This window comes from Rhinatrema bivittatum, chromosome 1 (genome assembly GCF_901001135.1).
Source record: "Rhinatrema bivittatum chromosome 1, aRhiBiv1.1, whole genome shotgun sequence".
In the NCBI taxonomy this organism is placed as follows: domain Eukaryota; kingdom Metazoa; phylum Chordata; class Amphibia; order Gymnophiona; family Rhinatrematidae; genus Rhinatrema; species Rhinatrema bivittatum.
Genome location: NC_042615.1, coordinates 271314400 through 271436295, shown reverse-complemented (window position 1 = coordinate 271436295; position 121896 = coordinate 271314400). Strand labels below are relative to the sequence as shown.

The window sequence follows — 121896 nt, the reverse complement described above, 5'->3', positions numbered from 1 at the left end:
ACAAGGAACAGTGAAAGTAACAATAGTATTTAACAAACATATAATATTATTATAACATTATTCGTGTTCACATTTTACAAGGAACTTTGGTAGCGTAAATAGTCTGCAAGTAATCGGTTAAATAATATAATATGAAAAGGATGACTTAAATAAATAGATATTGTGAATAATCAAGTCCGTGTATGAAATTGAGTGTCAATGTGTTTGTGACACCTTGCAATGGTTGGATCTGAAAGACAGGAGGAGGTGCCTAGTTTCACTCTGGGAGTTGGAATGCTTGCCTGAAGAGCCATGTTTTTAACCTTTTTTTGAACTCTGGTAGATTGGGTTCGAGTCTTATGTCTGGTGGGAGCGCATTCCATTGATGTGGTCCCGCAGTGGATAGTGCTCTTTTTCTTAGCGTTGATTTGGCGGGAACTGCGACTAATGTGCCTTTGTAGGCACTTCTGATGGGTCTGGCCGATGATTGTAGGCGAAGTTGGGTTTGTAGAGATATAGGTGCGACGTTATGAATTGTTTTATGGATAATGGTTAAGGTTTTATATATGATTCTCTGTTTGATGGGTAGCCAGTGGAGGTAGCTCAAGATGGGGGTAATATGGTCTCTTCTATTAGTGTTAGTTAGGATTCTGGCTGCGGCGTTTTTATAATGTCACCCATGTGTGAGGACTACCATCCTGCTTGTCCTTGGAGAAATGTGGACTTTTTTTTTTTATAATTCACTAAAAGCCTGAATCAGTAAGCTCCCCCCACCACCAAAGAAACAGAATGGGAGATGAGCCTTAGTGAACCATGGCCTCAGTGCATTCTAGGAGATAGTTCTTGTTGTAGAAGGAGGATGCCTTATAGAAGTTTGGAAAAGGAAAAGGCCTTGTTGACTCTTCTGCCAAACTCGTATGAGGCTCTCTTCTTATACTGTAAAACATACTATCAGCACACAGCTTGTGTAGTTCATTAACCTAATGCTCACTTCCGGGTGATTATTTATTCCTAGACTGGCACAGCCAAAAGCCTAAATGTCAAATAATGAAGTCATGCAGACATAATTTTTTCTGTCACGAATTTAGTGTTATTTTAACCTTTAAATTCACTGTATTCAGGGTGCTGAAATGCTACATAAGCACCGCAAACTATCTCCATATACTAGCAAGATTCTAGTCTAGGCCTGGTTTTGTAAGTCCCATCTCAATGCACTGCAGTCCCTGCTGCAGCCAAATTCCTTTCTAAGCAAGTTACAAAACCAAGACTAAACTTCATTCCTGAGCAAAAAGCGTTAAGCACCATTGACCAACAGAAATAAGCCAATTTCTGATTCTTACAAGCAATTTCTGATTCTCACTTTGCAGGATCATTAGGTCAATTGCAAAGTAAGAGATGACCAACATCCTTGTTAAAAGATCTACTGCTCTATGTCCCGTCCTTGGAAACTTACCTAGCCAGGTTGCAGCATATCCCAATATATATGCATGACAACCTTGCATGTAAAAAGTTTTATTTTACTTTTCAGGATTTAACCTTTCCCCTTTCCCCACTAACAGTGCCCAGTGTCAGGGGGAGAGAGAAATACAGCACCTCAGGCAGAGGATATGAACCAAAAACAAGGACAGATGGCAGGATGAAAGGGAAGGCATATCCTGGGCACTACAGATTCTTGCTGTGAATGGAATCTGAGTGTAAACTTTGGATATCCTGAAAGGACAGGAGCTGGACAGCCCTGAATTCTAATAATGCTGTAAATCACCTTAAGCATCATTTGTAAAGGTGAGCTAAAAATCCAGAATTTATTATAGGGTCAGTTATCAGACCTAGTCCAGGATCAAGGAGGAAGACTATAATCAGTGCAGAACTAATGAACCCCAATATCTGCAATGTCATTACAGGACCATGTCACCTTTTAGCTTTTCTTGCATTTCATTAAATCTTTTCTTACTGATATGTGCAGTTGGGGAATAAGGTTCATGTTCTGACTGTGCTTTTGACCCTGCTGCCACACTGTAAGGTCAGCACCTCTCCTGGGCAGAAGCATGGCGAGCAGAGGGAATGGGGTTTGTATGATTCGGCAGGTTATCCTTGTACTGGATAGGCTGCTGACCCAGCACAGGAGCTGCGAGAAGAAAAAGAAAAATATGCGCCAAGGGTCTCCATGCCATGTCCCCCTTCCTCCCCCACCTATAATCCCACTCCAAGCTGCGATTTCACCGGCTAAAACCTGACCACCTCTCCCTGCAGACCCTCTGTGCGGCATTAATGCTATCCGTGAGTGGTGCTCCTCCACCCTGCATCACACATCTGTCATTTCATCCTCCAGCTCAGCATCATCCGTCTCTCCCTCAGGCTCCTCTTCCTCTGAAGTCACACTGGCATCTTCGGCCTGCTCCAAGCACTTGGGGCAGGAGCAGATGAACAGGTAGTTCTCCCTGTGAGGAACACAAGCAGCAGATTCTGTAAATTGGGGATTTTTGACCCAGCAAGTCGACTATACTATGCCATACATAATATTTAAAAATGGTATTTTACTTAGTTACAATATTCCAAATTATCTCTGTTAACTGGTAAGCAGATACTACAAACAAAACACACAATTTGAAATGTCTGTGTGCCAATGCCACAAGTGTAAAAAGTAAAATGAGCAAGTTAGAATGTATAGCACTGAAAGAAGAAGTAGGCATAATTATCATCACAGAGATATGGTGTAAGGAGGATAACCAACGGGACAGTGCTATACCAGGATACAAATTATATTGCAATGACAGGGTGGATCAACTTGCTGGGGTGAGGATTGGCACTGTATGTTCGGGATGGTATAGACAACATGCTTAAGAACCTGCAGGAGACTAACATGCACAGTAGAATCTTTAGGGTAGAAATCCCATGTGTGTTGGAGGAAAGAGTATAGCGATGGGTATATACTACCATCCACCTGACCAAAATGATCAGACAGTTGATGAAATTTTGAGAGAAATTAGGGAAGAGGAATTCAGTTTTGTAAGGAACTGGGGAAACTTTTGGGGAAGGGGGGAGACTTTTCCGAAAGGAAGGGCTCCACCTTAACCAGAGTGGAACCAAGCTGCTGGCACTAACTTTCAAAAAGGAGATAGAGCAGCTTTTAAACTAGAACAAGGGGGAAAGCCGACAGTCACTCAGCAGTGCATGGTTCGGAGCAATGTATCCTTGAAGGATACTAATGAAACAGGAGAGTTAGGGCATCCCAACAGAGAGGTGCCAATAAAAGCAAACCTGGTCCATGTGCCTATATATAAAAAAATTTTAATTTTCATTCCTGTAGTACCAAGGATCAGTCCAGACTGATTCCATCTGCTGGAAGGGAGGCATAACCCAGCAGTCTGGACTGATCCTGGTACGTACAGGGAACACCGAAGCTAATGATTTCCAAATTATCCCTAACAACTGAAAAGCAGGTTGTTAACACAAACAAAAAACACACTTTGAAATGTCTGTATGCCAGAAGTCTAAGAAGTAAGATGGGAGAGTTAGAGTGTATAGCAGTAAATGATGAGATTGACGTAATTGGCATCACAGAGACTTGGTGGAAGGAGGATAACCAATGGGACAGTGCTATATCAAGGTACAAATTATATCGCAATGATAGGGAGGATCAACTTGGTGGAGGTGTGGCACTTTATGTCCGGGAGGGTATAGAGTCCAACAGGATAAAGATCATACAAGTGACTAAATGCTCAGCACAGTAGAATCTGTATGGATAGAAATCCCATGTGTGTTGGGTAAGAGTATAGTGATAGGAATATACTACCGTCCACCTGGACAAAATGGTCAGACAGATGATGAAATGCTAAGAGAAATCAGGGAAGCTAACCAATTTGGCAGTGCAATAATAATGGGAGATTTCAGTTACCCCAATATTGACTGGGTAAATGTAACATCAGGATTAGCTAGAGACAAAGTTCCTGGATGTAATAAATGACTGCTTCATGGAGCAATTGGTTCAGGAACCAACAAGAGAGGGAGCTATTTTAGATTTAATTCTTAGTGAAACGCAGGATTTGGTGAGAGGTAACTGTGGTGGGGCCACTTGGTAATAGTGATCATAACATGATCAAATTTAAATAACTGGAAGGGGGACAATAAGTAAATTTACAGCTCTAACACTAAACTTTGAAAAGAGAAACTTTGATAAAATGAGGAAAATAGTTAGAAAAAAAACTGAAAGGTGCAGCTGCAAAGGTTAAAAGTGTTCAACAGGCTTGGACAGTATTTAAAAATACAATCTTAGAGGCGCAGTCCAGATGTATTACACGAATTAAAAAATGTGGAAGGAAGGCAAAACGATTACAGTCATGGTTAAAAGGCGAGGTGAAAGAGGCTATTTTAGCTAAAAAAAACCCATCCTTCAAAAATTGGAAGAAGGATCCATCTGAAGAAAATAGGATAAAACATAAGCATTGTCAAGTTAAGTGTAAAACATTGATAAGACAGGCAAAGAGAATTTGAAATTAAATTGGCCATAGAGCAAAAACTCATAATAAAAACTTTTTTAAATATATCCAAAGTAAGAAACCTGTGAGGGAGTCAACTGGACCATTAAATGACTGAGGGGTTAAAGGGGCTCTTAGGGAAGATAAGGCCATTGCAGAAAGACTAAATGAATTCTTTGCTTCTGTGTTTACTAATGAGGATGTTGGGGAGATACCAGTTCTGGAGATGGTTTTCAAGGGTGGTGAGTCAGACGAACTGAACCAAACCACTGTGAACCGGGAAGATGCAGTAGGCCAGATTGACAAACTAAAGAGTAGCAAATCACATGCACCGGATGGTATGCATCCTAGGGTACTAAAGGAACTCAAAAATGAAATTTCTGATCTATTAGTTTAAATTTGTAACCTATCAATAAAATCATCCACTGTACCTGAAGACTAGAGGGTGGACAATGTAACCCCAATATTTAAAAAAGGGCTCCAGGGGTGATCCAGGTAACTATAGATCAGTGAGCCTGACTTCAGTGCCAGGGAAAATAGTGGAAACTATTCTAAAGATCAAAATCATAGAGCATATAGAAAGACATGGTTTAATGGAACACATTCAACATGGATTTATCCAAGGGAAGTCTTGCCTAACAAATCTGCTTCATTTTTTTGAAGGGGTTAATAAAAATGTGGAAAAAGGTGAACCGGTAGATGTAGTGTATTTGGATTTTCAGAAGGCATTTGACAAAGTCCCTCATGAGAGGTTTCTAAGAAAACTAAAAAGTCATGGGATAGGAGGTGATGTCCTTTCGTGGATTACAAACTGGTTAAAAGACAGGAAACTGAGAGAGTAGGATTAAATGGTCAATTTTCTCAGTGGAAAAGGGTAAACAGTGGATTGCCTCAGGGATCTGTACTTGGACCGGTGCTTTTTAATATGTATATCTACCAGATAAAGGGAGCCCTGACCGACGTGCCACAAATGCGCAGTAGAGAGCAGCTCTACCGCGCATGCGAGCACATCGGTCAGAGCGGAGCGTGCCTGAAAAAAATGGGGCTGGGAGGAGAAGTAGCGGTGGTGAGGAGCAGTAGCGGTGGCAGCGGCGTGCGCGAGGGATGGACCACCCCCCCAGAGATCTTCCGTCTGTGCCATCCGAGGGAAGGGGTTGTGGATGAGCTGAAAGGGGAGGGGATTGAGAGAGGGGGAGTGACTGAGGGGAGGGTGGGAGTGACTGGGGAGAGTGAGGGGGAGGGAGACTAGAGGGAGGGAGAATGGGGAGGGGAGGTGGAAGGGAGAATGAGGGGGAAGGAGAATGAGTGGGAAGGAAATGGACCAAAAAAAATTTTAAATGTAGCCCGTTGTTACGGGCTTAACGGCTGGTGTATATATACACACTATTCTTTTCCAGATTATATTCCTTTATATATACATATATATAAATGATCTGGAAAGGAATACGACGAGGGAGGTTTACGACGAGTGAGGTTATCAAATTAGCGGATGATACAAAATTATTAAGAATAGTTAAATCACAAGCGGATTGTGATACATTACAGGAGGACCTTGCAAGACTGGAAGATTGGGATTCCAAATGGCAGATGAAATTTATTGTGGACAAGTGCAAGGTGCTGCACATAGGGAAAAATAACCTTTGCTGTAGTTACACGATGTTAGGTTCCATATTAGGAACTACCACCCAGGAAAAAGATCTAAGCATCATAGTGGATAATACTTTAAAATAGTTGGCTCAGTGTGCTGCAGCAGTCAAAAAACCAAACAGAATGTTGGGAATTATTAGGAAGGGAATGGTGAATAAAACGGAAAATGTCATAATGCCTCTGTATCGCTTCATGGTGAGACCACACCTTGAATACTGTGTACAATTCTGGTCGCCGCATCTCAAAAAAGATATAGTTGCGATGGAGAAGGTACAGAGAAGGGCAACCAAAATGATAAAGGGGATGGAACAGCTCCCCTATGAGGAAAGGCTGAAGAGGTTAGGGCTGTTCAGCTTGGAGAAGAGACTGCTGAGGGGAGATATGATAGAGGTCTTTAAGATCATGAGAGGTCTTGAATGAGTAGATGTGAATCGGTTATTTACACTTTCGGATAACAGAAGGACAAGGGGGCAATTCCATGAAGTCAGCAAGTAGCACATTTTATTTATTTATTTAATTTTATTTATTTAAGGCTTTTATATACCGACTTTCTTGATACAGATCAAATCAACTCTGTTTACATCGAACTAAGCGGAACTATAACCATCCATTCAACAAGTGACAATTTGAAGGAGCATAAAGTTACATTATAACAAGGTTGCCTTAACTGGGAGAAGGAAAAAAAAAGAGGGGGAGAACGAAGATAAATAACTATATACAATGGAATGTGGGAGGGAGACTAAGCGGAGAAAATTCTTTTTCACTCAATGCACAATAAAGCTCTGGAATTTGTTGCCAGAGGATATGGTTAGTGCAGTTAGTGTAGCTGGGTTCAAAAAAGGTTTGGATAAGTTCTTGGAGGAGATGTCCATTAACGACTATTAATGACGTTTACTTAGAAAATAGCCACTGCTATTAATTGCATCAGTAGCATGGGATCTTCTTGGTGTTTGGGTACTTGCCAGGTTCTTGTGGCCTGGTTTGGCCTCTGTTGGAAACAGGATGCTGGGCTTGATGGACCCTTGGTCTGACCCAGCATGGCAATTTCTTATGTTCTTAATGGGAGATTTCAGTTGCCCCAATATTGACTGGCTAGATAGAACATCAGGATATGCTAGGGAGGTAAAGTTCGGATGGAATAAATAATTGCTTCATGGAGCAATTGATTCAGGAACAGGTGAAGGGGGGTGGGGGCTATTTTAGATCTAATTCTTAGTGGAATGCAGGATTTGGTGCGACAGGTAACTGTGGTGGGGCCACTCGGCAACAGTGATAACAATCAAATTTGACTTAATGACAGGAAGGGGGACATTAAGAAAAATCTATAGCTCTAGCACTACATTTTCTAAAGGAAGAGTGATAAAATGAGGAAAATAGCTAGAAAATACTGAAAGGTGATGCTACAAAAGGTTGAGTATACAACAGGCATGGACACTGTTTTAAAATACTACCGTTAAAGCCCAGACCAAACGTATATTACGAATTTAAAAAGGTGGAAGGCCAAACAACTGCCGGCATGGTTAAAAGGTGAGGCAACAGATTTATGTATGTGGATATTCATAAGATATTTGACAAAAGTCCCATATGACAGACTTTAAGAAAATTAAAGAGAGACATGGGATAGGAGGTAATGCCCTTTTGTGGATTGCAAACTGGTAAAAAGATAGGAAATAGAGTAGGTTTAAATGGTCAGTTCTCTCAGTGGAGAAAGGTAAACAGTGGAGTACTGGGTGTGTGCTTTTTAATATATTTATAAATGATCTGGAAAGGGGAAAAATGAGTGGTGATCAACCCTGCAGATGACACAAAAATATTCAACGGTTGTTAAATCACAAGCGGATTGTGATAAATTGTAGGATGACCTTGCGAGGCTAGAAGATTGAGCATCCAAACAGTAGATGAAATTTAACATGGACAAGTACAAGGTGATGCACATAGAGAAAAGTAACCCGCACTTTAGTTGCACGATGTTAGGTTCCATATTAGGAGTTACCACTCAGGAAAAAGATCTAGATGTCACAGTGCATAATACATTGAAATCATCGGCTCAGTGTGCTGCAGCAGTCAAAAAGCAAACAATGTTAGGAATGGCGAATAAAACAGAGAATGTAATAATATTTCTGTATCGCTCCATTGATGAGACTACACCTTGTATACTGTGTACAATTCTGGTTGCTGCATCTCCAACAAGATATAGTTGCACTGGTCAAAGTACAGAGAAGGGCGACCAAAATGATAAAGGGGATGGACAGCTCCCTTATGAGGAAAGGCTAAAGAGGTTAGGGCTGTTCAGCTTGAAGAGACAGATGGGTGGGGATATGATAGAAGTCTATAAAATCTTGAGGACTAAAATGGGTAAATGTGAATCAGTTTACTCTCTGATAATACAAGGACTAGGGGGCATCCCATGAAGTTAGCAAATAATACATTTAAAACAAATTCCAGTACACAATTGAGCACTGGAATTCATTGCCAGATGATGTGGTTAAAGCAGTTAGCATAGCTGGGTTTAAAAAAGGTTTAGGCAAGTTCCTGGAAGAGAAGTCCATATTTTGCTATTAATCAGGCTGACTTTGGGAATAGCCACTAATTACTGGTATTAGTAGCATGGGATTTATTTACCGTTTAGGTACTCGCCAGGTGCTTGTTACCTGGATTGGCCACTGTTGGAAACAGGATGCTAGGCTTGATGGACCCTCGGTCTGATCCAGTAGGGCAATTTCTTATGTTCTTATGCTATTATGTATGTTGATGATATGCTGTAAGCCACACTGGCTCTGTTTTGGGAGAAAGGCAACCTATCAGTCGAAAATGTAATGTAATGTAAAGCAAGCAAGAATGAAGATAAATTGCAGCAGCATGTGAAGAGTCATAGTGATTGAAACAGTGGGAAATTAAGTAGTGACAAGCATTGGCTCAGAAGATATCGCTATTCTGTCATCACCAACGATTGTTCCAATTGAGATGCTCATCTTGCCCAGGTCCATGAGTGAGACTTTAAACCCAGGATTTGTCAACTCCAGCTACAAACCTATTGTATTTTCATGGTAACAAACCTATGCCACTTAACTTGACTATGGAAACAAATATATGGAAATCTCTTTCCTGGACATTCATTGTGACTCTCCTGAAGACTTTTAACCTGTCTGCCCGCCAGGAGGAACAGAGAAGAACAGCCCTACTTTCAGCCAGTACTGGCTTTCAGCTCTTCTTTTACTGCATTCTTGGTCCATGTAATTCTTTCTTTGCTATGTTAAAGCAGCATTATAGAACCAGAAAATGGCAGGGCAGTCTCAAGTCTCCATCATGGACCTGGTTGAGCTGACAGGCCTAAGGTGGAGGTGGAAGGAGAAGAGGTCAGTATGCAGCTCTAGAAAAAAAATCCAATCAGGAATCTAGGGGGTGGAGGAAGAGGGTGTTATATTTAAAAGATGGATTATATATACAGTATATTGGGTGGGTAGGAGGAGGAGGGAAGACAAGTGAACTAAATCAAGGAAGAAACATTTTTTGTACTAAGACTTAAAGAACAGTGAGGGGTCCTAGTGAGCAGCAAACAGTGAGGAGTAAGCTGCAGAGGAAGGAAGGAACCCCCATCATACCAGCACCTGAGCGGAGGAACCTGACCAGCGTGGGCAAGCTAGAGAATCCCCACCCACCCCCATTACCTGAGTATTTTGTGACGGCTGTGTCTGCTGCGATCCCTCTGACAGCAGTCAAGGTAACTAATGCAGATTTCCTGGAGAAAAACAAAACACACCACCACCAAGAGATGGTTAGATCATTTTGCAAAAAGGCGTATCAGCTCCAGAGCAACAGGAAAGAGGGTGGCCAGTTAGAAACTCAGAGTACTGCAGCAAGGAAGGAGCCCACACACTGGCCAAAGAGCATGAACTGGGGTCCAGTTCCTCAGAAGCTTATCTCCCAATCATCTAGCAGAGGGCGGGGTGGAATATATTGTTTAAAATAAAATTCTGTTGTAACTGGAGGACAAATACAGAGAAGAATATGGAGAAAAGGAGTGGAGTACCACCCTAGTGGTTAGAGCAGTGGGCTATGAACTTGGAGACCAGGGTTTGAGTTCTGCTGTCGCTCCTTGTGACTTTGGGCAAGTCACTTTACCCTCCATTGCCTCAGGTACAAACGTAGATCGTAAGCCCTCTAGGGATAGGGAAATACCTGAATGTAATCCACTTTGAAGCACTGAAAAAAAAGTGTGAAAAGTGGAATTTAAAAAAATAAATACATAAATAAAAAGAGAGAATACAAACAAGAAAGGGATGAAAACTTTGCTGCTATTAAATATAAACAGGAGTGACCCATAAACCTACAGGTTCATCAAAGCAGGTTACTGAGGAGGGAGTAGGACAACTATTGAAATGGGAAACAAAAATAGTTTTAGATATAGCTGATGAAGCCCAGTCCACATGTGCTTCACTGTTCTTCAGCATCTTGGGTTGGAAAACGCCTCCAACCCATTTAAAAAAAAAAAAAAAAATCACGACAAACGTATCAAAATTAACTATTGAATCTGAACACCCATTGCAAATACCAAACACGACAGACCTATATTTAGTAATACAGGAGCACCTTGTCTCCTTCCGCAGCTGCAAGCCATCAGGTTCAGAAGTGGCGCTCGAAGGAGGTGCTCGAATCAGTCCTTGGGCACCCCCACGCTCCACCCCCGACTATCCCTAATGAATATGCATGAGATATTTTTGCAAACACTGCCTCCAATTTAAGCAGATTTATCTCATGCATATTCATTAGGGATATTTATTTATTCATTAAACTTGATATAGGAAAATTAGTTCTTACCTGTTAATTTGCATTCCTGTAGTACCACGGATCAGTCCAGATCGTGGGTTGAGCCTCCTGTCCAGCAGATGGAGACAGACCAAAACTGAAAGGGTATCCTATATCTGGACAGAGCCTACCCTGTGGCCCTTCAGTATAACCATTGTGAAAGCAGATAAATATAAAGATAATCAGTAAAAGATCAAACAAGTAACAAGAGAACTCAAGCAAGGAAGAGAGAACTGCAAAAACCTAACAATTGCAAACATTGAATGGACTCTGTATATGATCGCTCTTTCCTAAATATCCATTGTCATCAAAACAGATGCTTCCGGTGCCTTTAAGTATAATCACAGATTAAAGACATCCAGTATCCTGCAAAAAGAGGAAAAAAGCTTCGAATAGATGGCAGAAAAATACAGGGAAGGGTGTCTGGACTGATCCTTGGTACTACAGAAATGAAAATTAACAGGTAAGACTTAATTTTCCTTTCCCTGTACGTACCCAGATCAGTCCAGACTGTGGGATGTACCAAAGCTTCCCTACAGAGGGTGGGACCGAGACAGTCCCGCTCGAAGCACCTGCCGACCGAAGGAACCAAACACTGGCACCTGTACATCAAGGCGGTAATGTCGAGCAAGGGTATGCAGGATTTCCACGTAGCTGCCCTGCATATTTGCTGAGAACGCAAGGAATGAGCCTTTATGCCCTCCAGAACCGCTCGGGCTTGACAGATATAGGCTGACGAAATCGCCTCCTTCAACCATCGAGCGATTGTAGTCTTAGAAGCTTGGTTGCCCCTATTTGGGCCACTCCACAGGACAAAAAGATGATCTGAGTCCTGAAGTCATTGGTAACCTGAAGATACATCAAGGCGGCGAAGATCACTCCCAACTGTACTCGCTAGATCTTCAGGAGAGAATGCGGGAAGCTCCACCGACTGACATGAAAAGAAGAAACAACCTTCGGCAAGAAAGAAGGTACAGTCTTGAGTCTGAATCAGAAAACCGCAGAAAGGGCTCCCTACAGGACAACGCTTGAATCTCTGACACCCTTCTGGCGGAGCAGATAGAAACCAGAAAAACGGTCTTGAGCGTCAGATCCTTAACAGTAGACTGACAGAGAGGTTGAAAAGGTGCCTCAGAGAGCCTGAAGGACTAAATTAAGACTCCACAAAGGACAAGTGGACCGGTTGGGTGGATTCAAATGCTTGGCGCCCTTGAGGAAACGGACAACATCTGGGTGAGATGCTACCGTGTAACCATCAATGTTGCCTAAGAGGGAACCAAGAGCGGACACCTGGATGCGCAACGAGCTGAATGAGAGACCCTTGGAGAGGCCCTTCTGGAGGAAGGAAAGAACCAGAGAAACCGGAGCTGAACAAGCCGAGACACCCGATTCCGCACAGACATTTTTGAAAACTTTCCAAAACACGGACATAAGCAAGTGAGGTAGATGGCTTATGGGCTCGCAGCAGAGTGGATATAACTTCTTCCTTATATCCCTTCTTTCTTAGTCTCCGCCGTTCAAAAGCCAGGCCGCTAGACAGAAGCAATCCATCTGGTTGAAAAATACGGGACCCTGTCGGAGCAGGCGTGGGAGATGGCAGAGGCGAAGAGGACCCGGGGCCATTCGGGTGCCAGAAGGATGACCGGTCCCCTGTGGAGTTCTATTCTTCTGAAAATTTCTCCCACTAGGGGCCAAGGAGGAAACACGTACAGAAGAACATCGTGGGGCCAGGGAAGGACTAGTGCATCTACTCCTTCCGAGCAGTGCTCCCTCCAGCAGCTGAAGAATCTGGGAGCTTTGGCATTGCTCAAGGTTGCCATCAGGTCCAGGTGAGGTGGACCCCACCTGCTGATGATCAGATCCATCGCTCCGTCTGATAACTCCCACTCGCCGGGATCGAGGTGCTGATGACTCAGGAAAATCGGCTTGCACATTCTCCTTGCCCGCTATATGGGAAGCTGCTAGGCACTCCAAGTGGCGCTCTGCCCAGACAAAGAACTTGCTGGCTTCTGGGGCCACTAGGCAACTCCTGGTGCCCCCCTGTCAATTGATATAAGCCACCATGGTGGAGTTGTCCGAGAGTACTCGCACCACTTTGCGGCGAATCAGCGGAAGGAAAACCTTGAGAGCCAGGGGGACCGCCTGGGCCTCCAGGCGATTGATGTGCCAGCGGGACTGGACTGGGGACCAGTATCCCTGCATAGCCTGGGACTGGCAGACTGCTCCCAACCCGGAGAGGCTGGCATCTGTCATGACTACAATCCACTGCGGAGTCTGTAGGGACAGTCCCTTCAGGAGGTGTGTTAGCGATAGCCACCATTGTATGGCGGCGATGGTAGTTGGAGAGCAGGAGAGTCATCCAAAACTGTTCAGACACCAGCTTCCAGCGGGATAGCAAAGCTTTCTGTAATGGTCGCATGTGCGCAAAGGCCCAGGGGACCAGGTCGATAGTGGAAGCCATGGTCCCCAGAACTTGAAGGTAGTCCCACGCCATAGGAAGCGGAAGCGAGAGGAGATTTCGCACTTCGTCCATCAGTTTGAACGCCCGAGCGTCCGGCAGGAATACCTTGCCGACTCTGGTATCGAAGCACGCCCCCAGAAATTCCAGGACCTGGGAGGGCTGCAGATTGCTCTTGGGAAAATTGACTATCCACCCGAGAGAGGTGAGGAGAGCAAGGACCCGGTCAACTGCCAGCCTGCAGAGGGTCTCCAACTTGGCCTGCACGAGCCAATCGTCCAGGTAAGGATGAACTAGGACTACTCCTCGCCGGAGAGCGGCTGCCACCACCACCATGACCTTGGAAAATGTGAGCGGTGTGGTGGCTAGACCGAAGGGCAGAGCCCTGAACTGAAAATGCTGGCCCAGGATGTTGAATTGGAGATACTTCTGATGCTCGCGTCTAATCAGTATGTGTAAGCCAGCCTCCGTCAAGTCGAGAGAGGCCAGATATTCGCTGGAGCAAACAGCTGCTATTACCGCCCTCAGGGTTTCCATCCGAAAATGTGGTACCTTGAGGGCCCAGTTGACTCTCTTGAAGTCCAAGACTGGACGGAAGGAACTGTCCTTTTTTGGCACAATGAAGTAGATGGAAAACTGGCCGGCGCCTTGATCCTCCACCGGGACTGGGACTATGGCCCCCAGCCCCTGGAGCCTGGCAAGAGTCTGGCATATGGCAGCCCGCTTTTTGTGTCCGCAAGGAGAGACTATGTACAGATCTGGCAGGTCTCGAGCAAACTCTAATGCGTAACCTCTCTCTATTATTTCGAGGACCCACTGGTCCGATGTGATTTTGGCCCATTCCCCTAAGAACAGGGAGAGACGACCACCTAAGTTTGGAACGGAGAAATGCGCCGGCCGGATCTCATTGGGAAGCAGGCTTTGCGGTGGAATGTTGTTGGTTACCATCTCGGAAGGCACGACAGCCCCGAAAGGAATGAGAGCAGGACTGAGATCTGGAGGAATTTCTTCTAGAGAAAGCACCTCACGCCCGATTATTATTATTATTATACGAAGACTGGCCCCTGAAATGGGAACGTGTAGGGAAAAAAGACCTCGACTGCTTCGGGTGGTCCTCCGGCAGCTTATGGACCTTGTTCTCACCCAAGGATTTAATGAGCTGTTCCAGGTCCTCGCCAAAGAGCAACTTACCCTTAAAAGGAAGTGTGCCCAACTAAGACTTGGAAGAAGAGTCCACCAACCAATTGTGCAGCAGAGTCGTCTGGCCGACACCGCTGAAACCATCGCTTTGGCCTGTATGCGGAGTAAGTCGTAAAGAGCATCCGCCCCATACGCCACAGCGCCTTCCAACTGTTCAGCCTGCTCCGCCTCTGTGGACGGGAGGTCCTGGGTGCTGAGCAATTGTTGAACCCACCTAAGGCTTGCCTGCTGCATGAGACTGCTGCAGATCGTTGCGCGGACTCCTAAGGCCAAGACTTCGAAGATACGCTTAAGATAGAATTAGAGCTTGCGGTCCTGAATATCTTTCAAAGCCGTGGCTCCCACCACCGGAATAGTGATGTGCTTGGTGACCGCAGACACAGAAGACTCCACCTTGGGAATTTTAAGCATCTCCAGGCAATCCTCGGGGAGAGGATAGAGCTTGTCTATAGTTCTCCCCACTCGTAGCCCGACTCGGGAGCTTCCCATTCCCGGAGGAGCAGCAGCTTGTGCATGGGATGGAACGGGAAAGTGCGTGGAGGAGCCCCGAGTCCCACCAGGACCGGGTCCACGTGAGCTGGCATTGCGGCCATGATCGTATCCTCCGGATGAATGTCAATCCCCAGCTCCTGAAGGATGAAAGGAATGAGAGGCTCCAGCTCTTCCCTCTGAAATAAGCGGAGCAAGGGGGGGTGGGGGCAGGCCCTGACAAATCCGCATCCAGATCCTGATCTGGAGCCACAGGTGGAGCCAGCGGATTGGGGGGGAGGGGGAGCCCCCGATACCACCCGCACCCTAAAGGACCCCTAAGCATCCGGTGCAGGAGCGAGCGGGGAGGGCGTTCCTCCTCCTCTTGTAGACTAGCCAAATAAGATTTGTGCATTAATAGCACAAATTCCGAAGAAAAACGTGGCCTGGATTTTCCGGAGGGGGGAGGGAGGGTCAGGGTCCTAATCCTGAGTCTGCATGGGGCTCAAATTGGGAGGAGAAAAATGAAATTCAGGCTCCTCTCCCTCCTGCAGCCCCGAATCGGGAGCTGCAGTGATTCCCAAGATGGACGCCATTCCCGCGGTTTACCGACTCGGGAATGGCCTGGCCATGCAGTGAGAGGACTGCCCCCGGGTCGCTGGCTTGATCGCTGCCAGGGAGAGACCTTCCCCACCCAGCAGGCACCCAGAACAGAGCCCTTCACGGAAGAGCCGCGATGCAGGCTCCCTGCAGGCAAGGCAGAGATTTGATCGCGGCATGACCCAGGTAAGAAGTGCCGCGAGGCAGAGGAAAACAGCTGAGCTGTGCTGCCCTGAGGAGCGGGTGCAGGCGAACGAACCCTGCTCGTTTCTTTGCTAATAGAAATAAGCTGCCGAGTAATCAACAACCTCTGAAATATGTAGTGCCTCAATTTTTTTTTTTTTTTTTAAACTTTGGAATGCAGGGGAATGAACCTCCCTGCTGGCACGGCCGGGGAATTAAGCGTCCCGGGGAAAAGGCAGCTAAATAGGGGGAGTGACTGGACCACCAGTATTGCCCCAAACACAAGGTTCACTGGGAAGGGAGCCTAGGGCTGAATAACACAAGGGGCAAGCCCCCCCAACAGCGAGGGGCTGGCTGGCTGGCGAGGAGACAGCGCTGTCTCCTGAAAAAAACAGAGCCGTTTCTAATCTTTGACAGAACTGTTTGTTCTTTCTAAATTTAAAAAAAAAAAAAAAAAATGAAAGATACTTGCTTGATCTTGACAGAAATAGAGGGAAAAGAACCCAACAGGGCAAAGGCTAAGGAATTAAGCCAGGGAACCGCAAGGTGAGCTGCCGGCATCTGCTGGAGACAGACAAATACTGAAGGGCTGCAGGGTAGGCTCTGTCCTGATATGGGATACCCTTTCAGTTTTGGTCTGTCTCCATCTGCTGGACAGGAGGCTCAACTCACGGACTGGACGGATCTGGGTACGTACAGGGAACCCACCTTTACACAACAAAGCCCAAGGTGGGTTACAATAAAAAAAAAAAAAAAATCACACATACATACACATTATAAACACAGAATAATACAATAGCTAAAACAGAATTCTGGTTCAAACAATAAAATTAGTCAGAAAAACCAAACTGAAAAACCTTGTTTTCAGCTTCCCCCCCCCCCCCAAATAATAAAATATTTAGATTCCAACCTTATTTTTAGAGAAATGGCATTCCAGAAGGTTGGAGACAAAAAGACTAAAAGCTGGGCGCTTGCATGATCATCAATCTAGCAGCTGCTATACTTGGGACAGTCAAAAGGGCATGTTGTGAAAGTCGAGGGCACTTTACACGTTCATAGCATATTAAGTCACATAAGTACTCCAGGCCAATACTATGTACACACGTAAAAATGGCTTAAGAACTCTAAATCTAACCCTAACCATGACCTCAACAAGTAGCCAATGCAGCCACTTTAAAATGGGTGTAACAATCACTTGATTTTGTTTCCCCCCAGTCAAAAGTTTAGCTAATGTATTTTGTATAAATTGCAATTTTTGGTCATTTTCTGGGAAAGGTCAATACAGAGCATTGCAAAAGTCCAGTCAATTTATGACAAGAGCATATAAAAGGGCTGCAACATACTTCTTGCCAAACAATGGTCAAAATCAACAGATAATGCACAATGCCATGAAAGAGCTGCAAGTCACTGCAGTTACTTGTGCCTAGTCAGACAACGAAGACTCCAAATGGACTCCTAAATTACAACTTCCCCATTTTGCTCCAAAATAGCATCTATAACTGAGGGCTTATACATTGGAGGCCTCACTGCCCTACTATTGTTTGGCAACTAGAACATCTGCACCCTACCTGCGGATCCATCAATCTAGCGCTGAATGTTTCCTGTGTGTGCAAACTGTTTCCTACCATTCACAGTTCCTGCTCTTCCTGCAGGGTAGCTACAATTACCCCTGCCCTTGATGGCATCAGAAAAGCAGCGGCAAGGTTTGTTTTTTTGTTTCTTATCTTTACCATCACTTTTTTTTTGGCACCCTACCTAGTCCATTACTGAGGGTTTTCTGCGTCTGCAAACTTTTTCCTACCATCCACAGTTCCTTCTCTTCTTGCCAGGCAGATAAATTAGCCCTCCCACAATGACATCAGAAGAGTGGCAGTAGGTTTAAATCTTGGGTTGTGATGCCAGAGGTGCGCAAGCACTCATCACATGCACGAAGGACTATGACTAAGGAGCTGCTTCTTTGAACACTCCTTCGTGCATAGGTTAAGTTTAATTCTGTGGGGGCTCCATTGTCAGGGTTTATGTTGCATTATAGTTTCAGGTAATATTCTAGATCTCAAGGAAGTCAACCGTCATTTGCGGGTGGCTCGTTTTCGCATGGAGACCTTGCGCTCAATGGCATTATGGTCGGGAGTTTCTGACGTCTCTGGATGTCAGAGGCGTACTTTCATATTCCCATCCGCCTGGAGTATCAACAGTTTCTGCGTTTAACTGTTTTGAAGCGATACTATCAGTTTTGAGCCCTGCCCTTTGGGTTGGCCACTGTGCCCAGAATCTTTTCCAAAGTTATGGTGGTTCTGGCAGTGTTGAGAAAGGATGGCATTCTGGTTCACCCATACTTAGATGATTGGCTGATTCGAACCAAGAGTCTGGAAGAGAGCCTTCAGGTCTCATGTAAGGTGATCTCCTTGCTACAGGAACTAGGTTGGGTGGTAAACTTGGCCGAGGGGGGGGGGGGGGGGGGGGGGGGGGGGGGGGGGGGGATAAGTTCTTGGAGGAGAAGTCCATTAACTGCTATTAATCAAGTTGACTGGCATCAGTAGCATGGGATCTTCTTAGTGTTTGGGTACTTGCCAAGTCCTTGTGGCCTGGTTTGGCCTCTGTTGGAAATAGGGCTTGATGGACCCTCGGTCTGACCCAGCATGGCAATTTCTTATGTTCTTATAACAAGTTGCCATACTGGGTCAGATTGAGGGTCCATCAAGCCTAGCATCTTGTTGCCAACAGTGGCCAATCCAGGATACAAGAACCTGGCAAAGTATCAAACACTAAGAAGATCCCATGCTACTGATGCCAATAATAATAAGCAGTGGCTATTTCATAAGTCAACTTGACTAATAGCAGTTTATGGACTTCTCCTCCAGGAACATGTCCAAACATGCCTTAACCACATCTTCTGGCAATGAATTAAGAATGTTCTTAGATTTGTTTTAAATGTGCTACTTGCTAACTTCATGGCGTGCCCCCTAGTCCTTGTATTATCTGAAAGAGTAAACAACTATTTCACATTTACCTGTTCAAGTCCTTTCATGATTTTGTAGACCTCCATATCCCGCCTCAGCCATCTCTTCCCCAAGCTGAACAGCCCTAACCTCCTTAGCCTTTCCTCGTAGGGTAGCCATTCCATCCCCTGTATTGTTTTGGTCACCCTTCTCCATACCTTCTCCAGTGCATCAGTATCTTTTTTGAGATGCAGCGATCAGAACTGAACATAGTACTCAAGATACAGTCTCACCATGGAGTGAGATACAGTCATTATAACATTCTCCATTTTATTCACCATTCTCTTCTTAATTCCCTACATTGTTTGATTTTTTGCACTGCCGCAGCACACTGAGCCAATGATGTCACTATGATGCCTGGGTGGTAACTCCTAACATGAAATCTAACATTGTGTAACTACAGCATGGGTTACTTTTCCCTACATGCATCACCTTGCACTTGTCCACATTAAATTATATCTGCCACGTCAATGCCCCTATCTTCCAGTCTCACAAGGGCTTCCTGCAATTTATCACTGTCTACTTTGTCTGGAAAATTTGGCATGGATAGGACAACGAACAGAAAAGTTATTCATTCACACACACAGCAATCTCATAAGCCTTCTGTCCCTTCACAAAGGGGGCTAAAAAGCATCCCAAGGGCAAACCATCAGGGGGCCTCACCTCTCCAGGCTGGATGTCTTCAAGAGCTGTGAGGTGCAAGAGGAAGTTATTGTCTGGGAACGAGGTCTCAGCATTGGGGATACAGCTGTGGTTGCCTACAGAAAGGAAGAAAAAGTCTTCAATCTGCTTCACGATAAAAAGCTCATTAGAGGAAATATTTACAACATTTTATTAGTCAGCATCAGCCAAGATTTGCATGCTCTCTTAACCAAAACATGCAATGCGAGTCTATATGGGCAGCGGTCCCTCTCTCGCTGGGAAGTGCTTCCTGTCAGCCAACGGGCTGAATGTTATCTTAATTCTCCCTTGCGAGGTTTTTCTCGTCTGGAAACTGGCATGTCGAGTGGACAGTGTATTTTCACAACCAAACGCCTTGCTGTCCCCCCTCCAACACACAAATATATCTGTGGTGACCTCCTGTGGCAAGGTAAGTAAAGGGCAACAACCCTACAGCTGACCACTAGATGTCGCTGTAAGAGCACTAGCTGGCTCTCATGCCCCTCTGACAGAAGAGCAGGATGGGAGGCCATGCCAGGATGGAAACCCGGGCCCTCCCATTTGGCAGGCTAGAACTAACTGGTTGGCCGATGGGCGGCACGCAAAAACTCTGAGCTCTAAGCACGTTTTACACAATGGCTTGCTCTCAGAGGCAGAAGCAGGAAGCAATCCTGCACATTCAATGCCGTTATACCTCTAAAGGAACACCGGGAAAATCCTTGTGGCTTGAGCAGCAAAGCACACACTGACTGTTTTCATAAACGCAGTCCGTGTTGTTCCTAAATGGCCAAGGCACACAGTGCCATGAATTTCCCCCAGTTACGAAGATATTGTACCAGTCAGTGTGACTACACCACATTATATTCCAGACAGTGGGGGGGGTGGTTCCTGCAGAAGGGGAGGGGGGGGCAGCTAAGGAGGGAGTAGGGAGCAGCGTGCAAGCATACTGCCAACCAAAGGAAAGGATTTTTATCCTGTCAGTTAAAGTAAACCGGAGAACCAAAAGAGAGCAGAATTTCCTGAGGGAAAGATGAGATGCGATGACAGCTTGTTCTTGCTGCTGTCAGGTTTAAATAGCATACTGCAAGACAGAAAATGAGTAGGCTATTAAACAAGCTTCTAACACCCTTAATGGTTCCTTCTAAGAAACTCATGTCTTTTTGCCTTGTCTTTTTGTTTTTTGGGGGGCAGGGGAAGAAGCAGTAGTTTCTTCCTACACCTTTGGGTTTCCAGCTCATTTAGAATTAGGGCTGGTATTCAGCACGATTTATTCACAGTTATCCAAGAATTTTTCTTCTATTGTCTATCCCTGCCCCATTTACTTCAGTTCAGTCACTGCAGCAACAGTCCTCGGCTGGGCAGGGGTCATGCACCAGGGAACCTTTCCAGACCCTATAATCGTGGATGCTTATCCAGCCACTAGGACACCCCCCCCAGTGGCTGGGAACATTGCCTCCACAGCATCTCCAGCCCCAGCCAATTGGGCGAACAGTAGACACAAGCTGGGAGTCGAGCCCAGGTCCCTCCATATGGCAGTGTTAACACTGAGCCACCAGGCTGGTCCTAGAAAGTCACATCTCGTGTGACCAGGACCAGACCTACAGCACATGGAAGTCAATAAAAATAAAAGAAACCCACACACCAGTGGCACTGCTACCATACAAAAGGGTCACCGGTTCAGTTCCTGGAGTGGGTCATCCACACTTCAGGTCAGCCGAGGCTGGGGACAATATAATATGTATGGTGGGCAGGGCAAGGAGGGAGTCGTGGCTATCATTAAATGGTAACACCTGGCGGCCATATGTAGAACCCAGGATGTAGAGTTCCAGAAGGAGCCCTGATGCATGGGTCCTGGGCTCAGGACCGCTGCTGCCACAATGAGAGGTAAGAGTATTAAAACAGGGGAAGAGTTCCTTAAGTAGCTGTGAGTGAAGGCTCATGGTGCCAGAATCCCAGCCCTAGTTCTGATTGAGCTTGAAGAAAAATGAGAAAGGAGGAACTATCAGGCCAAAAGAATAATATAAACCACTATTCTGTCAATAAGTTTTAAAAGAAAAAGTTGGAAATTCAGAGATAGCTGTAGGTATTTTTCAGGAGCCCAAAGGCTGGCAAGCAAATTTGGACTCTCTGGGGATGAAATCTGCTCTATTACTGCAAACGCTGGTCATTCCTCATTACTTACAGCAGCTCTGGAGTACGTACAGGCCTGATCCTTCACAGTTCAAAAACTCGCCCGTCTCTGTAGGTGGAGAAGGAGACATGTCAAAAGCAAGACACCCTGTCGTGAATACACTGCTTCCAATCACCAGACCCACACTGAGCATCACATCCACTGCATAGCCTCCCATCTAGAAAAAACTGAAGAGCGTGTGCTGAGAACACAGCGAGGTGTGTATGCTGTTTTAAAAATCACACTATGGTGATACTTTTACTTTTGTTATTACATGTGTATTGTACAGACATTTTATCTGATTGTTCCACTGTGCTATCATTATGAGTATTCTATTATTGTTACTGTATCATTTTCATTTAAATTTGTCTAATCCTAATTTCATCTTTCTGCACACAGCATTCAGTGAATCTCTTCATAAAGGCAGTTAATAAATCATACTAAATAAATGTCTGCCAGCATTGCTATATTGTGCTGTGAAAGAGGCTATTAAAGCCAAAAAGGCACCCTATATAAAATGGAAAGCAAGTTCTAATGAGGAAAATAGGAATGAGCATAAGCATTAGCAAATTAGATGCTAAACATTAAGGCAGGCCGAGAAAACATTTGAGGAGAAACTTGCCAAAGAGGCAAAAATAATGAGGTCCCTATTGAAAAGATTTATGCAGGTAAAACTGGCTTTCAGCAGATACATCTTTCCCTTTAAAAATAGCCAGTCTTTGTCCAGATAATTTTGCCCATAAAAAATTTTTTTGCCTTACAAAAAGGGGGTGAGGCTGGATGCATGAAGAAGGCAAGGCTAACATATGTGCCGGAGAGTGCCATATTGAACACAATCTGGCTATATTTGTGCAGACAAGTTAATCTACATATACAACAGGTCTAAAGTTATCTGGGTAACTCTACCTGGATAACTAACCAGGATATATGGATAAAGTTAACCAGCTAAAATTCCCTGGATAATATAATCTACACACTCAATGGGTTACTGAAAATGGACCTCAAGAAGTCTGCGAGGGAGTCAATTGGGCCATTAGATAACCTAGGGGGGGAAAAGGTACTCAGGGATAACATCACAGCAGAAAAACAAAGGGGTCGATTTTCAAAAATGAGCGTGGGCGTCCACGTGCACGCAGTTTGTGGCACACACGTGCGGCCGATTTTAATATCGGTATATATATATATTATATACACGGCAACATGAGTAGGCCTTTCACAGTTCTCTCCCAGTCCACTCCAATTAAGAAGCGGACTGGGAGGGAACTTCTCTATCCCCCCCAACTACCCTTCCTAACTTTTCCCTTCTCCTCTCCTCACCAACCCCTACCTAGCCAAAATTTGTTTTCAAACTTACTGCTCCTTCCGGGCAGAAGTAAATTCTGCACACTGACCAGTTACTGCCATTTTGATTAGAATGTTCTATCTGCTAGGTAGGAAGACCATTTGAGAACATGTCCATCTATTTCAATTTTTCTCAACTGATGGCATAGCAGAGCATGGTACACAGTGTCGAAGGCTGCTGTTAAATCAATTAGTACCAGGATATAAGATTCATCATTGTCAAACCCCTGTAGTACAGGGTCCACTAAGGAAATGAGTAAAGTTTGTTAAATGATTTTTTTCTGAATCCAAATTGGTTTGGATATAGAATATTATTGTCTTCTAGGTGATTTTCTATGCGAGACAATACTGCTTTTTCTAGGACTTTTGCAATAAAAGGCAAGTTGGATATTGGTTGATAATTGTCCCAGTCATCAATTCTGCCAGATTTACTTTTTAGGATTGGTTTAATCACTGCTTGTTTTGCCCTAGCAGGGACCAATCCTTCTGATAGCGAGTGGTTGATTATTGTTGCGAATGTCGGAGTGATTACACTGTGTACTATTTTCAGGGAACTTGTGGAGATTGGGTCTAGTGGGTGGATAGCAGGTTTAATTTTTTTTTAATGATCTGGTTAATTCCGAGTTTAGTTACTATGTCAAAAGTGTTCTTTTGTTGGTGAGCAAGTGCAGAATTGTATTTTTAACCTATTGATCTTATCTAACAAAGAAGTGGCATATTCACTGCAGGAATTCTTTGAAAATTAGTCATTACTCAAGATAGAGAAAGATGAGTCTCTATTAAGTTTGACAGTTTCGAAGAGTAATTTGGAATTAAATATTACACCATGGATCTGTTTGGCACCTTTTTTGCTTTATTGATTTGTGCATGGTATTTTGTTAGGAGTGATATGTATTTTCCTAGAGATTCTGCGGACGGGCATTTCCACCATTGTTTCTCTGTTTTTCTCAGTGTCTGTGTTTAGAGGTATTCTGTTTTTTTTGGAATGTTTTTATCTAAACTGGGCCTAGGGAATCTGATATCTCGTTGACTATTTTATCCCATGAGTCAAAAGCTGAGGCGGCATTAGCTTGATTAAAATCAATTAGCTTATTTTTAATTGTTTCCTCAAGTACTTCCGTTTCTATCTTTTTTCTGAAGGTGAAAGTTTGATTATTCTTTGAATTTGCTTGGTTTGTGTTGAGGATGGTTATATCAGCTTTTATTAATTGATGGTCAGACCAGGGCAATATTCTGTGGGATGTATTGATTATATAATTATTATAATTGGCAAATATTAGATCAAGGATATGTCCTGCTTTATGAGTGGGGTTGGTTACAAATTGTAACCATCCCATTGCTTCCATTGTATCGAACAAGAATTCATATGCTGTAGTTTTTGATGTTCTGTCTACATGTATGATAACTTTTCCTACTATTAGAGTAGTGTCAGGTGACGGAAATGCTTTAGTGAATAATTTGATTAGTGGTGAGCAGTCTTTTTGAAGTGTTCCAGGGGGGCAATAGACCATTCCCATGTTTAGATGTGGTGATATCAGTATTGCCACCTCAAAGGGAGGGGTAATCTCTACTTTATAAGGTTTAAGTTTATTTATTTATTTATTTTTTACACTGATTATTAGTAGACTCCCCACCTTTCCTTTTAGGCCTAGGGAAGTGAAAGACAGTCATTCAGCAAGGTTTCAGAAATGTCATTTATCAGTGGGTTTTTTTATTTTATTTTTTTTCACAGTAATTGGACATTTAATAGTAGGAGTGTAAACATAAAGCAGGAAGAAATTGCAGAGGAGTTATTACTTATATTGGTGAGAATCAACTTTGTGTTATCTTGCTTCCTTAGGTTTCCATATATTTATTCCCTGTCCTAGGATGGTTTTGATAGGGTTTGTCAGCTCCATCATTGAAGATATGTGGTCAAAGAGAGATTAAATACTCGCTGAAGGGGCGCACAAAGGAACAGGCTGCCACACTCTTCCTCCCTTGGTAGTTGAACCCAACAAGATGCACATACAACGCACTTGATCCACTGGACACCAAAAACTAAAGGAAAACTTCAGAGACCAATAAATATGCCCCACTTAGCTTGCATAAAAAAGCTTGTGTATCATAAAAATAAAACACAAAACATTCACATTATAAGTAGAAAAAACTACATGACACTAATACAACAGAACTATAATAGTCCTATAAGACCCACGTAAGAAAACAGTTTAAAAAGCAACTCAAAGATAACCAACACACATGTAGCTTACAATGTAACATTCATTCAATGTATTAAAGAAAACTGAAAGGTAGAAATACCTTGTAACAAATTGTTGTCATAGCGCTGGATAGATCAACAGATTGAACTTTTATAATGATATTTCTTAACAATGTTACATACACACTCAGTATGTTACCACAAAAAGCTGGAGAAACTAAAAACAGATGTTCCTCCTAGGTGAATTAGTACAATGTCTCAAGTACAGTGTTACAATATCACATTGATTCTCAATTTGTTAACAATAAGAGCTTAAAGAAATATACTCTTGGGTAAACTGTTACAATGTCCCATACATTATCAATATAAACTAGAAAAAGGTGTTCCTCTTTGGGTAAGCTGTTGAGATATCCCACTGCAACAGCTTACCCAACAGGAACACCTTTTTCTAGTTCATATTGCAAATATATTGATAATGAATGCTGCTGCAATGAATGACCGCAGAGTCTCCATTCGAAAACGAGGAATTTTGAGAGTCACGTTTACCTTTTTTAGGTCCAAGATCAGATGGAAGGCCCCCTCTTTTTTTGGAACCACAAAATAACTGGAATACCTTCCCATTCCCTGTGACTCTGAGGGAACAGGAACAATAGCTCCCAGCATATGTAAGCAGCTAATGGTTTCCTGTACCACCTACCTTTTTGCAATGGAAGTGCAAGGGGAGACCATGAACAAGTCCTTTAGCAGACAAGCAAACTCTAAAGCGTAACCTTCTCTTATCACACTTAAGACCCACTAGTCCGTTGTGATTTTGGCCCACTCTTCATAAAGAAGAGTGTCAGACTACCTATCGCTGGAACTTAGGAGTGAACTGGTCTCGCTTCATTGGCTGGACTTGGCTCCACCAACACTCTGGCTGGAACCATCTCTGTTCGGCTTTTGACCTCGAATTGACTGGTTCCAGGACTGCTGTCTCCCAATGACCTGCCTCTGGGCTCTCCCCCAAAGCTCTATTCTGTCGAAAATGCTATTCAGCTTAAAACAAGAATATGTAGAAAAAGGATCCTTTTTCCCCTTTCAGTTTATCCTCCAGTAATCTATGCCCTTTATTTTCACCTAGATGTTTAATGGGCTGTTCCAAGTCCTCTCCAAAAAGCAGTTTTCTTTAAAAGGCAAGACTTGGACCAAATATCCGCTGACCAGTTTCGTAACCAAAAGGAGTCTCCTGGCTGAGACCACTGACATCATAGTTCTGAAGGAAATCCTGAGGAGGTCATATAATGCATCCATTCCATAGACTATCACTGCCTATAGCCACTCTCTGCCTGCTTTGCCTTGGAAGCAGACATCGCTTTTTCAACCTGCAACATCTGTACCCAATGCAGATCAAAAAAACAACAAGGAGGAAGTTCGTCTATCAAAGCCGTGAGGTAACCAAAAGAAAAAGGAAATTGATTGAAGGAAGGACTTCAGATCTATCTTTAACAACATGCATACGAATCTAGCAACCAAAGCCCGACTCAGGCAGAGTTTTGCCCAAAAGGCTGCTTCAGAGGCTGTAAAAAGTCCATTTCCACAAACAGATATCAGTTACACAATTCTGTTTTCCATAGATATTGTTAAGGCTCAAAAAAACTAGCTCCTTATTAAGCATCAATAATTTATTTCCATAGTGATTTTTGTTTTATTTGCGCACTGAAGGGATAGTATTCTGGTTAATTGATAAAACAGCGTTTTATTGTTTTCTTTATTTTTTCAATTTTCCATCTTTTTTTCAATTTTTATTTTCCAGCTCTTAATGTATTTCTATTTTTTTGTTTTTCTGGTTTTTTTTCTTCATTTTTATATGATTTTCTAGGACTTAATTGGTTTGAATATTTTATATCATTTTAGATCCAATACAATATTGAGAGAGACACATTACCAATGAGGTTTATAATATTCCAGTAGGTAAGTATACCCCCTTTTTTCCCCTCCTTTTTTCAATTTTCTCAATTACCACCTATAAAAAGATTTTTTCATTATTTTAAGGATATCATCAAGACTTTCCTCATTTTGAAGGAATTTATATGACAATAACATTGCCAGTGCAGGTATTTAATTGATCTTTTGCCTACTATCTTTTAATTTTCTCCTGTTTATAGATAATACATTTGAAAACATACATTAATTGGTTGTTTTCGTTGTCATGTTTAATTTTTCTGATGTTGTCTGTAATTTATGTAATATTATTTATACCTTTAATTATTTTTTGAATGTGCTATGCATTTATATTTTAAAATACTTTTATATATTTTAGCACATATGTCGTGTTTTTAATGTTATGTTTGTTTATTTTATTTATTTTCTGTATGCGTTGAGTGTCAGCATTTACAAAACATTTGAACTAGGATGTTATATCGATGTATTTATGTATATTTACTATTTTAAATTTTCTTTTATGTGACTTTTTATAGCCCCTGAAGCAGCCTTTTGGGCGAAACTTGGCCTGAGTCGGGCTTTGGTTGTTAGATTTGTTTGCATGTTAATAAAGATTGATTGAAGGACTTCAGATCTATCTCCTTTTTCTTTTGGTTACCCCAATGCAGATCAGCCTGAAGCATAAAACTGCTGCAAACCGCAGCGCAAATGTCTAGGGCAGACAACCCAAAATCTTTTTGAGATGGGACCTCCATCTTCCTGTCTTGCATATATATTTCAACACTGCAGAACTGGTCACCGGAATAGTCATCTTCTTGGTGACTGCAGAAACTGAGGTATCCACCTTTGGAACTCAACAGCTCAAGTGTGTCCTCTGGTAATGGATAACTTATCCATTGCTCTGCCGATGTTTAAGCCGGTCTCCGGAGTATCCCACTCCCTGACCACTAACTTCCTGACTGACTTATGGAAGGGGAAAGCTTTTGCTGGACCTCTGTCTGGATCCACCTCCTCCTGATCAGATTCTTCTCGTGGAACCTTAATTGCCAGTTCCTTAAGGACATGGGGGAATGAGGGGCTCTTTGTTGTGGAAAAGACGAACCACCTTAGGATCATCCCCCTCAACAGCCGGGGCTTGTCCCAGCCCTTCCTCCGTATCCTGTGCATCCAGAGAAGGCTCCACCTCAGGAGGGTCATCCGTTGGAAGATCCCCATCCTCCGTATCCTCCAAGGCCTCGTCTGCCGCACCTGACCTAGTAGGCCTACCAACGAAACGCCGAATCCTTGTCGCAGTATTAGTCCATGAAACTCTGGATCTCTTCCTAGGCCAAGATCCCATCGACCTCTCACTCCCGGAAACATGCCTCTCCACAGCTTTCCTGGCTATGTATGCTTTGTGCTGCAATAAAAACATCTGATGAAAAAGCTGCAGGATCATCAGAATCCTCCTCCGGGATGTCCTCATCCTCCCCCGACTGAGACCCCCAGGCCCTCAATCCTCCATGGGGTTCTGATCAGCCAGGGACAGCTGAGGAAGGATATCTCTCCCCCCCCCCCCCCCCCCAAACGGCTTCTGAAGCAATCACGAGAGAAGACAAAATGGCCACCGTTCCCACGCTAAATTGGGAAAGGGCCCATGCTGCTGCTGCACCAGAATCACTTGTGAGCCTTCTAGGCTCTTGCTGCTTCTGATGTTCCTGATCTGCCCTCTCCCCCAGAGAGGCAGTGGGAACAAAAACCGGCCCGGGACAGCTGCATGCGTTCCTTGCTGCATGCAGAGCATTTACTGCCATGTGGCATGTCAGTACCCTGCCCAACTGCATGTGTAGGCAGTCACTCAGAGGTCTTCAGTTGGAAAAAAAAAAAAGACCACCACAAGAGATGCTGCTGCAGAGCCCCTGCAAGGCTGCCACACCGGGACAACACGGACATGAAAAAGAAATAAGGAAACTTTTTTTTTGTAAAAACTTTAAAGTTACCTCTCTCACAGAATAAGACAGGCAGCAGGCTCCACAAAGTCTTCCTGGGAGAGAGGAAACTGGCTTCACCAGCTGTCTACCCTGGCAGCAAAAGGACCAAGGTCTAAAAGAGTCCCCTACGCCCTGCTTGTCCATCTCTGTACCGGAAAGTATGGCCCCACCAGGATCTGCCAACTTCCCGGGAGGAAATCTTCCAACAGACTTCATTAGTTCAAAATAAATAAATAAGATTTAGTTTCCAGACTGCAGGTTTTGCACATCTACATCTGCTGGAGACAGAAATACTGAGGGACTGCAGGTGGCACACCAGGTGATGTGGCAATGTCAGCAAAATTTTGTCTCCATCTGCTGGAAGGGAGGCAAAACCCAGGAGTCTGGACTGACCTGGGCACATACAGGGAACATCAGTGCCCTGAGAACCACTCTCGTTTCTAAATGACTGATAGTCACCTACGGAAGCAGCCTAGTCTATCAACCTTGTGGTGTCCATCCTAGACAGACAACCCCCCCCCCCCCCAACCACTGAAGCTGGCATCCATGGTCACCATCATCCAGTCCGGGATCTCCAGATCCACCCCCCTTCTCCAAATTGTGGCAAGATAGCCACCACAAGAGACTGGACCTGGATTCTCCCTGCAAGGGTACAGGCCACTGGTTCTCCTCCAACAACGGACTCCAGTGGGACAGCAGTGCTCGTTGGAGGCGCCGCAGATTGGTGCCATGGGCATTTGCCTAATCTAGCGTAGATGCCTTACAACCCAGTACCTGTAAATAATCCCAGGCCTTGAAAACCGGCAACCTCAAGAAATGTAATATCTCTGGGGTGAGAAAGACATTACCAGCCCAGGTATCAAACCGTGCACCTAGGTAGTTGAATGACTGAATCAGCACCAGATGACTCTTGGCAAGTTTATCATCCATCCGAGTGACTAAAACATCTCCATCACTCGGTGCATCTCCTGAAACATTCCCCTTCAGAATTCACTCGAATGAGCCAATTGTCCAGATAAGTGTGGACAAGAATCCCCTCCCTTCTCAGGGCTGCCGCTACCACCATTATCACTTTCAAAGACGTGCATGGTGCAGTCGCCAACCCAAAGGGAAGGGCCCAAAACTGGAAATGCTGCCCCAGCACCATAAACCACAAAAACATTTGGTGTTCCGACCAAATGAGTATATGCAGTTAGGCTACCGTCAGGACCAATGCCATCAGAAACTCTCCTTTCCGGATTGCTGCTTTACCATCCGCAATGTTTCCATTCAAAAACGCGGCACTCACAGTGCCTTATTGACTTTCTGAAGATCCAGAATGGGCCAGAATGTACCCTCTTTCTTGGGGACCACAAAATATAATACCTTCCTTGTCCCCTTTCAAGTGGAGGAACCGGTACAATTGCGTCCAGCCTTAGAAAGCGGTGTAGCGTATCGATATCGCCTCTTGCTTGGTTCAAGATATGCAATGGGACACCATGAAAGCTTCCTTGATCAGATGAGAAATGTCAAAGGCGTAACCATTTCTTAGCACTTCTAGAACCCACTGATCTGATGTGATCCTAGTCCACTCTGCATAGAAAAGGGACAGCCTCCCTCCTACTGCTTCCAAAGAGTGGACCTGCCAGACTTCACTGCAAAGTCTTTCCTCCTCTGGTCCCCTGAGAGGAACAATCTCTGGAAGTCCTACAGGAATCCCGAAAGGATTGTTGTTGACTTGAGGTCTGCTTTTGCCCCAAACCAGAGGCACTCTTGCCAGACTGAACCGCCTGAAATTGGAAGTGCAGCGGAAAGGTCTTCTTGACAGCTTTTACACTGCGGCAACTTATTCCCCTTGGAGTCTCAGATGTTTCATCAACTGCTCCAGGTCTTCTCCAAATAGCAGCTTTCCCATGAAAAGAAGATTATAGAGCTGCAACTTAGACCACATATCCGCAGATACAATATTGCCATCGCCCCACTGACCTTCAAACCGGCTTCCAGAGTATCCCACTTCCAGTTCACCAGTTTTTCACCTTCTTGGGCAATGAGAAAGCCTTTTGCATACCCCACAGGCCATCCATCACTGAATCCATACCTTCATTATCTGAATCCTCCAGGGTGACCTTGATCCCCAGCTCTTCAAAGACATGGGAAATTAGAAGCCTTAACTCCTCCTTCCAGACAATCGGATGAATCTCGGATCATCTCCTTTGGTCACCGGTGTCTTATCCAGGTTGGTCACATCCTTACTCACCCCTGGGTCATCGACCAGGTTGCCCGTTGCTAGGTCATTCCCCATGTCGTCTCCTGGATCTCACCTGCTGCAAACGGCTAGTCCAGATCAATGGCATCCTCATGGTCTATCCCCTCCACATGACCACAGAAGGGCTCCACGGGTGATCCGGCTAACTATGGACCAGTGAGCCTGACTTCAGCGCTGGGAAAAATAGTGGAAACTATTCTAAAGATAAAAATCATAGAGCATATAGAAAGACATGGTTTAATAGAACACAGTCAACATGGATTTACCCAAGGGAAGTCTTGCCTAACAAATCTGCTTCATTTTTTTGAAGCGGTTAATAAACATGTGGATAAAGGTGATCCGGTAGATGTAGTGTATTTGGATTTTCAGAAGGCGTTTGACAAAGTCCCTCATGAGAGGCTTCTAAGAAAACTAAAAAGTCATGGTATAGGAGGCAATGTCCTTTTTTGGATTACAAACTGGCTAAAAAGACAGGAAACAGAGAGTAGGATTAAATGGTCAATTTTCTCAGTGGAAAAGGATAAACAGTGGAATGCCTCAGGGATCTGTACTTGGACCAGAGCTTTTCAATAAATAAATAAATATATATAATATATATATATATATATATATATAATATATATATATATATATATATATATATATATATATATATATATATATATATATATATATATATATATATATATATATATAAGTAAGTGATCTGGAAAGGAATAAGACTAGTGAGGTTATCAAATTTGCGGATGATACAAAATTATTCAGAGTAGTTAAATCACAAGCAGATTGTGATACATTACAGGAGGACCTTGCAAGACTGGAAGATTGGGCATCCAAATGGCAGATGAAATTTAATGTGGACAAGTGCAAGGTGTTGCATATAGGGAAAAATAACCCTTGCTGTAGTTACACGATGTTAGGTTCCATATTAGGAGCTACCACCCAGGAAAAAGATCTAGGCATCATAGTAGATAATACTTTAAGAATCATCGGCTCAGTGTGCTGCAGCAGTCAAAAAAGCAAATAGAATGTTATGAATTATTAGGAAGGGAATGGTTAATAAAATGGAAAATGCATTAATACCTCTGTATTGCTCCATGGTGAGATCGCACCTTGAATACTGTGTACAATTCTGGTTGCCGCATCTCAAAAAAGATATAGTTGCGATGGAGAAGGTACAAAGAAGGGCAACCAAAATGATAAAGGGGATGGAACATCTCCCCTATGAGGAAAGGCTAAAGAGGTTAGGGCTGTTCAGCATGGAGAAGAGACGGCTGAGGGGGGGATATAATAGAGGTCTTTAAGATCATGAGAGGTCTTGAATGAGTAGATGTGAATCGGTTATTTACACTTTTGGATAATAGAAGGACTAGGGGGCATTCCATGAAGTCAGCAAGTAGCACATTTAAGACTAATCGGAGAAAATTCTTTTTCACTCAACGCACAATTAAGCTCTGGAATTTGTTGCCAGAAGATGTGGTTAGTGCAGCTGGGTTCAAAAAAGGTTTGGATAAGTTACTGGAAGAGAAGTTTACTTAGGGAATAGCCACTGCTATTAATTGCTTCAGTAGCATGGGATCTTCATGATGTTTGGGTAATTGCCAGGTTCTTGTGGCCTGGTTTGGCCTCTGTTGGAAACAGGATGCTGGGCTTGATGGACTCTTGGTCTGACCCAGCATGGCAATTTCTTATGTCTCCTTGCTGCTACTGCAGAGATCATATTCCTGACTGACATCCGGACCAAGTCATACAGCACATCTGCCACATAGGCCAGTCCAGCCTCCAGCCAGGCTGCCCATTTGGAATCCACTGCCATAGCCTCCTTTCTCCTGTGCCTTCTGCACCCAGTACAAACCAGGCCCTCTGCATCAGGCTACCACAAATCGCCGGCTGAAGGCTGAAACTTTAAACATCCTCTTCAACTGAATTTCCATCTTGCAGACCTGAACATCCTTCAACGCAGCCAACCTTGCCATTGGATAGTGGTCTTCTTTGTGACCATTGTCACTGCTGCATCCACCTTAGGTAGCTTTACCAGTTCTAAAGTCTCTTCTGTTAGCAGATACAACATTGCCATCGCCCCACTGACTTCCAGTTCACCAGTTTTTCACCTTCTTGGGCAATAGGAAAGCCTTTTGAGTACCCCACAGGCCATCCATCACCGAATCCATACTTTCATTATCTGAACCCTCCAGGGTGACCTTGATCCCCAGCTCTTCAAAGACATGGGAAATTAGAAGCCTTAACTCCTCCTTCCAGACAATCGGATGAATCTCGGATCATCTCTTTTGGTCACCGGTGTCTTATCCAGGTTGGTCACATCCTTACTCACCCCTGGGTCATTGACCGGGTTGCCCGCTGCTAGGTCATTCCCCATGTCGTCTCCTGGATCTCACCTGCTGCAAACGGCTCGTCCAGATCCCTGGCATCCTCATGGTCTATACCCTCCAAGGCCTAGTCAGCCCCAGGCAATGAAGCAAGGACCAGAACCCCCCTGACCCAGCTTGAACCTCTTTGTAGGGCACTGCAGCTTTGCCACCACTCCCTGTCTAGCCAAATAGGGCTCGTGGAGAAGCAGCACAAAATCACCAAGAACTCCTCCCCATCCGGATTCCCCCCACACTCAAATCCTCTCCTGAAGACAGCCCCATTGGGGGAAAGAGGAGAAGGGGTATCCTTGGGTCCTGTGCGCACTAGAGAATTTCTGCTGTGTCTCAATAAAGCCATCTTTTCAGCCCCTCTGGGAGCCTCTGACACAGGCCCTGCCGAACAGGTGACCTTCTGGCTTCCCACAGCCTCCATGGAGGTTCCCTCACCTCCCCAAGGCACAACCAGTGCAAAGCGCACCTGCATTCAAGTGCATCCGGTGCGAGCTGCAGGCCCGATAAAATTTTGCGCACTGTAATGCAGAGTGCCATCAAGTCTACCACTTGGCACAACTGCCCTAAAATCACTCCTCTGACCAGCCCCAGAGACACCCAGCATCGGACACTGTAGGCAACTCCTCCCCAACACTATTGCTGCCCTACATGCGATCGCAGCTTCTGTCCTATAATTTTTTTTATTTCTTTTTAATAATATCACTCAGACTGCAGGTTTGCACCTGTACCATCTGCTGGAGACATAGAAATAATAAGGAACTACAGGTGGCACTCTCGTATATGAAGCAGTGCCTCAAAACATTTGTTCTCTTCCTCCATTTGCTGGTAGGGATGCAAAATCTACTTGTCTGGACTGATCTGGGGTATGAAAGAGAGTAAGAGTTACCACCTAGGAAAAGGACTAGAGTGTCACTGGGATTAATACATTGAAAATCTCAGCTCAGTGTGCAGCAGTGGCCAGAAAAACAAATAGAATGTTAGGAATTATTCCAAAGGAATGAGGAATAAAACAGATATCATCATAATACCTCTGTAAAAATCTACAATGCGACTGCACAGAGTACTGTATGCAGTTTTGGTCACTATCTCAAAAAAAAGATAAAGAGAACTAAAAAAAAAAAAAAATACAGAGACATGCAACGACAATGATAAAGGGGATGGAACAGCTCCCTTATGAAGAAAGGCTACACAGGTTAGGGATCTTCAGCTTGAAGGGGATAGGACAGAGGTTTATAAAATTATAATTGGTGTGGAACAAGTAAATAGGAGATGGTAATTTACCCTTTCAAACAATACTAAAACTAAGGGATGTGCCATGAAACTAACTGTAGCAGATTTAAAATAAATTTAAGAAAGTATTATTTCAATCAATGCACACTAAAGCTGTGGAATTTGTTACCAGAGGATGTAGTCAAGGTTAATAATATAATCAAAGTTAAAAAAAAATTTTGAACAAATTTCTAGCCAACAACTCCATTAACAATTATTAATCAGGCAGACATGGGGATCACCACCTCTTAGTTCTGGGAACAAGCAACAGCGAAGAGATATCCTATTAGAATATAGTTCACTTGAAAATATCTGGCATATTGGCCACTGCCTGAGACAGGATGATGGGCTCAATGCACCACTAGCCTGACCATGCATTGTAATTCTTATGTTAAGTGTTATTGCATCGCTGTCTGAGGCCATGTGCCATCTTCTTTGGCAATGAAAGTTTTTTCACGAGGAAAGCCACCCCACCAGAATGTTGTGATCCAGACTGGGTATTCCGTTTGCTCTTCAGACAGCTGGGAATGCTGTCAGAGAAGAAGCACTTTACCATAGGCATCAGCTTCTGCTCTTACCTCTCTCGACATCCTTATAAAGCTGATCTATGAAAGCATCCAGCTGCTCCCGTTCTTGAGGGTGGAGCTCCAGAGAATCGCAGCCATGCACCCACTGGCTCAGGGAGCTGCAGCAAACCAAAGCAAAAAAAAAATGACGAGCGCTAGCAGCAGGGTCCCCTATGATCTGAAGTGCATTTCCCGTTACTTACTGCTGCTGTTACTAGAACACATCCTCTTACATACAAGTGGGTCTTTAATACTCAAGGATGAGCAGACCTCTCCTGTGGTGACATTTGGTCCAGAGGGACCTCTAGTCTTGTACACACAGGACCCACTGTCCATAGAGAATGTATTGCCACACAGACCAAAGACTTTCTGGGGGCTCAGAAAGTAGCTGCATTAAAAGTTACTCAGCTCCATTTGCACTCTGTGGGCAAGTCACTCAAGGAGACCATTAGCCAGGTATTCAGGCTGGTGGGCAGGTTTGCAGCCATGTCAGCCTAAGTGCCCCTTGCACCAGTGCTGAGCTATTGATGCCCAGGCAAGACTGTTTTCTCGATGTGGACTGAGATGGGCAAAATTTACCTTTGGCTGGTGCGAGTGTCTGAGACTATTGGACTCCTATTGACCTGGAGCTGGTGCAGCCTGGATCTTCCTCAGCTTCAAAATAGGCTGGACCATTGCCCCTTGGCAGTATGAAGCTAATTTAATTGGTCCAGCATCACGACGTGCCAATTCCCCCTCCCTCCTTTGGCCTTGCTACTTTCCTGTGCTCCTCATTCACATGGTGCAGAATGGAGCTCCCATTCAGATGGGAGCCACATACAGGCTTCTTCCCTTTCTGATCCTTCCCTTGAAAGGAAGGACAGCCACTACCCCAAGAGAGGAGATATACTTTGCCACATCCGTCCATATAGAGAAGATGGTGAAGGATCATCCTGAATGGATTCTTCAAAAGCTGATCATCATTCTTCCTTTGCGCTATTGATTCCTCTTTTAATGTTATCCCTGGGTCTCATTTGTTTGTCTTAACATATATTGATTTTTTTAAATCTATTTTTGTATTTACATTTTTTTTAATTAAAAAAATAAAGGCCTGCACTTTTCTTCTGAGTCCACTCTTCAGCCATTCGTGCCATACTTGTGCTTTACATTTGTTTCTGATCAGCACAACAGTACCCCCAAGAGAAGCTTCCAAAGCTTTACTCTCCAAGGACTGACCTGGTGGCTCAGCAGTAGTACTACGCTCAGCCAAGTGGCAGGACCTAGGTTCCACTCCCAAGCCCAGCCTCTGCTCTAAGGGGCGGATTTTAAGAGCAGAGCCCCGGGACTCGCGTAAGTCCCGGGGTTTTCTGAGGGGGGCGTGTCGGGGGCGGGCCCGAACCACGCGGCGTTTTCGGGGCGTGTCGGGAGCATTCTGGGGGCGGGCCCGGGGGCGTGGCTGCGCCCTCCGGACCCGCCCCCAGGTTGCGTCCCTGCACGCTAGCGGCCCGCTGGCGCGCGGGGATTTACGTCTCCCTCCGGGAGGCGTAAATCCCCCGACAAAGGTAAGGGGGGGTTTAGACAGGGCCGGGCGGGTGGGTTAGGTAGGGGAAGGGAGGGGAAGGTGAGGGGAGGGCAAAAGAAAAGTTCCCTCCGAGGCCGCTCCGATTTCGGAGCGGCCTCGGAGGGAACGGGGGTAGGCTGCGCGGCTCGGCGTGCGCCGGCTATACGGAATTGATAGCCTTGCGCGCGCCGATCCAGGATTTTAGCGGCTACGCGCGTATCTACTAAAATCCCGCGTACTTTTGCTTGCGCCTGATGCGCCAGCAAAAGTACGCCAAATTGCGCGGTTTGAAAATCTACCCCTAAGGGTGGACCATGGCTGGGAAGGCAGCCAAGGGCCACAGGAGGAAACAACTTGACCCAAAATACTAAAGATATTTTGTTACCTTAGTTTTTACTTTGTAATGTGTCAAAACTGCCAAGGCCAGTTAGGGGTAATAGGCACTAAATTTTCTTGTAAGGAATACAAAAAAGTACTATATGTTTACAGTTAGAATTAGGAACTTTCTTATGAGGCCACAAGGAACCACCTAGAGTATTGAGAAGGTGAAATTTATACTAACCAGAGAATTTCTTTTCCTTTAGTCCTAGCAGACCAGTTAACACTTGCAGGATTTCCCTGCTTGCCAGTAGATGGAGGCAGGGAAATTTTTCCATTTTTTTTTTTTTGCTTACCTCACTCACGCTATATATTCTGGGATAGCTGGGAGGTTCCTTAGTAGCCTCTTGCCCTAGCCTATTAGGTTGATGTCCTGCATTTCTCTTTTTTTTCTCTCTTTTGGAAGGGTACTTGGACTGGTATGCTAGAACTAAAGGAAAGGAAATTATCTGGTAATGGAGAAATTTCTTACTGATAATTTTGTTTTCCTTAGTGTAGATAGATGGACTCAAGACTAACAGGTTGTGTTCCCCTGCCAGCAGATGGAGATGGAGTCAGGTTTCAAAGCTGACATCACCCTAGATACGCCCTGAGATATTCTCTTCAAAAGCCACTGTAGACATACTATCGAAAAAACGATTAAAAAACTCGATTAAAAACTGAGCCCGAGTAAGATTATAGATGCCCTGGATCTAGGGACTGGATGACAGCTTACCTGTAATCTCTTGAAATCTATATCCATGCCATGGGCGGGATGGTGAGCACATCTGTCTACACCAGTGGTTCCCAACCCTGTCCTGGGGACCCCCCCCCCCCCCCCCCCAGCCAGTTAGGTTTTCAGGATATCCACAATGAATATGCATGAGAGAAAATTTGCATGCACTGCCTCCATAACATGCAAATTCTCTCATGCATATTCATTGTGGATATCCTGAAAACCTGACTGGCTGGGGGGGGGGGGGGGGGTCCCCAGGACAGGGTTGGGAACCATTGGTCTACACTAAGGAAAACAAAATTATTAGGTAAGTAATTTCTCCATTTCTTAGCGTGTAGCCAAATGTACTCAGGACCAATGGGATGTACAAAAGCTACTCCCGATCAGGGCAGGAGGCAGCCTGAGGTCCGGTTAATACCACCCCTGCAAAGGCTGCGCCGCCCAGGCATGAACATACAGGTGATAGAACCTGGATAAGGTGTGCAAGGAGGACCACGTCGCCGCTCGGCAGATATCGACGAGGGACAGCAGTCTAGCCTCCGCCCCCATGAGACTGCCTGAGCCCTGGTGGAATGAGCTTTAACTTGAGAAGGTAATGGCTTTCCTGCCTCCATAAAAGCTCCCATGACCACCCTCCTTAATCCAGAGAGCTATGGTAGCCCGAAGCTGGTTCACCCTGCTTCCTTCCCCCCATGAAGGACAAACAGGCAGTCTGTCCTGCGGACCAGTTCTGAAACTTCCAGATACCGCACCAAAAACCTACTGACGTTTAAATGGTGGAGGAGGCGGTATTCTTCCAAGTCCTTGTGCCTATTTAGGGGTGGCAATGAAATGGACTGATTCAAATGAAACTCCGAGATTGCCTTGGGCAAGAAGGATGGAACGGTTCCTGACACAATGTCTGTAGTTCAGATATGCGATGAGCCGAGCATATTGCCATAAGGAACACCGTTTTCAGGGTTAACAAGTGCAAGGACAGCAACTGAAAGGAGGTCCCTGCCAAAAACTCCAATACTAGATTAAGTTTCCACAAGGGAACCGGCCACGTCCAGATGAGCTGACAGGGAAGTTCTGTTTACCTCGCCCCTGAAACAGGAGACAGCAGCTACCTGCACCTTCAAGGAGTTAAGGGCCAAATCTTTATTCAAGCTGTCCTTCAAGAATTAGTGGGATTTTGACCACCCAAAGGGGGACATCACATTCCTTGCACCAGGCCTCAAATACTCTCCAAACCTGCACATACGCTAGGGTCGTAGAAAACTTCCAAGCACGGAGTAAGGTGGCTATTACCACCACAATATCCTTGCTTCATCAGACGAGCCCTCTGAAGAGCCAGACCGCAAGACAGGTCCCTGTGCGGTGGAAGGCACGGGGGGGGATGGTGTCTCCACTAGGAGTCTCCGACACCACAGGCGCCTGGGCCAATCTGGAGCTACTAGGAGCACTAATCCCCTGTGGTGCTCGATTCTGCAGATGATCCTGCCCCAGCAGGGGCCATGGAGGGAAGGAGTATAGAACTTTTCTTCCGGCCAGGTCTGAACAAGAGCATCAATCTCCAGGGATCACAGATCTCTTCTGCAACTGAAGTATTGGGGAACCTTCGCATTGTGAGATGCAGCCAGCAGGTTGAAGGACAGGAGGCCCCAGTGATCTATCAGTTGAAAGAAAGACTTTGGCCGACAATACCCACTCTCCTGGATCCAGACTCTCCCTGCTTAGAAAGTCTGCTCTGTCTTTTCCTGTGATGTGTGTGGCTGAGATAGTCTGTAGATGTATTTCTGCCCATTCCATAAGGCGGTCTATCTCTTGAGACACCTTCTGGCTCTTGGATCATCCCTGTTGGTTGACAAAGGCTACCATTGTTGCATTGTCCGACATTATGCGGACCGCTTGACCCTGGAATCTGTGGCTGAATTGCAAGCACACCAGCCTCACTGCCCAGGCTTCCAGCCGATTGATGTTCCAGAGGACTTCTTCCTCAGTCTAATGTCCCTGGGCCGTGAGTTCCTGACAGTGAACTCTCCAGCCCCGGAGACTCACGTTCGTTCTAAGAACTGGCCAGTTCGTGGAGGACAGAGACACACCCCTGCTCTGATGAGCTTCCTGCAACCACCACTTAGGTGAGAGCAGACTCCCATTGGTAAGTGGAGCCGAACTGACGTCTTGACACTGCGGGTTCCAATGTGACAGCAGAGAGTGTTGAAGTGGGCGCATGTGTGCTCTCACCTATGGCACTACTTCAAAGGTTACCGCCATCAATCAGAGAACTTGGAGATAGCTCCACACCGACGGGCATACTGTGTTCATCAAGTGACGCACCTGGGACATCAACTTCCATAATCGTGTGCTCAGGAGGAAGACCTTGCCCTGCCTGGTGTTGAACCAGACTCCCAGAAACTCCAACTGGGAAGGCTTGAGACTACTCATGATCAGGTTTACTACCCAACAGAGTTCCTGAAGCAAGGAAGTCACCCTGTTGGTCACCCAGAGACTTCCTTCCACGAACTTGGCCCAGATCAACCAGTCATCCAAGTATGGGTATACCAGGATTCCTTCTCTTCTCAACGCTGTTGCCATGACCACCATAATCTTAGTAAAATGTTCTTGGGGCAGTGGCTAGACCAAAGGGCAATGCCTAGAACTGATAATGATGACCAAGTACGGAAAGCGTAGAAAGCATTGGTGTTCTTGACTGACTGGAATATGTAGGAAGGCCTCGGATAGGTTCAGGGAAGTTAGGAACTCTCCAGTTTGTGCGGCCATTATCACGGAGCATAATGTTTCCATGCAGAAATGATTCACTCGTAGGTGATGGTTGATACTCTTGAGGTCCAGGATGGGGCAAAACGAACCTTCCTTCTTGGGTACAATGAAATAGATGGAATAACGCCCTATATTTTCCTGGGATTACAGCTCTCATCCTGAGGAGCCTTAAAAGAGTAATCACTTCCTGCTTTCTGTGCTGGGAGTGGTAAGGGGACATCATGAACACATCATGAGGAGTGCTGCGAATTCCAACGATATCCTTCTCATATGACTTCCAGTACCCATTTGTCCGAAGTCATCTCAACCCACCTTTGGTAAAAGAGACAGTCGACCCTTATCTCCTTGTTCCAAAGGTGGGTCAGTAAAATTTCATTGAGAGGCTTGGGACGATCGGAACGATCCTGAACCTGCCGCTCTCTTGGGCTGTTGACTATGAAAGGACAAAGTTCTTCCAAAGGGCAGAGACCTCTGAAATGTTGAGTTTCTGTAGAGGCGGAAATGTTGAGAGCCCCTGAACCGGCCTCCCATAGGCAAGGGGTGCTGCAACTGCTTTCTCTTATCTTCTTTTAGCCGGGGGATTGGAGATTTGCCCCATTTACTGGCCAGTTTTTCCAATTCATTTCCGAAAAGAAGTGATCCTTTAAAGGGCATCTGTGTAAGGTTGGCCTTAGAGGTTGCGTCGGCTGACCAATTCTGCAGCCATAGCTGTCTTCTGGCCGCGACCACTGAGGCCACTCCTCTGGCTGAAGTATGGACTAAATTCGAGCCCACGCCTTCTAAAAAGGCGGTGGCGGGTTCCATAGCCACTCTGGGGTTCACCACCAAGTCATCCACCTCTTGAGAGAGAAGTAGGCATGAACGCGCTACCAGGGCACAACAAGAAGCAATCTGTAAGGGCATTGCAACTGTGACAAAGGCTTAAGGATAGACTCCAACCATCTATCATGCATAACCTTTTAAGGCTGCTCCTCCCTCCATTGGGATAGTTGTTCGTTTAGAGACAGTGCAGACCAGTGCATCCACTTTACGGAAACGCAAACGTTCTCTTACTGCTGAATCCACAGGTATAGAGCTTCTAATGCACAGTCCCCTTTAAAACTTGCTTCTGGGACATCCCATTCCAGGTCAGTCAATTCCTGGATGGCTTCCAGTACTGGGAAGTAGCAAGAGGCTTTGCGCAAGGAAATCAGAATGCGATTCTTCTTTCATTCCATTATAGATTCCGCTCCTCCCAGCGTTTTCAGGGTCTGGGAAACCAAGGCCGGCAATTCATCTCTATGAAAGACCTGTAACAAGGTTCGATATGGTTCTAATCCCGGGGAAATTTCCCCTTCTAAGGGATCTTGATCTTCATCTGTGCCATCAGGGTCCCCACTAGGGATACCCTTGGTCAGGCGGGGCATGCCTCAAGGTCTGCCAACAGGAATGGGGGGGAGAGAGAGAGGGGACTAGCTGGGGTTCCATTCAGGCAGGGGCAAGCAATGAATTAGACTGCACCTGTACAAAGGCCTGTAGTCCCTGGAAATTCCACCCAAGAACTAGGCTAGGTCCATACCTAGCCCAGGGGGAAGTGGGGTGGGCCCAGCTGAGTTTCCTTCTCCCATGGAAGTCCCAGCCAAGGGGGTTACTCAGATCTGGAGTACTTCCAGTTAAGGCTATCAATCTATCTGAACGAGAGGAGCTGGGCGCAGCAAAGTCTGGGGAGACCAAATCCCCTTGAGCTTCCTCATAATGCTGACTCAAGTTGGAATCCAGGTCAGGCTGGGAAGCCCTAATATGACAAGCAGCGCAGAGAGCTAGGCGCTTGTGTTTCTTGGCCGCGGTAACTGTGTGTTCAATTGACTCACACTTAAAAATGTATGCACACAAATTTTGAGTGCCTAGGTGGAGCACGGCAAGGTGCATGTGCAGCCCGAGTGCCCAGCTTTTCTTGTATCCTGCCTGGTGCATTAGCAAGATAAATTCCGTGAAAAACAGTTTCCTGTGCTATGCCTTGCCTTCTTCCCTCTACCTCTATCTCGGGGCCTGCCTGCACTTCGGCTGCATATCCCCACAAAGGGCCCTCTGCCCAATCAAGCTGCTCTCGCAGCTCCCTCTGAACTGGCGTCAGCAGCGCATCTACTTGCTACCCACCCCTCCCCCTTCCTCACCTGTTCTCCGCTGTCCATTTTCTGGCGATTCACAGCCATCACAGCAGGGGCAAAAGGAGCCCACAATGGAGCTCCTCCTCCTTGTCCCACATTGTGCGCATTTCCGGCCCCTCTCAGCCATGCGTCTTGCCACTGGAGGTGAAGCAGCCTCTGTTCCTGCCACTGTGGCTAAGAATGCCAAACCGCTCTCTATGAGCGTGTGCTTCCCCCACCTAGAAATGCCCTCTGCATACCACGGCTTGCTTAGGACTACTCTGTGGTCCATCCCAGAGTCTAACTACCTTGCCCTGTTAGTTCTTTTAGCTTTTTTTTTTTTTTTTTTTGATAGTTCGTAGTTATCCCAGTATACACTCTCAGCTAACTGGAGGCAAAAAACTACTGAAGAACCTCCCAGCTCTCCCAGGATATATAGCGTGAGTGACGTAAGCAAAAAAAAAAAAAAAAATAGAATGTGGAAAAAAAAAAGTTCCCTGCCTTCACCTACTGGCAAGCATGGACTGGTCTGCAGGACAAAAAGGAAAACAGCATTAAATCTTTGAGAAAGTCACACCTACTATCCACAACTCCATGCACAAACTCGGAAGGTCACCTTGGGAGCGACTGCTACCATACATACAAAGGAAAGCTATTTTAGCTTGGAAACCCCTATAAACTTTTTTTTTTCCCAGTTGGGTGTTGCTTTCTGTAACTGCAGATAGACCTTGCTGGGGACGAAGGGATCTGTAATGGGGGCGAGGAGGCACCCACACAATAAAGTTAGCGGCTACCTGGTTCCTATTCCTTGTCCATTGGTCCCAACCAAGGCAAAGAGAGATTGGAATCCCTCTGGAGTAAACCACTGCAAGAAGAAAACATGCAAACATTATAAAGATTGAGATTTGTTTATAGTTTTGGTAAAAGTCTCTAAAATGAGACACTCTGCATATCTATCTTTCTGTATAAGTGGTCTTCACTAATTTTTGAACAGGGGTCACTCTGGGTCCAAAGAAGGGCCAACACATGTTTCCATGCAGGGCCATGGCCCAACGCTGCTAAAGACCAGCACATTCCAATGACATTATGTCTCCAATGTCCCCACCTTTCTCCATCTCTTAATCCCCTCTACCTTGTGCCTCTCTCAATCCCCACCCCAAAACACAGTAACGGCTTCTCTCCTCATTCAAAAGAAGTAAGCTCTCTCACCACCAACCCCCAGCCCTCACCTCGTATACACAATCAAACATGGGTCGGATAAGTTACATAATCGAAGGTACCCAGACCATCTACAGACGAGGCTCCGGGTGGACCTGGGTGAGGTGGCCTTATTTAGGTCTGTAATCCAAATAAGCAGCAACAGCAGCCACGTGCAACAGGGAATCCACCAGAGCACAGCCACCTACCGGCACTGTGGAGAACAATGGAAATGCCTGCAGTGTTTTTTTCCAGGTAAAGTTGCCAGTCGACCTGCCTCTTCCAGTGCAGAGAGCAGACCTAACAGGGTGGTGACATCTTCTGTGACCACAGCACTCTTACTGCCATTCCCCAGGACGAGACACCTGGACTACTCGTTTGTTTTGCTTTAAAGATAAGCCCCATGGGCAGGGATTATTCTAGCTACTAGAGTGCAATTCACTGTAGAGCCTAGCAGGGGCTGATCACTTCTTGTCACCATGGCTGTGGCTTGTGGTCCCACACCCGCCCCCCACTCCTCTCTGGCTGTGGATCAGTGGCTGCATTTGGGATCTGCAGGAGCTACCAGTGGTCCCCAGGCCTTTCCCTTGAAGAACAGACACATATAGATATGTAAATATCTATAGATGTCTCCATCTGCTGGCAGGGATGAATAAACCCTAGGAGTCTGGACTGATTCGGGTACGTACAGAGAACAGACACATATAGATATCAACATATCTATAGAGATAGATAAATGTAGTGAGATACAGATATAGAGATTTCTATCTCTATCTCTCTCAGATAGATAGATGTAGTTACACACACACACATATTCTATACAAAGAGAGAGATGGCTTCTCTGTGACCTTCAGATCCCACCACCTAAGTTCTGAGACATTTAAGATCCAGCAGGTATATAGGCCACTGACAGAGGCACAGCAGAAAGGACAAGGGCCTATGTTTCACACTATTGGGAGCATTCATTTCCAAGGCTTACACGGCATCAGAGGATCAAACTGCTCAAGCCTTACTGCCTCATCCCCCCTTCCCACAGACTTCCATTTATTTATTTTTTTTTTAATCACTGGGAAAAATCCGGGGTCAGGTTGCCCCTCACTCACCCGACTAAGCCGTTCTTCATAAAGGACCTCCATGAAAAGCTGCCGCAGTATATCCAACTGACCCTGCAGGAACAGGATATAGGGATGGGAGAGTCACACAGTGCAGAGACAACACATGTGTGAGAAAGAAAACAGAATCAGAGGGCCAGCCTCAAAGCCTTTGCAACAGTCTAGGATTCTGCTCAGGACATCTGGGATGGGTAGCGATGCTCTTGGAGGCCTACAAGCATTTCCTTCTTAACCTTCCATATAAATGACTGTGCCCCTGTCTTCCAGGCCTAAGAGAGTAGTTTCATATACAGAGCAATGCATGACTCAGGCAGAATGTAATGCACTAGCATCTCTAGGCTCCGACTCATGTTGGACAGATTACAGTATTTTCCTTTCAAAACTAAAAACAGTTTTCCAGCCTTTGCTGTATGGGTCTGGTCGATTTCACCTTTTGTTCTGATTCATTTTAATCCCGATTCCTTGCATTTCCGCTCTCTTCCTTTCAATTCTTCTTACCTTTTATCCCTTTCTCCTCTCTCACTCTGTCATATTGTTCGTAAGACACTCTGCTACTCAGCCTGACAGATGTGGAAGATTACTTAGCTAGAGGCTAGAAGATAACTGTAGGTCTCAGTCAAACGTGGCCAAAAACGAGCAAAGTGGTTGCAGACGGGTACGAGCAAAGCAATACTGCCGTATCCTGTCCTGGAAGAACCTTCCTGCACTCAGCCAGACTTTAAGCTCCTGGGTCGCTCCTGCCTGCAGGAACACGACAAGCCAAAGCCCCAATTTATTTAATTTATTATTTTTATTTATTTAAAAGTTCTTATATACCGCACAAAGGATAAATATATATCCGTCTAGGCGGTTTACAAAATGGTCAAGCACATACATAATTTAAGAACAAAAACACAGACAATTTTAAAACAAAAGTTAAATACAATGCAAGGGATCATGAAAATTATTACAGATGAAATTATTACAGATGAAAGCCCCAATATGGCAATACCGCATTTATTTAAAAAAAAAATTAAAAAAAATTAAGAGGGGAACAGATACCATTTCCAAAACCAGTGCCTCCTATGGAAAGCAAGTCTTCTAGTTCCTGCATCGCACTCTTAACAAGAGAGAGTCGGCAGTGCTCCTTCCTTGAAGGATGCTGAAATCTCTTCAGACAGAACCTGAGAGACTGGGTCATTTCAGTAGCTCGATAGGTCTTCAACACGCCAAGATACATCATTATCATATGTAATAGTAACCAAAGCTCACCTTAAACACGTCCCCCAGCAGTTTGTGGACAATTTCTTTTTCTTCATTGGCTGTTTTACTGCAGAACTGGGAGAAGAGATTCACCCACCAGTCTTTGTCTTTTGCCTGAAATCAAGAGAGGGTGGAACAGAAAATTGTAACACTTCATTTATAGAAAAAAAAAAATAAGGAAACAAATCAGTGGAAAAGTAAGCACTATCATATTTTGGGGAGGGGAATCACTTGATTCAGCTGCATGGATCATTCTAGAACTTCCTTCTGGTGAATCGATGTGGCAGTTGGTTAATGGCAACCACCACTATCTGGAAACCCAGACAGGAAGAGGGCTGTGCCGCTGCCGAATTTCCTGCGCTGACAGGACTCATTCGGCATGCAGATTGATGCAGAGAACCTTGGCCAATGGGGGAATGCCAGACCCAGACTCAGGACATGGCTTGCTAGGAATGATCACATGGTTTTCTCAGGCGGGGCTTCGCAAACATCTAGAAAACTGCTAGGGGGCCAGCAACTTTCTCAAATGAATGTGGCCCTTGGCCAAAAGAACACAGACAGCATGATTTTCAAGGCCAGTTACATAGATAAAATGGAGAAATTACTTACCTGATAATTTCGTTTTCCTTAGTGTGGACAGATGGACTCAGGACCAGAGGGTTCTTCTTCTAGCAGATGGGAGACTGAGTCAGATTTCAAAGCTGATGTCACCCTAGATATACCCCTGCAGTGAACTCAACTCTTTAGTATTCTCTTCGAAAAGCCATTGTGGATATATATTTGCTTAAATAACTTGATTAAAACTGATTCAAATAGTTTCAAAAACTGGTTGAGTGCACTGGTGGTCTCCAATTAACAAAGACACCAGACAAACTGCGGTTGTCTTGAACTAGGGGTAGGCAATGGCTTACCCATATTTGCTTAATCTCGAGGTTCGCTTTCCGAGGTCCTCCTTCTCTGGGGCAGCCGTGGGTGGGATGCTGAGTCCATCTGTCTACACTAAGGAAAATGAAATTATCAGGTAAGTAATTTCTCCATTTCCTAGCGTGTAACCAGATGGACTCAGGACCAATGGGATGTACAAAAGCAACTCCCGGACAGGGCGGGAGGCTGCCCGTGGCCCACTTAGTACTGCCCTTACGAAGCCTGTGTCTTCTCGGACCTGAACATCCAAGCGGTAGAACCTGGAGAAAGTGTGTAAGGAGGACCATGTCGCCGCCCGACAGATCTCGACGGGTGACAGCAGCTTGGTTTCTGCCCAAGATACCACCTGGGCCCTAGTAGAAAGAGCCTTAACCTGCAGGGGTAAGGGTTTTCCTGCCTCTAAGTAGGCTGCCTTGATTACTTCCTTGATCCAGCGAGCTATGGTTGCCCACGAGGCCACTTCTCCTTGATTCTTCCCGCTGTGGAGAATGAACTCTGAAACCACTTTCGGTAGGAAGGAGGAGTGGTGCGCAGCTGTATCATTCCAGGAGTGAACCTAAGGAACGGTTCCAGACAAGATAGTGCCTGTAGTTCAGAGATACAACGAGCTGAACATATTGCCACCAGGAATACCGTTTTCAATGTTAAGAGGCGTAGTGACAGACCACACATTCGTCTGAAGGAATCCCCTGCTAGGAAGTCTAATACCAGATTGAGGTTCCATAGGGGCACTGGCCACATTAGGGGTGGCTGGAGTTGCTTAACCCCTTTTAGGAATGAGCTGATGGACTGATTCGGTTCACTTCGGCTCTGAAGCAGGAGAGGGCTGCTACTTAGACCTTGAGGGAGTTGAGTGACAACCCCTTCTTCATACCGTCCTGTAGAAACTCCAGAATCATGGGGGGATCTTGGCCATCCGCAGGAATATCCCGCGGTCCTCGCACCAGGCATCGAATATTCTCCAGATCCGTATGTATGCCAAAGATATTGAGAACTTGAGCGTGCAGAGCAGGGTGTCAATATGGCCTTCGAGAACCCGCGCTTCTTCAGGAGAGTCCTCTCAAGGCCCAGACCATAAGAGAATAGAGATGGATCTTCGTGAAGAATCGGGCCCTCTGGAGAAGGTCCCTGTGTGGAGGTATGCACAGAGGGCTCCCAGCCAGGAGTCTGCATACCATGGGCATCTTGGCCAATCCGGTGCCACTAGTAGAACTAGTCCCCTGTGGTGTTCTATCTTGTGGATGATCTTGCCCAGTAGTGGCCATGGGGGGGGGGGGGGGGGGGGGGGGGGGGGAGATGGCGTACAGTAAGTCTTCTTCTGGCCAGGTTTGGACAAGAGCGTCGATCCCTTGGGAGTGTGGCTCTCTTCTGCGGCTGAAGAACCTGGGGACTTGGGCACAGAGAGGTGGGCAGTAGGTCCATGGCTGGGAGGCCCCAGCGATTTACCATCAGTTGAAAGGCTGTGGTTGACAGCATCCATTCCCCCGGAGCCAGGCTCTCTCTGCTGAGGGAGTCTGCTGAGACAATATCTTTTCCTGTGATGTGGGAGGCAGAGATCCCTTGTAGGTTTAACTCTGCCCATGCCATGAGAGGGTCTCTCTCCAGAGACACCTGCTGGCTCCTGGTTCCTCCTTGATGATTGATGTAGGCAACCGTTGTAGCGTTGTCAGACATTACTCGAATCGCTTTGCCTCGGAGTCTGTGGCTGAATCGCAGGCACGCTAGTCTGATTGCTCGAGCTTCCAGGCAGTTTATGTTCCATCCCGCCTCTTCCTTGCTCTTCCTGACAGTGGGCTCCCCACCCTCGTAGGCGCTCATCAATGGTGAGCACGAGCCAGTTCGGTGGGGATAGGCTTACTCCTTTGCTTAGGTGGTCTTCCTGTAGCCACCACTGAAGCTGAGAACATACCTCTGCTGGTAGTTTGAGGCGAATTGAGTAGTCCTGGGACAGTGGGTTCCAGCGTGACAGTAAGGAGCACTGGAGTGGTTGCATATGAGCCCTTGCCCATGGAAAGACCTCCAGGGTTGATGCATTAGCCCGAAGACTTGAAGATAATCCCATACCTTGGGGTGTGTATTGGTCATCAATCATCGTAATTGTTCCATCAGCTTCCTTCTCCTCGGGGGAGGGAGAAAGACTTTGTTCTGTTTGATGTCGAAACAGGTCCCCAGGTACTCCAGAGACTAAGAGGGCTGCAGACTGCTCTTGACCATGTTCACGACCCAAGAGAGTTCCTGCAGTAGGTTCTTGACTCTGCTGGTCACCTGCTGGACCTCTTCTGAAGACTTTGCCCTGATAAGTCAGTCATCCAGGTAAGGGTGAACCAAGATCCCTTCCTTCCTTAGTGTTGCCGTCACGACCACCATAATTTTGGAGAATGTTCTGGGGGCGGTTGTTAGGCCGAAGGGTAGTGCTCGGAACTGGTAATGGTGTCCCAGTACCACAAAGCGTAGAAAATGATGGTGATCTTGATGGACTGGGATGTGAAGGGAGGCTTTGGAGAAGTCCAGGGAGGTTAGGAACTCTCCCGGTTGTACCGCCATTATTATGGAGCGGAGCGTTTCCATGCGGAAGTGTAGTACCCGCAGATGACATTCTTGAGGTCCAAGATGGGTCGGAATGATCCTTCTTTCTTGGGAACAATAAAATAGATGAGATAATGCCCTGCATTTTTCTAGGGCGTAGCTACCGAAGTTATGGCCTTCAGACTGAGTAGTATTGCCAGAGTGGATTCCACTGCCAGTCTCTTGATGTGGGAGTGGCAGGGTGATATCAAATTTGTCCCGAGGGACGCTGCGAAACTCCAGAGAATAACCCTCTCGAATGTTTATTACCCATTTGTCCGACGTGATTTCGACCCATCGTTGGTAGAAGAGGGAAAGTCGACCCCCTATTTCCTCTTCTTGTGGATGGGTCGGCCCATTCTCATTGGGAAGCATGGTTCGAGCCTGCCCCCGGGCCTGTTCCTCGCTTGGTTTGTCGGTTCTGAAAGGGCTGGGACCTTCCGGAGGGTCGAGGTACATGGAATGATGAGTTCCTGTAGGGTCGAAAACGTTGGGAGCCTCTGCCCCTTGTTCTTCTGGGAGAGGGGCATTGGGATCTTTTACCCCTGTCTTCCGGTAGCCAAGGCTCTGGGGATTCGCCCCACTTGCTGGCTAACTTCTCTAATTCGCTTCCGAATAGGAGAGATACCTTAAAGGGCATTCTTGTGAGATTTGCCTTAGAAGTTGCATCTGCCAACCAGTTCCGAAACCATAACTGCCTTCTGGCCGCCACTATCGAGGCTACACCTCTGGCTGAGGTACGCACCAGTCCATCAGGAAGGCTGCTGCAGGTTCGATTGTTTCACTGGCATACGTTCCGGAATTATCTGCCTCTCTTGATAGGAACAAGCAGGAACGTGCCACCAGCGAGCAGCAGGAAACTATCTGCAGTGTCATACCTGTTGCATCGAATGCTTGCTTAAGGATGGATTCTAATAGTCTATCCTGAATATCCTTCAATGCCGCGCCCCTCCCTCCACAGGAATGGTTGTTTGCTTCAAGATGGCGCAGACCATGACATCCACTTTCGGGAAATGCAGGCATTCCTTGGTTGCTGGTTCCAGAGGGTACAAGGCTTCCAAGGCCCGACCTCCTTTTTTATTTATTTTTTTATTTTTTTAATTCTTTATTTATAACATTTTCCAAAATACATATCAGAATAGCGTTAATTAAACATTATCAGAGATAATAAGAGAAATGGAAAAGTCAAAAAGAAAATATCTAGAGAAGAGAGAGAGAAACCTATCTCTTCCTTATGAAGAAATCTAATAATTAATTTTCCATTTTTAGACAAATGGTCGAGCATTTGCTGAGACTGGATAACCACAAGGAGAAAACTTAATTCTTAAAGTGAAAAGGAATAAACATTTACATAGCTCACAACTGTAAATCTATTTGTTGCCCTATTCGTTCGAAATCACAGGGGATGACGTGACTGGTACTTGTGCCTCCAAAAATTGTTGAAGCTGTTCAAGAAAGGTGAACAAATATTTGTCTTTTTTCAAATTGATCTCACATTTACATGGATAGCATAGAAGAAATGAAAGTTCCTTTCATTTTTCCTCTTGCTCCAAGTTGTACTCATCCCTGTTTTATTGTAACTATTTTATGTTTAGCACCTATTACTTATTTCGTTCATTGTTCCTTTTTTCACTCCACTGTTTATTGTAAACAGGCATGATGTGATACCCTCACGAATGCCGGTATAGAAAAAACTAAAATAAATAAATAAATGAATGAATGAATGAATAACCCAAAGACTGAACATTTTGTCTTATAGATAAAAATTCTTTCCTTCTTGTCCTAGTTATAGGTGCTAAATCTGGGTAAAATTTCAATGGTTGGCCATAAAACTGTATTGGGAATTTCTGAAATTATCTATGCATAACTTTGTTAACATCTAATTGTGTTATGAATGATACTATTAATGTATTCCTTTCTATAACATCAGTGCTAGAACTTTCTAAGAAACTAGTTAAATTGGCAGGGATGTTTTGAGATTTAGCTCCTCTTCTTTCTAAGTTATAACAAGTGTTAATTGAAGGAAAATCTGTTTCATTAAACATCAAGACTGCTCTAAGGAGTCTTTTCAAAGTTATAAAAGGAATTTCTCCTGCCACTTTTGGGAAATTCAATATTCTAATATTGAGATGTCTAACCCTATTTTCAATTATTTCCAACCGTTTTGAGCAATATAATTGATCTTTCGCTATCACTGCACCTAATTTCTGACAAGTTTTTATAGCTTTATCATCATTTCCATTTACTTTAGTTGCCATATCATTAATTTGTTGCTGTATATTATACGTCTTTACTTGAAAATTTGAGGAAACATGATCTATTTTGCTTTCAAGCCTATTAATGGACGCACTCAGACCAGACATAACATCCCATATGGCTTCCAGTGTTACCGGTTCAGGTCTAAGTAACAAGTGGTAGTTGACTTATCTGCTCTGGTGGTTTCTGTTCACCCTCTTGCACATTTTCTTCCCCTCTAAATGGTTCACCATTTTTCATAGATGCTATCACCACTTTTACAGAATATTCCCCACCAGATACAATTTCAGAGAGTGCTCCTTCTGATCCACAAACTTCCCCTTCTTCTTGGGGAGATTGATGGGTCAGTTCCACTCCTGAACCACATTGTGCCGGTGGTAAGCGTACATTAGGGCTTAAGGATGCCTCTTCCAGGGTGGACACCCGTTCTCCTCCACAAGTTCCTCCAATGGATTCACCGGCAGCCTCATTTTCCAATTGTGTGAGGAAGCGATCAATATCCAGTTGGGTTAATGCGGGTAAGGGCTCCGTAGGAAAAACCCTTATTTTCCCTTTTCTCTTAGGTGGCATATTTACAGACAAACTATTTCAACTATGATGACAACATGCTCCTCAATGCTATGCTGTTATCGCTCAGCTCCAGAGATGGAAATTATCAAATGAGATATCAGAGAATAAAAAATTTTAAAAAGTCATTCCAAGCCACTCCTAGCTACTCCGAGCAAAGCCGCGAGTCCCTTAGGCGTGCACAGCTTTGGCGGCACGCCGGCAACGGTGCACCGTAGGAGTGCCTGTTCTTAACGCTCTTCTGGCCCCTCCCTCTGACGTCGGGTACTGCGCTCAGGTCTCACCAGCATGTAATTATCCATAAAGAAGAAACAGTTCTCTCGAGAGATGGGAAATCAGTAAATTCTCTGGGTGCTCTGGCCCGACCTCCTTTAAAGCTTGCCTCTGGGGCATCCCACTCCAGGTCAATCAGTTCCTGGATGACTTCCATCATTGAGAAATAGAATGAGGCCTTACAAAGGGACACCAAGATGGGGGTTCTTCTTCGGTTCCGCCATAGGGTCCGTGCCTGGGATCCCCAGAGTCTTCAGGGTCTGTGAAACAAAGGCAAGTAATTCATCCCTGTGGAAGAAGCGAAGCATTGTTCTGTATGGTTCCAGGCCTGGAGGGATTTCCCCTTCCTCCAGTGAGGCACCATCATCGTCTGAGGTGTCCAGGTCCCTGTCAGTAAAATTCTTGGTGAGGCGAGGCATGTCTCGTGGCACCCGAGCAGGGCCAGGAGGGTCAAGTGCTCCTTGCTGGGGTTGGACCTGGGTCGCAGCCGGGGGCTGATTGCACCTGAACGAAGGCTTGCAGTCCCTGGAAAAATTCTAATCAGGAGAAGGCCCTTGGGTCCATGTTTATTTATTTAATTAATGTGTTTTGTATACAGTCATTCGGTTTCGCCATCAGGGGGAGTCTGAGCAGGAGCCCCTGAGATGCCCTCTTGTGGAGATGCCATTTCAGAGTTACATAGGTCCTGGGTGCTATCATATGTAGTAGTTCCGGACCCATCCTCAGATCATGAGGGACCAGACTTTGGTATCCCTTGGGCTTCTTCGTAATAATGGCACAGACAGGACTCTAGTTCAGGCTGTGTGGCTCTGATGTGGCAGGCTGTGCAAAGAGAATGCCTTCTGAGCTTCTTGGATGCCGGTGCCACTGCCTCTGTATATAGACGCACAGGTAACACGTTTCAATATGCGTACAGTTATGCACATGAGCACTGTGCGCACGTGTAGTTTTGCGCGCGTCTATATTGGATGCGCACAAGTTGGGCGCATTGGCCATCTCACCTGTCCTGCATGTACCGCTGGTCGAGAAGGGAAGATGACGCCGATGCCCCCCGCACATAAGATGGCGCCCCCGAGGGTCTCCATGTGCCTGGACCCCAGCCCAACCAAGGATGCTCAACCAGATCGGTGCTCCCTTTTTATCTTGCAGGAAGAAAAAAAAATGTAATCTGTACGGCAATCCGAGCCCCGGAGACCTTAAAGTTTTCAGCTTACCTGGTTTTGGCGCTTACTAATCGTGTGCCGGGACGGGAAGCGGGCTTTACCTTCACCGCCATGCTAGGTTGTGCACCCGCTGCCTTTCAGTCACTCTGGGGGCTAAGTCCACGCCAGGAACCAGCTACCAGACCAAGGCACACCTCTGAGGAATATCGAAAATCACCTCAGAAATTCTCAACTGGGGGAGGGACCCTTAGGTATCACCACAGGAGAGTGGGGCTCGATCTTCTTTAAGGTAAAAAATATTTTCTTCTTCGTTGTAATTCTTAACACTATTCTAGTGTGTGGGATAGTGTCCGCATCTGTTAAGAGACAGAGAGATACTGAAGAGCTGAGCTCACTGCAGGGATATATCTAGGGTGAAGTCAGCTTTGAAATCTGACTCAGTCTCCCATCTGCTAACAGAAGAGCACATAACCCACTGGTCCTGAGTCCATCTGGCTACACGCTAGGAAAATGCAGTTTGCCTACATAAAGTCGGCTTTCTGAAAACTGCTCATGCAGACTTTTAGCAGCAGCGAGAGGAGGAGTTCCAGAGGGTGTATTTATGTGGGGGGGGGGGGGGGGGGGGGGGGGGGGGGGGGGGAAGGACAAGCACAGGCATAAATTGTTTATCTGGATCTATGCAGGCACTTTCCCACCAAACGTCTGCCTGCACACAAAGGAGGTGCAGGTGACAGCATGTACTATGTACCGGTGGCCAGTTTCAAAGCAAAAAAGTACTCGTGGACTTTCCCTCTCAAACACTAGGCAATGTCCAGAGGTAAAGAGGTACGTGGCCATTTTTGAAAATTGCCCCCTTGATGTGTACCACTGAACTCAAGGGCCCTGATATATACTACACCCCAGGTCAAGGCACCCAACAAAAGCCTCCTCACATTACGGCAAGATCACGCCACCACCACGTGGGTTGCCAATGTTTGCCCCAATGGAGTTGGTTTGGACTTGGTCCCTTGTCAGCCTCTAATTAACTTAAGCTTTCGTCCCAGTCAAGTCACAGGGTCCATGGCCAGCCCCACGGCCTAGAAGTGATGCTGTGCACTGCCATCGAGGAGATCTGGATTTAATTCCTAGATCATGCTTCTGATCCTTGGCCTGGCAAGGCAAGCTGCAGAGGCAGAACTCATTGCCCCCAGGTTCCAGCCTGTGCACAATAGCAACACTCACAAGCAAGACTCAGAGAGCAATTATCTATGGCTGCAATGGATGGGATACTGAAGAAGAGTGAAGAAATAAATTAGAGGGTAGGTGGACCCACAGGCACCTCATGGCATCATTGCCTTAGACTGGGCAGGTTTCAATTGAAGCGGAAACCCTGGACCAAACACACACAAAAAATATATATACAGTTTTAGTTATATTTTTCGTATTATGGATTAAGTGTAATGATGATTTTGTTTGGTGTGTTTCTGTATTTTTGGTTATCTCTGCTGATAACTCGGCAGAGGCGTCTAAACGCCATGTTGAGATCCTGAAAGATGTGATTTTTCATCCCGGATCTTTGAATATGTTGCCGGTAGTAAAGAGAATTTATACATCTGTTTCCCTTGAAAAAGACTCTGTAGAGTTGAAACATGGCCCATGTCGGGTTGGATGACCACATTTGGCTAAGTATTCTCTACCTATTGAAATTTTGGTAAAAAGCCAGTTTAGTAATTTTTAAGATGCTTTGCATTAAAATTGGTTGAAATTTATTAAAAATAAAAATTACAATAGTTATTTGATAAATACATCTTAGAAAGACATGAGACAATAAATAATTAAACAATCTTTGCTCATAAGGCTGACTACTGCCTGGGGCCCATTGAGGGCGAGAGACAGCAGATTAAACCTGTTTTTGAGCACATGCTGATGATATTGTCTCTAGTCTAATCTATATTTCTTGTGGTAATAGTTGAAACACTATTTCCCTCTCTAAAGTCTGTCGCTTTCGTTTTGAGTGATTAACTGAGAGGTGTTTGCTTCTGATTTGTGATCATATATTTAAAACATGCTTTAGATATCAAAATCGTTTAAAGAGATAGATAGATAGAAATAGATAATATTTTGTAGGGTTTTTTTTTTTCTCAGCTCTGAATATGTTTCTAATAGATTGTCACTTATTTTGAATTCAGATTGCCAAAACTGGTGGTTTTATATGAGAACTCTTCATAACAGATACCTAACAGCCGTCATAAATTGCCACAAGGTGCTTGATGGCTTGTATGATAAAGCCTAAATAGCACTGGGCTTGTCTAATCATAGGCTGTGTAGATTCTAGATATTCTCCTTACGGGGCTATATCAAGGAGGCAGGCACTGTATATTATGAAAACACTAATGCTTGCACTTATCTCAGTCCACAACCCTGGAAATTGTATGTGCAGTCCCAAAGTTCTTCCTCCCACATACAATTTCCAGGGTTGTGGACTGAGATAAGTGCAAGCATTAGTGTTTTCATAATATACAGTGCCTGCCTCCTTGATATAGCCCCGTAAGGAGAATATCTAGAATCTACACAGCCTATGATTAGACAAGCCCAGTGCTATTTAGGCTTTATCATACAAGCCATCAAGCACCTTGTGGCAATTTATGACGGATGTTAGGTATCTGTTATGAAGAGTTCTCATATATAGCTGAATTTATATGTTTATGGTTTTCTCCTATTATTTCAGCTATTTTTGGGTCATTTATAGTGCTATTAAATATATTATCAGCAGAGATAACCAAAAATACAGAAAACGCACCAAACAAAATCATCAACACTTAATCCATAATACGAAAAATATAACAAAAACTGTTTAAAAAAAAAAAAAAAAATCACTGGTAAAAATTACTACGATCAGAAATTCCATCCCAAAGAACCATCAAAACATGAAATCCATATGGTCATCCCACTACTGACATAACATAACTCACATCATGCAGTTGTAAAATGTGCTCACAAATCAGCTGGATATCTCCAAAGATGAAAAGTGGAACGTCACAAGAAATAGAAGAGTCAATCTTCAATTCCTATCAGATGTCAAGCCAAAAGCGTTGAATCCACAAACTAAAGAGATCTTCACAAACTTTGAAATCCAAGAAAATGAAATAAACAAGCCCCAGATGTCTCATCATAGGCTGTAAGTTCATGCCTACCGTCTATCTAATGTGTTAAAGGAGCATCTGTACAAAGAATGCTTAAAATTACTACGATGCTTTTCAAGGAACATCTAGTTTTCCCAACATACATCAAAGCACAGTTGTCAGAAAATATTTTATTATTTTGTGTTTATTGATAATTACCTATATTCAGTGTAGTCAGTAATCAACAGGCCATAAGAGAAACGAAGGCATTAATACCCATATGCCTTTTCTGTTTTCAGAAACCATAGCACTAGTCAAAGCCTCTGCTGGATACATTCCAGCCCCCCCCCCCCGCCCCCCCCTCCCTCCTTCCAAACCTTGAAAAGCTAATTCTTTATCTATAGTGGAAAAGGAATGTTCAAGGTTTGAATTTTATGGCCTTGGGCAGCCTCAACCATTTGGTTGCTCAGGCATGTAAAAGTCCAATTCCTTTAATTAAAATGCACATGGCACTTCCTAGGATAGGAAGAAATATGTAATCACTTATCTCTCAACTGTTAGAAGAAAGAAAAAACAGTAAGAGTTTTTTGCCTGGCACTGCATGAATGAAAGGAAAACAGGCAACATTTTAATAGGGCAAGAAAACTCCTATATTTTATTTTTCATATCCTGATATTAATTACATTGTTTGAACCTTTTCAAGGTTTCAAACCATTTTCTTCAAAGGCTAAATATTGAAGTACTGACAGAAATAATACAGTTGCCCCAGATTAAAGGATTTTGGGGATTATAAAAATAGGAAGCAGACAAAGGAAGGGACAACTGTGACTTTGGCTTTTTCCTGACACGTGAAAAGCTGAGAGAGACAAAGAGCGGGACCGCTTCAGATATCTGGTAGATATTTTTATTTTTAGCATATGAGAACCTGTATTAAACGAATTGCTATTGTTTCTAAATTGGCATATATATTAGAAATGCATTAGTTATTTATTTAGAAACTTTTAATATACCGATGCTCAAGATAATTATCTTATCGTACCGGTTTACAGCATAACAGGGGATAACCAAAACGAGTAGAAGGAAGTTACAAAAAAACAGGGTGTTGCAATTGGAGATAGGAGAGCAAGGAAGAATAGGCTAAACATAGTGTTAATATAGAGAAAACAATAAGTAGATTATAAACTTAACTTGACAAGTAACCAAGTAGGAGATCAAACAGTTACTTCTTCGGGGTGCGTAAATCTACACAGGATTGATGGTGGTGGTGTTAAGGGTTGGAAGGGAAATGACGGGGTCAGGGCGGGGGGAGGAAGAAAGAACATGGTGTGTGAAGGGGGGGGGGGAGGGGAGGGGCTGCAAATCTATCGGGGTGGCTTGCCTAATAATAGGTAGGCGCCGGAGGGTAGCCAGAGTTACCGAAGTTATAATGTAGCAGAGTAGAACTGACAGGGGGATTATGAATTGGTTAGGGGAAGGCTAGTTTGAAAAGCCATGTTTTCAGTTTCTTTCTGAAGGTGAAAGGGCATTGTTCCTGTCGAAGCTCTGGTGGTAATGAGTTCCATTGGGAGGGACTGGCAGTGGACAGTGCACGTTTCCTAATGGAGGGGTGAAGTGAGGATTTCGTGGGGGGTTCGTGTAGAGATCCTTTATATGCCGCTCTGATCGGTCTTGCAGAGGAGTGAAGGTTGAGCGGAATTTTGAGTTGGAGTGTAGATTGAAGGTAGATGGTTTTGTGGATAATGGTCATGGTCTTAAACAGGATTCTATAGTTGATGGGAAGCCAGTGTAAGTTTATGAGGATAGGGGTGATATGGTCTCTTCGCCTGGAATTGGTTAAGATCCGAGCTGCGGCATTCTGTATCATCTGTAATGGTTTAGTTGTGGAGGCAGGAAGGCCGAGGAGTAAAGCATTACAGTAGTCAATTTTTGAAAACAGTATGGCCTGGAGGACTGAGCGGTAATCATGATGGTGTAAGAGGGGTCTGAGCTGTTTTAGCACATGTAGCTTATGGAAGCATTCTTTTGTGGTATTGTTTATAAAAAAATTTTAAATTCATTCGGGTGTCTAGAATAGCTCCTAGGTCTCTCACGTGGTTCACTGATGGGATGATGGGGTTGCAGTCGTTAGGAGAGATGAAAAGGAGCTCAGTTTTGGAAGTGTTGAAGACAAGGTTGAGGCTGGAGAGGAGACGGTTGATGGAGTGAAGACAACTGTTCCAGACATTTTGGGTTTCGGAGATGGGAATCAAGATCTGCATGTCGTCAGCATAGATGAAGTGGGTCAGTTTAAGAGTTGATAGAAGCTGGCAAAGGGGAAGCAGATAAATGTTAAACAGTGTAGGGGAAAGAGATGAGTGGCAGAAACAGGGTGGGATTCTTTATTGTTTATTCTGACCTTATAGATCCTGTTATTGAGGAAAGATTTAAACCAGCTGAGGGCGGTGCCAGAGATGCCGATGTCCGAAAGTCGGTTGATGACAATTGAGTGGTTCACGGTGTCAAATGTTGCTGAGATGTCGCGTAGAGCCAAATAGATAGGATTGGCCTTTATCTAGGCCCATTAGGATGTTGTTTGTAAGCGAGATTAGAAAGGATTCCGTGTTTAGGCGTTTCCGGAATCCGAACTGGGAAGGGTAGAGAATGTTGTGGACATAGAGGTAATCTGAGAGTTGATTGTTGACTACTTTTTCCATTAGTTTGGCGATAAATGGTAGATTGGCAATGGGCCGGAAGTTAGCGGAGTTATCTGGATCCAGGTTGGGTTTCTTGAGTAGAGATTTGAGTGATGCAAGTTTCAAGGAGTCAGGGACAGATCCTTGGGAAAGGGAGCAGTTTATAATATCTGCTAGAGGCTTGGCTATGGTGTTGGGGATGGTAAGTAAGAGTTTAGTGGGAAATGTGGTCAGAAGGATGGGACGAAGGCTTCATGTTCTTGAATATGGATTCAATTTCATGAATTTAATTCATTTATTAAATTTAAATTTAATGAATTTAAATTTAATGAAATAATGGATTCATTAGTTAAATAAAAATGTCGTTAGTTGATATATATTTAATCTTAATATCTGTCACCATACTAATGGTTTTCACACTGATTGTAGTGTATCGTTTGATGAAAATAAGGTTTGAACATCGAAATGTTTCTTAGAATCATTTAGAGATTTTAAGATTGATATTTTTCTTTATCTGAAATAAAGAAAATATTTATACTACATATTGTCTGGTTTTATTTATTTATTTAAGTTCTTTTAATATACCGATGCTCAAGACAAGGTCTTATTGTTCCAGTTTACAATAAACAAGGGGGGGAAACCAGTTAACACAGGAAGCGAAAGTTACATTAAAACAGGGAAGTAGAACACGGCTGTTTGAAGAAAAGGGATAGATTAACAATTTCTATTCTAAATGTATAGAAGAGCAGGTAAGCAAGGAGCGGTTGCTTATCTGGTAAACTTAAATACAAATTTACATAGTGGAGTTCAATTGAAAAGTTAATATACGTGAGCGGTTCTAGAATAGCAGATCCTTAGTGAGGCTGAAAGAGGACTCAACCGAGGGGTGAGGTCCTTGCAAATACCATGGGTTTCCTTCAGCGATAAGCTTGGGCGAAGAGCCATGTTTTCAATTTTTTTCTGAATGTGAGATGACAATGTTCCTGGCGTAGGTCTGGTGAGAGAGAGTTCCAGTGATGTGGTCCAGTGGTTGATAGCGCTCGTTTTTTGATGGAGTTGTGTATAGTGGAGTTGCTAGGGGGAACCTGGAGGGAGCCTCTGTATGCAGATCTGGTTGGCCTTGATGAGGAGTGTAATTTGAGGGGTATGGTGAGTTGCAGAGAGGATTGCTGATATATGGATTTGTGAATGATGGTCAGAGTCTTGTAGAGTATTCTGAAGTGTATAGGTAGCCAATGTAGTATTTTTAGTATCTGTGTGATGTGGTCCATCTGGCGAGTGTTTGTAAGGATCCTGGCTGCTGCGTTTTGCAGCATCTGAAGAGGTTTAGTGGAGGAGGCCGGGAGACCAAGCAGGAGAGCATTGCAATAATCAATTTTTGAGAATAGTATGGCTTGAAGGACAGATCTGTAGTCATGGAAGTGAAGGAGAGGTCTTAATTGTTTTAAGGACCTGAAATTTATAAAAGCCCTCTTTTGTGGTGTTGTTAATGAATTTTTTTAAGGTTCATTCTGGAGTCTAGGGTGGCTCCAAGGTCTCTCACTTGACTTACTGATGGTATATTTGTGGTGCTGGCTAGTGGGTTAATATCGTTGGGGGAGATGACCAGAAGTTCGGTTTTGGATGTATTGAGAACCAGGCTGAGGCTCGTGAGAAGGATATTAATAGCGTGGAGGCAGCTGTTCCAATAGTTTAAAAATGTCGGAGATGGGATCCTTGATGGGGATTATGATCTGCACGTCGTCCGCTTAAATAAAGTAGGTGAGATTGAGGTTTTTGAGTAGTTGGCATAAGGGGAGAAGATAGATGTTGAATAGGGTCGGGGAAAGCGAGGAACCCTGGGGTATTCTTTGCTTGGACGCTATGGGGGAAGATTCTTTGTTGATTATTTTTACTTTGAAATACCTGTCGCTTAGAAAAGATTTTAACCAGAGGAGTGCAGAGCCTGAGATGCCTATTTCCATCAAGCGGTTGATGAGGATTGAGTGGTTAACTGTCAAACGCAGCGGAGATGTCTAGAAGAGCTAGCAAGTATGATTGACCTTTGTCTAGGCCCATCAGGATGTTGTCCGTTAATGAGAGGAGGAGAGATTCTGTGTTTCCTGAATCCGAATTGTGATGGGTGTAGAATGTCGTGAGAGTCCAGGTAGTCTATGAGACGAGAGCTGACCAGTTTTTCCATTATCTTGGCTATAAAAGGTAAGTTGGCGATTGGGTGGAAGTTTATAGGGTTGGATGGGTCCAAGTTGGGGTTTTTTTTAAGTAGGGGTTTCAGGGAGGCTGTTTTTAAAGCGTCCGGGACTGTTCCATGAGTGAGCGAACAGTTTATGATGTCGGCCAAGGGTTTGGCGATGGTGTTTGGGATTGCGAGAAGGAGTTTGGTCGGGATTTGGTCTATTGGGTGCGAAGCGGGCTTCATTTTCTTGATGATAGATTCAATTTCCAAGGGTGATGTAGGATCAAAAGATTCTAGAGACTGTTTGTGAATCATTGAGTAGTGGTTTTGGTAAGGTGGAGGCTGGTAGTTTAAAGTAGAATTGGAAGTTGATGGCGGGATAAGTACATTTTTGATTTTGTTATCAAAGAAAATTGCCAGCTCAGTAGATTTGTTTTGGGCCTCTTCTTCTGGGATGATAGGAGGAATAGGGGTGGTGAGTGCTGCCACATATGAGAATAATATTTTGGGGTCGTATAGGAATCCGTGTATTTTTTTTGGCGTAGAAGTCCCTTTTTGTGCGAAGAATGGTGGCCCTATAATATATCATTGCCGTTCTGTAGGAGGCCTGTGTGGTAGGCGAGGGATCCTTCCTCCAGCGTTGTTCTTTGTGTTGTAGGTCTTGCTTGAGTTTTCTTAATTCTGTAGAAAACCAGGGTTTTTTTGTTGGTGCGGGCAGGGTTGATCTCTTTGGATGTTAAGGGACATTTTATCCGCTGCTGAACGGGTGATAGTTAGCCAAGAGTTCAAAGCATTGTCCGGATTTGTGAGATCCAGGTTAGATAGGTCCTTGGTAAGGGTGTTGTTGAGGACTTCCATGGAACATGGTTTTCTGAATTGGATCGAGGATATAGGGATGTTGGTGGTCGTTTTTTTTTTTTATGGATAGTTCAGCTTCTATCATTGAGTGATCTGACCATGGGATGGGGGTACAGGAAGGAGGAGAAGTGGGCGAGATTGGATCATTTGTAAACATTAAGTCCAACGTGTGTCCTGCTTTGTGCGTGGGTTTATTAATAATTTGTTTGAAGCCCATAGCTAGGAAGGAAGAAAGGAGGGCTTCACAATTGGCGGATGGGGAAGGGGAGTCAACATGAATGTTGAAGTCTCCTAGCAGGATGGCTGGTGAGTTTGTATTTATGTGTTTGGCTACGAATTCTATGAGAGGCAAAGGGTCGGATTCTAGGAGCCCAGGCGGGGCATAGATAAGACAGATTTGGAGCTGGGTGGATTTGAATAATCCGATTTCAAGTTTGGTCGCAGATTTAATTGGGCGCTGGGCTAGTCTCAGATCTTTTTTTGCGGCTAGCAGTAGTCCACCCCCTCTTTTTTTGGCTCTGGGAATAGAGAAAAAGTCATATAGTTGTGTCGGTAATTGATTGATTGGGGGTGTATCTGTTTTTCAACCAGGTTTCAGTGATTGCACACAGGTCCGGTTGGGTGTCCAAGAGGTAGTCGTTGAGCAAGTGGGATTTATTTTTTTTTTTGACATGGATTGGGCGTTGGAGGGTTTTATTCTAGTGCATGCTGTGCTGCATTAATTATTGGTTAATAAAGTTCTGGAGTAAAAGAAAACACATCTCTGAAATCAAATAATAAACTTTTTGTCTATAAAGCAAGAAGGGTAGAAAAAGGAGATAGGATAAAGGGTTTACATCCAAGCAGGATCCCCTGGTAAAAAAAAAAACAAACCTTTTAATTATGCTAGTGGTAAACCCCAAAATTTAAATCTCTCTTTTTTTTCCCCCACACAGTGACATCAAAATGACAGACACCACCACATAAGAGATGTCTTCAAATATTACTGCTCAGTTGCCAGAGGGTGAACAAAAATGCAGAAATTACTTACCTGATAATTTTGTTTTCCTTGGTGTTGACAGAGGGACTCGGGACCAATGGGTTATGCTCCCCTGCCAGCAGATGGAGACTGAGTCAGATTTCAAAGCTGTCACCCTAGATACACCAATGCAGTGACCCCAGCCCTTCAGTAATCTTTTCAAAAGCTACTGTGGACATACTATTGAAAAAAATCATTTAAAATGGATAACCGTAACTGTACTCAACCAAATACTGAACCCCAGTAAGAATATAGATGCCCTGATTTAGGGAATGGATGATGGCTTACCTGTAATCTCTTAGAATCTATATCCACTTCATGGGCAAATCCTTGGCACCGTTCTTGGGTAGCTGTGGGCAGGATGCTGAGTCCATCAGTCTACACCAAGGAAAATGAAATTATCAGGTAAGCAATTTCTCTTTTTCATAGTGTATAGCCAGATAGACTCAGACTCAGGACCAATGGGATGTACAAAAGCTACTCATGATCAAGGAAGAAGGCTGCCCGCAGTCCAGTTAACACCGCTCTTGCAAAGGCTGCGTGCTCCTGGGCTTGAACTTGGAGAAGAAGTGCAAGGAGGACCACTTTACCTCTCGGCAGATGTCAACAGGAGACAGCAGTCTAGCTTCCGCCCATGAGACTGCCTGAGCCCTAGTGGAATGAGCTTTAAGTTAAAGGAGTAATGGCTCTCCTGCATCCACACAGGCTCCCGTGACCACCACCTTAATCCAGCGAGCTATGATAGGCCGCGAAGCCAGTTCGCCCTGCTTCCTTCCACTGTGAAGGACAAACGGGCAATCAGTCTTTCGGACCGGTTTTGAAACTTCCAGATACCTCGCCAAAAGCCTACTGACATTCAAACAAACAGAGGAGATGGTATTCTTCTACATTCTTGTGCTTATCTAGGGATGGCAACAAAATGGACTGATTCAAATGAAACTCCAAGACTACCTTGGGTAAGAAGGATGGAACGGTATGAAGCTGTAAGGCTCCTGGAGTCATCCAGAGGAACGGTTCCCGATACAATGCGTATAGCTCAGAGATGAGACTTGCTGAGCATATAGCCACCAGGAACACCGTTTTCAGGGTTAATAAACGTAAGGAAAGACTGTGTAGTGGCCGAAATGAGGGCCCTGCCAAAAATTCCATTACCAGATTAAGATTCCACAAGGGAACCCGGAGGTGCTTCACCCCTTTCAGAAAACGGACCATGTTCGGATGAGCCGACAGGCGGGTTCCATTCACCTTGCCCCTAACACAGGAGAGAACCACTATCTGGACCACCAAGGAGTTAAGGGTCAAATCTTTATTCAAGCTACCCTGCAAGAATTCCAGAATTGGAGAAATTACTTACCTGATAATTTTGTTTTCCTTAGTATAGACAGCTTTGAAATTTGATTCCGTCTCCCATCTGCAATCAGGAGAGTACAATACCCATTGTTCCTGAGTCCATCTGGCTACATGCTAAGAAATAGTGGGATTTTGACCATCTGAGGGAAAACACCGTGATCTTTGCACCAGACCTCAAATACTTTCCAGATCCACACATACGCTAGGGACGTAGAGAACTTCTGTGCGCGGAATAAGGTGGCTATTACTGCCACCGAATATCCTCGCTTCATCAGGCGAGCCCTCTCAAGGGCCAGACCATAAGACAGAGTCAGATCCTCATGAAGGACCTCTCTCTGCTGTAGCAGTCCCTGTGATGAGGGAGGCAAAGTGGGGTCTCCACCAGGAGTCTCCGCATGTTCGCAATCTCAGGCGCCTAGGCCAATCGGGAGCTTCTAATAGGACTAATCCCCTGTGGTGCTCGATTCTGTGAATGACCCTGCCCAGGAGGAGCTACAGAGGGAAGACGTATAGCAGGTCCTCTTCCGGCCAGATCTGAATGACAGTGTCAATCCCCAGGGTTAACTGATCTCTTCTCCAACTGAAGAATAGGGGAACCTTCGCATTGTGAGATGCGGCTAGCAGGTTGATGGATGGGAGACCCCAATGATCTACCACCAGCTGAAAGGCTTTGGCTGACAATGTTGCACTGTCCAACATTAAGCAGTCCACATGGACCCTGGAGTATGTGGCTGAATTGTAGACACAAACTAATGAGAAGTGGAGATGACGAGTGGTATACAAAATGGTTTAAGCTACAAAGATCGATAGTATAGGCTATGAAAGTTCATGGAACCTATTCTTAAATAACTCAATAACTGAAACTTGGAGAGATTAAATCAACATATCCATCATTTATTAACAGTTGCTTGTAGAAATATTTTTCGGTCCCCCGACATGGACCGTGTTTTGCCACATGGGCTGCGTCAGGAGGGACAGAAGCCCAGAGGTTAAACTAATAACAAATGGAAAAAAGAAAGATCAAAACAATGCTGTAGTGAGGAGCCATAAAAACAACAAGGACGTCAACAATGCAAGAAAATATAAAAATAAAACATTCATAACACATATAAATGTGACTATATAAAAATTGGATGACTAACAATTGTAAATAATATAAATAATGAAAATATAATTGTACAAATGTAATCAGACAAAAGTATGATTGACCGTATTATAAATGTTTTATGTTTATATTTTCTTACATTGTTGATGTCCTTGTTGTTTTTATGAGTTCCAATATGACAGCAGGGAGAGTTGAAGTGGTCGCATGTATGCCCTCATCCATGGCACTACTTCCAGGGTTGCCGCCATCAAACCGAGGACTTGAAGATAGCTCTACACCGGTCGGGCGTATCGTGTTCATCAACAGACACACTTGGGGCATCAACTTCCTTATCCGCGTGGTCGAGAGGAAGACCTGCTTGGCGTCAAACTAGACTCCCAGATATTCCAAGGACTGGGAGGGCTTGAGACTGCTTCTGTCCAGGTTTACGACCCGAGTTCCTGAAGTAAGGAGGTCACCCTGTTGGTCACCCAGAGACTCTCTTCCATGGACTTTGCCCGGATCAACGTCATGCAAGTACGAGTGCTGCAGAATTCCCTCTCTTCTCAATACTGCTGCCAGGACCACCATAACCTTATTAAGTGTTCTTGGGGTGGTGGCTAGGCCAAAGGGCAGTGCCCAGAACTGATAATGGCGACCCAGTACTGCAAAGCATAGGAAATGTTTATGTTCTTGCCGGATTCGAATACGTAAGGGAGGTTAAGAACTCTCCTGATTGTATGGCCATTATCAGGAGCGTAGGGTTTCCATGCAGAAATGAATCACTTGTAGATGTCGGTTGATGCTCTTGAGGTCCAGGATGGGGTAAAAGGAGCCTTCCTTCTTGGGTATGATGAAATAGATGGAATAATGCCCCGTATTTTTCTGGGGTGCAAGTACTGGGATTATAGCCCTCATCCTGAGGAGCCTTAACAGGGTAGTTTCTACTCCCTGTTTCTAATGCTGGAGTGGCAAGGAGATATGATGAATATGTTCCAAGGAGTGCTGCGAAATTCCAGTGCTTATCTTTCTCGTACTAACTCCAGTACCCATTTGTCCGAAGTGATCTCGACCCACTGTTGGTAGAAGAGGGACAGTTGACCCCCTATCTCCTTGTTATAAGGGTGGGTCGGCAAAACTTCATTGGGGGGTTTGGGACGAACCTGAACCAAAGCCTGACCCTCTTCTGGTTGCCGACTCTGGAAGGACAGAGACCTCCCAAAGTCTAAAACCTCTGAAATGTCGAGTTTCTGTAGGAGTGAAAGTATTGGGAGCCCCTGGATCAACCCCTCAGCGAGGGGTGCTGTAACTGCTTTCTCTTATCTTCTGGTAGCCAAGGTACTGGAAATTCACCCCATTTACTGGCCAGCTTTTCCAATTCACTTCCAAAGAGGAGTGATCCTTTAAAGGGCATCTTTGTGAGATTTGCCTTGGAGGTTGCATCTGCTGACCATACCGCAGCCATAGCTGTCTTCTGGCTGCTACCACTGAGGTATGGACGAGGTCAGAGCCCACGTTGGCTAAAAAAGCAGCAGTGGGTTCCATAATCACTCTGAAATTCGCCCCCAAGTCATCCACGAAAGAGCTACCAGGCCACAACAAGAAGCAATCTGTAAGGTCATTGGTAGTGGTTCAAAGGCCTGTTTAAGGATGGACTCCATCCACCTACCGTGTGAATCCTTTAAGGCCGCTCCTCCCTACACTGGAATAGTTGTTTGCTTAGAGACGGCACAGACCAGCTCATCCACTTTAGAGAAACACAAATGTTCTCTCGCTGCTGGAGCCAGAAGTTATAGGCGTTCTAACACATATCCTGCTTTAAAACTTGCTTCTGGGGCATCCCATTCCAGGTCAATCAACTCCTGGATGGCTTCCAGTACTGGAAAGTAGCAAGAGGCTTTCTGTAGGGAAATCAGAATGGGATTCTTTGGTTCTGTTAGAGTCTGCCCCAGGAACTCCCAACATCGAGGGTCTGGGAAACGAGGGCCAGCAATTTGTCTCTATGGAAAAACCGTAACATAGTCAGATATATATTTCTAAACCAGGGGTGAATTTCCCCATCTTCCACGGATTCTGGATCCTCTTCTTCTTGCGTGCCATCCAGGTCCCTGCCAGGGATACCCTTGGTGAGTCGAGGCATGCCTCGAGGTCTGCCGATAGGACTGGGAGAGGGAAGGCTTACCGGCTGAGGTTCCATCCGGACAGGGACAAGTGAGGTAGTAGACTGCACCTATACGAAGGCTTGAAGACCCTGAAGAATTCAACCCAAGAGAAGGCAGCCACGTCCATGCCCAGACCAGGAGGTACTGGGGTAGGTGCTGTTAAATTTCCCTCTACCATGGATGACCCCCATCCCAGGGTTACTCAGATCCGGGGTATTTCCACTTAAGGCTGTGGCTGACCCATCCTCTGAATGGGAAGAGTCGGGCTTAGCAAAGTCCATGGAGGCCAACTCTCCTTGGGCTTCCTCACAGTGCTGACATAAGCAAGAATCCAGGTCGGACTATGCAGCCCTAAAATGACAAGCAGCACAGAGAGAAAGGCACTTATGTTTCTTTGCTGCCAGAGACATTGGCAACTGTAACCGCGTGGTCAGACAGCTCGCTCTTAAAATTCTATGCGCACATATTTCAGACACCTACGCAGGCCGCAGTGAAGTGCACACACAGCCTATGCGCCTGGCTTTACTTGTATTCTGTGCCTAGTAGGTTGAATGCATATGTAGGCACAACGTTATGCGCAGGGTGCATGCACAGAGTAGCCACACACTGCACATACCGAAGCTCTACGATGGGCAATACAGGCACAAAAACACGTGCAAGATGGCGCTTCCGCAGCCTATCACAGGATTGGGATAGATGTCGGTATGGCGCGCCAGGCAAGGAGACTGGAAGACGTCTTACCAAAACCCCTCCAATGTTTCTGAATCATTAGGAAATCCTCTTTTTTCTTTTTTTTAAACTTACCTGGGCTCAGCGCTTACTGGCTGAGTACAGAGATGGTCTCCAGCTGCAGGGGAGAGAGGGCTTTGTCCATCACCTCCACCCGTTGCCTTTCAACTGCTTCAGCAGCAAAGTCCACGCCAGGAACTGGCCACCGAACCAAGGCACACCTCTGAGGGATCTTGGAAATCACCTCAGGAATTCTCAACTTGGGGAGGGACCTTTAGGTATCACCGCAGGAGAGCAGGGTTCAATCTTTTCTCCAATTTAAAAGTAGCATTTCTTCTTCCAAAAGGTACAGCAATCCCCATAGGGAAAGCATGTTCACATCTGTTGGAGATGGAGAAATACTGAAGGGCTGAACACCCTTCAGTATTTCTGCAGGGGTGTATCTAGGGTGACATCAGCTTTGAAACCTGACTCAGTCTCCATCTGCTGGCAGGGGAGCATAAAACCATTGGTCCAGAGTCCATCTGGCTACATGATAGGGAAACAAAAAAAAAAAGGACACATTCCTGGAAGAAAAGTCCATTGATCATTATTAAGGTGGAGTTGCAGAAATCCACTGCTTATTCTTGGGATAAGCAGTATGGAATCTACCCCTTGGGATCCTGGCTTGGCTACTGTTGGAAACAGGATACTGGGCTTGATGGACCTTTAGTCTGACCCAGTATGGCAAGTCTTATGTACTTACTTCATAAAAAAAATTGGGTGACCAGAATGTTCTCCTTCATCCGTCCATCTGGGATGATAATTATTAATATACACTTTCCTTATAATACCGATCCACCCTTGTCTCTCTATATTAATGCAACATAAATCTAAGACAGGGTATCAATTTCTGCTCACTAAATACAATACTCATTTAATTCTTACAATACATCTTTTATTAATTTATCTGTTTTTTCAACCATATAAATACCACATTGAATAGTGATCCTTAATTTTTCTGATATTTTAAAACTCACAATCATTCATTCATCTCAATTCATACCACACACCATTCATACACCCCTCAACCATATCAACCAATAATCCCCAACCCCTTTAAACATGAAACATCAATATTGCACATCAATTTCTTAAATTGTATTTTCTCATCATCAATCGAAGAATATTCTGAATCATCCACCACCTTATTCACGTATTGCCGTTGTATTTGCACTTGCATAGGTCCATTGTCATTCCTGATTAACTCTGTTCGTGTCCTGCACTCTTATAAATAATATTCCTGAGTCCGTTTCTTTCTTCTTATGCAAAGATTGTAGTCCTCTTTTTATAGAAATCGCATTTGTTTTCATCAGACCATGTCCCGTGTCACCGATCTTGGCAATGCCCCACTCTCTTATAGATTATATATCAAAGTCCATTTCTTTCTCTTGTGCAGAAATTTATAATCTTATCCCACCATACCCCTTTGCCGCCTGCATCAGGGGACAGTTCACACATGGACTCAACATTCCCAGTAAATCCGAATGTCAATGTGCCTCTCAGTTGAGCATTCAATTCAATCTTATGAACACTAATTTTCATGGAAAATCCGAATTGTGTTCTATTCTCATCTCTACATCTCAGACGCTCACTGTTAACAATGATACTTATCAAACCAAAAAGAGCATTCCTGTCTGCGGGCGTTCTAAAAATAGATGTAACAATTCCACCATCCATCAACTTAATCCTCATATCAACAAATACATTTCTGAAACATATGACGAAAAAGCAAATTGTAAATTTCAATCACTTGCGTTTAGAAAAACATGCAACCATTTAAAGGCTAGCCACAGTATACATTTAGTCAATAAACTGAGCCATACTGCCACATGGGTACGAAATAAAGAAGAATCAACCCAGCGGTTTTTATAAAGTATCAATGTTTGGACCGGTGGTTTGGTGTTACGTGTTATAAAATGTTTGTATGAAGAGTCTATGAAGTGCTGTGATAAGGTTGGTAGTTCATCTCTTTTTTTTTTTTTTTTTTTTAGATCTTCTGAGTATTTTTTATTTAAACAAAGGTTTATATTTTAAATGCTGTATAATTCTTTAGTTAATTGCTCCCCCTGAAGCAGCCCCCTTTTGGGTGAAACAAGGACCATGTCAGGGGTTTTTGATGCTATGAATACAACATGAAGAGCCTATGGTGCAACATCTGGGCTTTTTTTGTTTAAGATCTCCATAAGCTTGGGGACTCAAGGCTTTGGACTTATGTTTGAAGAGAATTAGTGACCGACTCTTCTATTTCTGTGGCCTTGCACAGCGTTCCCTGGAGATTTACATCTTTGGAGATATCCGAGCTGATCCGTGAGCAAGTTTACAATCCTTCAGGATACTCTGATGTGGAAAACAAAGCTCAAACATAATCAACCAAGAGCAGAAAGAGACCTGCACTGAACCTCAGGCAGCAATCCCTCAACTCACCTGTCTGACAGTGGCAACCATCCGAGTCATAAGCATAATGCTGGCAGTCTCCGGAGGGTAATGGATGCTTCTGTCCCAGGAGAGAGAGAGATCATCAAATATTTATCTAAGTGACAATGGTCAGCATAAAGAGCATTTCCTGCCAGAGTGGTTGAAGCCTCAGGAAAAAACTGTTAACCAAGAAGGAACGAATGCCTAGCAAAACACCAGATTCCAAGGTCATTTACTGCACATTACCAAGCCATAAACGTTTTGTGCTTTCAGCAATCTCACCAACATTGGGGGGTTTCTGCAGCATTCAGTCCTTCAGAGCGAAGAGCTCCCGCCTCTGCAGTCTGGAGCAGGGGGGTTCCCAAACCCTGGAACTTGTTCGGCCAGCTTGCCATGCTCTTCCTTCATATAAGCTGCATTCAGCTTAGAGAGGAAGCTTCCCCACTCCCCCAGGACAGCAACAGAAAGATTGGCATCCAGAAATTGGCTAGAAGGTCAGGCCTCACCAGCAGGAAAAGACGACGTAGGAGCCTCACCCACTGAATGGCACCGCCTGTGGGGGAGGCCAGGCCCCCACAGTGTTAAGGGCAATGGCGAGTGAAGCAATAGGAGAGGTGGTGTGGGAGGGGTTAGAAGCGAGTGAATGAGAAGGGTGAGTGAAGGGAGGTGGGAATGAGAGGCATGAGAGGAGGAGGAGGAGGAGTGCCGGATGAAAAGGAGGGGAGAGTGGGGTTCTCAGAAATGGGACAGAGTTGCCAACTTCTAAGAAATATAACTGGCATTTTATCTGCCACACCTCTGGGAATCTTCTTCCCTCCCATTCCACAGCATTGCAGGGAACATTCACTCATTCCCACCACTCACGCTCTGCACTAGCCATTTCCCAGGATGCATCACTCTCTGTGGATCCCATGCTCTCCACTCATCTCCTTACAGCCACCAGCTAGGGGCTCAGCCAAGCCTCGGAGAACCAACAGACTCAATCCATAGGAGGTCAAGGATAGATCTGTGCTTCACACACAGCACCACCCAACCTGGATACCAAACCAGAGACCACCTTCCTCCTCTTATCAATACTCTATTTTAAAATATGCATCTAAGCCGCACTATACAGAGGTGATCTAAGTTAGGTTTACAGTGTTATTTGCTTAACTTGCTGGTACTGAACTACTCTCACTAACTAGTCAGGAGCAGACAAGATATTTTCTTATGCCAGTAGTGTGTGCTCCTACCTCCAGGCATCCTGCAGCTTGTTGATAGGGTTTTCAGGGTCCTCCTTGGAAGGTCCCAGGCACAGAGTCTGGTGGTACTGCTCATAGGCTGCCTTCCGACACTCGGCGCTACAGTACTGCACCTATAGGTGACAGCAGCAACACTGACACAATGTAGCTCTCAGGCACAACTAACAGCAGCACCAAGGGGACGGAAGATGTCGGCTACCAATGTTGGTGCCTTATCTGTCTGCCAGCTTCCGAGAAAGAGGGCAGAACAAGCAATGCTATTACTACAATCATCCCAACACAGTTCAGTACCAAGGCATGGGGGAGAAAAGTGCTTTTATCTTAGGAAACACAGAGTCAGGGGAGAGTGGAATTTCAATTCAAGAGTCTCAAGGGCTAAAACTTCTTAAGCAGCAATTGCTGTTTTAAAAAAAAAAAAAAAGAAAGAAAAAAGTCTGTGTGCTCCCAAGTCATGTGTTATGAAGGGAAACTGCTGAGCCAAGCCTAATATGGCAAGAGCAGCTCCATGGTTTCTTCTCAATGATCCCTCTAAGATGCATGTGTGCACAGCTGCAAGGCATACCTCCAACATCCATGTTCTCCCATAAGCCAGTGCGGCGGGAGCCCCGCCCTCCATTATCAAATGTTCTGCACTGTGTTAAAAATAAACAAAAAAAACCTCGCAGGCCAGCACTTTCTGGCTGCTGATCTCAAGCATCGTACGAAGCACCAGCCTGCGAGTTTTGAACACGTTTTTGCTTGTGGTGTTGGTGGAGTGGTCACCAGCAGCAGGGCATGCTCCCGCCTCTCAGTGTCATTAGCTGAACGAAACAGGGGAAAGGAGGAAAAGGGTGGATGAATGCTAGAAAAAAAAAAAGACTAAATGAAGGAAAGAGGCATGGAGCAGATGCTAAGAAAAGGGGTGGATAGGGAAGAGAGGGAGAGAAATAGATGGAGGGATAGGAAAGGCGGCACTATCAAAATGAGGGGGTGATATGGAAATGAAGAAATAGGAGATGGGAGGTGGAGTGGATAAGAATCAAAAGTTACAGAAGGATAGGAGAGAGCTAAAAGACATGAGAACAGAAGGGATGTCAAAGGGAAGAGACAGAAATTGAGAAAGATGGAAAGAACAAGAGAAAAAGGAGGAGAGAGAAGGAGCCTGGGTCCCTGGTGGCAGCAGTGCTAGGGTCTGTAGCACTACAGTAGAAACAGCACATAGAGGGGAAGGGTGAAAACAGCACATTCCCTGTACGTACCAGGATCAGTCCAGTCCGTGGGTTATGTCCCCAATCCAGCAGATGGAGTCAGCCCAAAACTCTGAGGGGGCGTCACCATAAGTACTACTACCCCCTCTGCAGGAGTTCAGTATCTTCTGACTCCAGCAGATGCGAGTAGTGGAATCTGGGCTTGCTCCCGATTGCCTATAACCTTCTTCCTTTACTTCTCTTGTTTGGGACTTTATTCTCTGCTCTTTGTTAGCTTTATTTGCTTGGATCAAGTTGGCCTTCATTTAAAAAAAAAAAAAAAAAAAAAGACCAAACTTAATTGCTTAATTGCTCCATTTTGGTTCATTTTGTATTTCTGACTCCTGTTTCTGCTATTCAATGTTATTTTTTTATCTTGTTATATTATATTATTATATTGTTTATATTGTTTTATTGTATTTCCCGCCTGAGTTCTTTGTAAACCGGCATGATGTGTTTCACGAATGTCGGTAAATAAAAGTTAATAAATAAATAAAATAAATAAAATAAATAAATTGGGGAGGCGTGGCTTCTTTGTTGTGAGTCTCTGTCTCTCTCTTTCTTCTGTCCCGGCGCCTGTTGTTGCTTCACCGGGGTAAGTTGCATTTCTTCTCTGTTGGTATTTTTATTTTGCAGCTAGGTTGGACGCGACTGCCGGGGGCACCGGCCTCCTAGCGGCCATTTTTGCGTTTCCACGTGGGCTGCAGCGGGGAGCAGGGTGATCACCTCCAGCGGGTTGTGCGGCCAGGAAGGCCCCCCCGCGGCGCCGTTTTGTTCTTCGGCGGGTAGTGCAGGCCATCCGGGCCCCCCCGCAGCGGCGCTCCGTATCGCGGGGGGCCCCCCCCCCCCCGAGGTTACCAGGGCGTTTTTGGGCTGCCGGGGACTGTTTTTGCTTTTTTCACGATCCCGATGCCGCGGCCGGCGCGTTGCTCGGCCTGCGGCAAGCCTGGATCGCGCATCTCGAGGGAGGGGATCTGCGCTCGGTGCCTCCCCGGGGGGGAAGGCATGTCGCGGCCCCTCACTCGTTTTTCTCCTCTGGCAGCCTTGCCCGGGCGGCGTGGGCCGGCCCCATCCCCATCACTGGCGGGAACGGCGGCCATCTTGCATGCGCTCCGTCCTGAAGGAGCTCAGGCAGCGCAGGGGGACGGGGAAGCCTCTGAGGGCTCTCCCCCGAGCTTACTACCAGAAATAGATCCGGAGGAAGACCCGCAGGGGCAGTGTCCCCCGGGGCCCCCAACAGCGGATGTCCCCCCGATTAGGCCGGGGTTTTCACCGGAGTTCATCCGCCTGATGCACACAGCTTACCTTCAGGACCTGGCTGCTCCCGCGGAACCGCCACCACCCAAGCTGCCGCGACCTTCGTCCCTCTATACGGCCCCCCCTGCTCCGGCGGACGTGGGGGCCTCACAGCTCCCCGTCCCCACCCGGCTCCCTGTGGGCTCGGGTGGACCTGGGTCGGCCCCAGTTTCCCCTGGGTCGGACCCTGCAGCTTCGGGACAAGGGGACTCCACTTCCGAGGGGGAGGATCCACGGACGCTGCGCCTCTTCCAGCGGGAAGAGCTGGATGATCTAATCCCGCAAATCATTCAGGGGTTGGATCTCGATCCTCCGCCGGACCCGCCGGCTCCTGTTGCGCCAGCTGTCGTCACTTCCTCAAAGAAGGGGGATCCGGTACTGGCAGCCCTGCGTCCGAGGGCTCGGGCTTTTCCCATTCACGAGTCGTTCCTGCAGCTTCTCACCAGGGAATGGGATGCCCCGGAAGCTGCCCTAAGGGGCAGCCGCGCCATGGAGAGGCTGTATCCGCTGCCGGAAGATTTTCTGGATCTCATCAAGGTGCCCAGGGTGGACTCCGCGGTGTCGGCAGTCACGAAGAGGACGACCATACCGGTGACGGGTGGAGCGGCGTTAAGGGATATGCAGGATCGCAAGTTGGAAGTCTTCCTCAAGCGGGTCTTCGAGGTCTCCGCGGTGGGGCTGCGGGCGGCGATGTGCAGCTCGCTTGCCCAGCGGGCCAGTCTTCTCTGGGTGCAGCTACTGCTCACGTCTCAGGTGTTGCCGCCCGAGGAGGCCGCCCAGGCGGATAGGCTGGAAGCAGCGGTGGCATACAGGGCTGACGCCTCCTATGATCTGTTTAGGGTCCTCGCCCGCTCCATGGCCTCGGTGGTGGCGGCACGTCGTCTCCTATGGCTACGCAACTGGGCGGCGGACACGTCCTCCAAGTCGAGTCTGGGTTCCCTGCCATTCAGGGGAAAATTCCTGTTCGGGGAGGATCTAGACCAGATCATCAAGTCTCTGGGGGAAAACGCGGTCCATCGCCTGCCGGAAGACAGATATCGCTCCACCAGGGCATTCCCGTCCTCGCGGACCAGAGCCAGGGCGCAAAGGCGCTACAGGAATTACAGACCGGCGGCGTCTCGGCCCGCTGCTCCCAGGTCTCAGCCCTGGTCCCGTTCCTTTCGCGGGCGACGCCCAGCGCGTGCCACTCCCACGGCGGGACAGCCCTCGCCCAAGTCCTCTCAATGATGTTCAGCTCGCCCACTCCGCCGTCCCCCAGATTGGGGGGCGGCTGGCGTTCTTTTACGAAGAGTGGGCGCGGATCACCTCGGATCAGTGGGTCTTGGACACCATAGGACACGGCTACGCGTTGGAATTTGCCCGCGCTCCGAAGGGACGGTTCATCTTCTCTCCCTACGGCTCTGCCATCAAGCGAAGGGCGGTGCAGTTGACGCTGGACAGACTGTGGGAGATAGGCGCCATTGTGCCCGTACCCTCCGGAGAGGTGGGCTCGGGCCATTATTCCATCTACTTCGTGGTACCGAAGAAAGACGGTTCCTTCCGGCCCATACTGGACTTGAAGGAAGTCAACAAATCCCTTCGGGTGGTCCGGTTCCGCATGGAAACGCTACGTTCGGTGATCGCAGCGGTACATCGAGGGGAGTTCCTGGCCTCCTTGGATCTGACGGAGGCCTACCTTCACGTCCCCATTCGCCGGGAGCATCACCATCTGCTACGGTTCAAGATTCTGGATCAGCATTTCCAGTTTGTAGCGCTTCCGTTCGGATTGGCAACGGCCCCGCGCACCTTCACCAAGATCATGGTAGTCGTGGCGGCTGCCCTTCGGAAGGAGGGGATTCTAGTCCATCCCTATTTGGACGATTGGCTCATCCGAGCGAAGTCTTTTCGGCATGGACAGGCGGCAGTGGCCAGGGTGATAGAGTTTCTGCAGTCCCTGGGATGGGTGGTGAACTTCTCCAAGAGCTCCCTCGTGCCCTCGCAGCGCTTGGATTTCTTGGGGGCGACCTTCGACACCCGTCTGGGCGCGGTTTTTCTACGGCAGGACAAGGCGCACGCCCTACGGGAACACATACAGCGATTCTCTGCATTACCAGCTCCCACCTCCTGGGACTATCTGCAGCTCCTGGGGGTGATGGGCTCCACCATTGACATGGTCCCTTGGGCATTTGCACACCTGCGGCCTCTGCAAAGAGCACTTCTGTCCAGTTGGAAGCCACTTTCGCAGGACTACCAGGTGATACTTCCGCTGCCCCAGTTTGCCAGGAACAGCTTGACCTGGTGGATGGTCCCGGAGAATCTGGCTCGCGGCGTGTCCCTCGATCTACCAAATTGGGTAGTAGTAACCACCGACGCCAGTCTCGTAGGCTGGGGAGCAGTCTGCGACCGAAGCACCACGCAGGGGACGTGGTCCGCGGAGGAGTCGAAGTGGTCCATCAATCGTCTGGAGACCAGAGCGGTCAGGCTGGCGCTTCTCCACTTCCTGCCGCTCCTTCGGAATCGGGAAGTCAGAATCTTATCGGACAACGCGACTACGGTGGCCTACATCAACCGTCAGGGCGGCACTCGCAGCCCACAGGTCGCGCTCGAGGCAGCGATGCTGATGCAGTGGGCGGAACGGCATCTGCGCCGCCTGGCAGCCTCGCACATCGCGGGCGTGGACAACGTCCAGGCGGACTTCCTCAGTCGCCAGCTTCTGGATCCCGGAGAGTGGTCCCTCTCCGACGAGGCCATGCAGCTGCTCGTCCGGCGGTGGGGCTCCCCCCACCTGGATCTCATGGCGTCCGCCCAGAACACCAAGGCTCCTCGCTTCTTCAGTCGCCGGAGAGAACGGGGGGCGGAGGGCGTCGATGCTCTCGTGCTCCCGTGGCCAGCCGATCTGCTCCTGTACGCGTTCCCACCATGGCCGCTGGTGGGAAGACTACTCCGACGGATAGAAGTTCATCAGGGGACTGTGATCTTCGTCGCGCCAGAGTGGCCACGACGACCTTGGTTTGCGGACCTCCTCCACCTGGTAATCGACGGACCCGTCCGGCTGGGACATCTTCCCCGCCTCCTTCACCAGGGACCGGTATTTTTCGACCAAGCAGAACTCTTCTGTCTTGCGGCCTGGCTTTTGAGAGGCGCCGTCTCAGACGACGGGGGTACCCGGAGGCGGTAGTGTCAACTCTGCTTCGTTCTCGGAAGACTTCGACGTCGGTGGCCTATGTGCGAGTCTGGAAAGTGTTCGATCTGTGGTGTACCGGCCTGAACACAAGACCCACGGAGGCGTCTGTCCCGCAGATCCTCCAGTTCCTACAGGCGGGAGTGGACAAGGGGCTCACTTACAACTCACTTCGGGTCCAAGTGGCAGCTCTTGGCTCCCTCCTGCGGGGCGAAGGATCTCTGTTGCAGCACCCGGACATCGTCCGTTTTCTCAAGGGGGTCAAGCACTTGCGGCCCCCATTGCGGGATCCTTGTCCCTCCTGGAGCCTCAATCTGGTACTACGTTCCATGTCGGGTCCTCCGTTTGAACCACTGAGGAGTGCGACGATCAAGGACCTCACCCTCAAGGCGGTGTTCCTGGTGGCCATCTGCTCCGCTCGGCGTATTTCGGAGCTGCAGGCTCTGTCCTGTCGAGAGCCTTATCTCCGGTTCTCCGATTCGGGTGTGTCACTTCGTACTGTGCCCTCCTTCCTCCCGAAGGTGGTGTCCGCCTTCCATGTGAATCAGACGGTGGAATTGCCATCTTTCTCTTCGTCTGAGCCGCGGTCTCTCCGTCTCCTGGACGTCCAGCGCGCTCTGCGGCTCTACCTGGAGGCTACGAATGATTTCCGGACTTCTGACCATCTCTTCGTTCTTTGGTCCGGTCCCTGGAAGGGATCCCAGGCCTCGAAGACGACTATTGCCAGATGGCTGAAGGCCGGCATTGCCGCTTCCTATATTGGGGCGGGGTGGACTCCCCCACCCGGTATTGTGGCGCATTCTACACGCTCTCAGGCGGCCTCCTGGGCGGAGAGTCACTCGGTATCTTCGCAAGAAATTTGTAGAGCGGCCACCTGGAAATCGTTGCACACGTTCTCGAGACACTATAGACTACACCTCGCCTCGTCCGTACATGGACACTTTGGCGAACAGGTTCTACGAGCAGGCCTCGCAGGACCCCACCCGGTTTAGGGACGCTTGGGTACATCCCATGGTCTGGACTGATCCTGGTACGTACAGGGAAAAGAAAATTATTACTTACCTGCTAATTTTCGTTCCTGTAGTACCATGGATCAGTCCAGACGCCCACCGCATTTGGGTTCTACTCCTGCTCAGCTGTATTGGGGGGCTAACTCTGCTCAGCTATTCCGTCTGTTACAGTAGTGACTTTACTGCTGTTGTTTTTCACGTGTTTCCAGTTTTCTTTGTCTGTCGCCATTCTCTTGGTGGTTGACACGCTATGTTCGTGGCCTCCCACCCGTTGGTGGGACGGTTCCAGTTCTCTATTTCGATCCAGCGGCTTATTGTTGCCGTTTTGTTTAAACTTGATCCAATCAAGGGGTTTCTGTTTACTCGGGCTCTGATATACTCGATACTGAACTCCTGCAGAGGGGGTAGTAGTACTTATGGTGACGCCCCCTCAGAGTTTTGGGCTGACTCCATCTGCTGGATTGGGGACATAACCCACGGTCTGGACTGATCCATGGTACTACAGGAACGAAAATTAGCAGGTAAGTAATAATTTTCTTTTTAGAGGGACAACCCCCTCCTCCCTCCCCCCACACATTTGTAAAGCTCTATGCACAACAGCAGTATACACCCACACAAATCCCCCCCAAAAAAGAATTAGAGGACAAGGACTTCCCCCCTCATCTCCTTACCTGGCAGTATGGGCAGTCCCGATGGAGGTCCGGCCTAATGCGACATTGCTCAGGGTGAGGCAGGACCAGGGATGGATTTCCCGACAGCCTCCGAGCATTCTCCTGGGCAGTTTCCAGGGCTCGCAGGCAGTGGTCACAGGCTGGGGATACAGAGAGCACAGAGAAAGGGACAAATCAACACCACTGTGGTTCTACCAAGAAATACAGCACATGAGGAGGTAACCCTTGCACCATAAAGAGCCAGCGAGGCTTCAAGGCTGCTAAGACGGTTAAAGGGGGAACTGACATGCTCAAGACTGAAGGCATTTTAGTGGCCCCTGAGGGTACCAAGGGATAACAAACAGCTATTCATCAGCACTTAGCCAGAATTAGGAGGCTACTGAATAAACCTGCCTCAAGTTATCCAGTAAGTTCAGGAGGATGATTTCTCCTACCAGACTTACCGGATTAAATTTAATCGGTGCTACCCCAGATAACATTAAGCCAGGCCCCCTACCATGCCTCTTTTTACCTGGTTAAACTTTAGTCAGGTAATCAGTTTCTGGGCTAAAATGCAGCTGTCCGACAGGGAGGGAAATTTAAAACTCAGGGTTTGTCCGGACATCTCAAGCCCCTTTGAATCTTACTGTCCAGCCAGATGATCCTGTGCACAGCAGCAACACAGCAGTCAAAGATGTCCTGCCCCAGTGCCAGAAATATGACAACACGCAGACATCACTGCCCTGCTGCTGTAGAATAAAATGTCTGCTCCCAGCAGAATCTTCTTCAGCATAAGCTAGCTCAGGACCCACAGCCTGACGACTGCCCCTTGCCCCCACCTCACCATGTCACAGTGCATGTACTTTTACCTGCAAGAAAAAGCTGGAGGAATCAGGTTATAAAGAGGGAAAGCACACACAGTGCAACTGCATTTTCAAGTCACTGTGTGTAACTGCATGTCGGTGCAGGCCACATTTTCAGAGGAAAACATCACAGGGAGTTTTCTCTTTGAAAATGAGCTTGCAGGCCTGCAAGATCCCCAGAAGCATCACTTATCCTCGTCCTGCCCGGTCAGGAGTTTCCTCACACCAGGCTCGAGCCACCTTGAATTCTGAGCACGTGCGCACTCTGTACAACCGCTGTGGTCTAATCCGAGCAAGATTAAAAGTTAAAGTACTTCTTTAATCCCAGAAGTTTTCTGTATTTCCCCTTCAGTCTGGGGCTGCCCTACTTCTTTTCTCTGCGCCTACCCACTTCATCTGGGATTATCCTTGGCGCTCTTGCTGTTTCCTCCCTGTTCAGCCACTACATTCCACAGTGCAGAAGCAGAAGTCAGATCTCAAATTGGGGGGCGGTGGGGGGGGGGGGGGGAAAATCGGTGATGTATACAGACAGTCATGTTTTTAAACAGAGGTGCAAAAATTATTCTTAAAAAGGTATTTTTCTGCTAACTCTCTGAGAAGCACAGGGGTGGAAGGAATGACTCAGATATACTTAGGGACAAAAAAATTGCATTCTGGATGGGAGTCGAGCAGTCTGAGGGTTTCTAAAACCACCTATAAAATGAAATCTTTTAGAAGAAGGATTTGAAAATACATTTTACCTTAAAAATAAAGAAATACATACACACATCCGTTGGCCAGATAGGAAAAATTGGTTCTTTCCTGCTAATTTTCATTCCTAAACAGGAAATGTTATCCCAGCACTATAAACTGAAGAAATTTCTGATGTTCTACACGTATGGGTATGTGTAGATAGCCTCCGTCAAGTCCAGCGAAGCCAAAACTGCCCTCAACGGACCCCACTATTACCTTCCGCAACGCCTTCATATCAAAATCGGGGTACTTGTAGCGCCGTATTGAATTTCTGCAGTTCAAGATGGGCTGAAAAGTCACCTCTTTCTTGGGAACCACAAAGTAAATAGAGTAGCTCCCTCGACCTTGCTCCAATGACGGTACCGGAATGATCGCACCTAACCGCTGAAGGCAACATAGCGTATCCTGAACCGCCTCTCACTTGCTGCTGGAAATGCAATGCGACACCATGAAGGCTTTCCTGATGGGGCAAGAAAATTTTAAAGCTTAGCCATCCTCTTATGACCTCAATGACCCACTGGTCCAAGGTGATCCTGCTCCTCTCCTCGTAAAATCATGACAGGCGTCCCTTGACAGCTTCCTCAAGCGAGTGGATCATTCTGGCTTCATTGTGAAGATTTATCACCTCCTGTGCCCTGACCAGAACTCTCTCTAGGGGGGTCTTCGGGAACCCCGAAAAGGACTGCTGCCTTCCAGATCCCTGCTTCTGCAGCACTGAAGAACTCGTTAGGATGAAACAGTCCCATATCCCAGAAACAGGCACAAGCCAGGAAAGTCTTCCTGCAGTTTATTCTTCTTCGACTCTCCCAAAGGTTTCAACTGCTCCAGGTCCTCACCAAAAATGAGCTTCCCTTTAAAAGGAAGATTACAGATCTGAGACTTGGACCACATGACCAATTCCATAACCACAGAAGACTGAGTGCAGAGACTGCTGTGATCATACTCCTGGCCAAAGTTCGGATCAAATCATATAGCGCGTTGGCCACATGGGCAACCCCGGCTTCCAACTGGGCTGCCAGACTAGCGACACTAGAGTTGGCTAAGTTCTTCACCTGAGACCTCTGTACCCAGTGTAAGCAGGCCCTTGCATCAGACTACAACAGATCGCCGCATGGAGGCTCAAGGCCAAAACCTCAAATTCCACTGAAAAGTGTATTTCCAGCTTGAGATCCTGAGCACCCTTTAGCACTGCCGATCTCACTACCGGAATGATCATCATCTTGGTGACTGCTGAAGCCGCCGCATCCACTTAAGGCAATACTAGCAGCTGTAAAGTGACCTCTGTCACCTTGAGACCCATGTCTAGAAAATTCAGGTCCCGGTTCACCAGCTTCTTAACCTTCTAATGCAGTGGAAAAGCCTTCGGTGGACCTCGTAGCCCATTTAGCACCAGGTCCACCCCTTCATTATGGGATTCCTCCTGGAGCACCTTAATACCCAGCTATTTTAGCACTTGGGGAATAAGATGCTTCAACTCCTCTTTGCAGAAGAGCCGAACCACTCAATGGTCATCTCCCTCCACAATCGGAACCTACTCTGGGTCAGAAAGGTCCTTGCTCCTGTCGTGGTCCACCCCTGCCATGCTGTCTGATCTCCAAGATGATCCCCAGATCATCACCCAACCCATCCTGCAAATCATTGGATTCTTCTGCTTCATCGTCCAACAGTATGGGCAAGGCCCAAACAGTAGAGCAGGTCAGCTGCCCCCTGGTCGGAGACCCCTTAGGCCTCTTAGAGTGACGCCGGGGCTGCTGATTCAGGGGCCATTTACCTCCTGCACCTTTCCTGACCAGAAAGGCCTTGTGCATAAGACAGACAAAATCTGTGGAAAAACCTTCCACATCCTCGACCCCACCGACTGGCATGGGCTCATCCAACTGACTCTCCTCCCCCTGCTCTTCCAACCCAGTCTGAATTGCAGGCAAAAGCAGGGGAGGGGAGACCCTGGACCCCTGAGAGATTGTCTGCCTCTTGCTGTGTGCTGCTCTCCTGCCTGTCAGGCCGCAATCATCCCCCTGGAGTTTCTCTGACATGCCCTTGTGAACAAGTGGCCCTCCTGGTGCCTGCAGCTCCCGCGGAGAGTCCTTCCCCTCTACCAGCACACTCCCTGCACAGCGAGGCCAAACTGAGCTGCACGTGGTTTGAGCCACAGGCCCAAACCACTTTCCCGCGCTCGGAGGCGGCACCATTATGCACACACGCGGATGAGTGTCTACCGTGCCAAAATGTCGGCCCAATCGCGGTGCGAGACGCCAGACGATAACACTGACCTGAAACTCCACCAACTTCAAAAACTCAAAGCTCCGGAAAGCAGCAAACCCTCAGCCTCTTCCTCCCCGATGACCCTTCAGCTGCTAAGTTTGATTTTCTTTCAAAAAAACAAACAAACCAAGTGTCAAGCCAAGAAAACAACCCAGCCAGAAGAAATAAATACTTCCTTGCCACTGGAGCAACCTCAGGAAGAAGCCGTTAGGAGGAAAGAGTGAACCAGAACCCCTGGTTTTTGGACCCCTGAATGTTGCAGGCTAAAGCTGATCAGGGATTGCCAACACCCCATTCGCCCAGCTGAACCTGAGGAATGATCTACGAAGAAACCTAACACCTCAGGGAGTGTCGCCTTCAAATCTTCTCTTTGTGTCTGTTCTAACCTAAATTCTCTCCAAATTTTTTTTTTTTTTTTTTTTTTACACAAAGACTGCAGGTTTGCACATCTGCTGGAGACAGAGAATTACTGAGGGACTGCATGTGGCACTCTCGGTTATGTAGCAGTGCCTCTCTGCCTCCATCTGCTGGTAGGGATGCAAAACACACTTATCTGGATTGATCTGGGGTAATGACAGGAAACTCCATTTAAAGTTGGCAGAACAAAAGGCAGCAAATGCCAGCTTCTGACCAGGCAATGGTGAGCAGCTGCAGCTCTCTGGCACACTGCAGGATGCAGGTCTGGATGCCACAAATGCCGGGAAACATCAGGACAGACTGAACAGGCACATGCACCAACATCTTGTCACGCTGAGATTTCCCATTTTACAGATCATCACCCCTCAAGTGTCAGAAAAGTCCAGGCAATTAACAAAGGAGGGAAAATCAGCATGCCACACTTGTCCGCTGGAGCATGGCGAAAGTCTAATGCCGCCACGATGCCAGGTGATCAGCTAATCAAATCTGTCCACATCAACTTTTCTTTTTTCTAAAGGGCTGGCACTTTTCTTCTGCACCTTTGGATCTCCAGTTCAACCAGAACTGGAGCTGGGGCTGGGTCCCAGCACCATGAGCCTTCACATTCATTCCTTTCCACCGATTCTCTCCCCCACCCCCAAACTCACTTTCCCTGGTCATTGTAGTGACAGTCCTAAGCTGGGAACCCTGCAGTCATGGGCCTTAAATCCAGCCACCTGGCAACTTCTTTCCATGAACTCTCCCTCTGTAGCATCCCCAGCCTGGAAAGACCCAGGGAGTAGAAGATCTTAGCTGGAAATCGAACATGTGTCCTTCTACCACCAAGCTACCAAGCCAGCCTCAACATTTTGCTCAAAAAAAGAAAAAAAAAAAAAAAAGCAAGCTCCTTCTGAGCAGAATCTGCACCACCTGCTCGCAGAGGATGATGCTCCAGTTACCCCTCTCTCACTCACCTTTGTATCTGTACAGCGCATTCCAGAGGAACTGGGAGGCCACCACCGGTTTCTCTTGGAAAATGGTCTCTCCTTTTCGGATGCTTCTCGTGGCGAATAGTCCTTTACCCTAGGAAAGATCACAAAACACTGATGAGGCTCTCAGCTGTGAGACCCTGCCAAACCGAAAGAGCAGTGCCGCTCTCTGCAGCAACGCAAAACTACTAATTACTGGAGAGTAACCAACGAGCCTTTCCCCTCTAGACCAATAAACATGGAACCATGTAGGGTTTTCATTTAACACATTTGAATACCAGAGGACAAAGGTGCATCAAGGAAAAAAGAAAGAAGAGAGAAATGTATAAGGTCAGGCTGTGATAAACCAGGCTGATCCTACATGGGTTTTTCCATTTTAACATATACCCAGTAAGTAAGGAGACTTTAGCACAGATTGGCAGGCAAATGACTAGAGGTTTTTTTTTTTTTTTTTAAAAACAAACAAGCACATCTTCTTCCATTTAGGACACTTCATTATTATTTTTTTTTTTTAATTGCTCACAGGGTATCCGTATATCATTAGTTTATTGTATCCTGTGGGCCACTGGTTTCCAGCACCTGCATCAAGTAAAACCTCTGCTAAAAAAGTCTGTGTGGTTTTTATTACATCAGCGCCTAAATCTACTAGGCTGCACCACTGGGGACGGCATACCTGTCGGCGGTAGGGTAGCACTGGTGAAGGCTAGTGCAGCACACTCCTAAATCTAACATAGTCAACAGGAAAAGGACTGGTACGCAGATCCCTCTCCAAGGTACTGCCATGGCCCAGCAGTCAGAAGAGGTGCACACAGCAGACTTTTGTAGGGGAAAGCTTCATATGCACTTACAGGCCGATGCAATATCGGGCATTCAGGTCGGCGCGTCTCAACACGTGGCTGGACGTGCATTTTGGAAACGCTAGACTTACGCCAGAGCAATACAGGAATTAGCACATCTAAATGTGTGTCCAATCTAGCGCGTAGCTAACAGCGCTCATCACATGCAAATTCCACATAGATGAGGCTATTAGCTATCACCCTGCAATGCCCAGAATTGCCCTGTAGCCAAGGCGCCCATTTTAACGTGCCAAATTTAACGCCTGCCCACGAACAGGTGTTAAAAGCATGTGGCGCTCAAGGGCTCACGAAAAAAAAAAAAAAAGAATCCTGCTCTCTGCGATTCCTCCCATTAGTATCATCACGATACAGTAGAAGAAACCACAATAAGCAGCATCCCCAAGTTCTGGCCCGATTGAAGGAGTGGAGCATCAGGCATTCAATGGAGAAATTACTTACCTGATAATTTCGTTTTCCTTAGTGTAGACAGATGGACTCAGGACCAATGGGTATAGCGTACTCCTGATAGCAGTTGGGAGACTGAGTCAGATTTCAAAGCTGATGTCAGCCTACATATACCCGTGCAGGAAGCTCAGCTCTTCAGTATTCTCTTCTAAAAGCAATTGTGGATATATGTGTGCTTTAATAACTTGATTAACTTGCTTAACTAGGACTGGTTCAACTGATTTCCAAATTGGAGACCGCCAGTGCACTCAACCAAATAACGCAGACACCCGGCAACTATGAGTGTCTTGAACTAGGGGCAATACCTGTCTTACCTGTGTTTGTCTTGTTCTCGGGGTTTGTCACCCGAGGTTCCCGGATTCTGGGGCAGCTGTGGGTGGGGTGCTGAGTCCATCTGTCTACACTAAGGAAAACGAAATTATCAGGTACGTAATTTCTCCATTTCCTAGCGAGTAGCAGATGGACTCAGGACCAATGGGATGTACAAAAGCTACTCTTGAACAGGACGGGAGGCTGCCCCTGGCCCACTTAGTACTGCCCTTGCAAAGGTTGTGTCCTCCCGGGCGGTATAACCTGGAGAAGGTGTGTATGGAGGCCCATGTCGCCGCCCGACAGATCTCTACGGTAACAGCATCTTTGTTTCCACCCAGGACACAGCCTGGGCCCTTACTGAATGGGCCTCGACTTGCAGAGGTGGAGGCTTCCCTGCCTCTACGTAGGCTGCCTTGATTACTTCTTTGATCCAGCGGGCTATGGTTGCCCGCGAGGCCGCTTCCCCCTGTTTCTTCTCGCTGTGAAGGACAAATAGGTGGTCCATCTTTCACACAGATTCCAATCTTTCCAGGTATTGGATTAGGAGTCTGCCGACATTTAGATGACGAAGGCGTGAGTCTTCAGAGTTCTTATGTTCGCCTGGAGATGGCAGCGAGATGGTTTGGTTTAGATGAAATTGAGAAACCACTTTCGGTAAGAAGGAGGGGACAGTGCGTAGCTGTATGGCTCCTGATGTGAACCTGAGGAACTGTTCCCAACAAGATAGTGCTTAAAGCTTGGAGATGCGATGGGATGAACATATTTGCCACTAGGAATGCAGTCTTCAAGGTCAGGAGCCGTAATGACAGGCCACGTGTTGGTCTGAAAGAAGTTCTCGCTAGGAAGTCTAGTACTAGATTGAGATTCCATAGGGGCACTGGCCACTTTAATGGTGGTCGGATTTGTTTGACCCCTCTCAGGAAGCGGGAAACATCTGGATGGGTTGATAGACTGATGCCGTCCACTTTGGCTCTGAAGCAGGCCAGCACGGCCACCTGAACCTTGAGGGAGTTGAGAGACAACTCCTTCTTCAAGCAGTCCTGCAGAAATTCCAGGATCATAAGGATTTTGACTGTCGGCGGGAGGATCTCGTGGTCCTCACACCAGGCTTCGAATACTCTCCATATTCGTATGTACGCTAGTATGTGGAGAACTTGCGTGCTCGAAGCAAGGTGTCAATCACTGCCTTAGACTATCCGCTTTTCTTCAGGTGAGTCCTCTCAAGGGCCAGACTATAAGAGAGAATTGAGTCAGGTCTTCGTGGAAGATCGGTCCTTGCCGGAGGAGGTGTCTGTGTGGAGGTAGGCACAGAGGGTTACCCGCAAGAAATCTTCACACCATGGCCTTCTTGGTCAGTCCAGGGCCACTAGAAGTACTAGTCCCCTGTGGTGTTCTATATCTTGCGGATGATTCTGCCCAGTAGTGGCCATGGGGAAAAGCGAACAGCAGGTCTTCCTGTGGCCAAGTCTGGACGAGGACGTCGATTCCCCGGGATTGCGGTTCTCGTCTGCGGCTGAAGAACTTGGGAACTTCGGCATTGGACCGGGTTGCAAGTAGTTCCACGGCTGGGGTTCTCCAACGGTTTACTATCAACTGGAAGACTGTGATCGACAGCATCCATTCCCCTGGGTCTAGGCTCTCTCTGCTGAGGTAGTCCACAGAGACGTAGTCTTTTCCCCGCGATGTGGGAGGCAAAGATCCCTTGCAGGTTTGTTTCCACCCACACCATAAGGGGGTCTATCTCCAGGGACACCTGTTGGCTTTTGGTTCCTCCCTGGTGGTTGATGTAGGCAACTGTTGTGGCGTTATCAGACATGACTGACAAACTCACCCCAGAGTCTGTGGCTGAATTGTAGACAGGCTAGTCTGACTGCTCAGGCTTCCAGTCGGTTTATGTTCCATCCCGCCTCTTCCTTGTCCCACTGTCCCTGGTCTGTCAGTTCCTGACAGTGGGCTCCCCACCCTTGCAGGCTTGCATCCGTGGTGAGCAAGATCCAGGTCGGTGGGGATAGTTTTACTCCCTTGCTCAGATGGTCTTCCTGTAGCCACCATTGGAGCTGGGTCTGAACCTCTGGTGGTAGCTGGAGGTAAATGGAGTAGTTCTGGGATGTCGGGTTCCATCGTGACAGTAGAGAACGTTGTAGTGGGTACATGTGGGCCCTTGCGCATGGAATAACTTCCAGGGTTGATGTCATAAGACTAGGGACTTTGAGGTAGTCTCATACCTTGGGGCAAGCATAGTTCAGTTTTCGCAGCTGACCCATCAGTTTCCTTCTCCTTGGAGGGGGAAGGACAACCTCGTCTTGCTTGGTGTCGAACCAGACTCCCAGGTATTCTAGCGATTGGGAGGGCTGCAGGCAGCTCTTGGCTGTGTTGATGACCCACCCGAGATTCTGCAGAAGATTCTTGACTCTGTTGGTCACCTGGTGACTTTCCTCTGGAGATTTTGCCTGATTAGCCAATTGTCCAGGTAAGGATGTACGAAGATTCCTTCTTTCCTCAGCGTTGCTGCCACTACCACCATGATTTTGGTGAAGGTCCGAGAGGCAGTAGCTAGTCTGAAGGGTAGCACCCAGAACTGGTAATGATGGTCCGGTATCTCAAAGCATAGGAAGCGCTGATGGTCATGATGGACCGGGATGTGGAGATAGGCTTCAGATAGATCCAGTGAGGTCAGGAATTCTCCAGGCTATACTGCCCTTATGACTGAGCGTAGGGTTTCCATGCGGAAGTGTGGTACCCTCAGGTAACGATTGATGGTCTTTAGGTCCAGGATGGGCTGGAACGTTCCTTCCTTCTTGGGAACGATAAAATAGATGGAATAGTAACCAGTATTTTGTTGGTGCGTGGGCATTGGGGTTATCGCCTTTAGGCTGAGGAGTCTTGTCAGTGTGGTTTCCACTGCCATCCTCTTGGAGAGGGAGTGGCACAGTGATCTCACAAATTTGTCTGGGGGGAATGCTGTGGAAGTCCAGATAGTATCCCTCCCGAAATATTAATTTATTCACGCCACTTACTGCCGATTGGCCTTTTTCACTAACGTGGCAGTGAATGGACCAGTCGGGAACAGCAGCTCTGGCTAGGCTGTTGTGCACACAGAGCCACTCTCTCCTAGGCACTCAATGCAGAGCGCTAGGAGCGCACAAATTATCCACTACACATCTCTTTGAGCGCTGAAACTCATTTGCCTACTGCATCGGGTGCCCAGGAGAGGTGGATGTGCATGCGTTCAAAAAAAATGCACACCCAGTTTGGACACACATTTCTTTTAAGCAATGACATTGCATCAGCCTGCTAGATCCCTCTCCCGTGATCCCCTTCTTCTTCGCTCAGTCCCAGTGGGAGGAAATTCTGCCAGAATTAGGCGGTCACGGAAGCTGGGATGGGTTGGGAAAAAGAGCTCAGGCAACTAGATTAAAAGGGTTTTCCCTCTTCAGCTGTTGCCCCAGATGGCTGCAGCAGGTTAGTGAGGTGCCCCTTGATATCCCCCAAAATGTCCTGACCCTCCACTATAGCATTGCCCTGGAGGATGCCAGTGTACTCTCTCAGTGTAACCTAATTAGAGCAGTCCAGCATGGACAATTTTTGTAATTCAAAAGAGTCAGTTACTTGCATGAAAACTGGTGAGTTCTGCAAAACTATAACCTTCAGCAGAGATGGATTCTAATGACAGCCTAACTTCCCACTTCTACCCTTGCTGGCTCAGGAAATCGATGCAGAGCCACGACCCTCGCTTACAGAAAGTTATGTCATTGATATAAGAACATAAGATATGCCATACTAGGTCAGACCAAGAGGCCACTGTTGGAAACAGTATCCTGTTTCCAACAGTGGCCAATCCAAATCACAAGTACCCAAACATTAAATAGATCCCAAGCTACTAATGCTGGCAACAAGCAGTGGCTATTCCTTATTGATTAACAGTAGTTTATAGACTTCTCCTCCAGGAATTTATCCAAACCTTTTTTAAACCCAGTTACACTAACTGCCTTACCCACATCCTCTGGCAATGAATTCCAGAGCTTAATTGTGATTTGAGTAAAAAAGAAATTTTCTCCAATTTGTTTTAAATGTGCTCCTTGCTAACTTCATGGAGGGCCCCCTAGTCTATTGTCTGAAAGAGTAAATAACTGATTTACATTTACCCAATCAAGTCCTTTCATAATTGTGAATCCTAAGATAGAACCTAACATCTTGTAACTACAGTATGGGTTATTTTTCCCTACATGCATCATATTGTATTTGCTCACATTAAACTTCATTTGCTATTTGGATGCCCAACCCACTTAGGATTTAACTACTCTGAACAATTTTGTGTCATCTGCAAATATGATCACCTCACTCATCATATCCCTATCCAGATCATTTATAAATAAAAAAAGCACTGGTCCAAGTACAGATCCCTGAGGCACTCTATCATTTAAATTTTTCCACTGTGAAACAGACCATTTAATCCTACTGTTTCCTGTCTTTTAACCAGTTTGCAAGCCACAAAAGGACATCACCTCCTATCTCATGAGGGACTTTGTCAAACGCCTTCTGAAAATCAAAATACACCACATCTACTGGTTCAACTTTATCCAGATTTATTCACCCTTCAAAAAAAAGTGTAGATTTGTGAGGTAAGACTTCCCTTAGGTAAATCCATCCTGGCTGTGTCCCATTAGATCATGTCTATCTATATATTCTGTGATTTTATTCTTTATAATAGTTTCCACAATTTTTCCTGGCACTGAAATTTGGCTCACCAGTCTATAGTTTCCTGGATCACCTCTGGAGCCCTTTTTACATTGGCCACCTTCCAGTCTTCAAGTACAACCGATGATTTTAATGACAGGTTACAAAATACTTGTAATAGGTCTGAAACTTAATTTTTGAGATTTTTCAGAACCCTTGGATGTATACCATCCTGTTCAGGTGATTTGCTACTCTTTAATTTGTCAATCTGGTCTACTATATCTTCCAAGTTTACCATAATTCGGGTCATTCATCTGAATCGTCACCTTTGAAAAAGGTCTCCGGAATGGGTATTTCCCCATTAATTTAGTCTTTCCGCAATGGCCTTATCTTCCTTAAGTGCCACTTTAATCCCTTGATCATCTAACAGCCCAACTGACTCCCTCACAGGTTTCCTGCTTCAGATATATTTTTAAAAGTTTTTATTATGAGTTTTTGCCTCTATGGCCAACTTCTTTTCAAATTCCTTTTTAGCCTGTCTTATTAATGTTTTACATTTAACTTGGCAATGCTTATGCTTTTTCTTATTTCCTTCAGTTGGATCCTTCTTCCAATTTTTGAAGAAAGATATTTTGGCTAAAATAGCCTCTTTCATCTCATCTTTTAATCATATTGGCAATCACTTGGCCTTCCTTCCACCTTTCTTAATGTGTGGTATATAACAAGGTAGAACAGCACACAGGATTCTCAGGGGCAGAAGGGGCAATGGGCAACAAATCAAAGGGAGAGGTAAGGAGAACAATTACCTTGCAGACTAACGGATACTCACCACCAGAATTTGCAGATTCAATGCAACAATGCTAGGCCCAGAGCCACAGCTTAAGTTTCCTCCTTCCCCATCACAGAGAACCACAATCTCTAATGCTTCCTTCCTACAATCAGCAAAGGACTGGGAAGGAAAGGTTCCAAATGGGCAAGGGCCTTGTTCAGTGCCACAAAGGCAGAATTCACTGGGGTACAGAAGCAAAGAGTTGTCCAGATTGTCATATAAGGGTTGAGAAGTCCATTACCTGCTATTAATTATCTTGACTTAGAAAATAGCCACTGCTATTACTAGTAACAGTAACATGGGATAGACTTAGTTTTTGGGAACTTGCCAGGTTTGGCCACTGTTGGAGACAGGATGCTGGACTTGATGGCCCCTTGGTCTGACCCAGTATGGCATGTTCTTATGAGTCAAGTGATAAGGATGTGAGAGAGGGGAAGTGAGCACACCATGATCTCGGTGGGCATTTGGAGGAGGCAGGAGGGGGTGGACAGGGGAAGGTAGCAGCGTAACAGCCTTTCAGCTGCACTTCCTGTATGGGATAGCCCCAGCAGTACCACGGCCTTAAATAACCCTGTCCAGAATCCAGTCTCATCTACTGGTCCCAGTTCCAATGTGGACATGCCTTTTAGCAGAAGTATGCTCCCAAAGTTCCAGAGCCCTGTGCAACCATGCCCCTCTGACTGATTGTACTCCAAGCCCTTAAAAAGCGATAGATAGTTAGATAAAATTTGCACTCTTAGGAAGAAACCAACCGGAGCAAAAAAACAGGAAGGACTACAAGGAAAAGAACAAGATGAAAGAGAAAAAAGTGAGGTCAGCCAGAAATATTACTATTTGGCTTCAGGCATTTTGTCAGCGAATTGAGTGTGGCGTCCATATTGAACCCCTGCCAATGCTAAGTGCAATGCAGCTACTTCAGTTTTATTTTAATAGCTTACAAGGACGTGAGGGGGCTGGGCAAGGCTAAGCTAGTCTGAGATATTTGGAGGCAGGATGATAAAAGGTAACAGCAGAACTTAGGCCATGAAAGACCCAAGATGAAGATGGGGACAAACTGTGGTGCTTTCATTCAGGAGCAGTCATTTCAGTGGTAGATTCTGCAGCGCATTCCCAGTCAGGTGTGTCTGGGAAGGATCCGTGTCAACGCTTCAGCAACAACGCTTGTCCTTTCCATGATAACTGCAAATGCAAGCACCTCTGTTCCACCTGCAGAGGGAAATCACTCTACAACAAACTGTCCCAGTAAACTCTCAAAAAAAGATCTCAAGCCACCAAACAGCGCCTGCTCTAGTCAAAGTGAATAATTTGGCCCCAGGTCTGGCAAATATACCAGGGGTGTTCAAGTCCAATCCTCAAGGGCCAGAAATCAGTCAGATTTCAGGATATCCCTAATGCATACGCATGAGCTGGATCTGCATGCACACTGCCTCTAGCGCATGCAAATCCATTTCCTGCACATGCATTAGGGATATCCTGAAAACCAGACTGGTTTGTGGCCCTTGAGGACCAGAGCTGGACAATCCCGTGATACACCCACAAACTCACAAAGTAAATATTCCTTCTGAGGGTTTTATGCATGGATTTCAAGAACACTTGTGAGTGCCTCCTGCTTAATACTTTGGCAAGAACAATCAGGCTGTGCCTCACTTTTCTAGCACAATAATGCTACAATAGAGCTGTAGGTGGGTAATGTGGCGACTATAGCCAACTGAAAACTGCACCCTCACTCATTACATGACACAAAACACCATGAGATGGGAGACTCTGTTAAAGGTTTGTACAGCAATGCCCACAGCCAGTGCAAAGGGATTAGGCACCATAGGCAAGGCTTACAGCTTTGCACTCCCACCCCATCATACTCAATTAAGCATATTAGATTTTATATGAAAAAGGACATTCAAAGCTGTCTTCTGAGGTAAAAATATCACTTACAATAAGTATATTATATTTACATGCACTGCTTATGGTGCCACCCAGAAAACCCTGCAAAAAAAAAAAAAAAATCAAGACATTTGCAACTCATGTGGCTTTAGGCCTACTGTAATGCATCTTGGGCATGGGCTTGACCCTCAGAAAGTTACAAGAAAACACAATCATAATGCAATAAACTTTCTATATCAAAATAGCACTAACTGTCAGCACTTAAACAGCACAGCACTACCTATGAAAAGGTAACACTGCAAATATTACACCAGGCCTAAAACAACAATACACCCCCTATTAAGAAAAGATAAGCCAAGCTACTACAGATCCCTACACAGAAACTATACACTAGATAAAAGAAAAAAAAAGAAAATTTGGATATTACTAATTCCTAGATTATATAATGGCATAAAGAAATTTGGAGATCCAATATATACTTTCAGGACATATCATTCATGAAATAAATTGCAAGAAAAAAGGGAGGCAGAGCTTCTAAAACATACAATAACTAGAGACAGGTTTTCAGACTACTTCTGAGCGACTATCTAACAGTTGTTTCAATTGGATTGGGTCGAAGAAAATATATTTATTTTCCCCTAATTTCAGGGAACATTTACACGGATACCGAATAATCATTTGGCCCCCCAAACTCCTAACAGCCTGACTCATATTTAGAAACTCTTTTCTACGTTTCTGTGTTTCTTTTGTGAGATCTGGATAAATCCAGACCTTCTGTTTTAAATACAACTTGTCGCGATTGCGGAAATACATCTTCAAAATATTATCTCTATCCTGTGGAAATTTAAATGTTACCAATAATGTCCCAACAAATTCTACTTGATCTTCCATAGATGTTTCAAGAAACATTGATAACCCATCTCCAGCTGGCTGCTCCAAAATTGTTTGATCCTGTTATATTATTTTCTTGGTGTTATAGAAAAATAAATGTTTACAATAGGCGGTAGATCTTCGACTGACATCATTAATATCTCAATCATATATTTCCTAAACGTCTCTCGAGGAGATATCATTTTGACACTTGGAAAGTTCAAAACTCTCAGGTTGAGGTATCTTGATTTATTTTCTAAATTTTCAATTTTCTTTACTACTGTTTCTTCAGCTTGTATCATTTTCACCTGAATCTCTTTCACTGATTGTACCTCTTTAGATATTTCTTGTATCTTTTTCTCTTGATCTTTTTTATGTGTTTCAAGCTCCTTTATAATACCTTGAGAAGAATTTACGGCAACCACGAGAGTGGATATTGTTTTCTCAAGCATTATTATTGCATTCCAAATAGAGTCAAGTGTAATAGTTTTAGGGTGTACAAGTTTCTGCACCGAAAGAGTCTGACTCACCAATCCTTGCTGGCAGACTTCTGAAATCCTCATGGACTCGTCTGTCAGCGTCTCTCTACTCCTCTGCTGGCTGGTATTCCTGCTAGGCCCCGGCGCGTTGTTAATCGCCATGCTCGGAGGAAAACAAATTCCCTCTGATCTGGCCATAGCAGCTTCAGGCTTTTGAACTCCGGAGTTTTCGCCCGTATGATCCTCCATTACCGCCTGTCCTTCGGTATCCAAACCTTGTGCAGGCAAGTATTCATGCGAGCTTAATCCTTTGTTGGGAGGAGAGAGAATCTCTAATTGCCGTGGTGATAATGATATTTCGTCCAGGGAAGCTTGCGCGTGTCCCTCGGTTAAGCTCCCAGCGGACTCAACCACGGGGCTAGAAGCGTCAGTCGGAGTAAAGAACCCCTCGATTCGTGGCTGAGATAGGGTAAGGCGTCGAGGGTAAGGAAGGCTCCGCTCTCACCTTACCCTTTTTTTTTCTTTTATCTATGTTTCATACTATGGAAAATTTAAACTTATTATTTCTTTATGTATGTTTAAAGTATGATATTGGCAAGATAATGTTTGGAGAAACTGATCCTGTATTTATATTATTTGAAAATAATAATAAAGAATTAAAAAAAAAACAAACTATACACTATTGGAATACCTCACCTCAGTCACACATGCAAAACACAGACAGACCCTCAAATACAGAATAAAGAAACCATTAAGTATAAATAGAAATGTACAGACAAAAACTGAAATGGAAACCGCAATAAGCCAAATTCTATATGCACTGCAACAATTGAAAAACAGAAATATTACCATGCCTCATAAAACAAAATTAGTAAAACAATGCTAATAAAAAGAATAATTTAAAACTAATGAATAGAACATTCAATAATTAAAATCATACAAGTTTTCCAAAACACCCAATAATTACAACTTATAAAGAATTAAAAAAAAAAAAAAGATCCAAACCTAGGAACGTTTGAGAACCAGATGCCCTGAAATGGTCATGGATTAGCAGGCAGATAGAAAGTGGGTTCTTGGGCGCACACACACACACACACACACACACACACACACACACACACACTCTCTCTCTCACTCCCACCCTTGAAGAAGAAGTCTTCTTCTTCAGCCCTACAGCCAAGGGAACAATTTCAGGCCACGGGGGCTGACCTAGCTTTGGCCATTGGCTCCTTCGGGCAGGGCAGGGTGTACTGCTCCTCCTCAGGCCCACCAGCTAAGCTGCTGATTCCGTCAGGGCCACACTGCTTTTCCTTCCTCTTACTAAGTCCCTGCCGTAAACATGCTATGACTCGGTGCTACAACACTGAACCCAAGCAGCATCTTGGTAGAGCTTCAGGCCCATTCATGGGCAGGTACTTCCTGCTGATGTGGAATCATCCCCTGGAAGTAGTATAAAAAAAAAAAAAAAAAAAAAAAAAGAACCAGGAATTTTCTGTCCAGTTCAAAACCTAATCTCACCTAGAGAGCAGCTCTGTGGACGATGGTTACCACCGGATGCCTCCTTTGCCAGCACTGTTGCACTAATCTGGGAGGGGCACCCTAATAACAAAGTCAGGCCCTTTGACGGAACAGGAGGCCGAAGAAAGGAAATGACTTTGTAAGGTACATCTGGGGCATACTGCTTTGTCACCATCTCATGTCAGCAAACTAAACTGGTTCCTAGAAGGTTGACATGGTTAACCTGATACAGAAAATAATCAGTTGAATGTGAAGATGCAAGATGCTCGAGAGACCGCAGGGAGGGGGTTGTCAGAGTACAAGAATGTCACATTCTCAATGGTGCTGGGAGGAAAGATAAGGGCAAATATAGAAGCCACTGCCTTTTGCAATGACCAGAAGTAGGCTCTGTGCAGAGACAGCAAGAAACACACTAGCTGTTGGTTCTGGGTAGCGATGGTAGCAAGGTGGACCCTGTGGGACGTTGCTTGATGGCTAGCACACTGAACGCTGGCTCAAAGTAGCAGCAGGAACCACAAGGTGCTCCTCAGTGAGCTGCTGAGGGGAAGGATGGCCTAGTACCCAGCAGTGGCACACAGGGAGTCATGTATCACAATCTAATTGACTAGCCGATTAGTGGTGAGTGAGTAGGGGAGGGGAGAGTAGGCAGTGACCTTTTTACATTTTATTGATTGCAAAAATCAAGCTGCAACATTGTTTTTTTCCCACACTTTTACCTTGGTCTTCTTGCGGGATCTAGCAGCAGTGGTTAGGTAGGAGGGAGTCTGAGATAAACCTGATGGGTAGGAAGGGCTGATCAAGATGCCAGGGTCAAGGGTGGCACTGTTTAAAAGTACAGTGCTATACCCTCCAAAATGGAGATTAAAAAAAAAAAAAAAAAACCCAAACTTTGAGCAAAATACGATTCTCTTTGGAATTTAAGGATCGATGTTAATCCAGCAACAGTCACCCTGCTCACCCAGAGGCCGAGCTCAAACAGGGGTGGCATTTATGGACAGCAAGACCCATGCTACATAAAAACGATAACTACTCCTTTCAGCTCTGTGTTTTGTGCTAGCCATCTGCAGGAAGCCTCGTTAACACTTCAGTGATTTCACAATGCGTGCCTGTAACAAGAGGACTGCCTGTGCTCTGATATGGCTGGAAATGAGCTGGGTGAACTAGTCATGTTGCCGCTAATTAAAGAAATACCAGCCATGCAGACTGACACCCACCTGTGGTGAGAGAGCGATGGATCTGGAGAACAGATCACATCTTCTGCTGTCATGTTACAGAGAAACCCTGCTGGTGTCAGACTCTGTGCTTCAGGATACAGACTGCAAAGATGTGGTCTCTTTCTCCTACTGCACATTTTTTTAGGCAGCATCTCAAATGGATAATTCTGAAGTGGCATTTTCGGTATTTTACACCCTCCATGAAACTGTTTTGAGCATTTCCTAAGTCCTGTTGCCACTATGTGCGGGGGGTATATTAAGAAACTGACCCCTTCAAATGACACAGTGCAACTGGTGGGGTTAACTTTTCATAGAAAGGAAACAGGTTTGCTCGTTCCTAGCACCACCAGAAGTGCAGGACCCAAGTTCACTCTGCTCCCAGATGTAAGTTTTTCTACTTGACAAAGGGGAGGCAAGATGGCGGCGCGATCCACACGCGAACAATCGCTCTCAGCTTTCTTTTTGATTTCCTGGAAGAATGCAGTCTAAAAGGAAAGGAAGGGTCCATGTATACCCTCCTGACACCTCCCTTCCCACTGGACAACAATTAATGACGACGCTCGCTGCTGGGTCAGCAACATTAGAGGGGGTACCTGTCCCCGCTGCGATATTCAGCGAGGGAGCATCGGAGTCGCTAGGGGAAGTCACTCTCAGTCCCCCGGATCTTTGGCTCCAGCAACTACTGGCTCTCTGTACCTGACCACGGTACAGAACGATGACGCTGCTCACGCATCCGCGGAGGAGGGTCGAGACGGCGTCATGCTGGCATCTCCTATGCCTTCACCAGGCTCAAGGGAGACCGCGGGGTTTTTGGATCCCACAGTTTGTGCTGTCTTCTCTTCCCCAACTGAGCCTTTGCGAGAGTGCGAAAGGCAAGCAGCAGTGCCAAGAGAAGGTATTTCTGGAGTGGAATCTCCAGGACATGTGGGTGAGTTGGGTTTTTTTTTGTCTTCCACCCAAGCCAGCAGTTGTTACACTCGATGTTCTGTGGGACCTGATAGCTGGTCTTGATTGTTCAATGAAAGACCATCATATGCAAATAGGAAATCTTACCAACGGGGTAAACTTAATGGAAGGTGAACTTGAAGGTCAAATTAATGATATTAAATCACAAATGCATCTGTAACTAAGATCCAGTCTTGTAACATTAAAAACGAGTAAGGATTTGGCTAATTGCTCCCGTAGGCTGGAATTTCTTGAAAATTGCACGAGATATTTGAATCTTCGCTTTTTGAGTTTTCCCCAGTGTTGTGGGAGAAGAATCCTACCACACCCTGAAAAAAAAAACTTTTCCTGGATGTTTTGAAATTTGAAGAAGGGAAAACCCCCTGTATTAATAAAATGTTTTTTCTCCCAAGTAAAGAAAGGTTCCCTCAGGAACAACGCTCCGATGCCCTAGCAAATTTAATGCACTTTTTGGAAGATTCTACAATGGAGATTTATGAACCATCAACTCTCCTCGTCTCCTTTATTTCTGAACAGGAACTGGTCGAAGTGATGAAAAGATATTTCAAGAACATTTCTGCCTCTTTTTATGGACAGCCTGTTCGAATCTTCCTGGATTTTGCCCGTGTGTCACAAGAGAGGAGACGTGACTTTCTCCTTTTGAGACCACAGATTATAGCTTTGGATTTTTGTTTTGTATTAAGATACCCATGTAAATGTGTCATTTGATTTTAGAAGGAATGCTATGCTTTTTTCTATCCTGAACAACTTAAATCATTTATTAATTCAAGGAGTATATCAGCTATTTCTATCTCTCCTAGTAATAATTAGGTCTTAAGATCCAAAAAAATATATAGTTGCTGACCACATGTTAAGCCTTGTTTCTTTTTAAATACTTTTTCTTCTATTCTCCTTTGTTTTCTGCCTTCCTCCTCAACTAAAATTTCCTTATTGGAAAATTATTTATTATTATATTTTATCTCATTTGTATATGCTGCTGCTTTCTTGTTTTTCCTCTGATATATCATTTTTGTTTTCCTAAGTAAGAATTATCTTGCTTGTCTAATATTGAAAAAATAAAATTAAAAAAAAAAAACCAAAAACGTTTTTCTAGCTCACTGCACTAAGCCAGTCCGGGACTCCAGGCCTCATTCTTGCTGCACCGGACATGGGTCTCTCGTCCAGCATGGTACTGGATGACCTCAGTTGTTGGGCATCATGGGAACCTATGCTCATGGCCTTCCCACTTCACTCCTCTGTAAAACTGTAATTTGAAATAGAAAGAATTAAAAAAAAAAATTATGAAAATACCTGAGACTCAAAACATACAGAAAGAAGTTTTTATTTGTAAGCTTTGTAGTTCATAAGACTTCCCATTTTAAGACTAACTAAAGAACGCCAGACTTTAATGGCAAGTTACAGGGAAGGAAAGGGAATATAGCCGACACAACAGCAAGATAAAGAGAGTCAGAAAAAGCATAAGCTAAATTGCTGAATTAAACTCAGAAGTGATTTTTCAATTAACCTGACAATACTTAACCATACAAGAACACAAGGAGAGGAATAAAGAAATTGCACAAGACAAAGGCCATTCCAAATCCAGAATCTGTCAGCTATATCTACAAACACTCAATATAAGAATTGGGTTAATTTGCATATTTTGATTATTCTAAAAACAAGACCTCTCTGCAGCCTTCAAGAACCAGAGTTAACATCTTCAACTATGGAACATGAAGAATAGGTGGGATATCAGAGAACATTCAAGTATCTAGCATGTTTCAATAAAACGATAAGAGGATAAGCTCAAGAACATAGGTTGATAAAAAGCTGAAAGAAGAGAAGATCAGAGGAAAGGTGGTCAAACCCTTCTTTACAGAGGACATAGGAGATGCTGGAACAGCTATCCAACAGAGGCAGTTGTAACCAAACTACTGACAGAATTCAAGCAAGTGTAGGCCAGATACAGCGCATGATGAGAACACCAAAGCAAAGATTTGACCAGAGATTGCATAGGATCTGCAGTGGCACAGCAAGCTAGTTTAATAGGCTTTATTTTCCTGCCTTTTTGAAAAAAAAAATTTAATTTACCTCCTTTTTAAAGGCAATGCGGAGGGGGTTGAGTCACGTTCTGAAGATATTTTCTGGAGCTGAGTTGTGGACAACTCTGGTTGAATTAAAGCCCTGGATGTGGTTAAGCATCAATCACACAGTTAAGCAAACAGTTAATTGTAACAGGTAGCATAATACTTGTGGACACAAGGACCTCATTATCCTGGCCTTCATTCAGGGACCAGTCTGGCAGTAAATACATTTCTTGGTGCCACCTTAAAAAAGCTGGATGCAAGCTGCTTTCAATCCTGCATGCACACACAGCAAGAAGGCAGACAGGCCAATGCAATAATCTGAGTATTAAGAAACTGTGTGCTGGTTTTCAGAGCACATTCTAATGCTCAGGTTTATTTTGTTTACCTCCCCACGCAGTAAGCTAATGCCATGCAAATACATAGAGTTAAAAAATAATAACAACAACAACAACACACAATAACTGTAAAATGTGCATTTGGCACAGACCGAATGCACATTTTAACCCGGGAAAGGGGATGTGGTGGTGGTGGTGGGGGAGAATCCCTGACAGGCAGATCGCGACTGCAGCAACAGCCACCGCTCCTCTTAGCCGGATAAATCAATACTTATTTCGTTATCTGGCGCAGTTCACAGCTGTTTAGCCGGCTAAGTAGAGTTTGCCACAAAAGCTCCCAGTCAGAAAGAAAGCACTAGTTGTATGGGCTAGGAAAGAAGCTTCCACTCAGGACACAGCACCTTTTGCTGTCCACACTATGCGCTTGAGAAAATGGCGTTTCAACCCACTTCCTATATCCAACAACAACTGTTTTTCCACAGGGCTTTCGTAAGTAAATATAAAACAGGCAGCGCTAGTGTGAAGGAACTCAAATCGAGCTGGGTGGGCACCACTGGATTTTTGGCAAACGTGACACTGTCAGAGGAGAGTGACCGCGGGCGGTCAGCAGAAAGACTAAAACGGAGAGGAGGAAGATCAATTGTGTGGGAACTACACAACCACTCTATAAGAATTTAAACCCTATCCGTAAAAACATCGAGACACAGTGGAGCGATACTTATTTCGTGAAACTTTGACAAATGCCACGGTTCTCATAAAATCTATAATGACCATGGACAAAACAAAGCTGAGTCGCTCACACTGCAGGGAGCAAAGATTAGCCGCCAGGAGCAAAGCAGCCCAGCCTATAGGAACACCTCCAGTGGCTATTCAGGCTGTGCATTATCGCGATCAGAGGCAGGTGACAAGATCAGTTGAGGAAGAGCAGCAGTGCAGGGGCAACCCGACACTATAGAGTCATGAGCCCCATTTATTGCCCAGACAGCGGAGTCTGCAGATGGAAAGAAGCGCGATGTAATCGAACACGGGACAGGAGTTGGCTCCGCCTCGGGACGGCAATACCGCTGGACGAAAAGTCCTCAGCAGGGAGCCTGAGGGACGTTAAAGAGAGACACAGTTACCTTCTGGCTGTTGATAACGCGGATCTCCGCCGAGCCACGGGCCGGAGCTGCACACAGAGAGAACACGTCGCACATGGAGGCCGCCATATTGAATCGACCTCTAACCTCCGAATGTTGATATCTGCGGAAGACTCCGCCCCTCGCGTCCTGACGCGCGCAGGAAGTATAGGAGGGACTGCGGCGGGCTGTCAGACACGTTGTCTCGGAGCCCGACGTGGTAAGTGGCTTGTTATGACTGCGCTTCCCCTTCCTCCGGTTCTTGGGAGAGGGTTGGAGGATGAGACCTTTGAGCAGTTTCGGACCACCGCCATCAGAGCGTCCATTCACACAAAGACAGTGTGGAGGTTCGCCATCACCCCCACCTACTCCAGAGGTTTGCTGCTCTATTGCTTACGGAGCACAGCAGTAAACCTGTTTTCTTCTGGTTCTGTGCGGTCCTGGCTCTCAAATTTAATTGTTTTTTTTTTATCAGTGGCCCCACTTGAAAAATAGTAAAGGTCACTGCCTTAAAAACCACAAAAAAAAAAAGTATGTGCACTACACACCAGTGGCGTAGCCAGAATTGATTTTTTGGGTGGGCACAAGGTTAACATGGGTGGGCTGTAGGCATGCAGGTCTACTAGTTGTTTTTTTACTGATAAATAATGCCAAATTATGCAGCATAGCATTCACATCTACACCTAAGTATGAGGTTTACTTAATGATACAAACATAATTCACGGTGATTTGTGGTACTTTAGCCTTCTTATTATTACGATTTTATACACGGCTCCTACCTGTCCATAAATTTTGAGAGAGCGGTTGTGTTGCTTATATTTAAATTGCTAACATCTCAAAATATAGATATATATTTTTACCTTTGTTGTCTGATCTTTGTATTTTTCTAATCAGTTGGTCCTGGTCTCTTTTTCCCATTTTTTCCCTTATAGCTCATTTCCTAATTCCTTTTCAGTGTCTTTCTTCTATTACTGTCTTCTTCCCTTCCACACACACACACACACACACACACACATACACGCTTTCTCTCACAGACTCCCTCTCACACACTCAAGCTGTCACTCTCATATGCTCTCCCCCCCCCCCCCCCCCCCCCCCCCCCACAAGCTCACATTCAAGTTCTCACTTTCTCACCCTCCCCAGGCTTATATTCTTATGCACACACAGACGCACATCCAGGCACCCATTCTCACCCACACACATAAACCCAGACTCCTATTCTCACCCACAAACCCATGCTCCCAGTCTCACCCACACATATTTAAGCTCCCATTCTCATCCATACATATACACATTTAAGGTACTATTCTCACCCACACATACACACATTCAAGCACCCATTCTTATCCACATATTCAAGCTTCCATTCTCACCCACCCACACAAACCCAGGCTCTCATTCTCACCCATATATACACACATTCAAGCTCCCATTCTCACCCATCCACAAACCCAGGCTCCCATTCTCAACCACACATACACACATTCGAGCTCCCATTCACCCACATATTCAAGCTTCCATTCTCACCCACATACACACCCAGGCTCCAGTTTTCACCCACACACACTCCCATTCTCATCCACACATACACATTCAAGCACGTGCACAGCTTCCGCTTTCTCCCCCAGAGCTGGAAGATCAGCTGCCTCTCCTGCTGCCACCGGCCTCCTGCTATCTTCGGGCGTCGGGCCGTACTGCCCGCCGAACTTCCTGTCAGGGGGGGGAGCGGAAGCGCAGCGCACAACGTCCGCTTCCTCCCTCCCCCCAAGCAGGAAGATCGGCGCGCAGTACGGCCCGACGCCCGAAGAAGATAGCAGGAGGCCGGTGGCAGCAGGAGAGGCAGCTGATCTTCCAGCTCTGGGGGAGAAAGCGGAAGCTGTGCGCGGCGCTTCCGCTCCCCCAAACAGGAAATTCGGCGGGCCGTTTGGTCCGAAGATAGCAGGAGGCCGGTGGCAGCAGGAGAGGCAGCTGATCTTCCTGCTCTGGGGGAGGAAGCGGAAGTTGCGCGCGGCGCTTCCGCTCCCCCCCGAACAGGAAGACCGGTTGGCCATACGGCCGCAGCAGCGCTTCCCCACTTGTGCTGTGATGGCGCGCGAGGCGTGGGTTCTCTTGTTCGCTGTCGCGGGGATGGGATCCCGCGACAGCCTTGCAGTTCCGGTGCCAGTTGGGTGGGCCTGGGTCTAAGTTGGGTGGGCACCTGCCCACCCAGGCCCACCCGTGGCTACGCCACTGCTACACACAGACTTCCACCATTCACCAATCTCCCAATTTTCCAGGGGGGCAGATGCTGGGGAAGGGTGGGAAGAAAGTGGTAGAGTTCATAGGAGTGTGGTAGTGTTGCCAGCAACTAGAAATATCATCAATGATATTTTATCTGCCACTGTTATGGGAACCCTGACTTTGTTCTCCCCACCCCACCCCCTACCTTCTCCAGTATTTGAATTCTCCAAAAAGGCCAGACTCCAAGCCACCCCCTTTCCCCCAGCCATCTCTTACTTATTTGACCTTCACAATGCCATGGGGGGGAGGGTTCTATCTCATCCCTCACCTCAGGCAGCAGATTGACTTCAGCCACCTCTGCTCCTGAGCATATCAAAAGTGATCGTGGCTCTGGGGGAGAGGGTGATGCAGATAAGTGTGTAAATGGTTTTCTAATTTTTCCAGTTGAGGATAAAGGCCAAAGCAAGGAAGCTAGTATTGTGGAGGTGAATGAATGGTTGCATAGATGGTGTGGATGAGTGATTCTGGACCATAGAAACAAAGAAATATAGAAATGACAGTAGAAAAGAATCAAATGGTCCAGTCTATCCAGCAAGCTTATGGTAGCATCACCCACGCCATACAGGTCTCCCCTATAATGGTAGCATCAGGGAGTGGCATCTGCCATGACATGCAAATTACCCCCATACTTAGTTTCCCAAAATATTAAAGACAGGGCCTTTGTTGGTTATTGTCTGAGTCCCAGTTCCCCGTTATGTCTTATCTCTTGCTGTTGAAGCAGAGAGCAATGTTGGAGTTACATCACTAGTATAAGGCTTAATGGTTAAGGGTAGTAACAATCACATCAGCTAGTTACCCCCATGCTTATTTGTTTTCCTAGACTGTAAAATTCAGTGTCCTCCTTGTTTGCTGTCTGAAACTAATTCCCCTTTTCCTCTTTCCCCTGCCGTTAAAGCAGAGCACAATAATGAGTTGCACCAACAGAAGAAAATAGGAAAATGCATAAGCGTTGGCAAGTTAAATGTAAGACATTGATAAGACAGGCTAAGAGAGAATTTGAAAGAAGTTGGACATAGAGGCAAAAACTCACAGTAAAAACTTTTAAAAATATATTCAAAGCAGAAAGCCTGTGAGGGAGTCAGTTGGAATGTTAGATGATCGAGGGGTTAAAGGGGCACTTAGAGAAGATAAGGCCATAGCGGAAAGATTAAATGATTTCTTTGCTTCAGTGTTTACAGAAGAGGATGTTGGGGAGGTACCCGTACTGGAGAAGGTTTTCATGGGCAATGATTCAGATGGACTGAACCAAATCACCGTAGGCCTGATTGACAAACTGAAGAGTAGTAAATCACCTGGACTGGATGGTATATACCCTAGGGTTCTGAAGGAACTCAAAAATGAAATTTCAGACCTATTAGTAAAAATTTGTAACCTATCTTTAAAATCATCCATTGTACCTGAAGACTGGAGGATAGCTAATGTAACCCCAATATTTAAAAAGGGCTCCAGGGGTGATCCGGGAAACTACAGACCGGTTAGCCTAACTTCAGTGCCAAGAAAAATAGTGGAAAGTGTTCTAAATATCAAAATCACAGAACATATAGAAAAACATGGTTTAATGGAACAAAGTCAGCATGGCTTTACCCAAGGCAAGTCTTGCCTCACAAATCTGCTTCATGTAGATAAGGGAGAACCGGTAGACGTAGTGTATTTGGATTTTCAGAAGGCATTTGACAAAGTTCCTCATGAGAGGCTTCTGGAAAAGTAAAAAGTCATGGGATAGGTGGCGATGTCCTTTCGAGGATTACAAACTGGCTAAAAGACAGGAAACAGAAATGGACAATTTTCTCAGTGGAAGGGAGTGGGCAGTGGAATGCCTCAGGGATCTGTATTGGGACCCGTACTTCTCAATATATTTATAAATGATCTGGAAAGAAATACGACGAGTGAGGTAATCAAATTTGTGGATGATACAAAATTATTCAGAGTAAATCACAAGCGGATTGTGATAAATTGCAGGAAGACCTTGTGAGACTGGAAAATTGGGCATCCAAATGGCAGATGAAATTTAATGTTGATAAATGCAAGGTGATGCATATAGGGAAAAATAACCTATGCTATAGTTACACAATGTTTCAACCTCATAACAGTAGTAGACATCTCCCCTCTGTAACTTCTTGCAGCCTTCCACCCTTTACCAAAGCCTTAATAACCTTCCTCCTAACTGCTAGATCTGCAATCTTTTGCTCTTATTTGTAACACATATTACCTTCCCGCACTGTAATATAATGTATTTGTCTATATTTCTATTGCATTTGTTCCTTCCTCGCAATCATCGTGCACCCCCTCCGCCTGGATTTTCCCATTACCGTCTGACCCTTAACAATCCTTCTGTTCATATTTTTTTGCAACCTGTTTTTCACTTATTTAAATGCATTTTACTCTGCTTCTAAAGCATTAGCATGTACTTTCTAACCCCTTCAACTGTGCCTTAGATGTAATTAGACCTATAATTTGATATTATTCTATCTAGTTCAATTGTTCAATTTTAAAGCACTGTTGCTAGTCGTTTTGTTAATTGTAAACCGATGTGATGTTACTAAACGAATGTCGGTATATAAAAACTGCAAATAAATAAATGTTAGGTTCCATATTAGGAGCTACCACCCAAGAAAGAGATCTAGGCATCATAGTGGATAACACATTGAAATCGTCAGTTCAGTGTGCTGCGGCAGTCAAAAAAGTAAACAGAATGTTGGGAATTATTAGAAAGGGAATGATGAATAAAACGGAAAATGTCATAATGCCTCTGTATCGCTCCATGGTGAAACCGCACCTTGAATACTATGTACAATTCTGATCGCCACATCTCAAAAAAGATATAGTTGCAATGGAGAAGGTATAGAGAAGGGCGACCAAAATGATAAAGGGGATGGAACAGCTTCCCTATGAGGAAAGACTAAAGAGGTTAGGACTGTTCAGCTTGGAGAAGAGGTGGCTGAGGGGGGATATGATAGAGGTTTTTAAAATCATGAGAGATCTAGAATGGGTAAATGTGAAACAGTTATTTACTCTTTCAGATAATAGAAGGACTAGGGAGCACTCCATGAAGTTAGCATGGGGCACATTTAAAACTAATCGGAGAAAGTTCTTTTTCACTCAACGCACAATTAAACTCTGGAATGTGTTGCCAGGGGATGTGGTTAGTGCAGTTAGTGTAGCTATGTTTAAAAAAGGATTGGATAAGTTCTTGGAGGAGAAGTCCATTACCTGCTATTAACTGAGTTGACTTAGAAAATAGCCACTGCTATTACTAGCAATGGTAACATGGAATAGACTTAGTTTTTGGGTACTTGCCAGGTTCTTATGGCCTGGATTGGCCACTGTTGGAGACAGGATGCTGGGCTTGATGGACCCTTGGTCTGACCCAGTATGGCATGTTCTTAATCAAGGAATATTCAATCTGGATAAGTGCTGGTGCAGGGTTTGCCAGAACTGGAGCTGAGACTGAAGCTGGACATTGAACTTGTATTAAGTCTAAACGCTTTGACGAAATCCATAATGAGTCTTTTACTTGATCAAGTTGCTGCTGGGCCTGTTACATGAACTGGTGCAGGAGACCAATCAATTCTGGTTTTTGCTCCTGCATCTGGGTGATTAAGGCAGTGATGGCCTGTTGGGATGCATTCACCGGGCTCATGGCCTGTTGGGATGCATTCACCGGGCTCATGGCCTCAGCAAACTGTAAGGAACTGCGCATGTGTGAGCCCCTCTTGCTGTGATGAAGCCTCATAGATAGAGTCCTGAGACCCACTCCAGTGGTGGGAGAGTGAGTCTAAAAGTCTATACAAAGACCAGGCTGCAGCTGAAGTCAGGAAAGGAGAAAACTGATGGCTTGAGAAAAGGCTGAGGCATAGATGAAGGCTGCAGCGGAGCCATAGGCGAAGAGAGAAGCAAAGTTGAAGGCTGAGAAGACAGAACTATGCTGATGCTGAAGGCAGGAATCAGGCTGAAGGGCTTGAGTAAGACAGAAGACTGGAACCAGGAGACCATCTTATTAAGGCAACAAATCCAACTCCAGGCAAGCTAACTAGTCTTGAGCATGTGACATCATCATTGGGGTGGGTACCCGACTCTCCTGCCAATGTGCAACGAATCGTGCGCACGGATATGCACGCACGCCCTAAACATCTCTGCCGGGTCCTAGTATCACACTTGTCAGAGCTTCCAGTGGGGGCTCCCTGTTGCACAGAGAACATCCGCCACCGAGGAGTCTGGGAATGTGGCTGGATTCTAACATAATCCTTTGAATTATTGTCCGATGTTGTAGCTGGCTTGGTGGCTACAGTATTTGGACAGATATCCCAGCGGCTTGCAAAATGGTTGCTTCTTTTGGAGCCATTTTGATTCTAGATGTGACTCCACTAATAGTGAAAGCAAGAGCAAAAGAAAGAGCCATCGATATTTTATATTCTCTTTCTGTAATACCATAGTGATGTCTCTGAAATTCCTCCTTTTGTAAATAGTTTTTGGTGATAAATCAGCATAGATAGCAACTTTATGCCCTGTATAAAGATTACTTGTCCCTCCTTTCTTGCTGCTTTCGTTACTTTTTCTTTCACTTGATAACTCTGTTAACATGCCATTCTGGGACCTATGGCTCTGTGTACTTTTTCAACTCCCACTTTTAACAAATCTCCAGTATAGATTCAGGGAGGAGCCAAGGCCCTGCTAATCTGTTGCACCACTGTAACAGGATCAGCAAATTCCTAAGATTCAGGTAAACCTCGAAATCATAAGTTGCACCTCCTTGCCTATTTTCAAGGTCTTCCATTTTCTCTTGGGAGGCCAGTTGTGTCACTTTCAGGTCAGCCACCTTATGTTTACAGATGAGATAAAGCTGTACCTTGCTCATCAGAGTGAGTCTCCAGCTCATCCACCCGCTGACCAAACTCACCCATGTTACATCGCAGCTCTACCACCATTTGCAATATTTCATTTCCTAGCATGTGGATAGATGTATTCAGGACCAGTTTGTTATGCACCTCTACCAGCAGATAGAGATGGAGCAAACTGATGTCACAGTATGTATAGTCCTGCAGTGACATCAGCCTGCCAGTATTCTCCGTCTCCAGCAGACGGTGGATGTGCATCTCCCTGTTGGGGATTGCTTCAGATTTTGGAAGGAGAAATAAAAGAAAAATTAATTCGCCCTGCTCTATTGAGGTGATACCAAATGGTCCCTCCCCCAGTTGAGAATTCCTGAGGTGATTTCTGTGGTCCCTCAGATGTGTGCCTTGGACTAGTAGTTGGTTTTTCAACTAGTGTGGACTTAGCTGATTGTACAGCTTAAAGGCAGTGGGTTCAAGAAGCCAAGTTCAGCGGTGATGGCAGATGCCCTCTCCCCCCACAGCCAGAGACCTTCTCGGTACTCAGCCAGGAAGGGCTGAGCTCAGGTAAGTTTTAATTAAAAAAAACCAAAAAAACCTTAGAGAGACAATGAAGGAGGGCTGTTCAGGGATTCCCCTTCCCTGATCTCCGAGCATGATGCGCCATTCCGACGTTTATCCTGCCCCGAGGGAGGTTAAGGGACGGGGAAAGCCTCTGGGTTGAGCAGCCCTTTTTTGGCTTGGTCCCACTCCGAGTCTTTTCCACTGCATGCCACATTGTAGGTTACAACAGTGTTTTCATGCGCTTTTGCCTACACGTTCGGCTGCCCTCTATTGGATATCGGTTCAGCGGTGCATCTCGGTGTGCGTCCAGGTTTTGGACACTTAGTTGAGAGTCAGCTTGGGCATCCAGGTTAAGTGGCATTTGGCTTGGTTGTGTTCTTATCCTGTGTGCACAAATTGGGTTACATTTGTGTACGCTTAAGTTGAGATGCCTAGCCTTGTGGCACCTAGTCTTGGGACGCCTAGTTCTTGGACACCTACATTTTGGACAGGCACCTTGCCATGTGTGCCGCCTGTCATATTTGAGCATCTCAATCTGGCGTGCCCTCTAATTTGTGCCAGCACTGTTTAGAGGCTCAGGGAGAAATATCTTCTCTGATTGCTAAGCCTAGTTCTTCCCAGCCTCATGAGGTTATGAGTAAAGATGTGCCAGGAGAAACACCTGATATTGGAACTCTTAACTGGTTCCTCAGCAGGGGACAATAGCTCAGTGGACACCGCACAAGTGCCTTCTGGTTTTGGCATGGATCTTTCTGCCTTTTCTTGGGTAGAATTCTTTCAAGATTGCAATCCTTTCTTCAGGCACAGTCCTCAGTCCCGTCCATTCCTGTCAGGTCAGTTCCTCAGCGGTGGCCTCTCCCTCTTCTGGTATTACTAGAAGCAACTTGGCTCTTCCACCAGGCATTTCCAGACTAATTCCACGTACCTCTTTCACCCTCTTCTCCTGCTTCTCTGTTATCTTTGACTCGCTCCAAGTAATTTGCATCATGTAAATATGTAAATATGTTACCTTTCAAGTTATTGTTACTTCTCTAGTTCAATTTTCAGGCTCCCCCTAGAGCCTGCTGCCCTCGAGTTTCTACTGTTCTCCCTCTCCCACCCCTGTTCATTGTATTTTCCACCTACTGTTGAGATGTAAACCGATATGATGTGCATTCTAATGTCGGTATAGAAAAGCTGTTAAATAAATAAATAAATAAATAAATAAATAAATAAATACTATGTTTAAGCGCCAAAGTACTTCTCAAGCAGCAGGTGTTCCTGACAGGAATCCAGAAGGCACTGATGATGAGGCAGATCCTGGCTCTCTGGAGGATGGGGAAATTCCTCCAGGATTAGAACTGTATAGGACTATGTTGTGGTTCTTTCATAGAGATGAATTGCCGACCCTGATTTCCCAGATATTAAACATGCTGTGAGTTCCTGGAGCAGATTCCATGTCTGATCCAAAGAAAAATCCCATTTTGATCTCTTTGCATAAGGTCTCTTGGGTTTTTTTTGCAGTTATGGAGGCCATTCAAGAATTGATTGATCTTGAATGGTACACTCCAGAGGCAAATTTTAAAGGGGGTTGACCTTGGAAGGTCTGTACCTCCTGGATCTGGTGGCGAGAGAGCATCTGCATTTCACGAAAGTGGATGCACTGGTCTATGCTATCTCTAAACGGACAACTATCCCTGTAGAGCGAGGACGAGAGCGGCCTTGAAGGATATGCATGATAGAAAAATTGAGGCCATTCTTAAGCAAGCATTTGAAGCAGTGGCAATGACTTTGTAGATAGCTTCCTGTTGTTCCCTGGTGGCTTGCTCTTGTTTGCTTCTCTCGCAGGAGATTGATGACTCTGGAGTGTCTTCCAGGGAAGTTATGGAACTCGCCACCACCATCTTAGCAGATGCGGGCTGCAATTTGTTCTGCACCTCAGCCAGTGGAATGGCTTTGGTAATAGTGGCTAGATGTCAGTTATGGCTGAGGAATCGGTTGGCCGATGCAGCCTCTATGGCTAACCTTACAAAATTGCCTTTTAAAGGCTCGATGTTGTTTGGGAGCAAGTTGGAGAAGCTGGTCAGTAAGAGGGGCAAATCTCTGGTTCCTCGGTTACCAGAGGATAAGAAGCAGTTGCTGCGCCCCTTTGGTATGAGGGGTTGTTTCAGAGGTTCCAAGCATTTTCGTCCCTACAGAAGGATGACCTTTTAGAGGACTCAGCCTTTTGGCAGGTCTCAGTCCTTTCATCCCTCATAGCCCAGGTGAGGCGGGGGTTCGGGTAGTTCCTAATGAAGGTTTGCCAGCCCACCCTCGAGAACAAGAGATAGGGGGACACTTCTCTCTCTTTTATCAGAGGTGGGTTGAGATCACATTGGATCAGTGGGTGTTGGAAGTGATACGAAAAGGATATGTGCTGGAATTTCGCAGTGTTCCTCGGGATGTGTTCATGGTGTCTCCCTGCAGAAGAAGCAGGCGGTGGAGCTTATACTGTCAAGGCTCCTCAGTCTGAGGGCTGTGGTTCCAGTCTCAAGAAAATACAGGTTGATATTCTATTTATTTCATTGTGCCCAAGCAGGAGGACTCCTTTCATCCCATCCTGGATCTCAAAGGGATCAACCATCATTTGCGGGTGACTCATTTTTGCATGGAAACATTATGCCTAGTGATAATTGTGGTGCACTTGGGGGAAATTCTGACTTCCTTGGATCTGTCCGAGGCTTACCTCCATATTCTTATCCAATTGAAGCACCAACATTTTCTGCGTTTTGTGGTGTGCCATTATCAGTTTCAGGTGCTGCCTTTGGTCTATCCACCACTCCCAGAACTTTTTCCAAGATTGTGGTGGTGGCGGCAGAACTGAGACAGAATGGGATCCTAGTACACCCCTATTTAGATGACTGGTTGATTCCGGCCAAGTCTCTGGAAGAGAGCCATCTGGTGATCAGCAAGGTGATCTCCCTGTTAAAGGATCTCAGTTGGGTGGTGAACCTAGCCAAGAGCAGTTTGCAGCTATCAGTTGTTGGAGTATCTGGGTGTATGATTCGACACGATGCAGGGCAAATGTTTCTGCAGAAGCTCGTATTCAAAAGTTGATGTCTGATGTACGTCTCTTGGTGAGCACTATATGCTCAATAGTGTGGTCCTGTCTACAGGTACTCGATTGATGGTGGCACCCTGGAAGTGGTGCCATGGGCGAGGGCGCGTATGCATCCACTTCAGCACTTCCTACTGTCTCGTTGGAACCCGCAGTCTCAGGACTATTTGATTCAGCTCCACCTGCCGATGAAGGTCTGCTCTCCCTCCAGTGGTGGTTGCAAGCGGATCATCTAAGAAAGGGAGTTTCCCTGACATTGCCAGACTAGTTGGTACTCACAACAGATGTGAGCCTCCAGTTTGGGGAGCTCACTGTTAGGAACTAACAATGCAAGGGCGCTAGAATACAGAGGAGTCTCTCTGGAACATCAATCGGCTGGAAGCCCAGGCAGTCCAGTTGGCATGCTTGCAGTTCAGCAGCAGACTGCAGGGTCAAGCTGTCCAAATAATATCAGACAACGCAATGACTGTGGCTTACAACAATCAGCAGGGAGGAACCAAGAGCCAGTGGGTATCACAGGAGATAGACCAAACTGGTGGAATGGGTGAAAATACATCTTCAGGTGATTTTGGCATCACACATTGCAGGAAAAGACAATGTAAGAGCAGACTTTCTCAGCAGGGAGAGTCTGGATCCAGGAGAATGGGTATTGTCAGACGAGGCGTTCCAGCTAATACTAGATCGCTGGGCTTTCCGTTTATAGACCTGCTATCTACTTCTCGCAATATGAAAGTTTGTCAATTCTTCAGTCACAAGAGAGATCCAAAGTCCTTGGGTATCAACGCTCTCGTGCAAGTCTGGCCGGAAAACAAACTGCTATATATCTTTCCCCCATGGCCTTGCTGGGCAGAATAGTTCAAAGGACTAAAGGCCACAGAGGGATGGTGCTCCTGGTGGCACCAGATTGGCCCAGAAGACCATGATATGCAGACCTGCGAAGACTCCTGGTAGAAACTCCCCTTCACCTTCCGCCGCACAGGAATTGTGTTGCATCAGGGGCCTGTCCTTCACGAAGATCTGACTTACAGTATGGCCCTTGAGAGGGCTCACTTTTTGAAGCGTGGTTATTCTTCTGCGGTGTTTGCCACCTTGCTACAAGCTTGAAAGTTTTCCCACTTACTTAGCCTATGTGCGGGTTTGGCGAGGGTTTCAGGCTTGGTGAGAAGATCGAAGTGTTCTTCTTCATTTAGTTAAGATCCTGCTCATTTTGGAATTTTTGCAGGATGGGTTAAATAAAGGGTTGGCCCTTAATTCCTTGTGAAGGTACAGGTATTGGCTTTTGCCTGTTTCAGGGGTCAGGTGAATGGTGAATCCTTTTCGTCTCATCTTGATGTGGCCCGTTTCTTGAGGGTAATGAAACATCTTCATCCTGTCTTGCAGTCGATGGTTCCTTTGTGGCATCTTAACCTGGTGTTGGATTTCTAGGGTATACAAATTTAGATCTTTAAGTCTATCCCCATATGCTTTAGAACAATGACCCCTGACCATTTTAGTAACCACCCTCTGGACCGACTCAAACCGGTTTATAATCTTTTGAAGGTGCGCACTCCAGAACTGTACACAGTATTCCAATTAAGGTCTCACAAGGGATCTATACAGGAGCAATATCACCTCCCTTTCTTAGGCTGACAATTCCTCTCCCAATGTAGACAAGTACCGTTCTGTCTTTTGCTGTCGATTCATTCACTTGTTTGGCCACCTTAAGTTCATCAGACACAATCATCCCCTGATCCCACACTTTTTCATGCTTAGAATTTCATCCCCTATACTGTACTGCTCCCTTGGACTTTTGCAGCACAAATGCATAATTCCACATATTTTAGCATTAAATCTTAGCTGCCAGACTCCAGACCATTCCTCAAGCTTTGCTAGATCCTTCCTCATATTTTCCACACTTTCCTGGCTGTCTATCCTGTTGCAGATTTTGGTATAATCTGCAAAAAAAATAAACTTTTCCGATAATTTTTTCACGATTTTTATGAAAATGTTTTAAAAAATACAGTCCAAAGCACATCACTAGTATTGTCCCTCTCCTCAGAGTGAGCTGCATTTACCACTACACTTTGTCACCTCTTTAGTTTCTAACCTAGTCAATTTAGAGTCCATACCAAGGAAGCTTAATTTATTTTTAAGTCATCTATGCAGAACCATGTCAAAGATCTTACTGAAATCCAAATACACTACCTTCTAGCTCTCTTCCTTGATTCATCTGGTCATCAATATCAAAGAAATTGATCAGATTCATCTAACAAGGCCTACCTCTGGTAAAACCATTCTACCTCTGATCTTGTAATCCATTGGATTCCCGAAACTGCACTTTCCTCTATTTTAGCTGTTACATTTGCTGACTCGCGGGACGTCCCTGCAAGCTGGCACACTCATCCCAGGACCCGCCAACGCCACATTCCTCTTCACGGAGGCAAGAACACTGCCACCATTATGCCCTAGAATTCTTCATATGTGTGTGCACCTACTCTAAGTATCCTATCTGGCCCCATCACTTTTTCTACTTTTAAGTTCAGCTAGCTTCTCACAAACACAATGTTTTGAAAATCATTGAGGTTTACCTCATTTCCAGTCCTAGTTGTGTTCATTTCATGTGGTCCTTCTCCTGGCCCTTCCACAATGAATACCGAACAGAAATATTTGTTAAGCAATTCCGCTTTTTATTCATCAGCCTCTACATATTTCTCCCCTCCTCTGAGTCTCACAATTCCACTTTTGCACTTCCTGCTATCACTAAAATATCTAAAAATAAGAGAAATATTTGCATACATTTCAGGATATCCCTACTGAATATGCATGAGAAATATTTTCATACATAGGAGGTAGTGCATGCAAATAAATCTCATGCATATTCATTAGGGATATCCTGAAAACCTAACTGGCTGGGGAGGCCATAGGACCAGTTTGAGCACCCTTGCCATAGACTAACACTAGCCCTGGAAACTTTATTCCATTGCTGACCAGGGGTTAAATTGCACGCATTGAGAAAACATGTAAAGCTTATGCAGCTCTCTGCATTGAGGGTGGGGGGATCCAGTACTGGCTTATTTATTTAAAATATAGTCCACAAGTATTAAATACGTTTTCCTTGTGAGGTTCAATAAAAAGTATATATTTTAAACAAGTATACGTATGCAAGACACTGGTCATAAAATGGATACACATAAAACACAGGAAACATTAAACCTGTAAAAATAAGTATATTTATTTATTTAAATTATTTTCTATACAGTCGTTAAGCTGGGAGCCTTCACAACGGTTAACAATGAGGCACGTAAATTAATGTTGCTAAAAGCGTTTATTATAACGACTAGACAGGTCCTAATTTCAGCATTCATTCATATCCAAAACCCTGAGTAAAAGGCTTTTACCTTCTTTCTGAAAGTTAAATACTCATCCTTTAACCTCAGGGCATGGGGGAATAAATTCCTGAGATAGAAAAAGCTCACGCGCTACTCCTTCTCAAAAGGGCATAGCCAACTGATGGATTCTCGGAACAAACATTTCTGGAGGGAATATAAATCTGAATTAACTCACGCAGATAAGATAGACCCACGTTATGTATTCTGAAAAAAACTACCAACACCAATTTGAACTTAGCTCTCCATAGATCAGGTAGCCAGTAAAGGTCATGGAACACTGGAGTAATATGTACATGATATAGCACACATGAAATGAACATAGCTGCCATATTCTACACGATTTGCAACACTTGCAAGAGTTTAGCAGAAATTCTTCTGTAAATGACATTACAATGATCTATAATTCTATACTAGGTAACATCAAAGCTTTCACTACAGCTTGAAAATCTCAGAGGGAGAATAAACTTCTCAGTCGCACAACTGTTTTCAATATTAAAAAAACAGCATGAACTTGGGCCTTCATAGGAAACCCTGATCTAACATAATCCCCCAAATTCCACTTACTTCCTTACACAAAGGGAGGAGAGCATTTCCAACCTTCACTTAAAGGTGAATTTTAAAAGCCTTCTGCCTGCCAAAATCTGGAGATGCGCACCCACCGAATTGTAAAAGCTGCCCAGGTGCGCACGTGTCTCCCGCTGTGTGCACATCTCACTCGATTTCTAAAAAGGGGCAGGGTGTGGGCATTTTGGGGCATGGCCAAGAGATGTGTGTATGTAAATACTTATGTGCCCTGTCACACGCCCAGGTCCACCACCGCGTAAGTTGACTTCTGCTATGGAGGAGATGTAAGTTGTAAAACAACAACCCAAACCAGTCATTTTGGAGGGGTTTAAATGGTCTGGGGTAACTGGGGAGAGTGCAGTCTATCAAACCAGGGCACTTTGGAGGACCTAGCTCTTAACTGGGCAAACTGGTGAAACTGGCAATGGCGTGGCCGCATGCCCGGTATGCCCTGACTTACACAGTAGAATTAGGATTTGTGCACCCACTTAAAATTAGGCACACATATGCACACGCTCAGGCTATTCTTCAACGTTTGCATATGTGCACACAAGTTATAAAATCTCTGCGTCCCTGGGTGCGTGCCAATGAGCGCATGCCGCTTTGAAAGTGTTACAATGGGCGGCTTATGGGACAGCTTCCATGAGCTGCCACACTCACCCGAGGCGCTGCAAGGCATCCTTTGTGGCAGGGTCACCGCCAGTATATGCTCTCAGCTGGGACGCCATCCTCCTGCTCCTCCCCAGGCCTCTCTACATGCACATGCTCTAAAATTTAAAGGGTCCACAGTGGAAAAAGTTCCCTCAGCCCCCTTTGATGACATCAGCAGCCTCTGCTATTTAAGGCACCCCAGGACCTTGCATCAGTGCCTCAGCAACGGGTCTCCTGCCTTGTGCTATTGCGTGTTGCTTCTGTGTTCCTGATTGTGTCTGCTTTCCTGTTTGGTCCTGCCTCATCGAGCCTTGAATTGCCCAGCCTGCCTCTTCTAGCCTTGCCTTGCCCAGCCTGTCTCGTCCAGTGTTGTCTCCTTGTCCCGGTCTCGTCCAGTGTCTTTCATGTGTCTTCGTCTATCCTTGGCCTGACTTTGCTTTGGACCTGACCATGCTTGCCTGCTGCCTGGATCTGACCCCTTGCATTGGATCTGACACCACTTGCCTGACACCTGTCCTGACCTTGGCCTGCCTCCAGCTTCTCCAGTCTGCTGCCTGTCCAGACCCCAGAATGCCCTCGGACTCTTGCTTTCCTTACGGTCCTGCCGGCCATCAAGGGCTCAATCTGCAGGGAGGCAGCTGGTATAGGTGAAACTCCAACTTGTCCCATGTTAGGGTTTGTTAGACAGCTGTTGGCATAGGCCTTGTAGGTTCACCTATGAGGTAGCGTCAACTACACCACAGCACCAAGGACTCACTTTCACGCCACTCATCACAGAAAGTTACCATCCCTGTCTCCCAATACATCATTAGAAGAGCAACTGATGATAATAGTCTCACTGTTTATAAGGTTCAGTTTCAAATAATTTGTATTAAACCAATCCTGGACACTTCTAAAACACATTTTTTTTTTTATTGGTTTTTATTACACCGGAACATTCTTTAACCTTTAATGGTATACTAGTGTCAGAGCAACAAAAGGGAAAACTGAATATCATCTGCATAGATTCAAAATCCCACAACTAAAGATATTAATAGATGACAAATTAAAATAAAAAGGGTGTCAACTAACACACCAGATAGCGATGATCTTTGTGGGATCCCAATTTCAAGAGATTTTGATAAAGACAACTATGAACCAAACTGAATTTGTTCAAACCTATCTGACAAAAAAGACCTAAACCAACAAATAACATGAGGGCCTATTCCGATTAATTGGAGCCACTGTAAAAATATAACAGGGTTAATTGTGTCAAAGTCCAGATTGATAGCTAGGAAGACTACAAGCACAGGTCCGACCATCCAAGTTTATCATTCATGAGGCAAAAAGTGAGACTAACAATGTCTCAGTGCTATTGTTTTTTCAAAAACCAGATTGAAACTGATGTAAAACATCATCATCATCAAGGTAATTTTGACAATGTCAAAAAACAGCACACTCAATCAACCTTCCCAAAAATGGGATGGTAGAAAATCAGGTGATAATTACTAGGATCAGGTATCTAATTTCACTTTCTTAATCATGAGGCACACAACAGCTTTTTTAAATAATAAGGTCATACCAGCTCTCTTTCAAACATGGCTTCACAAACTAGTGGCTTGATTACGATTTGCATGAAGATGTGCTAATGCGTATGCACATGTTACTGCCAGGTTGTGCTCATATTTATTTTATTTATTTATTTGTTTGTTTTTATATACCGACGTTCAAAATATATATCACATTGGTTTACAATAAAACATAAAATAAACAAGTAAAACTAAGCACATTAGACATTAAAATAGTTAAAATATTTCAACATATCATAAAATACAAATTAATATTATAAAAATATGGTACAAGTAAGTAAAATTCTTTAAAAATTCTGTAATATGATTAAATGAATTATGGGCAAAATGACTGTGAGGCAAGATGTAGAGGCTAATGTTAGGTGAAGGCTTGTTGAAAGAGCCAGGTTTTGAGTCCCTTTTTAAATGTTCTGGTGTTGGGTTCCATTTTAAGCTCTTGAGAGAGTGAATTCCACAACTGTGGACCTGCAATTGATAAGGCTCTTTGTTTGACGATGTTTAAGTGTGCTGATTCAGGTGAGGGTATAGGCAAAGTTCCATTGCTGGCAGATCTTGTGGTTCTTTGTGGAGTGTGAAAATGAAGTGCTGCATATTATTTTGTACTCAAAGCTCCAACTTAAATCGGGAGTAAAGTCTGTGCACAAAAATGTCCGCAAAACCAGGCACTAATATGTCTGCGCATTAGCACTCCACCTTATTACATCGGGAACAATGCTGGCCTGCGACTTTCCCAGCTCACCTCTAGATGTCACCATTACACCAACATTAGACAGCAAAAGCACACATGCTACAGATAGTGGAATTAAATGTTTTTGTTTTCTGGTAGACAGATGCGTAACATGTATGTAGATAAAAGTGAGCCGGTTGGTATAGGTTATTTGGATTTTCAGAAAACATTTGACAAAGTCCCCCATGAAAAACCGCAGGAAACTACAAAGTCATGGGTTAGGAGGCAAACTGGTTAAAAGACAGGAAACAGAGAGTAGGATTAAATGGTCTGTTTTCACAGTGGAAAAAGGTAAACAGGGATCTGTACTTGGATCAGTGCTTTTAATATATTTATAAATGATCTGGAAAGGAATATGATGAGTGAGGTAATCAAATTTGTAGATCACACAAAATTATTCAGAGTAGTTAAATCACAAGCGGGTTGTGATAAATTGCAGGAGGACCTTGTGAGACTGGAAGATTGGGCTTCCAAATGGCAGATGAAATTTAATGTGGATAAGTGCAAGGTGATGCATATAGGGAAAAATTACCTTGCTGTAGTTACATGATGTTAGGTTCCATATTAGGATCTACTACCCAGGAAAGATATCTAGGCTTCATAGTGGATAATATATTGAAATCATTGGCTCGCTGTGCTGTGGTGGTCAAAAAAGCAAACAGAATGTTAGGAATTATTAGGAAGGGAATGGTTAATAAAATGGTGGATGTCATAATGTCTCGGTATCATTTCATGGTGAGACTGCACCTTGAATACTGTGTTCGATTCTGGTTGCCGCAGCTCAAAAAAGATATAGTTGCACTGGAGAAAGTACAGAGAAGGACAACCAAAATGATAAAGAGGATGGAACAGCTCCCCTATGAGGAAAGGCTAAAGAAGTTAGGTTGTTCAGCTTGGAGAAGAGACGGGTGAGGGG

General features: G+C 45.5%; 1 protein-coding gene across 2 annotated transcripts; it reads right to left on the bottom strand.

Annotated features, from left to right (window-relative positions):
- Nucleotides 1-701: 701 nt before the first annotated feature.
- Nucleotides 702-103449, bottom strand: SMYD5 (SMYD family member 5). 2 transcript variants are annotated; one of them, XM_029594617.1, is made up of 13 exons: nucleotides 103357-103449; nucleotides 85776-85884; nucleotides 80570-80709; nucleotides 73198-73319; nucleotides 71975-72044; nucleotides 46620-46724; nucleotides 45360-45422; nucleotides 43854-43924; nucleotides 35550-35656; nucleotides 21658-21714; nucleotides 19479-19573; nucleotides 9770-9840; nucleotides 702-2417 (listed from the first exon to the last, which is right to left on the bottom strand). In XM_029594617.1, the coding sequence occupies exons 1-13, from the start codon at nucleotides 103441-103443 to the stop codon at nucleotides 2282-2284; spliced, it is 1233 nt and encodes a 410-aa protein (XP_029450477.1). In that variant the 5' UTR covers nucleotides 103444-103449; the 3' UTR covers nucleotides 702-2281. The 2 variants fall into 2 exon arrangements, with proteins under 2 accessions (XP_029450477.1, XP_029450485.1); XM_029594625.1 differs by lacking the exon at nucleotides 9770-9840.
- Between the last annotated feature and the right edge of the window lie 18447 nt (nucleotides 103450-121896).

Bases quoted from the DNA above. Each gene is read 5' to 3' on its own strand.
- SMYD5 (XM_029594617.1), bottom strand. From the start codon at position 103,443: ATGGCGGCCTCCATGTGCGACGTGTTCTCTCTGTGTGCAGCTCCGGCC. The intron at 35,657-43,853 runs GTAGCCGCTAAC...GGTTTGCTGCAG, and splicing joins GGACAAGGAATAGGAACCAG to CTCCCTGAGCCAGTGGGTGC. The intron at 19,574-21,657 runs GTAAGTAATGAG...TCCTTTCTGTAG, and splicing joins GTACGTACTCCAGAGCTGCT to GCAACCACAGCTGTATCCCC.